The 144,179-nt window shown below is 40.1% G+C and overlaps 5 protein-coding genes, 8 non-coding genes and 1 pseudogene across 16 annotated transcripts; 12 read left to right on the top strand and 2 right to left on the bottom strand.

Moving 5' to 3' along the window:
• Positions 1-42,159: 42,159 nt before the first annotated feature.
• On the top strand, positions 42,160-42,278 carry LOC122723913. Its single transcript, XR_006351109.1, has one exon. It is a non-coding gene; the product is annotated as a U5 spliceosomal RNA (small nuclear RNA).
• A 1,114-nt stretch (positions 42,279-43,392) lies between these two features.
• Positions 43,393-43,511, top strand: LOC122723908. Its single transcript, XR_006351105.1, has one exon. It is a non-coding gene; the product is annotated as a U5 spliceosomal RNA (small nuclear RNA).
• A 1,098-nt stretch (positions 43,512-44,609) lies between these two features.
• LOC122723936 lies at positions 44,610-44,804 on the top strand. The gene has a single exon (XR_006351130.1). It is a non-coding gene; the product is annotated as a U2 spliceosomal RNA (small nuclear RNA).
• Positions 44,805-50,018: 5,214 nt separating this feature from the next.
• Positions 50,019-50,137, top strand: LOC122723911. The gene has a single exon (XR_006351108.1). It is a non-coding gene; the product is annotated as a U5 spliceosomal RNA (small nuclear RNA).
• Positions 50,138-51,223: 1,086 nt separating this feature from the next.
• LOC122723906 lies at positions 51,224-51,418 on the top strand. The gene has a single exon (XR_006351103.1). It is a non-coding gene; the product is annotated as a U2 spliceosomal RNA (small nuclear RNA).
• Positions 51,419-55,353: 3,935 nt separating this feature from the next.
• LOC110607698 (putative golgin subfamily A member 6-like protein 19) lies at positions 55,354-56,136 on the top strand. Its single transcript, XM_021746845.1, has one exon. It carries the CDS (start codon positions 55,354-55,356, stop codon positions 56,134-56,136), a length of 783 nt encoding a protein of 260 aa, XP_021602537.1.
• Positions 56,137-101,142: 45,006 nt separating this feature from the next.
• Positions 101,143-102,362, bottom strand: LOC110607699. Its single transcript, XM_021746846.2, has 2 exons — positions 102,284-102,362; positions 101,143-101,923 (listed from the first exon to the last, which is right to left on the bottom strand). Exon 2 carries the CDS (start codon positions 101,917-101,919, stop codon positions 101,299-101,301), a length of 621 nt encoding a protein of 206 aa, XP_021602538.1. The 5' UTR covers positions 101,920-101,923; positions 102,284-102,362; the 3' UTR covers positions 101,143-101,298.
• A 2,389-nt stretch (positions 102,363-104,751) lies between these two features.
• Positions 104,752-104,870, top strand: LOC122723910. Its single transcript, XR_006351107.1, has one exon. It is a non-coding gene; the product is annotated as a U5 spliceosomal RNA (small nuclear RNA).
• A 1,085-nt stretch (positions 104,871-105,955) lies between these two features.
• On the top strand, positions 105,956-106,150 carry LOC122723905. Its single transcript, XR_006351102.1, has one exon. It is a non-coding gene; the product is annotated as a U2 spliceosomal RNA (small nuclear RNA).
• A 5,228-nt stretch (positions 106,151-111,378) lies between these two features.
• On the top strand, positions 111,379-111,489 carry LOC122723912 (annotated as a pseudogene).
• Positions 111,490-112,609: 1,120 nt separating this feature from the next.
• Positions 112,610-112,804, top strand: LOC122723904. The gene has a single exon (XR_006351101.1). It is a non-coding gene; the product is annotated as a U2 spliceosomal RNA (small nuclear RNA).
• Positions 112,805-114,925: 2,121 nt separating this feature from the next.
• Positions 114,926-118,470, top strand: LOC110616451. The gene is made up of 3 exons (XM_021758795.2): positions 114,926-115,292; positions 116,980-117,003; positions 117,962-118,470. Exons 1-3 carry the CDS (start codon positions 115,100-115,102, stop codon positions 118,261-118,263), a joined length of 519 nt encoding a protein of 172 aa, XP_021614487.1. The 5' UTR covers positions 114,926-115,099; the 3' UTR covers positions 118,264-118,470.
• A 1,862-nt stretch (positions 118,471-120,332) lies between these two features.
• Positions 120,333-125,442, top strand: LOC110617457 (calmodulin-binding protein 60 E). Of its 3 annotated transcripts, XM_021760229.2 has the most exons (7): positions 120,333-120,741; positions 121,339-121,414; positions 122,627-122,685; positions 122,910-123,400; positions 123,629-123,789; positions 123,911-124,114; positions 124,588-125,442. In XM_021760229.2, exons 1-7 carry the CDS (start codon positions 120,629-120,631, stop codon positions 125,323-125,325), a joined length of 1,842 nt encoding a protein of 613 aa, XP_021615921.1. In that variant the 5' UTR covers positions 120,333-120,628; the 3' UTR covers positions 125,326-125,442. The 3 variants fall into 3 exon arrangements, with proteins under 3 accessions (XP_021615921.1, XP_043813371.1, XP_043813372.1); XM_043957437.1 differs by lacking the exon at positions 121,339-121,414 and having other exon boundaries at positions 120,618-120,741; XM_043957436.1 differs by lacking the exons at positions 121,339-121,414; positions 122,627-122,685 and having other exon boundaries at positions 120,335-120,741.
• Positions 125,443-125,812: 370 nt separating this feature from the next.
• LOC110616613 (two-component response regulator ARR18) lies at positions 125,813-131,288 on the bottom strand. 2 transcript variants are annotated; one of them, XM_021759039.2, is made up of 6 exons: positions 130,749-131,288; positions 130,169-130,321; positions 129,518-129,922; positions 129,329-129,405; positions 127,707-128,966; positions 125,813-126,133 (listed from the first exon to the last, which is right to left on the bottom strand). In XM_021759039.2, exons 1-6 carry the CDS (start codon positions 130,882-130,884, stop codon positions 126,065-126,067), a joined length of 2,100 nt encoding a protein of 699 aa, XP_021614731.1. In that variant the 5' UTR covers positions 130,885-131,288; the 3' UTR covers positions 125,813-126,064. The 2 variants fall into 2 exon arrangements, with proteins under 2 accessions (XP_021614731.1, XP_021614732.1); XM_021759040.2 differs by having other exon boundaries at positions 125,813-126,130; positions 130,749-131,286.
• Positions 131,289-144,179: the final 12,891 nt, after the last annotated feature.

The following is a 144,179-nucleotide window of genomic DNA, read 5'->3' as shown; positions in this document are numbered from 1 at the left end:
CTGCATGGGGTTCCGGTTTTAATAGTGTCAGATAGAGGGCCCCAGTTCACCTCCAGGTTTTGGCGGAGTCTGCAAGATGCCATGGGTACCAGGTTGGACTTCAGTACTGCCTTCCATCCACAGACAGACGGACAGTCAGAGAGGACCATCCAAACCATAGAAGATATGCTTAGAATGTGTGTGCTGGACTTTGGCGGTTCTTGGAGGCAGCATCTACCTTTGGTGGAGTTTGCCTACAATAACAGTCATCATGCTAGCATTGGGATGGCTCCGTATGAAGCTTTATATGGAAGGAAGTGCAGGTCACCCGTTTGCTGGGAGGAAGTTGGAGAAAGGGCTTTAGCAGGGCCTGAGCTAGTAGAGATCACCAGCAGGGTGGTACCCATAATCAGAGAAAGGATCAAGACTGCTGCAAGCAGACAGAAGAGTTATGCAGACATCCGCAGAAGGCAAGTAGAGTTTCAGGAGGGGGATCTGGTATTGCTCAAGGTGTCTCCAATGAAAGGAGTGGTTCGCTTCGGGAAGAAAGGTAAGCTGGCTCCACGATACATCAGACCCTTTGAAGTCCTGCAAAGGATTGGGAATGTGTCGTACAAGCTGGATTTACCTGCTTCGATGGAAAGAATCCATCCGGTTTTCCATGTTTCCATGTTGAGGAAGTTCGTGTCAGATCCGAGCAAGGTTCTTAGTGAGCCTGATGTGGAGATCCAAGAAGATCACACTTATGTTGAGCAGCCAATACGGATCATAGACACCCAGATCAGGAAGCTGAGAAACAAGGAAATCCCGATGGTGAAAGTCCTTTGGAACCACCACAATATGGAAGAGTGCACTTGGGAGACACGGGAGTCTATGCTCCAGCAGTACCCTCATCTTTTCTAAGGTTGGTTTCTATGTGTTTTATATGTATGTTATGTGTATACCATGCTATGTACTAGTTGAGGAACATTCGGGGATGAATGTTCTTAAGGGGGGGAGAATGTAATACCCGGCTAGACTCCGGTATCGAAATTCCTACCGTTCGGTGGAATCTCGGATGTCGGAGACCTCTAGAAGGGTAGAATCATGTTTTATAAAAATGTTTTAATGTGTTTTATGATTTTAGCATGAAAGAAAATGAGTTTTTGCATGAAAATTTTATTGGAGGAAAACTCAGGTTCGGCCGCCGAACCTCAAGTTCGGCCGCCGAACATGCATGCGTTTTGGAGGCACGTTAGGCCCCCGAAAGCATAAGCGAGGGAAGCCCAGGTTCGGCCGCCGAACTTCACTTTCGGCCGCCAAACTTGCATGTGTTGCGGAGGCACGTTCGGCCCCTGAACGTGGCCTGGCCAGCCACTTTAAAAGGGACCCTTAGCCGAAATGGGCGAGCTTCCTCCCCATTTTCGGCCACAGCTAGCTTCCGACCTCCCTCTTCCAAATCTAGTGTCTTTCCTCCAAATCCCCACCATTTTTCTTGAGTTTTAAGCTTGCATTGAAGGTTTTGAACTTTTGAAACAAGTTTTGGAGCTTTGGGAACTCAGGAGCTCGTTTTCTTGGATCTCCGAGTTTAGGTCGTCTCTCCCTCGATCTTCAAGAGGTAAGGGCCGATCTTGAATCCTTTTTATACTTTAAAACAAGTTTTATGCAAGTTTTGGGAGGTAGAATGCATGTTTAGGATATAGTTGTGTTTATGGGTTTTGAGGTGATTTTGAGCAATGTAGCTTGGAATGTGTTGTTGTTGTGTGTTGTAGTTGGGGTCTAAGTTAGTTTGAGGCCCCTAGGAGCCAATGTATGTATATTTGCATGATTTGAATGAGTTATATGCATAATGGTTTGAGAAGGGAGAGTTTTGTGCAAAGGGAACCAAGTTTCTGCCCTTTGGCAGAAACCAGGTTCGGCAGCCGAAGGATTTTCGGCCACCGAAACTGCCTGGGAGGCAGGCCTTTCGGCCGCCGAAGCTGCCCCCGAAAAGAGACTTTCGTCTCTGTCTGGGACTTTTGGCCGCCGAAGGTGCCGCCGAACCTGCCTGGGTTTCGGCTCTGGAGGGACTTTCGGCCGCCGAAGGTGCCGCCGAACCTGCCCTGTCCAGCCTTCCTTTGCATGTTTTTTCATGATTGCTTTGAGGTGTTTTAGGGGGTTTTTGGGGGATGTTTTTAGAGCTATGTTCTAGTTGTTTGGTCCCTCATTTGAGTCCACCTGTGTAGGTTCGGACCCGAGGAACCGAGGACCCCAGCAGTGAGTCAGCTGCTTCAGTTAGTGTCAGAGCTAGCCAGAGGTGAGTAGAATAAACCTTTATGATTTAAAGTAAATAATTTACAAGTTTTGAGCATGTTCATGCATCATGAATGCTGATAGGCGGTTGTCGAAGCCGTCAAAAATAAACCTATTAAACAATCAACAATAAACTTGCAGATAGTGGCAATAGGGTCGAATCCACAGGGAATTGATACTTACTTATTTTTCTTGTCAAGACCAAGTAAAGAAACAAACAATAAAAGTAAAATGGGAGTTTTGAGGTTTGATAAACTAAACTAATATTGAAAGCAATAGAGAAAAGCAAATAATTAAAGTAGAGAAATTCAATAATGAGAAAGGCCTAGTTGAAGAGTTGGATCCACTTTAGTTGTTGGGATTGATCATTGAAACTTATATTCTCTTATTTAACTCAATAAATTAGTTATGGAGGTGGAAGACGCTTCTCACCAACCATATCCCTCCTTAAGCATAGATTAATTAGGGAACGTCCTCTAATTAATCACTAATCAACAAGTTGCCAAGGAACGTCCTTGGGCCTTTGGCATCTAACAACTGTTAATTGCATTAAGAAATAGAGAGACCTAATTCTAGCTACCCAAACGTATGGTGATATTGCTAGATTATGCAATTTCCTAGGTTTTTACACCAAGGGTTACTTGTGTTTGAATAATTCCAGCAATTACGGACTAAAAATTATCCAAACTAACAAAGAATTACTTTGCAATCAAGAATCAAGTGGCCAATTTGATCAAACAACAAAGCAACAATGAATTAAGCACAAAATTGCATAAATACTGATTAATAAAAGAATAACATAAAGGTTCAGATCTCCCAATCCATAAACAACCAAAGTTTCACCTTATTCTTCAACTAGAAAAAGGGTTTCAGCCACTCATGGCTGAAACTAACATAAAAGAAAAGAAAGAAAACAAGAAAAGATGAAGAAGGGCTGGCGCAAGGGGGCGCACAGCTGCTGGAATGGTTCTGCCGAGCATAAGTTGATCCAAAGATGATTGATCTGCTGGTTTGCATGCCCTTTTATAGCTGAAGAGGCTGCCCTAGGGTTTCCATGTTGAGTTGGGACTCCTTTTCCCAATTGGAGTTGAATTCTTGGAAGATAATTGTATTTTGATGAGATTTGTCTTCCTAAATATGTGGGATTGAGTGCTGAGGTGTCTCTAGGGTTTGCTGAGCTGTCCACACGTGTTTGGGAGGAAAAACACTTCTTGAGCATTTGAATTTTGATTTTCCCGCAATTTACTGTCTGCTGGTTGCTGGTGTTGTTTGCCCGGGTTGTTTGGGCAAACAGCTCGGGCAAACAGTCTATTTTCCCTGTTGCCTGCGCACTGCTGGCCTGTTTGCCCAGTCTGCTTGGGCAAACAGTCTGATTTTTGTGCTCTGCTTCTGCCCTGCTGATCTGTTTGCCCAGTCTGTTTGGGCAAACAGTCTGGTCAAACAACAGATTGTTCCTCTTCCATTTCAGCTTCAACTTTGGTTTGGGCAAACAATTTGGGCAAACCATGCTTGTGCAATTTTGCTCTCTTTTGGGCAGATTTAAGGCCATTTTTGCCAAATTACCATTTTACTCCATTTTCTGCAAAATAAGGTTAAAACCACAAAATTAGGTAGAAAATGTGTAAATTAACATAAATATCAATATGGAAAATGGGTCTAAATTTGGCTCTATCAAATACCCCCACACCTAACCCTTTGCTTGTCCTCAAGCAAATAGACCTAGTGAAACAAGCTTTCTTTACTACTTGATCCTTATTTCCACTTAAGCTCATACCCTAGACTCCTACTTTGAAGTATTGTAGTGAAGTGTGTATGCACCAAGGTTACTTTCCTCTTTTCCTTGTCTCCCTTTACCTACCATGGTTAGTATTTATTTTCCTCAAGAGATATATCATGCACATATTTGTTTATTTTTAGACTCTTTCTAGCTTTCAGAGTGATTTGCCCTTTTCTTGAAGCACTTTACTCTTTTATTCAGCTTTTGCACTTTTATTCTTGCTTGAAAAAGTCACCAACCTTTTGACGTGAAGGTACATATTTGTAATACCCACCCCCAGTTACTCAGTTGGTCACTTGTCCAAGTGGCTACTAGCTCTGTTCATAGTCCTTGACCATTGGAACAGTTTTTACTTTGTGCTTTTGAGGTCTTTGCCTTTGCTGAATTTTCTTTTTCTTTTTCTCAATGATTGGGGCAAATCAACACCAATTGCCAAAATAAGTCATATTTAGTTCATTCACACAACTTTCGATTTATTCTCTCTAATGAGGGTCATCAATATATTTTTCACCATGGCAAGCTCAAAGATTCAATTCAAAAGGAAATTTCCAAAAATGAATACAACTCACTACAATTGATTCAACTTAGGTTTAAAGGGTCATCACATCAATGGGGTCATGAGAGGAAAGCTCATTCAACATAGCCTATGTGTTTGAGTAAAGCATATCAAAACAGTAAAAAGAAAAGACTGTGGCTATGTGAATGTGTGTGAGTTGAAGGCAAAAATAACTAAAAATGAAAAAAAATTTAACCTAATGTGTACTAATTGAAAATTAAAGCTTAAAAGAAATTAAGAGGAATCAAAAAGTATGCATGAAGCATCAAAATTAAGAGATATACACCCCCACACCTAACTCATGTATTGTCCTCAATGTATGGAAAAATTAAAGTTCAAGTGAAAAACTAATACTTCCCCGGTGCGGTTGTTTGCCCAGTTCTGTTTGGGCAAACAGCTGGACGCGTCAGGTATTTCTGTGTGCAGATGTGTGCTGGTGCTGGTACTGGTTGCTGCACTGGTGGTTGGCCTGCTGGCTGGTAGGCCTGCTGGTCTTATCTGCTGGTAGGCCTGCTGATATAGTCTGCCCGCTGATCTGCTGCAGTTGTTTGCCCAGCTTGCGTGGGCAAACAACTTAGTATGCTGCTGATTGGCCCGCTGGTGCTGTTTGTGTGATGCCCAAACATGCTGTCATGTAGTGGGACAGCAGAAAAATGCAAAAGGTGCTGCCCATTTTGTGCAACAGCAAGAAGTTTTGAGAAGAAGAAGATTTGTCATTGAAAGGGCATAATAGAATATTGAATATAGAGGAAGAAGGTACTGCCCTGTTTAAGTTTTCTTCTTTGTCGCTTCTGCTGTCTTGGTTGTTTGCCCAGTCTGTTTGGGCAAACAGCTTGGTCGAACAGTGATTTTGTGGTGCTGTCTGGAACTCTTCTCTTGTACTGGCCTGTTGTTTGCCCAGTTGCGCGGGCAAACAAGCTGGTCGAACAGTGATCTGGGGTGTGGTCTGCTGACGTGGTGGACTGCTGTGGTTGTTTGCCCAGCTTGCGTGGGCAAACAGTGTGCCCTGGTAGTCTTCTCTGCTGTTTGCCCAGTGTGTTTGGGCAAACAGTTTGGTCATCCAGCCTTTACCTACAAAACAGCTAAAATCTGGAAGTGGGTTAACTCCTCTGGTTCCTGCATCTCTGGTTGTTTGCCCATGCTGTTTGCGCAAACAGTCACATATCTCTGTTTTTTTTTTTTTTCTTCGTCTGGAAAATCTTCCTTGATTGGGCATGTCTCCGCTGGGTTGCCTCCCAGTAGCGCCTTAGTTTAAAGTCGCGGGCTAGACTTTCTTGACTTGATCAAGGCTCAAGTAATTGGAGGAGGGAAAATGGTTCCAACTGCATTAAGTAAAAAGTGTAGCGTGCCTTTTGATTTGGTCACAACCCATCCTATTTCTTTCATGTACTCATAAAGTAACATGATTAGCTTGTTCTCTTTCAGATGAGGTGTGCCTCTAGTCCTTATGTGTGCATATTTGAGATGATTGGGCAGCACTTTGAACTCCAATTCATATTTCTCCATAGGTGGCTGCAATTTGATATTGAATTCGGGCAAAACAAATTCTACCTTACCTTGCTGTTTGGGCAAACAACAATCTTCTTGTACAATCTGCATAGCTTGTTTGGGCAAACAAGTTTCTGCCTTGGCTTGCTGTTTGGAAAAGCTGGATTCTCCTTCTCCCTGCTGTTTGGGCAAACAGCAACTTTCCTCATGCTCCTTTGTTGGCTGCTGTTCGGGCAAACAAGATTCTACCTTCTTTTCCTCTGCTGGTTTTTCAGGTGAACAGTGTTCTGCTGGAGCTGTTTGCCCAACTGGTTTGGGCAAACAGAGTTCTTCTTGCTGGATTGACTTGGCCAGTCTGCATTCTGTCTTAGTTGGCTGCTGAACCTGTTTGGGTAAACAGAGGCTTGCCTGTTCTGCCTTTGCTGGCTGTTTGGGCAAACAGTAATCTGCCTGTTCTGCCTCCTGTCTGCTTGTTTGCCCAGGCTGTTTGGGCAAACAACAATCTGTCCTCTGCATGCAGCAGTTCATTGCTGTCCGTTTCAGCTCTACTTGGCTTCTTTCATCTTCTTGGCTGTCCTCCCTACAAAAATCATTGGTTAGTACACCATTTTGATCCACATCAGCAGGTGTTTGGGCAGACATAGCAGTGGGCTGTGCTGTTTGGGCAAACACAGCAGTGGGCTGTGCTGTTTGGACAGCAGCTGGGGTTGCAAACTGTGCTTTGGCAGATGCTGGTACTGTGATGTATGTTGCTGGTTCAGCAAGTGCAGTAACTTCAGGTTCAGTTGGGGCAATTTCTGCAATTGTTGATTTATGGACAGCAGCGGGTTCAGCAATTTCTGGTGTAATTGTGGAAGTTTCAGCAGGTTCAGGCTCGGTTGGGGCAATTTCAGTAGCTGCTGATTTTTGGACAGCAGCAGAGTCTGAATTTTTTACAGCAGGTGCTGCAATATTTTCAGCATCAGCAGTATGTATTGCTGTCTCTTTGATGGCAGGAGCTTCAACAAGTGTTGTTTGGACAGCGGCTGATTCAACAATTTTGCAGCTAGATTCAGCAGCTCGGTATGTTTCTTGGGAACCTTCGTCATCGTCCCATAGATCTTGAAGATATTCCTCTCTTCTTAATATGTGCGCGTTCATTGCGTTGACCGCTTGATCCACTTGCTGTTGGAGATTTTTCCCAGAAATTTCCAACCTCCTCACCATCTCTTCAAGTTCCATATGGGAGTTTTGAGGTGTTGCTTGGGCTTGATAGTTTTGGTAGTAGTCAGCCCTTGCATAGTCATAATTCGGGTGGTCCCTCCAACATGGATTGTAGGTATCAAGGTAGGGATCATGTCTTGGCTGGCTATTGAATCCTCCAAAGGCATGTACTTGCTGGTAATCCTCATAAAGTGTAGGACATTGATCAGTTGGGTGTCCTACATATGCGCAAATCCCACATGGCCGAGACTGCTGAAGTTGTTGAGCTTGACCTATGACATAACTTCTCACAACAGAGGTTAGTTCAGAAAGTCGAGCAGTGAGAATAGATATACTTACCTCATCCATGAATCAGTTTCTTGAGTCCAGATCTGATCATGAAAGAAAAACAAATAAGTTAAATCAATTCCCCGGCAACGGCGCCAATTTTTGATAGGCGGTTGTCGAAGCCGTCAAAAATAAACCTATTAAACAATCAACAATAAACTTGCAGATAGTGGCAATAGGGTCGAATCCACAGGGAATTGATACTTACTTATTTTTCTTGTCAAGACCAAGTAAAGAAACAAACAATAAAAGTAAAATGGGGGTTTTGAGGTTTGATAAACTAAACTAATATTGAAAGCAATAGAGAAAAGCAAATAATTAAAGTAGAGAAATTCAATAATGAGAAAGGCCTAGTTGAAGAGTTGGATCCACTTTAGTTGTTGGGATTGATCATTGAAACTTATATTCTCTTATTTAACTCAATAAATTAGTTATGGAGGTGGAAGACGCTTCTCACCAACCATATCCCTCCTTAAGCATAGATTAATTAGGGAACGTCCTCTAATTAATCACTAATCAACAAGTTGCCAAGGAACGTCCTTGGGCCTTTGGCATCTAACAACTGTTAATTGCATTAAGAAATAGAGAGACCTAATTCTAGCTACCCAAACGTATGGTGATATTGCTAGATTATGCAATTTCCTAGGTTTTTACACCAAGGGTTACTTGTGTTTGAATAATTCCAGCAATTACGGACTAAAAATTATCCAAACTAACAAAGAATTACTTTGCAATCAAGAATCAAGTGGCCAATTTGATCAAACAACAAAGCAACAATGAATTAAGCACAAAATTGCATAAATACTGATTAATAAAAGAATAACATAAAGGTTCAGATCTCCCAATCCATAAACAACCAAAGTTTCACCTTATTCTTCAACTAGAAAAAGGGTTTCAGCCACTCATGGCTGAAACTAACATAAAAGAAAAGAAAGAAAACAAGAAAAGATGAAGAAGGGCTGGCGCAAGGGGGCGCACAGCTGCTGGAATGGTTCTGCCGAGCATAAGTTGATCCAAAGATGATTGATCTGCTGGTTTGCATGCCCTTTTATAGCTGAAGAGGCTGCCCTAGGGTTTCCATGTTGAGTTGGGACTCCTTTTCCCAATTGGAGTTGAATTCTTGGAAGATAATTGTATTTTGATGAGATTTGTCTTCCTAAATATGTGGGATTGAGTGCTGAAGTGTCTCTAGGGTTTGCTGAGCTGTCCACACGTGTTTGGGAGGAAAAACACTTCTTGAGCATTTGAATTTTGATTTTCCCGCAATTTACTGTCTGCTGGTTGCTGGTGCTGTTTGCCCGGGTTGTTTGGGCAAACAGCTCGGGCAAACAGTCTGTTTTCCCTGTTGCCTGCGCACTGCTGGCCTGTTTGCCCAGTCTGCTTGGGCAAACAGTCTGATTTTTGTGCTCTGCTTCTGCCCTGCTGATCTGTTTGCCCAGTCTGTTTGGGCAAACAGTCTGGTCAAACAACAGATTGTTCCTCTTCCATTTCAGCTTCAACTTTGGTTTGGGCAAACAATTTGGGCAAACCATGCTTGTGCAATTTTGCTCTCTTTTGGGCAGATTTAAGGCCATTTTTGCCAAATTACCATTTTACTCCATTTTCTGCAAAATAAGGTTAAAACCACAAAATTAGGTAGAAAATGTGTAAATTAACATAAATATCAATATGGAAAATGGGTCTAAATTTGGCTCTATCAAATGCCATGTGATGAATTAGGTTGTTTGCATTAGAATTCATGAATATGTTGCATTGCATTTATGATGTTGATGTGGATTGGTTATTGAATGATCCTTTAGTCCTCATATGATGAGACGAGGTTACGGCATGATATGTTATGGAAGTCCAGGTTGTACCCATTCTACGTCCCTGGCACAGAGTAAGAGAAAGTCCAGGTTGTACCCATTCTACATCCCTGGCACAGTCGGACTGTATGTTATGTTATGTTATGTTAAGGGAAAGACCGGTTGACCCATTCTACGTCCCGGCACAGTTGGACTATGTAGAGGACTATTGGTGACAATACCATCCGAGATGTGATTACTTGTGATGTGTTGCATTACATGATGGCATGAGATTTTAAATGTTTTTTTTTTTATCATTCTGCTCACTGGGCTCTAGTAGCTCACCCCTCTCCCTAATCCCCCAGGTTTGCAGGTACAGGGTAGACAAGGAAGTCAGCAAGAGTATTAAAGCCTTGTGTTTGTAATAGATAGAAAGTGGACATGACAAATTGTATAATGATGTAATGTTCTGATTAGCTATGTTATGTAACTGATGACATTGAGGTTTAGAAGTGTGCTTGACTATAGTATATTGTAATCCCTTTTTAATACATGATCTTTATGCTTATTGATGATTATGTTTAACCAACTCAACTCATGATATGCCACCCATTGGGGGCATTGATGAAGTCCCACAGAGGGACTAATGTTTATAGATATGTTTATGTTCAGTACATGTGCAGGTTGAGTTGGTATATGAGGAAAGGATGAAAGAAAAGTTTTAAATTTTTTATGGATATTGTTGATCATGCATGGGATTAAACAGGTTTACAGGTTACATGTTAGGCTTGCTACGGGTCCCGGCGGCCTTAAGTCGACCCGGATCCTAGCGCCGGTAGCGGTCCGATTTTCGGGTCGTTACAACCTTTCCCTTTTACCCCTTTCTTTATCGAGGTTTTCCGATACTTCGGAGTAACCCCCCGGATGTTGTCTCCGAATTCCATTATGTTCATGTGTTGCTTTGAGTCCATCTGCCGAAGTTGGGGTTGAATCGGTCTGATTCTATGTCTGTTTGTCACTTTCTTCCGTCTGGTCAAGGCAGTTCAGAATTTTTATTATTTCTCCCCTCGTAGTGGGTTATCTCTCTTCACGGGCTATAAGGATTCCATAAAGGGATGGGTAGAGAGTTTCCTTGTGGCGAAGCTGAAATTAGAATCCGCCTTATCGTGGGGAGTAGATCTAAGTTGGGAGGATGTTCCTCCGGGCTGCAATGACTTGCCCCAATTAAGCCTTATTGAGCAGGTGGGGTTGCTTCGATTGATATCTGTCGAGAGGAAGTATGACGTCGAGAAGTGTATGTTCGTGTCTAATCTTAGGGATATCCGGGACACGGGTATAGTGCCTTGTCCAGCGATTCTATTTCTTCTTTGTAAATGATATCATAAAATGCGTTAATTCTTTGTAGTTTCGTGTTTTTACAGCTTCTGATGTTAAAATGGAAGAGATCAGGTATCCGAAGAACTTGGTCCTGTCTCGGGATAATATGCATGCCATTTTCGATGCCCTTCGGGCTGGGCGTTCGGTGCCTGAGGTTGCTGCAGAGGTGGCTCAAGTTGCTTCTTCCAAGAAAGTTAGCCGAGCTCCTGCCAAGGCTTCCTCTCGAGATCCTAAGCCGAGCTCTCGCAGCACCAAATCATCTCGGCTATCTAGTCGTGGCAAGTCGGGTTTGACTATTAAGCCTATTGAAGAGCCTAAGTCTGCTCAAGCTTCTTCAAAGGGTGTGAGGGAAATTTCTCTGGCCATCGTGGAGCAGACCGAGGTCGCTGAACAAGCGCAGTTGGATCTTGCTCATTCTTCTGAAGAGGTTTCAGGGGGAAAATTTAGGTCCCCCATTACTGAAGATAAGGGGGCTTCTGGGAAGGGGAAAGAGATCATTCTTATAGAGGACAAAGTCCCAGAGGTCCCTATCACAGATGTCTCTGCCCCTGCGGGGACCGGGTCTGGGTCTGGAGGCCTCATAGAGAAGACTGGGGACAAGCATCCAGCCCCTGCTGAAATGTCTGCTCCGTCTCCTGCTCGGAAAAAGTCCAAGGCTGCCAAAGGATCTTCTCCAGCCCTTCTTCTTATTGGGAAGGAGAAGAATGTTCCTATTGTACCTCTGTTGTCTTCTCCTGACAACGACACTTTGAATGCGGCGGATATCACCTCTCAATCTCCGGCCAGTGCTGTCGCCGAACTTCTTAGGAAACAAATGTTCGATGGAACCACAGAGGCCTCTGATCCACGTCTACTTGCCCTTACTGGTCTTTTAGCCAGTTCTACCAAGGAACAAGCATCCTTCCGATCTCGATCTCGTGAAGAGCTTGGGGATACAATCAGGGAGATGCTTCTGATGGTAAGTTATTTTTCCATTTCTCTTTTGGTTTTCTTTATTTCTTTCTTTTGACGGTTGTTCTCCCCTACTAGGTGACGGGTCTTTTTATGGAAGTGGACGCTCGCGACCACTCCCTCCGGGAGTCCGTGGATCGCCAGATTGAAGAGGCGCGCCTGGAGGAGAATATATGTAACGACCCGAAAATCGGACCGCTACCGGCGCTAGGATCCAGATCGGCATAAGGCCGCCGGGAACCGTAGCAAGCCTGACATATAACCTGTAAACCTGTTCAATCCCATACATGATCATCCATAACATAAACCTGTAGTATCTCTCATATATCAACCAAACATAACCTGTACATAAACATAAACGTGAACATAAACCTCCACTGGAGCCCTCATCAAATGCTCCAATGGGGTACCTCATCATACATAAGCTTGGTTGAATCATAAACATTATAAACATATCTATAGATCATGTATCAAAAGGGATAACAATACTCATAGGGTCAAGCACATCTATAACCTCAATATATCTCATTACATAACATACTGCGATCTCTTTGCATTACATCATAGTACAATTGTCATGTCCACAATCTAACTATTACATAAACATACTTCCAAAACTCTGGCTAACCTCCTGGTCTACCCTGTACCTGCACATCTGGGGTTAGGGGAGAGGGGTGAGCTACAAAGCCCAGTGAGCATAATAGAGAAAACATATATTAAAATTTCATGCTTTCATGAAATGCAACACATCACAAACAAATCACATAAGGATGAATTTGTCACCAATAGCCCACTACATAATCCATAATGCCAGAACGTAGAATGGGTCCTGGTCTTTCTCTTATATAACATAGCATAACATTCCAATGTGCCAGGGACGTAGAATGGGTCTTCCTGGACTTTCTCTTAACATGGTGCCAGCGAACGTAGAATGAGTCCCACTGGTCTTACTTTCCGTACCGTACATAATCATATCATAGATTGTGGGCTATGGCTCATCCACGTTCATCCACATCAACATAAAAATATGCAATGCAACATATTCGTGAATTCTAATGCAAGCAACCTAATTCATCACATGGCATTCATGATGCGTGGAACATGCTGAAAAGTTCATTCTTTGCTTTAAAACATAATAAGTTATTCCACTCACCTCTGGATAGCTCTGACCAGACACTGGGGCAACAGACTCACTGCTGGGGTCCTTGGTTCCTCGGGTCTAAACCTACACAGGTGGACTCAAATGAGGGACCAAACATACATGAACATAACTCTAAACTATTCCCCAAAAACCCCCTAAAACATCATGGAATAATCATAGAAAAACATGCAAGAAATGGCTGAACAGGGCACTTTCGGCGGCAGGTTCAGCGGCCGAAAGTCCCTCCAGAGCCGAAAGTCAGGCACTTTCGGCGGCACCTTCGGCGGCCGAAAGTCCCAGACAGAGACGAAAGTCTCTTTTCGGGGCAAGCTTCGGCAGCCGAATGCTGCCTCCACAAGGGGGTTCGGCGGCCGAAAGTTCATTCGGCTGCCGAACCTGGTTTCTCCCAAATGGGCAGAAACTTGGCTCCAATGAACCTCTTGCCTCCCAAAGCCTCAAATCATGCATAAACTTGTTCCAAAACATGCATACATTCATACATCACACCTAGGGGTCTCAAACTATCATATACCCCAACTACAACACTTCAAACATACATATCCAACATACATTGTTCAAAAACATAACATTTGCTCAAAAACTCATACAACCCTATACATGCCATTCTACCCCACAAACAACTTAAAACTTACTTAAAACATACAATGAGCTTAAGATCGGCTCTTACCTCTTGATGATAGAGAGAGAGACGACCTAAACTCGGAGATCCAAGCAAATGAGCTCCTGAGTTCCCAAAGCTCCAAAACTTGTCTTAAATGCTCAAAACTTGCAATGTGAGGTTAAAACTCAAGAAAAATGGAGGAGATTTGGAGAAAGAACTCAAGATTTGGGGAGAGGGAGGTCGGAAGCTAGCTGTGGCCGAAAATGGGAGAAAGCTTGCCCATTTCGGCTAAGTGACCCTTTTATAGGTGGCTGGCCAGGCCACGTTCGGGGGCCGAAAGTGCCTCCGCATGCATGCCATGTTCGGCGGCCGAACTTGACTTTCGGCGGCCGAACCTGGACTTCCCTCACTCATGCTTTCGGGGGCCTAACGTGCCTCCAAAACGCATGCATGTTCGGCGGCCAAACTTGACTTTCGGCGGCCGAACCTGGGTTTTCCTCCAAAGACTTTTCATGCAAAAACTCATTTAATTTTCATACTTAAAACATTAAAATACATGAAAACATTTTATAAAAACATGTTTTTACCCTTCTAGAGGTTCCCGACATCCGAAATTCCACCGGACGGTAGGAATTCCGATACCGGAGTCTAGCTGGGTATTACATTCTCCCCCCCTTAAGAACATTCGTCCCCGAATGTTCCTCAACTAGCACATGCATAGCAAACAACATAACATACATACATAAACACATAAAGATCTAACCTTAAAAGAGATGAGGATATTGCCGGAGCATAGACTCCCGTGTCTCCCAGGTACACTCCTCGATGTTGTGGTGATTCCAAAGGACTTTCACCATCGGGATTTCCTTGTTCCTCAACTTTCTGATCTGAGTGTCAAGAATCCGTACTGGCTGCTCTATATAGGTGAGATCCTCTTGGATCTCCACATCAGGCTCACTAAGAACCTTGCCCGGATCTGACACGAACTTTCTCAACATAGAAACATGGAAAACCGGATGGATTCTCTCCATAGAAGCAGGCAAGTCCAGATTGTACGATACATTCCCAATCTTTTGCAAGACTTCAAAGGGTCCGATGTACCGTGGAGCTAGCTTACCTTTCTTACCAAACCGAACCACCCCTTTCATTGGAGACACCTTGAGCAATACTAGATCCCCCTCCTGAAACTCTACTTGCCGTCTGCGGATGTCTGCATAACTCTTCTGTCTGCTTGCAGCAGTCTTGATTCTTTCTCTGATTATGGGTACCACTCTGCTGGTAATCTCTACTAACTCAGGCCCTGCCAAGGCCTTCTCTCCAACTTCCTCCCAGCAAACAGGTGACCTGCACTTCCTTCCATACAAAGCTTCATATGGAGCCATCCCAATGCTAGCATGATAGCTGTTATTGTAGGTGAACTCTACCAAGGGTAGATGTTGCCTCCAAGAACCGCCAAAATCTAGCACACACATCCTGAGCATATCTTCTATTGTCTGGATGGTCCTCTCTGACTGTCCATCAGTCTGGGGGTGGAAGGCAGTACTGAAATCTAACCTGGTACCCATAGCACTCTGCAGACTCCGCCAAAACCTGGAGGTGAACTGGGGCCCTCTATCCGACACTATCGAAACAGGAACCCCATGCAGTCTGACTATCTCATCAACGTACACCTGCGCCAATTTGTCCACAGAATAGCCACTCCTGACAGGGATGAAGTGAGCAGATTTGGTGAGTCTGTCCACAATCACCCATATGGAGTCTAATCTGTTGGATGTTGCCGGTAATCCCACTACGAAATCCATAGCAATATTCTCCCATTTCCACTCTGGAATAGGTAGCGGATTCAACATTCCAGCCGGCTTCTGATGTTCCAGCTTCACCCTCTGACATACTTCGCAGGCTGATACAAACTGTGCCACTTCCTTTTTCATAGCTGGCCACCAGTACACCCTTTTCAGATCCTGATACATCTTGGTGGCTCCGGGGTGAACGCTGTACCTGGCATTATGAGCCTCTCTCATAATGTCTCCCTTTAGCCCTATGTCATCTGGTACACATAATCTACTCCTATAGCGGAGGATCCCCTTATTGTCAAATCTAAACTCACTATCCTTGCCCGACTGAACAGTCCTGGCAATCTTCACTAGCTCTGGGTCCTCATGCTGTTTCTGAGCCACCTGCTCCAGAAACACGGGTGTCACTCTCATTTGTGCAATCAAAGTACCTGTAACAGACAACTCCAACTGTAGACCTTCATTAATGAGCTTGTAAAACTCCTTCACCACCGGTCTCCTCTCTGCCGTGATGTGGGATAGACTGCCAAGTGATTTCCGGCTTAAGGCGTCAGCTACTACATTAGCCTTACCCGGATGGTACTGGATCTTGCAATCATAGTCACTGAGCAGCTCTACCCATCTCCTCTGTCTCAAATTCAGCTCTCTCTGGCTCAAGATGTGCTGCAGACTCTTATGATCTGTAAAGATCTCACATTTTACCCCATAGAGGTAGTGCCTCCACATCTTGAGTGCAAAGATAACCGCTGCCATCTCAAGATCGTGTGTGGGGTAATTCAACTCATGCCTCTTCAGCTGTCTAGAAGCATAAGCGATCACCTTACCATTCTGCATCAACACACAACCCAAGCCTACTCTGGATGCATCACAGAACACTGTGAAGTCCTCATTGCTAGTTGGCAGAGCTAACACTGGTGCTGAAGTCAACCTCTTCTTGAGCTCCTCAAAGCTTTCCTCACATTGGTCGGTCCACACGAACCTCTGGTTCTTTCTAGTCAATCTGGTTAGAGGAGCTGCAATCTTTGAGAAGTCCTGAACGAACCTCCTGTAATAACCAGCCAAACCCAGGAAACTTCTGATCTCTGTCACTGAGGTGGGTCTAGGCCAGTTAGTCACAGCCTCTACTTTCTTGGGGTCTACCTCTATTCCATTCTCTGACACTACATGCCCCAAGAATGAGATGCTCCTCAACCAGAACTCACACTTGGAGAACTTGGCATACAAGCCATGTTCCCTCAAGGTCTGCAGAACTATCCTCAGATGATGGGCATGCTCCTCTGCATTCCTGGAATACACTAAGATATCATCTATGAAGACAATAACAAAGTGATCCAGGTACTGTCTAAACACTCTGTTCATGAGGTCCATGAATGCTGCAGGGGCGTTGGTTAACCCGAACGGCATCACAAGGAACTCATAGTGCCCATATCTGGTCCTGAAAGCTGTCTTTGGTATGTCTTCTTCCCTTATTCTCAGCTGATGGTACCCTGATCTCAGATCTATCTTGGAGAAACAACCCGCTCCTGCTAGCTGGTCGAATAGATCGTCGATCCTTGGCAATGGGCACTTATTCTTGGTAGTGACCTTGTTCAACTGTCTATAGTCGATACAAAGTCTGAGGGATCCATCCTTCTTTTTCACAAAGAGCACTGGAGCACCCCAAGGTGAGGTACTCGGTCGGATAAAGCCCTTATCTACCAGATCTTGCAACTGTTCTTTCAACTCCTTCAACTCAGCTGGGGCCATCCTGTAGGGAGGGATAGAGATCGGTCTGGTTCCAGGCATTAACTCTATCTCGAACTCTATCTCCCTAGCAGGTGGTAAACCTGGCAGCTCGTCTGGGAAAACATCTAAGAACTCTCTAACCACTGGCACTGAGGCGGGCTCTCTAACCTGACTGTCTAGCTCTCTCACATGAGCTAGAAAACCCTGACAACCCCTCCTGAGCAGCCTACGAGCCTGTAGGGCTGATATCAGACCTCTAGGTGTACCCCTTTTGTCTCCTCTGAAGACGACCTCTGACCCATCCTGACATCTGAACTTAACTACCTTGTCCCTGCAGTCCAAGGTAGCACCATGGGTAGATAACCAGTCCATCCCTAGAATGACGTCAAAATCAGTCAACTCTAGAACCACAAGGTCGGCGGACATGCATCTTCCCTCCACAAAAACTGGACTACATTGGCAGACTGACTCTGCCACTGACGGGTCACACTTGGGCCCACTGACCCATAGGGGACACTCTAACTCAGAGACCATCAACCCTAACCTCTGCACGGCTCTCGGAGCGATAAAAGAATGAGATGCACCAGGGTCCATCAATGCATACACATCAGAACAACCAATGATGAGATTACCTGCCACCACGGTGTTGGATGTGTTAGCCTCTTGCTGTGTCATTGTGAAGATCCTTGCTGGAGCTGACGGACCTTCACCTCTGAAACCCGCTGAAGAAGAGGCTGCTCCTCTCCCTCTACCTCTGCCACTGGCTTGAGTTGGTGCTGGAGCTACTGGCTGAGCTACACTGCCTGAACCTGTCCGCTGGGACTGTGCCACAACAGCTGCTCTAGGACAATCCCGAGCCACATGTCCCTCTTGCCCACATCTGAAGCAGGCTCTGGACCCATAAAGGCACACTCCCCTGTGTGGCTTACCACACTTCACACATGCTACATTGTCTGCACCTGAGCTCGAGCCACCTCCAAAACCCAGACCTGACTTGATCTTGCTCCAAAACTTGTTCTTCTTTGGCTTCTTGGTGGTATTACCCCACCTCTTGCTGCCTGAAACTGCAGCACTCAAAGATGAGGGATCTAGTCTTCCCCCACCTGGAGTCTTAGAACCAGAAGGCTGTGCCACTGACTGTCTGACTTTCCCTTCTATGATTGCACTAGCCTCCATCCTCCGAGCCATATCAACTATGGCATGGAAACTCTCTCTGTCTGCTGACTGAATCAAGGAGGAATACCTAGAGTGAAGTCTCATGATATACCTCCTTGACTTCTGCTGATCTGTGTCCAGATTTTGCCCTGCAAACGGCAGCAGCTCCAATAATCTATCTGTGTACTCATCTACACTCATCTCCTCCGTCTGCCTTAATTGTTCAAATTCAATCATTTTCATCTCCCTTGAACTGTCAGGGAAAGCCCATCCTGCAAACTCATTTGCAAAATCCTCCCATGAAAGACTGTCCACTCTCGGTTTGATATAGTTCTTAAACCTCTCACGGGCCTTTTTGCATTTTAGGGTGAACCCAGCCATCTGAATGGCTCTACTGTCATCCGCCCCTATCTCATCTGTTATCATCCTGACCCTCTCCAGATACACAAATGGGTCATCACCGTTATCATATTGGGGAGCACCCAGCTTCATGTAGTCGGTCATCTTGACCTTGCTCCCTCTGGATGAGCTAGGGTTAGGTATTTGGGTTTCCGGGACAGTAGGTGCTACTGGTGGTGGAGGAGATGCAACATCCCCTGGGGTAGGGTTTGCTGGATTAGGATGGTAGGGTGGGGGTGGATACATAGGGTATTGTGTGTATGGTGGGTAGTAAGGTGGGTATGGTATGTGGGAAGGATAGGGGTTAAAGCTAGGGTAATCCGATGCTCCTCCCATTGAATACCCAGGATTCTGTGAAAAGGGCGGGTATTGGGGTGGTGGAACAAACCCTGAGGCCTGAGTGCCTCCCTGTGACTCCCCCATGCCTTCTTCTGACATACTCACTCCAAGGTCGCCATCCCTCCTCTGATCCACATCCATACTATCCTCCACATCCACTGACATTCTCCCCTGTACTGTTCCCCTCACAGATCTGCTTCTGCCCAAATCCAAAGACCTTCTAGGGTCTCTCATTGCTCGGTCCCTGCTGGACCTGCTTGACATTGCCCTAGGCAATGCTGGAGGACGGGCATCAGTGCCCTCGTCCTGAGGTGGTACTCCAGTCAATCGTGCAGATCGACGAGTTCCTCTCATCCTGTTTTCTGAAAAACAGCACACATCACATAAACATCAGCATTAAATGGTTCATGTGGGCAAACATGAACCTCACAACTACATTACACACATAGCATATCATCATAGCATATCACACAATCATACAAGACAGGACTCCACATCCTATCCTAGTGGACATGATTTTCCTATTGTGCTTGACCTTCTATAACCTCTATGAGCCCGATACACTATAGGTCCGATCATATGAACCTAGGGCTCTGATACCACTCTGTAACGACCCGAAAATCGGACCGCTACCGGCGCTAGGATCCAGATCGGCATAAGGCCGCCGGGAACCGTAGCAAGCCTGACATATAACCTGTAAACCTGTTCAATCCCATACATGATCATCCATAACATAAACCTGTAGTATCTCTCATATATCAACCAAACATAACCTGTACATAAACATAAACGTGAACATAAACCTCCACTGGAGCCCTCATCAAATGCTCCAATGGGGTACCTCATCATACATAAGCTTGGTTGAATCATAAACATTATAAACATATCTATAGATCATGTATCAAAAGGGATAACAATACTCATAGGGTCAAGCACATCTATAACCTCAATATATCTCATTACATAACATACTGCGATCTCTTACATTACATCATAGTACAATTGTCATGTCCACAATCTAACTATTACATAAACATACTTCCAAAACTCTGGCTAACCTCCTGGTCTACCCTGTACCTGCACATCTGGGGTTAGGGGAGAGGGGTGAGCTACAAAGCCCAGTGAGCATAATAGAGAAAACATATATTAAAATTTCATGCTTTCATGAAATGCAACACATCACAAACAAATCACATAAGGATGAATTTGTCACCAATAGCCCACTACATAATCCATAATGCCAGAACGTAGAATGGGTCCTGGTCTTTCTCTTATATAACATAGCATAACATTCCAATGTGCCAGGGACGTAGAATGGGTCTTCCTGGACTTTCTCTTAGCATGGTGCCAGCGAACGTAGAATGGGTCCCACTGGTCTTACTTTCCGTACCGTACATAATCATATCATAGATTGTGGGCTATGGCTCATCCACGTTCATCCACATCAACATAAAAATATGCAATGCAACATATTCGTGAATTCTAATGCAAGCAACCTAATTCATCACATGGCATTCATGATGCGTGGAACATGCTGAAAAGTTCATTCTTTGCTTTAAAACATAATAAGTTATTCCACTCACCTCTGGATAGCTCTGACCAGACACTGGGGCAACAGACTCACTGCTGGGGTCCTTGGTTCCTCGGGTCCGAACCTACACAGGTGGACTCAAATGAGGGACCAAACATACATGAACATAACTCTAAACTATTCCCCAAAAACCCCCTAAAACATCATGGAATAATCATAGAAAAACATGCAAGAAATGGCTGAACAGGGCACTTTCGGCGGCAGGTTCAGCGGCCGAAAGTCCCTCCAGAGCCGAAAGTCAGGCACTTTCGGCGGCACCTTCGGCGGCCGAAAGTCTCAGACAGAGACGAAAGTCTCTTTTCGGGGGCAAGCTTCGGCAGCCGAATGCTGCCTCCACAAGGGGGTTCGGCGGCCGAAAGTTCCTTCGGCTGCCGAACCTGGTTTCTCCCAAATGGGCAGAAACTTGGCTCCAATGAACCTCTTGCCTCCCAAAGCCTCAAATCATGCATAAACTTGTTCCAAAACATGCATACATTCATACATCACACCTAGGGGTCTCAAACTATCATATACCCCAACTACAACACTTCAAACATACATATCCAACATACATTGTTCAAAAACATAACATTTGCTCAAAAACTCATACAACCCTATACATGCCATTCTACCCCACAAACAACTTAAAACTTACTTAAAACATACAATGAGCTTAAGATCGGCTCTTACCTCTTGATGATAGAGAGAGAGACGACCTAAACTCGGAGATCCAAGCAAATGAGCTCCTGAGTTCCCAAAGCTCCAAAACTTGTCTTAAATGCTCAAAACTTGCAATGTGAGGTTAAAACTCAAGAAAAATGGAGGAGATTTGGAGAAAGAACTCAAGATTTGGGGAGAGGGAGGTCGGAAGCTAGCTGTGGCCGAAAATGGGAGAAAGCTCGCCCATTTCGGCTAAGTGACCCTTTTATAGGTGGCTGGCCAGGCCACGTTCGGGGGCCGAAAGTGCCTCCGTATGTATGCCATGTTCGGCGGCCGAACCTGGACTTCCCTCACTCATGCTTTCGGGGGCCTAACGTGCCTCCAAAACGCATGCATGTTCGGCGGCCGAACTTGACTTTCGGCGGCCGAACCTGGGTTTTCCTCCAAAGACTTTTCATGCAAAAACTCATTTAATTTTCATACTTAAAACATTAAAATACATGAAAACATTTTATAAAAACATGTTTTTACCCTTCTAGAGGTTCCCGACATCCGAAATTCCACCGGACGGTAGGAATTCCGATACCGGAGTCTAGCCGGGTATTACAATATATCTGCCACCAATGACGCCAGAGGCAATCTTTTAGCTGCCCAAGAACATTCCCAGTCCCTCCAGGTGGAGTTGTACTCTGCGTTGGAGGCCCTTAAAAGAGCTGAAGACAGAGCAGCTGAGGCAGCAGAGCACACCAAATCCCTGGAAGCAGAGTTGTCTCGTACTCGCGGGGTTCTCAAGGAGTCTGATGAGAGCACAGCTGAGGTGGAAGTTCGTTGTATGGAAGTTTTAAAGCAGCTGTCCTCTATGACAGTGGCTCTTCAGGAAAGAGATGAGGCTGTAAGTCAGAGGAATGAAGTCCAGTGCCAATATGAAGCCTTAAAGGCTGATTCTGAAGGACTTCAAGCTCGCCTGAATGAGGTGAATGCTCAAAAGGAGAGGGCCCTAGCTCGGGTGGAAGTCCTTGAGCAGGAGCTGGGCACGAGCTCTAAACGTATCAGAGTCCTGGCTTCATCGGCGGAGGAGTCCCAACTTCGCCATCAACAGCTTGACCATGAAGTCAGGACTTTGGAATGTAAATGTTCAGCCCTGCTCGAGGTGGTGAAACATGCTGAAGGCAAGGTCCTGCTAGAACGCGAGAGGTGTCTAGCGGAATATCATGAGTCGGAGGAGCTGAAAAGAAAGATTGAGCAGGCCTGTGAAGCTCACCTTCAGGACTACAAGGATTCCCTTGAGTTGAAGGCATTTATAGCTGAGACCTGTGAAACACATCTTGACGAATATAAAGCCTCTGCGGACATGAAGGCTGCTATTCTTCATAAAGCCTTCTGCATGTATGTAACTGGTTACAATCGCGGTATAAGAGAGGCTAGACACGCTCCTGATACTCCTCTGGCAAAGCTTCGTATGGCCGAAGTGGACTCTGATGGTGAGCCGGTGTTGTATGGAGAAGATGATTTCCCTATACCTAGAGGGGATTGTCGCGTTGGAGGCCCATCAGCTGTATCTTCTGAAGAAGAATCCGAGCTGGATAGGGAGGACATGGGAGCCCTTGAGTCTGAAGGAGGCGACCCCGAATCTGAAGGGGAGGACCTCAATCCAGGGTTGGAGATTGCCCCTGTTATTGATACTGAGACATCTGACCCGAAGGATGCTGGACTTCCTCCAGATATACTTGTAAATAAACATAATGTAGGCGAGGATGTTCTTACAAATGTAAGTCCTTTAAGGACTATCTTTCCTTCAACCTCGTCCGATAAGTAGATTGTAACAGCCCCGTATTCTTAATGAAATTGTAATTTCTTTTTACTTGAACTATTTTTCGCTTTATAATTTATCTCTCCTTCTCATAACTATAATGCTTACATTGCATATTTTTATTCATAAGCTTTTTCTGAACTAGATTAGCCTTTAGTCATGAGCTCGATTCTTTACCTAACTGTCTGAACTCATGAGAAGTCAGATCACATACCTTCTAATGGTGATTAGCAGGGCTGCCTTTTTGCTTTTAGTTTTGACTTGTCAGGAAATGAAGCTGAGATCCTTTCTTCCCAAATTGCCCCCTTTACCTCCTCAACCTTTCATTATATGGGTGGTGAGGGGGTAAATCCTTAAACTCTGTATATGCTTGTGTGGGCTTATTTTAAATGACTTTTCCTTTCTTCTTGGTTATGAGCACGGTCCTCCGTCTTCATTTGCCTTCCTCTATGTTTTCGAGCGTTTTTATGTGGCGAGTCTATCCGAGTTGGGAACTCCGCTCTTTACTCTTTACTTAGGCTTTTATGCCTATGGCCTGTGATGTTTCTCATACCCCTGGATGTTTTTCGGGCTATTTGCTGTCTCGACCTCTTTCTAGGCTAGATGAGCTAGCTTAGCGTCAGCGATCATTTCTCAATTTTAGTGCCTCTTGGTTATAGTGTTCCGAACTCCTTCGGGAGGTCGGGGTTTGGCCTTTCTTTGGTAGCCTTTGGACTCATCTTTCTTGTGAGGTCGGAACTGTATTTTTATGAATTGCCTCTGCACATGATATGGAGAATTTTTGCTTAAAGATGGTCTTAAGGCCTTCCCCAGCTGTTTTTTACTTCGTTTTCCCGGGAGTTCTTAGGGGATTTCGGTCTTTTTTGTATTACCGGGATGACCTCGGGGCCTCGCCGTTGTTTTTGCTCCAAGAGATCTTACGGGATCCTGGTCATTTTTGTATTTCCGGGATGACCTCGGAGCCTCGCCGGTTGTTTTTTGCTTTGTTTTCCAGGGAGTTCTTAGGGGATCCCGGTCTTCTTTGTATTTCCGGGATGACCTCGGGGCCTCGTCGGTTGTTTTTGCTCCAGGAGATCTTACGGGATCCTGGTCATTTTTGTATTTCCGGGATGACCTCGGGGCCCCGCCGGCTATTTGTCTTCTTAGTTTTTGGTTCATGGTGTCAGGAAATCTAGAGAATCCTGTACACCTACCTCCCTGAGGTCTTGTTCCTCCAAGGGGTTTCTCCAAGCTCTTTTCTTTGTCATGGAGGAATATTATTCATAAAGATAATCTTATTGTGTAAACATTTTGTTTCCTTCATATTTATCAGAATACAATGTTTTTCTTTACAACTATATCAGGGGAAATACCTCTTTAGGTGTTGAATATTCCAAGCGTGGGGCTCATGGTTCCCTTGCATATCTTCAATCCGGTATACTCCTGGCCGGACTACTTTTGTTACCTTGAACGGGCCCTCCCAGGTCGGTGCTAGCTTACCAGCTGCCGCCCTTTTCCCTGTGGCTTCCAGGTTTCTTAAGGCCAGGTCTCCCACTTTCAAGCTTCTTTCTCTGACCTTTTGGTTGTAGTATCGTGCTGCCCGTTGTTGATAGGCGGCAGTTCAGATTTGAGCTTCTTCCCTGATTTCCTCAAGGGCATCCAGGTTGCTTCTTAGCTTGTCATCGTTAGTGCTCTCACTAGCAAATTGGACTCGATGAGTAGGAATCTGCAACTCAACTGGGACTACGGCCTCTGTACCATAGGCAAGTGCAAAAGGCGTTTCTTTAGTGGGTGCTCTAGGGGTGGTTCGGAGTGCCCACAGGATGCTGTTGAGTTCTTCTGCCCAATTTGTCTTTGCCCCATCTAATCGCTTTTTTAATCCTTGTAGGATGGCTCTGTTGGTAACCTCTGTTTGGCCGTTAGTTTGAGGATGAGCCACGGAGGAGAATTTATGCCAGATACCCATGTTTGTTGTGAAAGCTCTGAAGGTGCTGCAATCAAACTGTCTGCCATTATCTGAAATAAGCACTCTAGGTACACCAAATCTGCAGATGATATGCCCCCACACAAAATCTATCATCTTTTGAGCTGTAATTGTGGCTATTGCTTTCGCCTCTGGCCATTTTGAGAAGTACTCTACAGCCACCACTACAAATTTCCTCTGCCCCGTAGTCTTGGGGAAAGGTCCCAGGATGTCAATTCCCCATTGTGAGAAAGGCCATGGACTGGATATGCTGGCTTGAGGAGTGGCTGGAGTTTTGATGGCATTAGCAAATCTCTGGCATACGTCGCATCTTCGGACGAACTCTTCTGCTTGTTTTTTAACAGTGGGCCAATAATATCCTTGCCTGAATACTTTATTAGCTAATGTCCCTCCTCCTTCGTGGGCTCCACACATGCCTCTATGTATTTCTTCCATCATCTTCGTAGCCTCTTCCGGGCTCACGCATCGGAGCCACGGACTGGACTTTCCTTTTCTGTATAAGGTCCCCCTTATCGCTTGGTAGTTAGCGGCACGAGCTGCTATCTTTTTGGCTTCATCTTTATTCTCGGGGAGTTTACCTTTCTCCAGGTATTCTAAGTAAGGGGTCATTCAAGTCGGGTTCTGTTCCACCTGCAATATCGTGTTAGTTTTATTAAAAGCAGGTATATGGACATGTTGTATGTACACTTCATCGGGAAGCTGTTCCAATTCTTCTTTGGATAATCGGCTAAGCAGATCTGCTTCCTCATTTTCCTCTCGGGGTATTCTTTGAAATCTGATGGTTACTCCTCGACTTGTGAGTTCGGCTTCTAAAGTTTTTACTTTAGCCAGGTAATTCTGCATAATGGGGTCTCTAGCCTGATACATCCCCGTTACTTGGTTGATCACCAGCTGAGAGTCGCTGTTTATCTTGAGATCGGTTACTCCCACTTCCAGCGCCACCAACATCCCATTTATCAGGGCTTCATATTCTGCCACATTATTCGAGGCTTTGAACTCTAGACGTAAAGCGTAACATACCTTAAAATCCTCTGGCCCCTTGAGCATTATTCCAGCACCATTGCCCTCAGTGCTTGATGCTCCGTCTACATACAGCTTCCAGTTAAATTCTGGATGAGGCTCCCCCTCACGTTCCTTTCCTGCTATCCCTGAGGATGATCCTTTCTGCTCCCCGTTGAATGTGCATTCTGCTATGAAGTCAGCCAAGGCTTGAGATTTTATAGCTGTCCTAGGTCGATACTCTAGACAGTAAGGGCTGATCTCGACGGACCAAGCCAACATCCGACCTGAAGTTTCCGGCCTGCGTAGAATCTTCTTTAAGGGTTGGTCTGTCATCACAACTCCTTGGTGGCCTTCCAAATAAACTTTGAATTTCCGCACTGCTAGCAATAGGGCGTAAGCCATTTTTTCAATGTTCGAATATCTGATCTCGGTATCTCTGAGTACCTTGCTGACGTAAAAAACGGGTTTCTGCTCCCCTTCTTCCACCCTTACAAACACTGCGCTGACTGCTTGTTCTGAAGCTGCCAAGTATATCAGAAGTTCTTCTCCTTTCATAGGACTACTGAGTACGTGGGGCGAACTGAGATATCCCTTAAGCTCTGCGAAGGCTTTTTGGCAGTCTTCTGTCCATTCAAAGTTTGGCACCTTCCTCAATTTTTTGAAAAATGGTAAGCATTTTTCTGCTGACCTTGACATGAATAGGTTAAGTGCTACTACTCTTCCGGTTAGTCTTTGGACGTCCCTTACACAGGTCGGCTCTGGCATTTTCAATATGGCTTCTACCTTCTCCGGGTTAGGCTCTATGCCTTTTTCCGCTCACCATGAATCCCAAGAATTTTCCTCCTCTAATAAAGAAAGCACATTTTGCTGGGTTCAGCTTTATTCTGTACTGGTTTAATACCCCGAATACCTCCCTCAGGTCTGCTATGTGCTGCTGGAAATTTGGGCTTTTGACCACCATATCATCTACATAAACTTCTACATTTCTGCCAATCTGGTTTTTGAAGATTTTATTCATCAATCTTTGGTAAGTTGCCCCGGCATTCCTCAATCCGAATGGCATAGCTCTGTAGCAATAAGTTCCATCTTCAGTTATAAACGAGGTCTTTTCCTCATCCGACCTTTCCATTGGGATTTGATGATAACCAGACATAGCATCCAAAGAAGACATATAATCGAAACCGGCCGTAGAGTCGACCATTTTATTAATATTAGGAAGGGGATAACAATCTTTAGGGCAGACCTTATTTAGGTCAGTAAAATCTATGCACATCCTATATTTGCCATTGGCTTTTTTGACTAATACAGGATTCGCTAGCCACTGTGGGTACATAACTTTCCTAATAAAGCCTGCCTCCTCAAGTTTCTGCACTTCCTCCCTAGTGGCCTGCTGTTTCTCTCTTCCTACTACTCTCTTCTTTTGCTTTACTGGCTTGGCTTCGGGGAGTACATTCAGTTTGTGTGTCATTACCTTAGGGTCAATTCCAGGCATGTCGGAGGGCTTCCAGGCGAAACTAGACGCATGACCTCGGATCAGGGCCCTGACTTCAGCTTTTTGTTCTTCAGTGAGGCCAGCGTTGAGACTGAAGATGTAATACCCGGCTAGACTCCGGTATCGGAATTCCTACCGTCCGGTGGAATCTCGGATGTCGGAGACCTCTAGAAGGGTAGAATCATATTTTTTATGAAATGTTTTCATGTATTTAATGGTTTTAAGTATGATTTTAAATGAGTTTTTGCATGAATATAGCTTGAAGGAAAACCCAGGTTCGGCCGCCGAACTTGACTTTCGGCCGCCGAACTTGCATGCGTTTTGGAGGCACGTTAGGCCCCCGAAAGCATGAGTGAGGGAAGTCCAGGTTCGGCCGCCGAAAATGAAGTTCGGCCGCCGAACATGGCATGCATGCAGAGGCACATTCGGCCCCCGAACGTGGCCTGGCCAGCCACCTATAAAAGGGTCCCTTGGGTCCGCACGGGCGAGCTTTTTTCTCCCCCGTTGTCGGCCAAGGTGAGTCTCCGCCGCTCCTTCCTCGATCTTGAGTGTTTTCTTTAGATCTTTCATGGTTTTCACGGGTTTTAACTCCTATTTTGAAGATTTTTGAGTAAAGAGCAAGTTTTGGGTACTTGGAGGTTCAAAGAGCTCAATCTCTCCATCTCCAAGCTAGGATCGCCTTTCCTCTCGTTTCTTCAAGAGGTAAGCTCGGATCCACCCTTGTTATGTGTTTTAAACAAGCCTTAAGTTGATTTATGGGTAGAGATGCATGTTTAGGCTTATTGATGAGTTTATGGGTTTTGATGCTTTGATGAACAATGTGGCTTGTTTGTGTGTGATTGAAGTGTTGTAGATGGGATATATGTTAGTTTGAGACCCCTAGGAACTTGTATGCATGTTTTGGGTTGAGTTTATGCATGATTTGAGCTTGGGAGGCGAAATGTGCATAGGAGGGCTGAGTTTCTGCCATTCGGGAGAAGCTCAGGTTCGGCAGCCGAAGGGAGTTTCGGCCGTCGAACCCCCTTTGTGGAGGCAGCATTCGGCTGCCGAAGTTGCCCCCGAAAAGAGACTTTCGTCTCTGTCTGGGACTTTCGGCCGCCGAAGGTGCCGCCAAAAGTGCCCTGTTCAGCCATTTCATGCATATCTTTATGTGATTATTTCATGATGTTCTAGGGGGGTTTTGGGGGTATTTTTAGAGTTATGTTCTAGTATGTTTGGTCCCTCATTTGAGTCCACCTGTGTAGGTTCGGACCCGAGGAACCGAGGACCCCAGCAGTGCTAGCTGCTTCAGTACCTTGTCAAAGTCTTTAGAGCCAACCAGAGATGAGTAGAATAAACTCTTAAGTTTTTTTAAAGTAATGAAATATAAATTTTTGAGCATGTTCATGCATCATATATGCCATGTGATATTTTAGGTTGTTGCATTAGAAATTTCACGAATATGTTGCATGGCACATTATGTTGTTGATGTGGGTAAATGCTGGATGACCCAATAGTCCCTGGCAGGAAGTCCAGTGAGCCTTTGACTACGCCCTGGCACAGAGTTAATATGTTATGATGACAGGAAGTCCAGTGAGCCTTTGACTACGCCCTGGCACAGATTTAATATGTTATGATTACAGGAAGTCCAGTGAGCCTTTGACTACGCCCTGGCACAGAGTTAATATGGGACTATTTGGTGACAGGTTTACCCTTGATGTGGCTTGTCTGTGATGTGATGCATTCCATGATCGCATGTATTTTAAATGCTTTATTATTCTGCTCACTGGGCTCTTGTAGCTCACCCCATTCCCTTTACCCCCCCAGGATTGCAGGTTCGGGCTAGACCAGGAAGTGTAGAAGAGTAAAGTTTCCAATTATGTAATAGAATGGTTAGATGTGGACATGATGATCTGATGTATATTGAAAAAGTATTGTAAGGTCATGTAATGTAATGATATGATTTTGAGGAATAGAGTAGTGCTTGACCATATGTGTTTGTTATCCCTTGATACATGATCTATAGATTTTATTATGATGATTATGTTTAACCAGGCTCAATGTATGTATGAAATACCCCATTGGAGTATATTGATGAGGGCTCCAGTGGAGGTTTATGTTTATGTTTATGAGAATGCACAGGTTGAGCTGGTTGATGTATGAGAAAGTATACAGGTTTATGAGTATTGTATGATCATGTATGGGATTGAACAGGTTCGCAGGTTATATGTCAGGCTTGCTACGGGTCCCGGCGGCCTTACGCCGATCTGGATCCTAGCGCCGGTAGCGGTCCGGATTTCCAGGGCGTTACAGAGTGGTATCAGAGCACTAGGTTCATATGATCGGACCTATAGTGTATAGGGCTCATAGAGGTTATAGAAGGTCAAGCACAATAGGAAAATCATGTCCACTAGGATAGGATGTAGAGTCCTGTCTTGTATAATTGTGTGATATGCTATGATGATATGCTATGTGTGTAATGTAGCTGTGAGGTTCATGTTTGCCCACATGAACCATTTAATGCTGATGTTTACGTGATGTGTGCTGTTTTTCAGAAAACAGGATGAGAGGAACTCGTCGATCTGCACGATTGACTGGAGTACCACCTCAGGACGAGGGCACTGATGCCCGTCCTCCAGCATTGCCTAGGGCAATGTCAAGCAGGTCCAGCAGGGACCGAGCAATGAGAGACCCTAGAAGGTCTTTGGATTTGGCAGAAGCAGATCTGTGAGGGGAACAGTACAGGGGAGAATGTCAGTGGATGTGGAGGATAGTATGGATGTGGATCAGAGGAGGGATGGCGACCTTGGAGTGAGTATGTCAGAAGAAGGCATGGGGGAGTCACAGGGAGGCACTCAGGCCTCGGGGTTTGTTCCACCACCCCAATACCCGCCCTTTTCACAGAATCCTGGGTATTCGATGGGAGGAGCATCGGATTACCCTAGCTTTAACCCCTATCCTTCCCACATACCATACCCACCTTACTACCCACCATACACACAATACCCTATGTATCCACCCCCACCCTACCATCCTAATCCAGCAAACCCTACCCCAGGGGATGCTGCACCTCCTCCACCACCAGCAGCACCTACTGTCCAAACAAACCAAGACCCTAACCCTAGCTCATCTGGAGGGAGCAAGGTGAAGATGACTGATTATATGAAGTTGGGTGCTCCCCAGTTTGAAACAGGTGATGACCCGTTTGTGTATCTGGAGAGGGTCAAAACAATAACAGATGAAATTGGAGCTGATGACAGTAGAGCCATTCAGATGGCTGGTTTCACTTTGAAATGCAAGAAGGCCCGTGAGTGGTTCAAAAGCTATGTGAAGCCAAGGGTGGACAGTCTTTCATAGGAGGAGTTTGCTAATGAATTTGCAGGATGGGCTTTCCCTGATAGCTCAAGGGAACAGAAGATGATAGAATTTGAGCAGTTGAGGCAGACCGAGGAGATGAGCATAGACGAGTACACAGACAGATTTATGGAACTGTTGCCTTTTTCCGGGCAGGATCTGGATACAGATCAGAAGAAGTCAAGGAGGTATATCATGAAGCTTCACTCCAGGTACTCCTCCTTGATTCAGTCAGCAGAGAGGGAGAGTTTTCATGCCATAGTGGATATGGCCCGAAGAATGGAGGCTAGTGCAATCATCGAAGGGAAAGTCAAGCAATCAGTGGCATAGCCTTCTGGTTCCAAGACCCCAGGCTCTTCTTCTCTGAGTGCAGCGGCTACAGGTAGTAAAAAGTGGGACAGAGGCTCCAGGAAGTCGAAGAAGAACAAGTTTTGGAACAAAGTCAAGTCCAGTCTGGGATTAGGGAGTGGCTCAAGCTCTGGTGCGGACAATGCAGTATGTGCAAGGTGTGGTAGGCCACACAGGGGAGTATGTCGGTTCGGGACGATAGCCTGTTACAGATGTGGTCAGGAGGGGCATATGTCTCGAGAATGTCCAAGAGTAGCCCCGATGGCACCGTCACAGCAGACAGCTTCAGGGAGTGTAGCGCAGCCAGTAGCTCCAGCCATGACACAGGCCAGTGGCAGAGGCAGAGGGAGAGGGACAGCCTCTTCTTCAGCGGGTTTCAGAGGTGAAGGTCCATCAGCACCAGCACGGATCTTCACGATGACACAGCAGGAAGCAGATGCATCTAACACCGTGGTGGCAGGTAATCTCATCATCGGGTGTTCTGATGTGTATGCATTGATGGACCCTGGTGCATCTCATTCTTTTATTGCTCCGAGGGCCGTTGAGAGATTGGGATTGATGGTATCTGGGTTGGAGTGTCCTCTCTGGGTCAGTGGACCCAAGTGTGACCCATCAGTGGCAGAGTCAGTCTGCCAGTGTAGTCCAGTTTTTGTGGAAGGGAGATGCATGTCCGCCGACCTTGTAGTCCTAGAGTTGACAGACTTTGATGTCATTCTAGGGATGGACTGGTTATCTACCCATGGTGCTACCTTGGACTGCAGGGACAAGGTAGTCAGGTTCAGAGATCAGGATGGGTCAGAGGTCGTCTTCAGAGGAGACAGGAGGGGTACTCCTAGAGGTTTGATCTCAGCTCTCCAAGCTCGTAGGTTGCTTAGGAAGGGATGTCAGGGGTACTTGGCTCATGTGAGAGAGCCTAGCAGTCAGGTTAGAGAGCCCGCCTCGGTGCCAGTGGTTAGAGAGTTTCTAGACGTTTTCCCAGACGAGCTGCCAGGTTTACCACCTGCTAGGGAGATAGAGTTTGAAATAGAGCTGATGCCTGGAACTAGGCCTATCTCTATCCCTCCCTACAGGATGGCTCCAGCCGAGTTGAAAGAGTTGAAAGAGCAGTTGCAAGAACTGGTAGATAAGGGCTTCATCCGACCGAGTACCTCACCTTGGGGTGCTCCAGTATTGTTTGTGAAAAAGAAGGATGGATCCCTTAGACTTTGTATCGACTACAGGCAGTTGAACAAGGTCACTACCAAGAATAAATACCCATTGCCAAGGATCGACGATCTATTCGACCAGCTAGCAGGAGCGGGTTGTTTCTCCAAAATAGATCTGAGATCTGGGTATCATCAGCTAAGGATAAGGGAAGAAGATGTGCCGAAGACAGCTTTCAGGACCAGATATGGGCATTTTGAGTTCCTTGTGATGCCGTTCGGGTTGACCAACGCCCCTGCAACATTCATGGATCTCATGAACAAAGTGTTTAGACAGTATCTGGATCACTTCGTTATTGTCTTCATAGATGATATCCTAGTGTATTCCAGAAATGCAGAAGAGCATGCCCATCATTTGAGGATAGTATTGCAGACCTTGAGGGAACATGGCTTGTATGCCAAGTTCTCCAAGTGTGAGTTCTGGTTGAGGAGCATATCATTCTTGGGGCATGTAGTGTCAGAGAATGGGATTGAAGTAGACCCCAAGAAGATAGAAGCTGTGACTAACTGGCCTAGACCCACTTCAGTGACAGAGATCAGAAGTTTCTTGGGTTTGGCTGGTTACTACCGGAGGTTCGTTCAGGACTTCTCGAAGATTGCAGCTCCTTTGACCAGATTAACTAGAAAGAATCAGAAGTTTGAGTGGACAGACCAATGTGAAGAAAGTTTTGAAGAGCTTAAGAAGAGGTTGACTTCAGCACCAGTGTTAGCTCTGCCATTTAGTAATGAGGACTTCACAGTGTTCTGTGATGCGTCCAGAGTGGGTTTAGGTTGTGTGTTAATGCAGAGTGGAAGGGTGATTGCTTATGCTTCTAGACAACTGAAGAGGCATGAGTTGAATTACCCTACGCACGATCTTGAGATGGCAGCGGTCATCTTTGCACTCAAGATGTGGAGGCACTACCTCTATGGGGTAAAGTGTGAGATCTTCACAGATCATAAGAGCCTGCAGCATATCTTGAGTCAGAGAGAGCTGAATTTGAGACAGAGGAGGTGGGTGGAACTGCTCAGTGACTACGATTGCAAAATTCAGTATCATCTGGGTAAGGCGAATGTTGTGGCGGACGCCCTAAGCCGGAAATCACTAGGCAGTCTATCCCACATCACGGCAGAGAGGAGACCAGTGGTGAAGGAGTTATACAAGCTCATTGAGGAAGGCCTACAGTTGGAGTTGTCTGGTACAGGCGCCATAGTTGCTCAGATGAAAGTGACACCGGTGTTTCTGGAGCAGGTGGCTCAGAAACAGCATGAGGACCCAGAGTTAGTGAAGATTGCCAGGACTGTTCAGTCAGGCAAAGATAGTGAGTTCAGATTTGACAGTAAGGGGATCCTCCGCTATGGGAGTCGATTGTGTGTACCAGATGACATAGGGCTAAAAGGAGACATTATGAGAGAGGCTCATAATGCGAGATACAGCGTTCACCCCGGAGCCACCAAGATGTATCAAGATCTGAAGAAGGTTTATTGGTGGCCAGCGATGAAGAGAGAAGTGGCACAGTTTGTGTCAGCCTGCGAAGTGTGCCAGAGGGTGAAGCTGGAACATCAGAAGCCGGCTGGAATGCTTAACCCGCTACCTATTCCAGAGTGGAAATGGGAGAATATAGCTATGGACTTCGTAGTGGGGTTACCGGTGACGTCCAACAGATTGGACTCCATATGGGTGATTGTGGACAGACTCACCAAATCTGCTCACTTCATCCCTGTCAGGAGTGGCTATTCTGTGGACAAGTTAGTGCAGGTGTATGTAGATGAGATCGTCAGGCTGCATGGGGTTCCTGTTTCAATAGTGTCCGATAGAGGGCCCCAGTTCACCTCCAGGTTTTGGCGGAGTCTGCAGAATGCCATGGGTACTAGGTTGGATTTCAGTATTGCCTTCCATCCACAGACAGACGGACAATCAGAGAGGACCATCCAGACAATAGAGGATATGCTTAGAATGTGTGTGCTGGACTTTGGCGGTTCTTGGAGGCAGCATCTACCTTTGGTGGAGTTTGCCTACAATAACAGCCATCATGCTAGCATCGGGATGGCTCCATACGAAGCTTTATATGGAAGGAAGTGCAGATCACCTGTTTGCTGGGAAGAGGTAGGAGAGAGGTCCTTAGCAGGACCCGAGCTAGTAGAGATCACCAGCAGGGTGGTGCCCATAATCAGAGAGAGAATCAAGACAGCTGCAAGCAGACAGAAGAGTTATGCAGACATCCGCAGACGGCAAATAGAGTTTCAAGAGGGGGATTTGGTATTGCTTAAGGTGTCTCCAATGAAAGGAGTGGTTCGGTTCGGGAAGAAAGGTAAGCTAGCTCCACGGTATATCAGACCCTTTGAAGTCCTGCAAAGGATTGGGAATGTGTCGTACAAGCTGGATTTACCTGCTTCAATGGCAAGAATCCATCCGGTTTTCCATGTTTCCATGTTAAGGAAGTTTGTGTCAGATCCGGGCAAGGTTCTTAGTGAGCCAGATGTGGAGATCCAAGAGGATCTCACTTATGTTGAGCAGCCAGTACGGATCGTTGACACCCAGATCAGAAAGCTGAGAAACAAGGAAATCCCGATGGTGAAAGTCCTTTGGAACCACCACAATATGGAAGAATGCACTTGGGAGACACGGGAGTCTATGCTCCAGCAGTACCCTTATCTTTTCTAAGGTTAGTTCCCTGTGAGTGTTTATGTGCTTTATATGTATGATATGTTGTATGCTTGCTATGTGCTAGTTGAGGAACATTCGGGGATGAATGTTCTTAAGGGGGGGAGAATGTAATACCCGGCTAGACTCCGGTATCGGAATTCCTACCGTCCGGTGGAATCTCGGATGTCGGAGACCTCTAGAAGGGTAGAATCATATTTTTTATGAAATGTTTTCATGTATTTAATGGTTTTAAGTATGATTTTAAATGAGTTTTTGCATGAATATAGCTTGAAGGAAAACCCAGGTTCGGCCGCCGAACTTGACTTTCGGCCGCCAAACTTGCATGCGTTTTGGAGGCACGTTAGGCCCCCGAAAGCATGAGTGAGGGAAGTCCAGGTTCGGCCGCCGAAAATGAAGTTCGGCCGCCGAACATGGCATGCATGCAGAGGCACATTCGGCCCCCGAACGTGGCCTGGCCAGCCACCTATAAAAGGGTCCCTTAGGTCCGCACGGGCGAGCTTTTTTCTCCCCCGTTGTCGGCCAAGGTGAGTCTCCGCCGCTCCTTCCTCGATCTTGAGTGTTTTCTTTAGATCTTTCATGGTTTTCATGGGTTTTAACTCCTGTTTTGAAGATTTTTGAGTAAAGAGCAAGTTTTCGGTACTTGGAGGTTCAAAGAGCTCAATCTCTCCATCTCCAAGCTAGGATCGCCTTTCCTCTCGTTTCTTCAAGAGGTAAGCTCGGATCCACCCTTGTTATGTGTTTTAAACAAGCCTTAAGTTGATTTATGGGTAGAGATGCATGTTTAGGCTTATTGATGAGTTTATGGGTTTTGATGCTTTGATGAACAATGTGGCTTGTTTGTGTGTGATTGAAGTGTTGTAGATGGGATATATGTTAGTTTGAGACCCCTAGGAACTTGTATGCATGTTTTGGGTTGAGTTTATGCATGATTTGAGCTTGGGAGGCGAAATGTGCATAGGAGGGCTGAGTTTCTGCCATTCGGGAGAAGCTCAGGTTCGGCAGCCGAAGGGAGTTTCGGCCGCCGAACCCCCTTTGTGGAGGCAGCATTCGGCTGCCGAAGTTGCCCCCGAAAAGAGACTTTCGTCTCTGTCTGGGACTTTCGGCCGCCGAAGGTGCCGCCGAAAGTGCCTGACTTTCGGATCTGTCCAGGACTTTCGGCCGCCGAAGGTGCCGCCGAAAGTGCCTTGTTCAGCCATTTCATGCATATCTTTATGTGATTATTTCATGATGTTCTAGGGGGGTTTTGGGGGTATTTTTAGAGTTATGTTCTAGTATGTTTGGTCCCTCATTTGAGTCCACCTGTGTAGGTTCGGACCCGAGGAACCGAGGACCCCAGCAGTGCTAGCTGCTTCAGTACCTTGTCAGAGTCTTTAGAGCCAACCAGAGGTGAGTAGAATAAAATCTTAAGTTTTTTTAAAGTAATGAAATATAAATTTTTGAGCATGTTCATGCATCATATATGCCATGTGATATTTTAGGTTGTTGCATTAGAAATTTCACGAATATGTTGCATGGCACATTATGTTGTTGATGTGGGTAAATGCTGGATGACCCAATAGTCCCTGGCAGGAAGTCCAGTGAGCCTTTGACTACGCCCTGGCACAGAGTTAATATGTTATGATGACAGGAAGTCCAGTGAGCCTTTGACTACGCCCTGGCACAGATTTAATATGTTATGATTACAGGAAGTCCAGTGAGCCTTTGACTACGCCCTGGCACAGAGTTAATATGGGACTATTTGGTGACAGGTTTACCCTTGATGTGGCTTGTCTGTGATGTGATGCATTCCATGATCGCATGTATTTTAAATGCTTTATTATTCTGCTCACTGGGCTCTTGTAGCTCACCCCATTCCCTTTACCCCCCCAGGATTGCAGGTTCGGGCTAGACCAGGAAGTGTAGAAGAGTAAAGTTTCCAATTATGTAATAGAATGGTTAGATGTGGACATGATGATCTGATGTATATTGAAAAAGTATTGTAAGGTCATGTAATGTAATGATATGATTTTGAGGAATAGAGTAGTGCTTGACCATATGTGTTTGTTATCCCTTGATACATGATCTATAGATTTTATTATGATGATTATGTTTAACCAGGCTCAATGTATGTATGAAATACCCCATTGGAGTATATTGATGAGGGCTCCAGTGGAGGTTTATGTTTATGTTTATGAGAATGCACAGGTTGAGCTGGTTGATGTATGAGAAAGTATACAGGTTTATGAGTATTGTATGATCATGTATGGGATTGAACAGGTTCGCAGGTTATATGTCAGGCTTGCTACGGGTCCCGGCGGCCTTACGCCGATCTGGATCCTAGCGCCGGTAGCGGTCCGGATTTCCGGGGCGTTACATCTTCTGTCCATTCAAAGTTTGGCACCTTCCTCAATTTTTTGAAAAATGGTAAGCATTTTTCTGCTGACCTTGACATGAATAGGTTAAGTGCTACTACTCTTCCGGTTAGTCTTTGGACGTCCCTTACACAGGTCGGCTCTGGCATTTTCAATATGGCTTCTACCTTCTCCGGGTTAGGCTCTATGCCTTTTCCGCTCACCATGAATCCCAAGAATTTTCCTCCTCTAATAAAGAAAGCACATTTTGCTGGGTTCAGCTTTATTCTGTACTGGTTTAATACCCCGAATACCTCCCTCAGGTCTGCTATGTGCTGCTGGAAATTTGGGCTTTTGACCACCATATCATCTACATAAACTTCTACATTTCTGCCAATCTGGTTTTTGAAGATTTTATTCATCAATCTTTGGTAAGTTGCCCCGGCATTCCTCAATCCGAATGGCATAGCTCTGTAGCAATAAGTTCCATCTTCAGTTATAAACGAGGTCTTTTCCTCATCCGACCTTTCCATTGGGATTTGATGATAACCAGACATAGCATCCAAAGAAGACATATAATCGAAACCGGCCGTAGAGTCGACCATTTTATTAATATCAGGATGGGGATAACAATCTTTAGGGCAGACCTTATTTAGGTCAGTAAAATCTATACACATCCTATATTTTCCATTGGCTTTTTTGACTAATACAGGATTCGCTAGCCACTGTGGGTACATAACTTTCCTAATAAAGCCTGCCTCCTCAAGTTTCTGCACTTCCTCCCTAGTGGCCTGCTGTTTCTCTCTTTCTACTACTCTCTTCTTTTGCTTTACTGGCTTGGCTTCGGGGAGTACATTCAGTTTGTGTGTCATTACCTTAGGGTCAATTCCAGGCATGTCGGAGGGCTTCCAGGCGAAACTAGACGCATGACCTCGGATCAGGGCCCTGACTTCAGCTTTTTGTTCTTCAGTGAGGCCAGCGTTGAGACTGAAGACCTTTTCTGCCTCTGCTTCTGATAAAGGGAAGATCTCCAGTTCCCCCACTGGTTCTGTCCTGGCCTCTGTTTTCTCATCCCGAACCTCTAGAACTTCCGAGTCAAGAGCTTTTTCAGTGGAGCTCGGTTCTGCTACTGTGGCTAAGTATACTGCTCTTGCCTCTTCCTGGCTGCCCCGGACTATTCCCACTCCTTCTTCTATTGGAAACTTAAGCGCCAAATACCTGATACTGGTGACAGCTTCAAAGTTGAACAGCGCAGGCCTCCCCAGGATCACATTATAGCTCAATGGAAATTTGACCACTAAAAATACCTCGTGGTGAGTGCGAGTCCTAGGTGCTTCGCCTAAGGTGAGAGCCAGCTTCACCTTCCCTTCTACGAGCACCGGTACTCCTCCGATCCCCTTGATTGGTGCCTGGTCTCGGACCAACTGTTCTTCCGGAATTCCCATCTGCTGAAAGACCCGATATGGTAGCAAGTTGACTTTACTCCCGTCATCCACTAAGACCTTCTTTACCCGATAATTATGAATGACGGCTTCAATGACGAGCGCGTCATCATGGGGCATCTGAATACCCTGAGCATCTTCTGAAGAGAAGGTGATGGTCATAGGAGAGTGGTCAACGATTTGCATGACCTCAGTACCGCTGCTCTCTCCCTCCCGATTTCTCTTCTTCCCTCGGCGGCCCATCCGACCTCCTGTTCCTCCAACAATCATGTTGATGGTCCCACTGGATCCATCGTTCACTGGTCCAGTTCCTATTCTCCTCGGCATCTGAACCGCCGGACTGGATTGAGGCCTTTGTCCCTCTGATTTCTTCACAAAGTTCTTGAGGTGCCCCCTCTTTATCAACCTCTCGATTTCTGCTATCAACTGGAAGCAGTTGTTGGTATCGTGGCCATGCGTCCGATGATATTGACAGTATTTGTCAGGATTTCGTTGGTCTGCTTCCGACTTCATAGGTTTGGGCCACTGGAGGAACTCCTTATCCTGGACAGCCATGAGCACCTCGGCTCTGGACGCATTTAGTGGGGTCGGCTTCTCAGGTACCCAAGGGGGAGGCAATCTTGGCTTGTGGACCCGTGGAGGGGGAGGCCTTTGATCCCTTCGCTCCCAGGCCTGCTTGTACGGCTCGGGCCTCTTGCCGTGTTTCTTTTCATGTCTCTCCGGCCTCCTTTCTTCTGAGACTTTTTCTTTTCCTGTCATCCCTTTGGCAAATCGGCTTGTTACTAAGGCGTCATCCTGCCTTATATACTTTTCCGCTCTCTTCATCAGCTCGGCCAGGGAGGTCGGAGGCTTCCTGCTTAAGCAACCGAAGAACTCGGCAGAGGTCGTTCCCTTTTGCATGGCCTCTACCGCCCTTCCTTCATCGAGCTCAGGAATCTGCAAGGCCTCCGTATTGAAATGAGCGACATACTCTCTGAGTGATTCGTCCCCTCTTTGTCTTACTGTCTCCAAGTAGCTCGTCTTCCTCTCTGCTGGCACCCCGGCTATGAATCGACTGATGAAGCGAGTGGCTAGGTCTCCGAAACTTCTGATACTTTCGGCCTCAAGGCTGTTGAACCATGCCCGCGCTGGTCCCGAGAGCGTCGTTGAAAACACTTTACACATTAAGGCATCTGACAGAGTTTGCAATTCCATGAAGGTCTTATAGTTCATGACGTGCTCCCTCGGGTTACCAGCTCCGTCATAGGCCGTCATTGATGGCATCATAAACTTATTGGGGACAGTCTCCTGCTGCACCCACTTTGAGAAAGGGGAAGAAGTAGGCAAAGAGGTTTGGCTTTGGTCTTTCTTACCTAGCTCGGCTAAGAGCTGTTCTCTCAATCTCTTCAACTTTTGGTCCATCTTCTCGTCTTCCGGGCTGGGTTTTTTCTCCAGGTGGTACTCCTCCTCCTCTGCTTCAGTTCTCGTCCACCCGGTTGTTTCGGCGGAATAGTTATCCACCTCCTCATTTTCTATCATCTCTCTCGCCCTCCTCGCATGGATTCGGGCCTCCGGTTCTTCCTCTTTCCCGGCTCTCCTCCCTTTTTCTCCAGTATCGCGGCTGCTGGTTTGAAGGCGGTCAGGTGCTGGTTGGGGGTCATTGGTCTGAGGTTCCTTTACAACCGGGAGTGTATTTACTGGGGTGCTGAGGCCTCTCTGTTGCATTATCTGCCCCAACCAGTGGGCGGTATTTTGTAACTGGAAAGTCATGTTTTGAAGATCCTGGTTAGATAGGGTAACAGCGGGAGCATTCCCTGCCAAACTTAGCGAGGGATTAAGAGGAACAGGCGTTTGGTTGTTTAATGTCGTAGGACTAGAAAAGGAGAATTGTTGCCCCTCTTGGGCAGAGCTTAGGTCATTTGGGACGTTAAGGTTACTTTCTTGGTGATTAGCCATCGTGGATCTCAGTGGGTTTCTTTAAGAGTGAAAACTCCGGTGATGAAAAGATCTCCGTCGTTTCCCACAGACGGCGCCAATTGATGATCTGAGATCCAATAGAATAGGGTTTTACAAGGGTTTTTTTGTTGAAGAATAAAACTTGGCCTATCTCTCTAGAGGGGTATCCCTTTTATCCTTTTCTTCCTGCTTGCTGGTGACGTATAACGGCTCTCCCCTGATTGGACCACACGTCTCTGCCATACAGATATGGACGTACGAGGAAATCAGACGCCTGCTCTATGCGTAACGGCCTCTGATTCTCCCTTGTGCGTACACTCGAGCGGATCTGCCAGGCTGTATGACGAGTCTCGTTCGGGATTCTGGGCTGGGCCGTGAGTTGGGCCGGACGCTGAACCTAGGAGGAGAAGGAATCCGTGGGGAGGTTATATGGGCTGGGCCGATCTCGATGAGGAAGAATATGGTGGAGTCCGGCTTCAGGGGTCTGATGGTCCGGACCCGTTTTACTTGAGAGAGCATGCGAGCCTTCCTTTCATGGGCCGTGGCCGTAATCTGGGTCCAGGATTGAGGGTAGAAAAATCCAACGGTCATCAATAATTATATCACGGTCTTAATTCAATTAATAAATCGAGTTATAATTATATTATCAACTATGACTTAATAGAATTTGAGTAAGAGGTATTTATACTATGGACGGACGAGATATGAGTTATATCAAAAAGTGTAAAAAAGTTTTTAAAATCTAAAATCTCAATTTTTATTTTAATTTCATGGAATTGAAAGTATATGTGATATAAAAAATATTATTATTTAAATTTAAAAAATTTAAAATATAATAACTAAATAATTAAATTTTTTAAAATATATATATATATATATATATGAGAATTTTAAATGGAAGGACTTCATTTTAATGTCAAAATATAAAGTTTAAATTTTTTTTTTGTTAAAGACAAAGAAGGATATATATTAAATTTGATATAACTCTACCTTATTTTTTTATTAATTACATTTTTTTTTGAGGAAACATTACTTTGTCTGTTATATTTTTTTTATTAATTACATTTTTTTTTGAGGAAACATTACTTTGTCTGTTATATATATTGTAGTACTATGACTATAATGTTATTAATTGATCTTATTTACATATTTCTTCCATAATGAATATATTTATTTTTTTTTTCATTTGTTTTAAATTATAGACACTTTTCCTTTTATTATACTAATTTATTAATTAAATTTATAATATATTTATATTTAATATACATTAGAAATAAAATTTATTATTCTCAAATAATTTAAAAATACAATGTATAAGTGAAATTTTATTTCACTTAAACTTTGTTTTATATACGTTTATAGAATAGAGCTTTTAGAAAGCAATTTCTATAATTAATCATTCTAAACCCACGTTCAAAAATGAAGCTCATTCTTGAATAATTTCCCTCGGTATTTTAAAGTTCCACATCGAGAGTGACAACCAATTAGCGAGTCAGCAAAGCCACATAAAATCATAAGCAAATCAAGATAAAAAAGATCGCAGCCGCGGTGAGCACAAAGCGAACTATTCTTTCGCCTTTTACTAAAGAATACCGTGTGCTAGCCGTAGAGAGCGGCATACGCCAATTTTTGGAGGGCTCTCTTCATTTGGATGAGGGCCCACGCCAATTCTAGTTCTAATATTTCACAGGAAGTTTATTTTTAGGAACTCTGTTTCTTCTTGGCCAAGCTTACAGTAATTTCTGGAGCTGTACAGCTCTTGGATATATAGAGAACTTTAGAATCTATAAATATACTTTATTATCATGGAACATCCCAATTTTTTAAGTATTGCACTAATAATGTAAAATAAAGTTATTTTCTTGAAATATTTTTTATATAAAAATTATTTAGTGAAACAAATGAAGTCTAAGTCTTAAAATTTTAAGATTACCTATGATTTTTTCTCAATTCTCGTTTTTTATAAAAAGGTTATAAACAGAGTCTTTAAAACGGTTGTACTTTATGCAATTCTATATAAAGTAGGGTGTTTAAAAAACTTGCTACATAATACTGTATTTCAAACTAGAGCTAATTTTACGGTTAAATAAATTTTCAAAACAATGTGTTATTAATTAAACATATAAAACAGAAGGAAAATGGTATAAGGGTCTGAAACGAATAAATGTTAAGACATTGAATTATAAAGTATAAATGTTTTGAATATTAATTAATATTGATTAGTTAGATTTTTTTGGGGAAATGTATGAGTTGGGCCTCTTCTCCAGATGAATTCGCTCTTGGCAGTCTTCTCAGGGTTGTGCAGGTTTGAGACCTTTTATGCAGGGAGGCAGCGTCATGCTTGTGTCATGAAATTTGGGTTTGAAATCAACTTGGTTGTTGGGAGCTCCTTGCATTGGCTCATATGCATAACAAAAGAGAAAATTATCAGATCTATGCCTAATAATGTAATACTGTTGCTAGGAACACATATATTGCAGGGAAGGCTCAAAATGCCTGCTCTGAGAAGGAATGAGTTGTGCCCAAAATCGATCCATGCAGCTACAGGTTACTGAGATTATGGTCTCGTGGAGCTTTTAGAATTACAAATTTCATAATTATTTTAGATGTTAATTAAGGTGGTAACCCAGGTTCAGAAGTGAAGCTCATTGTTATAGAATAAAATTGTCGTTTGTTTGGTTCTTTAAGAGTCCCACATCGGATGTTCATATAATTGGCCAGTCAGCAAGCGCCATAGAAAACCATAAGCAAACAGCACTAGAGAGCCACGCAGCCGCGCGGTGAGCACAGAGCGAACTATTCTTTCGCCTTTTACTAAAGAATACCGTGTGCTCGCCGCAGATAGCGGCATACGCCAATTTTTGGAGGGCTTTCTTCTCTTTGAAGAAGCCCACACCAAATCTAAGTTCAGTTTCTTTTAATCTGTAGTGGTTAGCGTGAAGTGATGCCCGAGCGAACTACACATTAGGAGATCTAACAGGACGTGGTTCTGCCATTTCTTTTCAGTAATGGGCAGTTCAGGAATAAATGTAGCCAAAGTGGACATTGTCAAGTTCGCAGTGATGAGCCTATCAAATCAATTAAATGCAACCGGAAGCTTGAATATATGTAAAAGCAATTGGATGCAAATGCATCAGCCTCTACATGAATAAAGACAACACAAAAGGCATTTTATACGTATAACCACTTTTGATCAATTTCAGGGCAACTTCCCGACAAGTTCTTGGAAGTAAATTTAGTAATTGGGACACGATAGGGTAGTGGAACTTCATAAATCGTCAAGAGCAGCTCATTCTTTGTTGGAGGTTGTACTTCTGTGTCATCCTCGAAAGTACAGTCGAATAAATTTCTGATAGGATACTTGTTCTGACTGCATCTCCTGGTAAGAAATGCACATGGATGTTTTGCAGCACGTTGTTGGTTAGATTACTGATTAAATCAGAAGTTGAACTTGCAGTAGCAGCATCTATAATTCCCAGATGGTTGTCTGAAGTAATTAATCAGAAAAGGGTACTCAAATCAGTCAGGATACAATATTCACCTGATGATGATGGTATTTATTAAGTTCAAGTACACAGGATAGGCTACAGAATTAAATATGAACAGAAAGATTAACTATAAGCGTTAGTGTAATAGCCATAATTTCCCAATGCTAACATACCATTTATGCATGAAGAAAATAAACATCCAAATTCACCTATACATGTTAAATTTACTTTGTGCAGAAAATAGGAGCTGTGGCTGAGGCTCCCAGCTGAATTCAGAAGAACTCAGCAAAATAACTGTATGCTCATTTGATCTCATAACCAACAATAACAAAAGTAAAAAAATATGAAGAATTGATTATAGAAAAACTCGAAAAGGGACGAAGATGAAGAACAGATGTAAAATGAATGGTTAGTGCGGACAGAAACCCATATCGCTTGCACATTGCTCGACCTCAAGTGAAATTCTCCGTATAAAATGCCGTGAAGTCAATGGACAAATCATACCTTTCTCGGCCTTTTGGCTAAGATCAAGTGTAGTATCTGTTCTTATCAGTTTAATATCTGATACGTAGACCATTGGTCTACATGATATTAAATTAATTTTTTTATGGGGAGGTCCATCACAGTAGCTTGCTACTGGGGCTTTCGCGCGTCGCCCTTGTCTTGCACTACTGCAAGGGCCTGGCGCACCTTCCAAGTCATTAGTTCAGATATTTTTCAATGCTCCTCTTCCTGGTTCTATGGTACTTTGAGCTTATGGTGGAAGAAGTGTTGAGTTTGTAATGTCAGGGTGTTTGGTAGGCCAAGGTTTACACGAGATCCTTTGTTATCAGCAATGTGAACTTCACAGTAAGGCGAAGAAGGATTGCTGAAGGATGCAGCCTCTCATGTTTTTCTCGCAGACATTCATGCTGCTCCTGTTGGATGTGAGGAATCAGTTTCATCGGTTCAAACATGCATTGATTTAGACTGTTTAAAATATTTTCCAATCAAATGAAAAAAATTAATCATTTTAAGAAAAATGATATGTTGAGAGTGTTATTCAAATTTTTTATATATAAATTTGTTAATATATTTTATTTTTAAATTAAAATTAAACAATAAAATTACTTGTGGAGGTTAGTGGTAAGAGGAGACTAACCGGCCTCGGAATCCAATGAGCCTGAATCTTACGCAAAACCTCAGTGAGGTGGGTGACCGGTCTCGAAAAATGATTCCGACACCACAAAACCATCTGAGATGATGAAGCGACAGTAAGGCTAATGAACCTGAATTCCATGCAAGGCTAGAGAGCCTGGAAGCTACAGTAAGGACAAAGAGCTTGAATCCTGAGCAAACCCTTAGTGAGGTAGGTGACTGATGTCGAAAAAAGACTGTCCATACCGTAAAATCGAGCTGAGAGGACGAATAGAACTATTCTTTCTCCTTTTATTAAAAAATACAGTATGCTCATAATAAACAGCGGCATACGATAACTACGCACAAAAACAACACATAAGAACATAGTTCCAACCTCACATAAAAGATTGGGGCACTGGACCACAAATGAAAAATTAAAATCCGACCTCCCAAAGGAGCTGAGATCATAAGGTAAAGACACAACAGCCAAAAGCGCCAAAGCGCCATGCTGACTTCAAAATGGTGCTGGAACAAAAAATCTGAATTCGACCTCTCAAAAGAGCTCGGATTACAGGTTAGTAAGACCTTGATCTCGCAAAATAGCCAGTGTAAAAAGAAATTAAACTGAGGCACCCTAACGCCCGTATGATGTAGCAATGCGGCCTACTAAAGTCCAATGCAAGGCTCACGGAGCCAAAACTCCAAAGCGCCATTCAATCTCAAGAAAATGAGCTCGATACTAGTAAAGCCAATAGGCAGACCAAATTAAGGCGAAGCGAACCCTAAGCAAAATGCATACCGAGGTAGAGAACCAAACAAAGGACAAGGGGCAATCATACGAGGCACCGATCTCGAGAACTGACCGCTGGCACTAAACTAGCTCGCCTAGCCTAGAGAAAGGTCTAAGTAGCAAAGAACCCACAAAACGCTTGAGGGTAGATAGCCCGAAAAGCACTCGGAGATTAAAAGACACCCAAACAACAGAGACATACTCGAGAACCGGATGCTCAGACAAAGAATAAAGGGGACAAGAGCAATGTAAAAGGCCAAGTGAACCATTCTGAATGATCAGACATGGCAGTAGAAAGTCTTGACTCATTGGATACAAAAGAATCGGACCCCAGTATGATCAAATCCAAAACAGATAATCCAAGCTCTTCGACTCGAGGTCGATCTCCCCGAAAGCCTAGAGGGGCCAGACATACCTCCCTGCTGAGCCTTATGTATGTACTGGCTAGGCTATAAGCCTATAAAAGAAAAATTAAAGCTGAATAAACAAGCAGTCAGGCTAAAATATAGCATGTATAAGGCTAGACAAGAAAGCAAGAAACTAAGTCCGACTTCACAAAAGAGCTCGGGGCACCAAAGTGAAGAAAGCGAAATTCCGAACTCTCGAGCTCGTAGCACAAGCAGCATCACAGGCTATAAGCTTAAAAGCCTAAGCAAAGAACAAAAATCCAAGATCCCGAACTCGCAGTACGGACGGAATCACAACAAGTAAACGATCAAACAGAATAAAGCTAAGTATGGAAAAAATAGCGGAGAGCCGAGCTCCCTATATGAAAAGATCTGCAAATGCAGAACACACAAAAGAATAAACGAAAGCAAAGGGTCGTGCTCCCAGCTCAGATAAGCTCGCAGTGCATAAAAAACTTAAACAAAATAATTTAAGTATAAATGAGGCAGGCCGATGTGAAATATCATTCATCATCGAATACACATCTCCAGATCCTCATACATTCAAACATCAAAGTAAAGAGACAAAGAAATAAAAAGGCAAGAAAATGACGTTTTGACAAGAGTCGTTCTAAGGCAGCGCGATTATGATGGAGATTTACCCCCTCATCACTCATGGAATAACTGCTGAGGAGGTAAAGGGGCAATTGATTACCGCTAGGCCTCGTCCACCCTAGGCAAGGCCAAGCCCAAGTGAACTAGCTGGCCTAAAACCCACAAAACCCCTTAGGCTGACCAACTCAGCATCTCAAGTCTTGACCCAGACACGTCGCCCTGGATGGGTTACCCACGAGCCCAGATCCAGCAGGAAGAAGCCTAGCGGGATGATGTGACGTGAGGGAGAGGAGCTGGTCCAGTCACTTTGCAGCCCTGCCCGCATGTGCGCCTGGAAAATTAAATGGCCGCCTGATATTGAGAAGGGGTCTGACACATCCGTATGTACGGAGCTGAGTGACAGAGACAGCTAGCATTGTAAGTAGTTATACATCACAAGCATAAGAGAAAGGGGGTCCTTCCTTCTTCTTCCTGCTTCTTCTTCGGCTCCATATTTTTACTTTATTTTTCTCTACAACTCTTATTTATCTATACTACACTAGTTCATGAACTTGACTTAAATGTCCGAAGGTCTCCACCGAGGGCATCCCCGATAGACCCCTGACTATCTTTCCTTATTTTGCAGGTCCTTTCATCAAATCGAACATTGAAAGACCCATATGATGGACCTATATGATGGAATAAGAAGAAAACCAGATCTATCATGGACTAAGAGGAAAATCAGATTTATCAAGTTGTAATCATAATAGTTATGAATGTTGCTAAATTTTGTTTTATGTATAATATGTATGTGATGTGTGCATATATTGTACATGATATGTTTCTTTAACATGGAGGGCGAAGCGCAAAAATGATAAAACTCTAATGCGTTTTTCATTAGATATGTATGCTCTAATAATAATTTTTCATTATCAAATATAAAATAAAAAATTTTAATACAAAAATAGATAAAAACTATTTTAATTTTATTGAAAAAAAAAGAGACTAATTTAATCATAAACAAAAAGATTTGAGTAAATTTTTTAAAAAATAACTTTGAGCAAAATTAAATATCACTGCAAAGACTTATCCGTAAACATGAAATTTTTTATGGTTTATTATTGAAAACGAATATTCTAAGCCACTAATAGGTTGATATCGATTCGTGATTATTTTCATGCTCAAACCAACAAATAATTAAAATAAGTGAGTTCAAAATATAATTGAGTGCTTATAGAGTGTTTAGAGATCTTGTATTTCTATTTATTTTATATTATAAGAAAATCATATTGAAAGAATCAAATTATTAGATGATACATTTTGTATTTATAGAAATTTTATAGATTTTGTATCAATCGCCGATAATCGTTAATTGTCGAGTGATAAAACCTAAATTTATCTAAATTAGACAAGGCTTGTTGAGTATTTTTTTTTATAATTAACAATTTTAACTTAAATAATGACTATATCACCGTTTTAATTCAATTTCAATTAATGTATTGAGTTATAGTCATATTATAACGATAAAGAATTTGAATAATTTGAATAAGAAATATTTATACAATGGACGAGATGAGTTATATCAAAAAGTGTAAAAAAAATTTTAAAATCTAAAATCTCAATTTTTATTTTAATTTCATGGAATTGAAAGTGTCTTTGCATATAAAAATATTATTATTTAAATTTAAAAAATTTAAAATATAATAACTACATAATTAAATTTTTTAAAAAGTATATATATATATATATATATATATATATATATATTATTTATGAGAATTTTAAATGGAAGGACTTCATTTTAGTGTCAAAATATAAAGAATACTGTGTCCTAGCCGCAGATAGCGGCATACGCCACTCTCTTCATTTGGATGAGGGCCTACACGCCCATTTTAATTCAAATATTTCACAGGAAGTTTATTTCTAGAAACTCTCTTTTTTCTTGGCCAAGCTTACAGTGATTTCTAGAGCTGTACAGCTCTTGGATATATAGAAAACTTTAGAATCTTGGATATATAGAAAATTTTAGAATCCATAAATATATTGTCGTGTCATACGACACGCCAATTTTTTAAGCATTGTACTAATAATGTAAAATAAAGTTATTTTCTTGAAATATTTTTTATATAAAAATTATTTAGTGAAACAAATGAAGCCTAAGTCTTAAAATTTTAAGATCACATATGATTTTTCCTCAATTCTCATTTTCCATAAGAGTTTATAAACAGGGTCTTTAAAACGGTTGTACTTTATGCAATTCTATATAAAGTAGGGTATTTAAAAAACTTGCTACATAATACTGTATCTCAAACTAGAGTTAGGTAAATAAATTTTCAAAACAATGTGTTATTAATTAAGCATATTAAACAGAAGGAAAATGGTGTAAGGGTCTGAAACGAATAAATGTTAAGACATTGAATTATAAAGTATAAATGTTTTTGAGTATTAATTAATATTGATTAGTTAGATTTTTTCGGGGAAATGTATGAGTTGGGCCTCTTCTCCAGATGAATTGGCTCTTGGCAGTCTTCTCAGGGTTGTGCAGGTTTGAGACCTTTTATGCAGGGAGGCAGCGTCATGCTTGTGTCATGAAATTTGGGTTTGAAATCAACTTGGTTGTTGGGAGCTCCTTGCATTGGCTCATATTTATATCAAAAGAGGAAGTTTGGGAGATGGAGAGGAAATTATCAGATCTATGCCTAACAATGTAATACTGTTGCTAGGAACACATATATTGCAGGGAAGGCTCAAAATGCCTGCTCTGAGAAGGAATGAGTTGTGCCCAAAATCGATACATGCAGCTAGAGGTTACTGAGATTATGGTCTCGTGGAGCTTTTAGAATTACAAATTTCATAATTATTTTAGATGTTAATCCCAGGTTCAGAAGTGAAGCTCATTGTTATAGAATAAAATTGTCGTTTGTTTGGTTCTTTAAGAGTCCCACATCGGATGTTCATATAATTGGCCAGTCAGCAAGCGCCATAGAAAACCATAAGCAAACAGCACTAGAGAGCCACGCAGCCGCGCGGAGAGCACAGAGCGAACTATTCTTTCGCCTTTTACTAAAGAATACCGTGTGCTCGCCGCAGATAGCGGCATACGCCAATTTTTGGAGGGCTCTCTTCTCTTTGAAGAAGCCCACACAAAATCTAAGTTCAGTTTCTTTTATTCTGTAGAGGTTAACGTGAAGTGATGCCCAAGCGAACTACATTAGGAGATCTAACAGGGCGTGGTTGTGCCATTTCTTTTCAGTAATGGGCAGTTCAGGAATAAATGTAGCCAAAGTGGACATTGTCAAGTTCGCAGTGATGAGCTATTAAATGCAACCGGAAGCTTGAATATATGTAAAAGCAATTGGATGCAAATGCATCAGCCTCTACATGAATAAAGACAACACAAAAGGCATTTTATACGTATAACCACTTTTGATCAATTTCAGGACAACTTCCCGATAAGTTCTTGGAAGTAAATTTAGTTATTGGGACACGATAGGGTAGTGGAACTTCATAAATCGTCAAGAGCAGCTCATTCTTTGTTGGAGGTTGTACTTCTGTGTCATCCTCGAAAGTACAGTCAAATAAATTTCTGATAGGATCTTGTTCTTACTGCATCTCCTGGTAAGAAATGCACATGGATGTTTTGCAGCACGTTGTTGGTTGGATTACTGATTAAATCAGAAGTTGAACTTGCAGTAGCAGCATCTATAATTCCCAGATGGTTGTCTGAAGTAATTAATCAGAAAAGGGTACTCAAATCAGTCAGGATACAATATTCACCTGATGATGATGGTATTTATTAAGTTCAAGTACACAGGATAGGCTACAGAATTAAATATGAACAGAAAGATTAACTGTAAGCGTTAGTGTAATAGCCATAATTTCCAAATGCTAACATACCATTTATGCATGAAGAAAAGAAAACATCCAAATTCACCTATACATGTTAAATTTACTTTGTGCAGAAAATAGGAGCTGTGGCTGAGGCTCCCAGCTGAATTCAGAAGAACTCGCAAAATAACTGTATGCTCATTTGATCTCATAACCAACAATAAGAAAAGTAAAAAAATATGAAGAATTGATTATAGAAAAACTCGAAAAGAGACGAAGAGGAAGAACAGATGTAAAATGAATGGTTAGTGCGGACAGAAACCCATATCGCTTGCACATTACTCGACCTCAAGTAAAATTCTCCGTATAAAATGCCGCTGAAGTCAATGGACAAATCATACCTTTCTCGGCCTTTTGGCTAAGATCAAGTGTAGTATCTGTTCTTATCAGTTTAATATCTGATACGTAGGCCATTGGTCTAAATGATATTAAATTAATTTTTTTATGGGGAGGTCCATCACAGTAGCTTGCTACTGGGGCTTTCGCGCGTCGCCCTTGTCTTGCACTACTGCTAGGGCCTGGCGCACCTTCCAAGTCATTAGTTCAGATATTTTTCGATGCTCCTCTTCCTTGTTCTATGGTACTTTGAGCTGATGGTGGAAGAAGTGTTGAGTTTGTGTAATGTCAGGGTGTTTGGTAGGGTTTAGACGATATCCTTTGTTTTCAGCAATGTGAACTTCACAGTAAGGCGAAGAAGGATTGCTGAAGGATTTGTTAGTATTGCTGAAGGATGCAGCCTCTCATGTTTTTCTCGCAGACATTCATGCTGCTCCTGTTGGATGTGAGGAATCAGGTTCATCGGTTCAAACATGCATTGATTTAGACTGTTTAAAATATTTTCCAATCAAATGAAAAAAATTAATCATTTTAAGAAAAATGATATTTTGAGAACGTTATTAAAATTTTTTATATATAAATTTGTTAATATATTTTATTTTTAAATTAAAATTAAACAATAAAATTACTTGTGGAGGTTTGTGGTAAGAGGAGGCTAAACTGCCATAGAGTTTGTGCATTTATTTTTCTAATGAAACTGATTTAGGGAGTAATGTTGTTACTTATTAATATTTGAATTTTGGAAAATAGACTTCAATTCAATTTATGCAATTACTTTAAACCAAAGGTACAATTGAATATTAAATTGAAGCTAAATATCTTAAAATAAGCTAAGAGGAGGATTAAGGAGAAAGATTAAGTCACAAATTCCACCGGATGCTAAATCGAGAATTCTTTTATAGACAAATGAAATTGACACTGCAGATTTTTCATCAAGCAGGAAATTCAAAGCGAAACATAATTGCTCTGAAGCAATGGTGACTTGGCAATTTTAAGCTTCATGAACTCCATTTCGTACCTTAGAGCAGAAATAAATGTCAATTTCATAGATTTGAGCACAAAGCGGGCAGTGTTTGTTAAAATCATCACTATTATAAATGTAATGTATGTAATGATTATGCGAATTAAAAAAAAAAAACTGAGGATTCAAGGAAGAAAGATAACATTTAAAGGAAGCTTACATCAACTTCATTAATGGGACATTTAATAGCCAGTATGTCGGTTTAAATGTAGATAAACGTACCCTTGTTGATAAGTTTAACGCCCATACTTTTAGCTCTCGGTTCTCTATTCTGCTTAAGAGGAAGCTCGGCCTATAACTTCTGATGCTTTGATGTTAGGTTAGGATGTTGTTTCCTCTCCAGCTCATGTTCCCTTAACTGTGCCCATTGTTGTTCATGATGTGTCTTCTGATCTAGAGCCGTCCGCTCATGATGATGTTCTTTAGCTGAATTCACGGACCATTGAATCGACTTTGGCGTCTAAGCCTATCCCAATATTGGAGATATCATCCGTAAGGGCTCGTCAGTCTGCTGTTTTGAGTTTGGCTGTGGTGCATGAACAGCCTGATGTTCTGAGATCCAGAGAATAAAGTTTACAATAGCTGAGTTAGTTTTTTTCTTTTTCTTCTTGGACCCAACCTTCTCCCCTCTTATCCTTTTTCTCTTGCTTGCCAGTGACGTCTAACGGCCTTCCTGCTACAGGGACGTCTGTCACTGTCGTCCAGCTCCGTACGTACGATGGTGTCAATTCCCCTTACTCATGTCAGGTGGCCATTTAATTTTCCCCAGAACGCGTGCGAGAAGGGCTGCGAAAAGACCGGGGCTGCTATCCATCCTTGGGTCCTATCGCGGGGCTGGCTTCAACACAGCAGATTCTGGGCCTGTAGGCAGCCTAGGTTGGCGGATGTCTTCAGGTCCGGTCCAGTATTGTAGGCAGCCTTTTCTTGAGACGCTCTGAGTTCTGAGCCGTCCCTGGCTATCATGGGTCCTGGCCCAGCTCAGGAGGGGAGGAGGCCCAGCGGTTATCAATTGCCCCTTTACCTCCTCAATAGTTTTTACCTGATTGATGAGGGGGTACACCCCGAGGATTTATTATGACCGCGCGGCCCGAGGACACTCCCATCAAAACGTCTCTTCTGCGATTCACTGTTTTCAAAGTTCAAATTTCTCTCAAAATTTTCAGAGAGCCTCTGTTCTTCCCCTGCCTTTTGTGTGCTTTGTTCTCCCTTCTCCCGCTGAAATCATTCTCAAGGTACGTTCTCCCCACTGTCATGGATGATTCTAAACTCCCTGATGTTATAAACCTAGAGTCTAAGGTTACCCCTTCTACTCTCTCGAGTCTCTTCTCTCGAGAGTATCTGGATATCCCCCTCTTCCGTATACGAGCTCCTCTCCGGACCGAGAGGATCGTTCTTCCCGATCCTCCTCCTTCTAGTTTAATTGACCCTCAAAAAGATCGTAGTTTGGTTTTCTTCGTCAAATAGCATGAGTATGGCCTGACCTTTCCCTTCTCTCCTTTCTTCATCGAGGTCTTCCGGTACTTCAGAATAACTCCTAGAATGTTGGTCCCCAACTCCATCCTGTTTATGTGTTCTTTTGAGTCTATTAGCTTGAGTTGGGGTTTCACCCCTATGGCTCGCCTATTTTCTACCTTTTTTCGCCTGGTCCAGGCTGTCCAAGGCTTTTACTATTTTGCCCCTCGAGGAGGGTTGTCAATATTCTCGGGTCATAAGGACTCCATCAAAGGCTGGGCTGAGGGGTTCACTGTGGTGGAGCTAAAAGGAGGCCCTGGGTTGTCTTGGTAAGTGGACCTCCCTTGGAGAGAAGTGCCTCCGGGCTGCAACAATCTCCCTTAGCTAACCCTTTCTAAGCAAATCGGCTATCTCAGACTAACTTCTGTTGAAAAGAAGTATGATGTCGAGAAGTGTATGTTTGTGTCCAGTCTTCAAGACTGCAAGGACGCGAGTATTTTTGCTTAATTGTGACCTTATCCTTCCTTTTACTTTTAATTGGGTGTCTCTCTTATCTGTTTTTGTTTTCTGTTTGTTTGCAGCTTCTACATTTCCCATAGAGAACATCAAACCTCCCAAGAACTTTGTCCTGTCTCGGGAGAGTATGAGAGCAGCTCTAGACGCCTTCCGAGCTGGACAATCGGTTGCTGATACCACTCGGGAAGTCACCGAACTCATTTCCCCTAGATCGATGGGCCGATCTGTACACCCTGCACCGGCTTCTTCCCGTGCCCCTAGACCGAGCTCCAAGGGTTCCCGTTCTAGGGCTTCCCAGTCTTCCAGCCGTGGCCTGTCCAGCTCTTCTCCTCAACCTCCCATGGTTTCTAAGTCTAGGCTGGGCTCAGTTCCAGCTTCCAAGGAACCCATAATTGAGGAGTCAACCGAGGGCGTGGAGCCTGTGCGGACCGAGGTCGTCTTCGCTCCAGGGAGTGCTGTTAGTGAGGCCTTCGAGGACGTCTCAGCTGCTGGTGCTATCCCTCAGAGTAGTACCGAGGTCATTCCCATCGAGGGAGGGGCTTCTGAGGGCGAAAATGAAGTTGTCTTGACCAATGAGAGCATTCTGGAGGCCGGGGTTAAGGTCGTTCCTGTGGGCAAGGGTGCCTCTAAAGATGGAACCGAGTCCAAGTCTATTCCTGTCGCTTCTCCAGCTAAGGCTGCTAGTAAGCGAGCTCTGCCTGTGGAGATCCCTCCTGCTGCTCCGGCCTCAAAAAGGGCTCGTCCGCCTCGACCAGCTGCCCCTACCCTTCCCTATTTGGAAAAAGGAAAAGCGCCAGTGGGGCTTCTGACCTCTGCCCCAGACGACGACGTGCTGAATGCAGACGAGATTACTTTCCAGTCTTCGGCAAGTATTGTTGTGGACTTGCTGCGGGAGAGGATGTTTGGGGGGATGACGAATGCCTCGGATCCACGCTTGCTGGCCCTCACTAGTCTCTTGGCTTGTTCTACTCGGGAGCAAGTGGTTTTCCGATCTCGCTCTCGAGAGGAGCTGGGAGATACAGCTAGGAAAATGCTTCTCATGGTAACTTATTTGTTTTGTCGTTAAGTTGCTTTCGTTTAGGTTGCTCTTTTTACTTTTTTTTTTTTTTGCTTTTACTTCTTGCTAGGTATTGTGAATCTTCATGGAGATTGATGCTCGGGACCAATCGCTCCAGAGCTTAGTGGACCGTCAAATTGAGGAGGCTAGCCATGAAGAGAATCTCTTGGCCACTGGTGATGCTAGGGGCCAGCTTGCTGCAGCTCAAGGTCAGCTGAAGTCCCTTCAGGAGGAGTTGGCCTGGGCCACCGAGGCTGTTAAAAGGGTTGATCAGAGGACCGTTGTGGCAGAAAATCGTTGTGACGAGGTTCTGATGCAGCTGTCCTCCCTGGAGGGTACCTGCCACGAGAGGGATGAGGCTTTAACTCAGCGTGATGAGGCCTGGCGCCAGTGTGAGGCAATTAAGACAGATTATGAGAATGCCCAGGCCCATTGCGAGACGCTAATGTCCCAAAAAGATGAGGCTCTAGCTCGAATAGTTGTCCTCGAGCAGGAGCTCGGCAGACGCAGTAAGAGCCTGAAGGACTTAACCTTGGCAACGGAGGAGTCAAAACTTCAGAATCAACAGCTCTGTCAAGAAGTTAAGGCTTTGGAAAGGAGATGTTCTGCCCTGCTTGAGGATGCTAAGCTAATTGAAGACAAAGTCAGGTTGGCTGGTGAGGAGCGCCTGCAGGTCTACAAGGAGTCCACTGAGTTTAAATCAGAGGTTGATCAGGCCTGTCAGAGGTTTTTGCAGGAATACAAAGGTTCTTTGGAGTTTAAAACTGAGCTCGGGCAGGCCTGTAAGAACCATCTTCAGCTTTACAAGGACTCCTCCGAGCTAAAGGCTAAAATTGAGGAGGCCTGCGAGCCAAGAACAAAAATCTGAGATCCCGAACTCACAATACGAACAGACTCACAACAAGTAAATGACCAAACAGAATAAAGCTAAGTATAGCGGAGAGCCGAGCTCCCTATATGAAAAAGTCCACAAATGCGGAATGCACAAAAGGATAGACGAAAACAAAGGGTAGTGCTCCCAACTCGTATCAATTCGCAATGAATTAAAAACTTAAACAAAATAATATAAGTATAAATGAGGCACAGACCGAGGCAAAATATCATTTATCATCGAATACACATCTCCAGATCGCCATACATTCAAACATCAAAGAAAAGAGACAAAAAAAATAAAAAGGCAAGGAAATGACGTTTTGACAAGAGCCATTCTAGGGCAGTGTAGTCATAATAGAGATTTACCCCCTCATCACTCATGGAATAACTGCTGAAGAGGTAAAGGGGCAATTGATGACCGCTGGGCCTCAACCACCCAAGACAAGGTGAGACCCAAGTGAATTAGCTGGCCCAAAACCCACAAAATCCCTTATGCTGACCAACTCAGCATCTTAGGCCTTGATCCAGACACACCGGGCCTGATGGATTACCCGCGAGCCCAGATCCAGTAGGAAGAAGCCCAACCCAGTGATGTGACGTGAGGGAGAGGAGCTGGTCCAGTCATTTTGCAGCCTTGCCCGCACGCGCACTGGGAGAACGGAGAGGGGGTCTGACACGTCCGTACGTACGAGCCTGAGTGACATAGACAGGTTGCACAATAGCAGGGAGGGGGAGACGTCATGACAGGTATCACTGCAAGGCTTATTCATAATCATGAAATTTCTTATAGTTTATTATTGAAAACGAATACTCTAAGGCACCAATATATCTATTCGTGATTATTTTCACACTCTAAACGACAAATAATTAAAATAAGCGAATTCAAAATATAATTTAGAGTTCCTATACTGTTTAAAGATTGTGTATTTTTATTTATTTTGTTTTGATATTATAAGAAAATCATATTGGAAGAACCAAACTATTAAATGATAGATTTCATATTTATAGAAATTTTATAGATTTTGTATTAATCATCGTTAAGCATAAAAGTTAGACTTATCTGGATTAGACACGCTTTGTTGAGTATTCTTTTTTATAATCAACAATTTTAACTTAAATAATGACTATATCACTATCTTAATTCAATTAATGAATCGAGTTATAATCATATTATCAATGATGAGTTAATAGAATTTGAGTAAGAGGTATTTATAATATCGACTAGATATGAGTTATATCTAAAAGTGTAAAAGAAATTTTAGAATCTAAAATCTCAATTTTTATTTTAATTTCATGGAATTGAGAGTATATGTGCATATAAAAAATATTATTATTTAAATTTAGAAAATTTAAAATATAATAACTAAATAATTAAATTTTTTAAAAAGTATGCATGTATATATATATATTATTTATGAGAATTTTAAATGGAAGGACTTCATTTTAATGTGAAAATGTAAAGTTTAAATTATTTATTTATGTTTAAAGACAAAGAAGCATATATATTAATTTTTTTGATATAACTCTACCTTATTTCTTATTAATTACATTATTTTATTTTTTTAGGAAACATTACTTTGTCAAGTTCAATTATTTTACAGAAAGTTTATTTCTAGGAACTCTCTTTCTTCTTGGCCAAGCTTACAGTGATTTCTGGAGCTGTACAACTCTTGGATATATATAGAATTTTTGTCACACCTAAACCCCAAACTGTAGAGACTGATATGACCCGGAAAACTGACAGAACTTCCCCTGAAATTATACTTATAAAAACATGTAACCTGCTATAATTCCAAATTATAAAACATATAGGAGAGAAAACTGATAGCTGGACTAGTCAATCCAAAATACATTTACAACAACACAATACCCTCTTCATTGGGCTGCACAATCTATACATGATCTAACAAAATTTACAAAAAAAAAACAAAAGACCAAAGAGTGGTCCGACCTCTTCTAGACTCTGAGTGGACGATGTGGAAGGAAGATGAACTAGGAGATGAGGTCTGCTGAGCGGATCACCAAAAAGGAACTGAAATATTAAAATAACATATAAGGGGTGAGTACAAACTACTCAGTGAGCGGATAAATAAATAACAAAGGGGAGAAGATAAGTTTAGGTACTTAATAGTACCAAATATTTAGCTAAAATACGTCAGCTGAATAAATACAATTTAATTTATCAATATAAAATAAACTGTGAAAAATAGAATCCGCATACACTCATAATATGTTCCCTGCAGATAATGCTGGCATCTCAGGTATAATAAAATAATAACAACCTGAGAGCAATGCTGGCATCTTAGGCTCTATAATGACAAATTTGGCCCAAGAGCTAAAGAAATGCTGGTCATACACATGTGCAGAGCTACCTCCAAAGGGTGACCACCTGACATACGCCCCAAAGGCTATCTGTATATCAAGCGCTGTCCCAAAGACAATATAAATATATATCATGCTGAAAATAAATCACCTGTCATCAAGGTGTTATCTGTTCGGTGCATATACAGAGTGTAATCGGCTATTTATTCAGCTGTGCTTTAAATTACATGTTCATTCATTCAAGAAATATAAAATCACTTTATCCTTTCCCATTTTAAATAAACAAAATAACATATACACATATAAATACATTTAAGAAAAATATCAATGTTATATATTTATCTATTCACCAGAATTGTAACGACCCGAAAATCGGACCGCTACCAGCGCTAGAATCCAGATCGGCTTAAGGCCGCCGGGACCCGTAGCAAGCCTAACATACATCCTGTGAACTTGTTTAATCCCATACATGATCAACAACATACATAAAAATTAAACTTTTCTTTTCATCATACACCAAACTCAACCTGTGCATGCACTAAACGTGACATAAACATAAACATTAATCCCTCTGTGGGATTTCATCAATACCCCAATGGGTGACATGACCTGTGTTGAGTTAGTTTACATAAGCATCATAAAACATCTAAGATCATGTATTAAAGGGATAACAATACCAATAGGGTCAAGCACCACTTCTAATCCTCAAATTCATTATACATAACATGACTATTCAAACTTTACATCATCTTACAATTTATCATGTCCACTTTCTACCTATTACATATACATGACTTTACTCTTCTTGACTTCTCTGTCTAGCCCGTACCTGCAACCCTGGGGGATTAGGGAAAGGGGTGAGCTACTAGAGCCCAGTGAGCAGAATAATAAAAACATTTAAAATCTCATGCCATCATGTAATGCAACACATCACAAGTAATCACATCTCGGATGGTATTGTCACCAATAGTCCTCTACATAATCCAACTGTGCCGGGACGTAGAATGAGTCAACCGGTATTTCTCTTAACATGACATAACATAACATAACATTCCAAGGTGCCAAGGACGTAGAATGGGTACAACCTGGACTTTCTCTTACATCGTGCCAGGGACGTAGAATGGGTACAACCTGGACTTCCATACCGTATCATGCCGTAACATCATCATATCATATGAGGACTAAAGGGTCATCCAATAACCAATCCACATCAACATCATAAATGCAATGCAACATATTCGTGAATTCTAATGCAGACAACCTAATTCATCACATGGCATTCATGATGCATGAACATGCTCAAAACTTGTAATTTTATTTGCTTTAAATCATAAAGGTTTATTCTACTCACCTCTGGCTAGCTCTGACACTGACTGAAGCAGCTGACTCACTGCTGGGGTCCTCGGTTCCTCGGGTCCGAACCTACACAGGTGGACTCAAATGAGGGACCAAACAACTAGAACATAACTCTAAAAACATCCCCCCAAAACCCCTTAAAACACCTCAAAACAATCATGCAAAAACATGCAAAGGAAGGTTGGACAGGGCAGGTTCGGCGGCACCTTCGGCGGCCGAAAGTCCCAGACAGAGACGAAAGTCTCTTTTCGGGGGCAACTTCGGCAGCCGAAAGGCCTGCCTCCCAGGCAAGTTCGACGGCCGAAAATCCTTCGGCTTCCGAACCTGGTTTCTGCCAAAGGGCAGAAACTTGGTTCCCTTTGCACAAAAACCTCTCCTTCTCATACCATCATGCCTATAACTCATTCAAATCATGCAAATATACATATATAGGCTCCTAGGGGCTTCAAACTATCTTAAACCCCAACTACAACACACAACAACAACACAATCCAAGCCACATTGTTCAAAACTCATCAAAAACTCATAATCCTAAATATAAGCTAAACATGCATTCTACCCCATAGATCTTGCATAAAACTAATTTAAAACATGAAAAGGATTTAAGATCGGCCCTTACCTCTCGAAGATCAAGGCAGAGACGACCAAAAACTCGGAGGTGGGAAAGATTTAACTTCCTTGGTCTCCAAGCTCAAAACTTGCTCAAATCTCTTCAAAACGACATAAACCTTGTTAAATCATGAAGGATCGAAGGAAAACCATCAAAAATGAACCATGGAGGAGCAAGAACTCACCGTGGCCGAAAATGGGGAGAAAACTCGCCCGTTTCGGCCATGGAGCTCTTATATAGGGGCTGGCCAGTTCACATTCGGGGGCCGAACGTGCCCCCACATCTCATGCATGTTCGGCGGCTGAACCTGAGCTCTTTCAAACAAGACTTTCGGAGGCCAAAAGTGCTCCCAAAACCTACCCACGTTCGGCGGCCGAACATGACTTTCGGCGGCCGAACCTGGTAAAGGTTCCATGGTCTTTTTCATTTAAAAACTCAAATTCATTCTTAGTTAAAAATCATTAAACATGAAAACATTTTATGAAAACATGATTTTACCCTTCTAGAGGTCTCCGATATCCGGGATTCCACTGGACGGTAGGAATTCCGATACCGGAGTCTAGCCGGGTATTACATTCTCCCCCCCCTTAAGAACATTCGTCCCCGAATGTTCCTCAACTAGCTCATGCAAGGTATACAACATAATATACATACAAGGCACATAAAACTCACAAGGAACTAACCTCAGAAAAGATAAGGGTATTGCTGGAGCATGGACTCCCGTGTCTCCCAAGTGCACTCTTCCATATTGTGGTGGTTCCAAAGGACTTTCACCATTGGGATTTCCTTGTTCCTCAACTTCCTGATCTGGGTGTCTAAGATCCGTACTGGTTGTTCAACATAGGTGAGATCTTCTTGGATCTCCACATCCAGCTCACTAAGAACCTTGCCCGGATCTGACACGAACTTCCTTAACATGGATACATGGAAAACCGGATGGATTCTTTCCATCGAAGCAGGCAAATCCAGCTTGTACGACACATTCCCTATCTTTTGCAAGATTTCAAAGGGTCCGATGTATCGCGGGGCTAGTTTACCTTTCTTCCCAAAACGAACCACTCCTTTCATTGGAGACACCTTGAGCAATACCAGATCCCCCCCCTGAAACTCTACTTGCCTTTTGCGGATGTCTGCATAACTCTTTTGTCTGCTTGCAGCAGTCTTGATCCTTTCTCTGATTATGGGTACCACCCTGCTGGTGATCTCTACTAGTTCAGGCCCCGCCAGGGCCTTTTCTCTAACTTCTTCCCAGCAAACAGGTGACCTGCACTTCCTTCCATATAAAGCTTCATACGGAGCCATCCCGATGCTAGCATGATGGCTGTTATTGTAGGCAAACTCCACCAAGGGTAGATGCTACCTCCAAGAACCGCCAAAGTCCAGCACACACATTCTAAGCATATCTTCTAAGGTCTGGATGGTCCTCTCTGACTGTCCGTCTGTCTGTGGATGGAAGGCAGTACTGAAGTCCAACCTGGTACCCATGGCGTTCTGCAGACTCCGCCAAAACCTGGAGGTGAACTGGGGTCCTCTATCAGACACTATTGAAACGGGAACCCCATGCAGCCTGACGATCTCATCAACGTACACTTGCGCCAACTTGTCCACAGAATAGCCACTCCTGACAGGGATGAAGTGAGCAGATTTGGTGAGTCTGTCCACAATCACCCATATGGAGTCCAATCTGTTGGACGCCGCCGGTAACCCCACTACGAAGTCCATAGCTATATTCTCCCATTTCCACTCTGGAATAGGTAGCGGGTTAAGCATTCCAGCCGGCTTCTGATGTTCCAGCTTCACCCTCTGACACACTTCGCAGGCTGACACAAACTGTGCCACTTCTTTCTTCATCGCTGGCCACCAATACACTTTCTTCAGATCTTGATACATCTTGGTGGCTCCGGAGTGAACGCTGTATCTCGTATTATGAGCCTCCCTCATAATGTCTCCTTTTAGCCCTATGTCATCTGGTACACACAATCGACTCCCATAGCGGAGGATCCCCTTGCTGTCAAACCTGAACTCACTATCCTTGCCTGACTGAACAGTCCTGGCAATCTTCACTAGCTCTGGGTCCTCATGCTGTTTCTGAGCCACCTGCTCCAGAAACACGGGTGTCACTCTCATCTGAGCCACTAAAGCACCTGTACCAGACAACTCCAACTATAGACCTTTATCAATGAGCTTGTAAAACTCCTTCACCATTGGTCTCCTCTCTGCCATGATGTGGGATAGACTGCCTAGTGATTTCCGGATTAGGGCATTTGCCACGACATTCGCCTTACCCGGATGATACTGAATCTTGCAATCATAATCACTCAGCAGTTCTACCCATCTCCTCTGTCTCAAGTTCAAATCTCTTTGACTCAGGATGTACTGCAGGCTTTTATAATCTGTGAAGATCTCACATTTTACCCCATAGAGGTAGTGCCTCCACATCTTGAGTGCAAAGATTACTGCTGCCATCTCTAGGTCATGCGTGGGGTAATTCAACTCGTGCTTCTTCAGCTGTCTAGAAGCATAAGCAATCACCCTCTCATTCTGCATTAGTACACAACCCAGTCCCACACGAGACGCATCACAAAAGACTGTGAAGTCTTCATCACTTGATGGCAGAGCTAACACTGGTGCTGAAGTCAACCTCTTCTTAAGCTCTTCAAAACTCTCTTCGCACTGGTCGGTCCACACAAACTTCTGATCTCTGTCACTGAAGTGGGTCTAGGCCAGTTAGCCACAGCTTCTATCTTCTTGGGGTCCACCTCTATTCCATTCTCTGACACTACATGCCCCAAGAATGAAATGCTCCTCAGCCAGAACTCACACTTGGAGAACTTGGCATATAAGCCATGCTCCCTCAAGGTCTGTAGAACCAACCTCAGATGATGGGCATGCTCCTCTGCATTCCTGGAATACACCAAGATATCATCTATGAAGACAATAACGAAGTGATCCAGGTATTGGCTAAATACTCTGTTCATGAGATCCATGAATGCTGCAGGGGCGTTGGTTAACCCGAACGGCATTACAAGGAACTCAAAATGCCCATATCTGGTCCTGAAAGCTGTCTTTGGCACATCTTCTTCTCTGATCCTTAGCTGATGATACCCAGATCTCAGATCTATTTTGGAGAAACAACCCGCTCCTGCTAGCTGGTCGAATAGATCGTCGATCCTTGGCAATGGGTATTTGTTCTTGGTAGTGACTTTATTCAACTGCCTGTAGTCGATACAAAGTCTAAGGGATCCATCCTTCTTTCTCACAAACAAAATTGGAGCACCCCAAGGTGAGGTACTCGGTCGGATGAAGCCCTTGTCTACCAGCTCTTGCAACTGCTCTTTCAACTCTTTCAATTCGGCTGGAGCCATCCTGTAGGGAGGGATAGAGATCGGTCGGGTTCCAGGCATCAATTCTATCTCGAACTCTATTTCCCTATCAGGTGGTAGACCTGGCAGCTCATCTGGGAACACATCTAAGAACTCTCTAACCACTGGCACCGAGGCGGGCTCTCTAACCTGACTGCTAAGCTCTCTCACATGAGCCAAATACCCCTGACATCCCTTCCTAAGCAACCTACGAGCCTGAAGAGCTGATATCAGACCTCTAGGTGTACCCCTCCTGTCTCCCCTGAAGACAACCTCTGACCCATCCTGACCTCTGAACCTGACTACCTTGTCTCTGCAGTCCAAGGTAGCACCATGGGTAGATAACCAGTCCATCCCTAGAATGACGTCAAAGTCTGTCAAATCTAGAACCACCAGGTCGGCGGAAAGGCATCTTCCCTCAACAAAGACTGGACTGCACTGGCAGACTGACTCTGCCACTGATGGATCACACTTGGGTCCACTGACCCAGAGAGGACACTCTAACTCAGAGATCATCAATCCCAACCTCTGGACGGCTCTCGAAGTAATAAAAGAATGGGATGCACCAGGGTCCATCAATGTGTACACATCAGAACACCCAATGACTAAGTTACCTGCCACCACGGTGTTAGATGCATCTGCCTCCTGCTGAGTCATCGTGAAGATCCGTGCTGGTGCTGATGGACCTTCACCTCTGAACCCCGCTGAAGAAGAGGCTGCCCCTCTCCCTCTGCCTCTGCCACTGGCCTGAGTCGTGGCTGGAGCTGCTGGCTGCGCTACACTCCCTGAAGCTGTCTGCTGGGACTGAGCCATAGGGACTGCTCTTGGACAATCTCGAGCCATATGCCCCTTCTGGCCACATCTGAAACAGGCTGTCGTCCCAAACCGACATACTCCCTTGTGTGGCTTACCACACCTTGCACATACTGCATTATCCGCACCAGAGCTTGAGCCACTCCCTAGTCCCAGACTGGACTTGACTTTGTTCCAAAACTTGTTCTTCTTGGGCTTCCTCGTGGTGTTACTCCACTTTTTGCTGCCTGAAGCTGCTGCACTAAAAGAGGAAGAGCCTGGGGTCTTAGAACCAGAAGGCTGTGCTACTGACTGCTTAACTGTCCCCTGAATAATGGCACTGGCCTCCATTTTCCGGGCCATATCCACTATGGCATGGAAGCTCTCCCTATCTGCTGACTGGATCAAGGAGGAATATCTGGAGTGGAGTTTCATGATATACCTCCTTGACCTTTTCTGATCTGATTCAAGATTCTGCCCTGCAAATGGCAACAGCTCCAAGAATCTGTCTGTGAACTCCTCTACACTCATATCATCCGTTTGCCTCAACTGCTCCAACTCTATCATCTTCATTTCCCTTGAACTATCGGGAAAAGCCCATCCCGCAAATTCGTTTGCAAATTCTCCCCAAGACATGCTGTCCACCCTCGGGTTCACATAATTCTTGAACCATTCTCGTGCACTTAAGCGTGAACCCAGCCATCTGAATGGCTCTACTATCATCAGCCCCAATCTCATCTGTGATCACTTTTACCCTCTCAAGATACACAAACGGGTCATCCCCTTTTTCATACTGGGGAGCACCCAACTTCATGTAGTCGGTCATTTTGACCTTACTACCTTCAGATGAGCTAGGCTTAGGTACTGGGTTTTCTGGAACTGGGGGTTCTGTTGGTGGAGGTGGAGGTGCAGCATCCCCTGGGGTAGGGTGGAGGTGGATACATTGGGTACTGTGAGTATGGTGGATAGTAAGGTGGGTATGGCATCTGTGTGGAATAAGGGCTAAAGCTATGGTAATCCGATGTGCCTCCCATCGAATACCCGGGGTTTTGTGAGAAGGGTGGGTAGTAAGGTGGCTGAACAAATCCCGAGGCCTGAGTGCCTCCTTGGGACTCTCCCATTCCCTCTTCTGACATGCTAACTCCCAGACTGCCATCCTTCCTCTGTTCTACATCCATATCATCCCCCATATCTTCTGACATTCCTCCCTGAACTGTCCCCCTCACTGACCTGCTTCTACCCAGATCCAAGGACCTTCTAGGGTCTCTCACTGCTCTTTCTCTGTTAGACCTACTAGACATTGCCATAGGCAATGCTGGAGGACGGGCGCTCGTGCCCTCATCCTCAGGTGGTACTCCAGTCAATCTTGCTGATCGACGAGTTCCTCTCATCCTGTTTTCTGAAAAACCGCACATAACAAGCAAACATTAGCATCATATGGTTCATGTGGGCACACATGAACCCTCATCACATACATCACATAGCATTAATGCACATGCATAAAATCATGGCATTTCACATCATCATGCAAGACAGGACACTTTATCCTATCCTAGTGGACATGATTTTTCCTATTGTGCTTGACCTTCTATAACATCTATGAGCCCGACACTCTAGGTCCGACCATATGAACCTAGGGCTCTGATACCACTCTGTAATGACCCGAAAATCGAACCGCTACCGGCGCTAGAATCCAGATCGGCTTAAGGCCGCCGGGACCCGTAGCAAGCCTAACATACATCCTGTGAACCTGTTTAATCCCATACATGATCAACAACATACATAAAAATTAAACTTTTCTTTTCATCATACACCAAACTCAACCTATGCATGCACTAAACATGACATAAACATAAACATTAATCCCTCTGTGGGATTTCATCAATATCCCAATGGGTGACATGACCTGTGTTGAGTTGGTTTACATAAGCATCATAAAACATCTAAGATCATGTATTAAAGGGATAACAATACCAATAGGGTCAAGCACCACTTTTAATCCTCAAATTCATTATACATAACATGACCATTCAAACTTTACATCATCTTACAATTTATCATGTCCACTTTCTACTTATTACATATACATGACTTTACTCTTCTTGACTTCTCTGTCTAGCCCGTACCTGCAACCCTGGGGGATTAGGGAAAGGGGTGAGCTACTAGAGCCCAGTGAGCAGAATAATAAAAACATTTAAAATCTCATGCCATCATGTAATGCAACACATCACAAGTAATCACATCTCGGATGGTATTGTCACCAATAGTCCTCTACATAATCCAACTGTGCCAAGACGTAGAATGGGTCAACCGGTATTTCTCTTAACATGACATAACATAACATAACTGTAACACCCGGCTAGACTCCGGTATCGGAATTCCTGCCGTCCGGTGGAATCTCGGATGTCGGAAACTTCTAGAAGGGTGAAAACATGTTTTTATGAAATGTTTTCATGTTTTTAATGTTTTTAAGTACAAAATTTAATGAGTTTTGCATGAGTAATCTTTGAAGAAAACCCAGGTTCGGCCGCCGAAAGTCAAGTTCGGCCGCCGAACATGCATGCGTTTTGGAGGCACGTTAGGCCCCCGAAAGCATGAGTGAGGGGAGTGCAGGTTCGGCCGCCGAACCTCATGTTCGGCCGCCGAACATTGCATGGATGCGGAGGCACATTCGGCCCCCGAACGTGGCCTGGCCAGCCACTATAAAAGGGTCCCTTTGGTCCGCACGGGCGAGCTTTTTCTCCCCCATTGTCGGCCAAGGTGAGTCTCCACCGCTCCTCCCTCAATCTTGAGTGTTTTCTTTAGATCTTTCATGGTTTTCACGGGTTTTAACTTCTATTTTGAAGATTTTCAAAGTTTTGAGCAAGTTTTGAGCTTGGAGACCCAAGGAGCTAAATCTCTCCCAACTCCAAGTTAGATCGCCTCTACTCTCGATCTTCAAGAGGTAAGAGTCGATTTCTGAGTTACATTATGTTTTAAACAAGTTCTATGCAAGATTTATGGGTAGAAATGCATGTTAGGGTATATGTTGAACTTATGGGTCTTTGATGCTTTGATGAACAATGTATGTTGGTTTTGTGTGTTTGAAGTGTTGTAGTCGGGGTATATGATAGTTTGAGACCCCTAGGTGTGATGTATGATGAGTATGCATGTTTTGGTTGAGTCATAGGCATGATTTATGGTTTTGGGAGGCAGGAGGTTCATTTGAACCAAGTTTCTGCCCGTTTGGCAGAAACCAGGTTCGGCAGCCGAAGGAAGTTTCGGCCGCCGAACCCCTCTTGTGGAGGCAGCATTCGGCTGCCGAAGGTGCCCCCGAAAAGAGACTTTCGTCTCTGTCTGGCACTTTCGGCCGCCGAAGGTGCCGCCGAACCTGCCTGACTTTCGTCTCTGGAGGGACTTTCGGCCGCCGAACCTGCCGCCGAAAGTGCCCTGTCCAGCCATTTCATGCATGATTTTCCTATGAGCTTTTCATGATATTTTAGGGGGGTTTTGGGGGATATATTAGAATTATGTTTATGTATGTTTGGTCCCTCATTGGAGTCCACCTGTGTAGGTTCGGACCCGAGGAACCAAGGACCCCAGCAGTGAGCCAGCTGCTACAGAGTATTGTCAGAGCTAGCCTGAGGTGAGTAGAATAAACCTAAATTTTTAAATAATGAAATATGAATTTTGAGCATAATCCATGCATCATGAATGCCATGTGAATATAATAGGTTGCTTGCATTAGTTCACGAATATGTTGCATTGCATATTTGATGATGATGATGATGTGGATGGGCATTGAATGATCCTTTAGTCCTTGATATGTTATGATGAGATATGGTATGGTATGTTTGCCGGTTGACCCATTCTACGTCCCGGCCAGAATAAGAGAAAGACCAGGTTGACCCATTCTACGTCCCTGGCATATTGGAATGTTATGTTATGTATGTTATGTAAGAGAAAGACCGGTTGACCCATTCTACGTCCCGGCACTTTGGATTGTAGAGGACTAGAGGTGACAATACCATCCTTATGTGATTTGTTTGTGATGTGTTGCATTTCATGTAAGCATGAAACTTTGATATAATGCTTTCTTTATTCTGCTCACTGGGCTTTCTAGCTCACCCCTCTCCCCTAACCCCAGATGTGCAGGTACAGGGTAGATCAGAAGGTTAGCCAGAGTACTGAAGAGATGTTATGTAATAGTTAGAATGTGGACATGACAAATGTTTTGATATAATGTAAGAGTATTGAACGGTTATGTAATGTTATGTATGATATTGAGGATTAGAGATGTGCTTGACCCTATATGTACAGTTGTCCCTCTTATATACATGATCTATAGAGATGTTTATGAGATATGATTTTATGATAGTCCAAGCTTTATATATATGATGAGACACCCCATTGGAGCATATGATGAGGGCTCCAGTGGAGGTTTATGTTTATAGTTATGTGCATGCACAGGTTGAGCTTGGAAAAGAAAAGAAAAAGTTTATAGTCTTATGTATGTTGTTGATCATGTGTGGGATTATACAGGTATACAGGTTGTATGTCAGGCTTGCTACGGGTCCCGGCGGCCTTACGCCGATCTGGATCCTAGCGCCGGTAGCGGTCCGGATTTCCGGGCTGTTACAGAGTGGTATCAGAGCCCTAGGTTCATATGGTCGGACCTAGAGTGTCGGGCTCATAGGTGTTATAGAAGGTCAAGCACAATAGGAAAAGTCATGTCCACTAGGATAGGATGTGGAGTCCTGTCTTGTTATGATGTTGTGATATGTCATGATAATATGCATGTGCATAAATGATGTGATATGTATGTTATGTATATGATGAGGGTTCATGTGTGCCCACATGAACCATAAGATGCTAATGTTTGTTTGTTATGCGCTGTTTTTCAGAAACAGGATGAGAGGAACTCGTCGATCTGCACGATTGACTGGAGTACCACCTGAGGATGAGGGCATGAGCGCCCGTCCTCCAGCATTGCCTAGGGCAATGTCTAGCAGGTCAAACAGGGATAGAGTAATGAGAGACCCTAGAAGGTCTTTAGATTTGGGAAGGAGCAGATCAGTTAGAGGAACAGTTCAGGGAGGCATGTCAGAGGATGTGGGAGATGACATGGATGTGGAGCAGAGGAGGGATGGCAGTTTGGGGATGAGCATGTCAGAAGAGGGTATGGGAGAATCCCAAGGAGGCACCCAGGCCTCGGGATTTGTCCAGCCATCACAGTACCCACCCTTTCCACATAATCCCGGATATTCGATGGGAGGTACATCGGATTATCCTAGCTTCACCCCTTATCCCACACAGATGCCATACCCACCATACTACCCACCCTACACACAGTATCCCATGTACCCACCTCCACCATACTATCCAAATCCAGCAAACCCTACCCCAGGGGATGCTGCACCTCCTCCACCCCCAGCAGCACCAGAAACCCAAATACCTCAACCTAGCTCATCTGGAGGGAGCAAGGTGAAGATGACCGACTACATGAAGTTGGGTGCTCCCCAATATGAAACCGGTGATGACCCGTTTGTGTACCTGGAGAGGGTCAAGACCATTACAGATGAGATAGGGGCGAATGACAGTAGAGCCATTCAGATGGCTGGGTTCACCCTAAAATGCAAGAAGGCCCGTGAGTGGTTCAAGGCCTATGTGAAGCCAAGGGTGGACAGTCTTTCTTGGGAAGAGTTTGCAAACGAGTTTGCAGGATGGGCCTTCCCTGATAGCTCAAGGGAACAGAAGATGATAGAGTTTGAGCAGCTGAGGCAAACGGATGAGATGAGTATTGATGAGTACACCGACAGGTTTTTGGAGCTGTTGCCTTTTGCTGGGCAGAATCTGGATACAGACCAGAAAAAGTCAAGGAGGTACATCATGAAGCTCCACTCCAGGTATTCCTCCTTGATACAGTCGGCAGATAGAGAAAGCTTTCACGCCATAGTGGATATGGCTAGGAGGATGGAGGCTAGTGCTATCATTGAGGGCAAAGTTAAACAATCAGTAGCACAGCCTTCTGGTTCCAAGACCCCAGGTGGGGGAAGAGTGGACCCGGCATCCTTGAGTTCAGGCAGCAAGAGGTGGGGTACTACCTCCAGGAGATCAAAGAAGAGTAAATTCTGGAACAAGATCAAATCAGGTCTGGGATTGGGAAGTGGTTCGAGCTCTGGTGCAGATAATGTCGTATGTGCAAGGTGTGGCAAGCAACACTGGGGAGTGTGCCGGTTTGGGACGACAGCCTGCTACAGATGTGGGCAAGAGGGACACCTGTCTCGGGAGTGTCCTAGGGCAGTTCATACGGCACAGCCTCAGCAGACAGCATCAGGTAGTGTGGCGCAGCCAGTAGCTCCAGCTGCTACTCAGGCCAGTGGCAGAGGCAGAGGGAGAGGGTCAGCTTCTTCCTCAGCAGGGTTCAGGGGTGAAGGTCCATCAGCTCCAGCCAGGATCTTCACCATGACACAGCAGGAGGCTAACACATCCAACACCGTGGTGTCAGGTAATCTCATCATTGGGTGTTCCGATGTGTATGCATTAATGGACCCGGGTGCATCTCATTCTTTTATTGCACCGAGAGCCGTTCAGAGGTTAGGGTTGATGGTCTCTGGGTTAGAGTGTCCCCTATGGGTCAGTGGACCCAAATGTGACCCGTCAATTACAGAGTCAGTCTGCCAGTGTAGTCCAGTTTTTATAGAGGGAAGATGCATGTCCGCCGACCTTGTGGTTCTAGAGTTGACAGACTTTGACGTCATTCTAGGGATGGACTGGCTATCTACCCATGGTGCTACCTTGGACTGCAGGGACAAGGTAGTTAAGTTCAGATGTCAGGATGGGTCAGAGGTCATCTTCAGAGGAGACAAAAGGGGCACCCCTAGAGGTCTGATATCAGCTCTTCAGGCTCATAGGTTGCTTAGGAGGGGATGTCAGGGGTATTTGGCTCATGTGAGAGAGCTAGACAGTCAGATTAGAGAGCCCGCCTCAGTGCCAGTGGTCAGAGGGTTCTTAGACGTTTTCCCAGACGAGCTTCCAGGATTACCACCTGCTAGGGAGATAGAGTTTGAAATAGAGTTGATGCCTGGAACTAGGCCTATCTCTATCCCTCCCTACAGGATGGCACCAGCAGAACTGAAAGAGCTAAAAGAGCAGTTGCAAGAGCTGGTGGACAAGGGTTTCATCCGACCGAGTACCTCACCTTGGGGTGCTCCAGTACTCTTTGTGAAGAAAAAGGATGGATCCCTCAGGCTTTGTATCGACTACAGACAGTTGAACAAAGTCACCATCAAGAACAAGTACCCGTTGCCGAGGATCGATGATCTATTTGACCAGCTAGCAGAAGCTGGGTGTTTCTCCAAGATAGATCTACGATCCGGGTACCACCAGCTAAGAATCAGAGAGGAAGATGTACCGAAGACAGCCTTCAGGACCAGATATGGGCATTTTGAGTTCCTTGTAATGCCGTTTGGGTTAACCAACGCCCCTGCAGCATTCATGGATCTCATGAACAGAGTATTCAGACAATACCTGGATCACTTCGTTATTGTCTTTATAGATGATATCTTAGTGTACTCCAGGAATGCAGAGGAGCATGCCCATCATCTGAGGATAGTTCTGCAGACCTTGAGGGAACACGGCTTGTATGCCAAGTTCTCCAAGTGCGAGTTCTGGTTGAGGAGCATCTCATTCTTGAGGCATATAGTGTCAGAGAATGGAATAGAGGTAGACCCCAAGAAAGTAGAGGCTGTGACTAACTGGCCTAGACCCACTACAGTGACAGAGATCAGAAGTTTCTTGGGTTTGGCTGGTTATTATAGGAGGTTCGTTCAGGACTTCTCAAAAATTGCAGCTCCTCTAACCAGATTGACCAGGAAAAATCAGAGGTTCGAGTGGACCGATCAGTGTGAAGAAAGCTTTGAGGAGCTCAAGAAGAGGTTGACTTCAGCACCGGTGTTAGCTCTGCCGAATAGCAATGAGGACTTCACAGTGTTCTGTGATGCATCCAGAGTAGGCTTGGGTTGTGTGCTAATGCAGAACGGGAGGGTGATAGCTTATGCTTCTAGACAGTTGAAGAGGCATGAGTTGAATTACCCCACACACGACCTTGAGATGGCAGCAGTTATCTTTGCACTCAAGATGTGGAGGCATTACCTCTATGGGGTGAAATGTGAGATCTTCACAGATCATAAGAGCCTGCAGCACATCTTGAGCCAGAGAGAGCTGAATTTGAGACAGAGAAGATGGGTAGAACTGTTGAGTGACTATGATTGCAAGATCCAGTACCATCCGGGTAAGGCTAATGTAGTAGCTGATGCCTTAAGCCGGAAATCACTTGGCAGTCTATCCCACATTATAGCAGAGAGGAGACCGGTGGTGAAGGAGTTTTACAAGCTCATGGAGGAAGGTCTACAGTTGGAGTTGTCTGGTACAGGTGCTTTGATTGCACAGATGAAAGTAACACCAGTGTTTCTGGAGCAGGTGGCTCAGAAACAGCATGAGGACCCAGAGTTAGTGAAGATTGCCAGGACTGTTCAGTCAGGCAAAGATAGTGAGTTCAGATTCGATGATAAGGGGATCCTCCGCTATGGGAGCAGACTATGTGTACCGGATGACATAGGGCTAAAAGGAGACATTATGAGAGAGGCTCATAATGCGAGATACAGTATTCACCCTGGAGCCACCAAGATGTATCAAGATCTGAAGAGAGTGTATTGGTGGCCAGCTATGAAGAGGGAAGTGGCACAGTTCGTGGCACAGTTCGTGTCAGCCTGCGAAGTGTGTCAGAGGGTGAAACTGGAACATCAGAAGCCTGCTGGAATGCTTAACCCGCTACCTATTCCAGAGTGGAAATGGAGAATATAGCTATGGACTTCGTAGTGGGGTTACCGGCAACATCCAACAGACTAGACTCCATATGGGTGATTGTGGACAGACTCACTAAATCTGCTCACTTCATTCCAGTGAGGAGCAACTACTCTGTGGATAAGTTAGCGCAGGTCTACGTGGATGAGGTAGTAAGGCTGCATGGGGTCCCAGTGTCTATAGTATCAGATAGAGGGCCCCAGTTCACCTTCAGGTTTTGGCGGAGTCTGCAGAGTGCTATGGGTACCAGGCTAGATTTCAGTACTGCCTTCCATCCCCAGACTGATGGACAGTCAGAGAGGACCATCCAGACAATAGAGGATATGCTCCGAATGTGTGTGCTAGATTTTGGCGGTTCTTGGAGGCAGCATCTACCCTTGGTGGAGTTTGCCTACAATAACAGCTATCATGCTAGCATCGGGATGGCTCCATATGAAGCTTTGTATGGGAGGAAGTGCAGGTCACCTGTTTGCTGGGAAGAGGTTGGAGAGAGGTCCTTAGCAGGGCCCGAGCTAGTAGAGATCACCAGCAGGGTGGTGCCCATGATCAGAGAAAGAATCAAAACTGCTGCAAGCAGACAGAAGAGTTATGCAGACCTTCGCAGAAAACAGGTAGAGTTTCAGGAGGGGGATCTAGTGTTGCTCAAGGTGTCTCCAATGAAAGGGGTGGTTCGGTTTGGGAAGAAAGGTAAGCTAGCTCCACGGTACATCGGACCCTTTGAAGTCTTGCAAAAGATTGGGAGTGTATCGTACAAGCTGGATTTACCTGCATCGATGGAAAGAATCCATCCGGTTTTCCATGTTTCCATGTTGAGAAAGTTTGTGTCAGATCCGGGCAAGGTTCTTAGTGAGCCTGATGTGGAGATCCTAGAGGATCTCACTTACGTAGAGCAGCCAGTGCGGATTCTTGACACTCAGATCAGAAAGCTAAGGAACAAGGAAATCCCGATGGTGAAAGTCCTTTGGAACCACCACAATATGGAAGAATGCACTTGGGAGACACGGGAGTCCATGCTCCAACAATATCCCCATCTCTTTTAGAGGTTAGTATTTATGTGTTTTATGTGTTATATGTATGTATGTTATGTGTATGCTATGCGTGTGTTAGTTGAGGAACATTCGGGGACGAATGTTCTTAAGGGGGGGAGAATGTAACACCCGGCTAGACTCCGGTATCGGAATTCCTGCCGTCCGGTGGAATCTCGGATGTCGGAAACTTCTAGAAGGGTGAAAGCATGTTTTTATGAAATGTTTTCATGTTTTTAATGTTTTTAAGTACAAAATTTAATGAGTTTTGCATGAGTAATCTTTGAAGAAAACCCAGGTTCGGCCGCCGAAAGTCAAGTTCGGCCGCCGAACATGCATGCGTTTTGGAGGCACGTTAGGCCCCCGAAAGCATGAGTGAGGGGAGTGCAGGTTCGGCCGCCGAACCTCATGTTCGGCCGCCGAACATTGCATGGATGCGGAGGCACATTCGGCCCCCGAACGTGGCCTGGCCAGCCACTATAAAAGGGTCCCTTTGGTCCGCACGGGCGAGCTTTTTCTCCCCCATTGTCGGCCAAGGTGAGTCTCCACCGCTCCTCCCTCAATCTTGAGTGTTTTCTTTAGATCTTTCATGGTTTTCACGGGTTTTAACTTCTATTTTGAAGATTTTCAAAGTTTTGAGCAAGTTTTGAGCTTGGAGACCCAAGGAGCTAAATCTCTCCCAACTCCAAGTTAGATCGCCTCTACTCTCGATCTTCAAGAGGTAAGAGTCGATTTCTGAGTTACATTATGTTTTAAACAAGTTCTATGCAAGATTTATGGGTAGAAATGCATGTTAGGGTATATGTTGAACTTATGGGTCTTTGATGCTTTGATGAACAATGTATGTTGGTTTTGTGTGTTTGAAGTGTTGTAGTCGGGGTATATGATAGTTTGAGACCCCTAGGTGTGATGTATGATGAGTATGCATGTTTTGGTTGAGTCATAGGCATGATTTATGGTTTTGGGAGGCAGGAGGTTCATTTGAACCAAGTTTCTGCCCGTTTGGCAGAAACCAGGTTCGGCAGCCGAAGGAAGTTTCGGCCGCCGAACCCCTCTTGTGGAGGCAGCATTCGGCTGCCGAAGGTGCCCCCGAAAAGAGACTTTCGTCTCTGTCTGGCACTTTCGGCCGCCGAAGGTGCCGCTGAACCTGCCTGACTTTCGTCTCTGGAGGGACTTTCGGCCGCCGAACCTGCCGCCGAAAGTGCCCTGTCCAGCCATTTCATGCATGATTTTCCTATGAGCTTTTCATGATATTTTAGGGGGGTTTTGGGGGATATATTAGAATTATGTTTATGTATGTTTGGTCCCTCATTGGAGTCCACCTGTGTAGGTTCAGACCCGAGGAACCAAGGACCCCAGCAGTGAGCCAGCTGCTACAGAGTATTGTCAGAGCTAGCCTGAGGTGAGTAGAATAAACCTAAATTTTTAAATAATGAAATATGAATTTTGAGCATAATCCATGCATCATGAATGCCATGTGAATATAATAGGTTGCTTGCATTAGTTCACGAATATGTTGCATTGCATATTTGATGATGATGATGATGTGGATGGGCATTGAATGATCCTTTAGTCCTTGATATGTTATGATGAGATATGGTATGGTATGTTTGCCGGTTGACCCATTCTACGTCCCGGCCAGAATAAGAGAAAGACCAGGTTGACCCATTCTACGTCCCTGGCATATTGGAATGTTATGTTATGTATGTTATGTAAGAGAAAGACCGGTTGACCCATTCTACGTCCCGGCACTTTGGATTGTAGAGGACTAGAGGTGACAATACCATCCTTATGTGATTTGTTTGTGATGTGTTGCATTTCATGTAAGCATGAAACTTTGATATAATGCTTTCTTTATTCTGCTCACTGGGCTTTCTAGCTCACCCCTCTCCCCTAACCCCAGATGTGCAGGTACAGGGTAGATCAGAAGGTTAGCCAGAGTACTGAAGAGATGTTATGTAATAGTTAGAATGTGGACATGACAAATGTTTTGATATAATGTAAGAGTATTGAACGGTTATGTAATGTTATGTATGATATTGAGGATTAGAGATGTGCTTGACCCTATATGTACAGTTGTCCCTCTTATATACATGATCTATAGAGATGTTTATGAGATATGATTTTATGATAGTCCAAGCTTTATATATATGATGAGACACCCCATTGGAGCATATGATGAGGGCTCCAGTGGAGGTTTATGTTTATAGTTATGTGCATGCACAGGTTGAGCTTGGAAAAGAAAAGAAAAAGTTTATAGTCTTATGTATGTTGTTGATCATGTGTGGGATTATACAGGTATACAGGTTGTATGTCAGGCTTGCTACGGGTCCCGGCGGCCTTACGCCGATCTGGATCCTAGCGCCGGTAGCGGTCCGGATTTCCGGGCTGTTACAATAACATTCCAAGGTGCCAGGGACGTAGAATGGGTACAACCTGGACTTTCTCTTACATCGTGCCAGGGACGTAGAATGGGTACAACCTGGACTTCCATACCGTATCATGCCGTAACATCATCATATCATAGGAGGACTAAAGGGTCATCCAATAACCAATCCACATCAACATCATAAATGTAATGCAACATATTCGTGAATTCTAATGCAGACAACCTAATTCATCACATGGCATTCATGATGCATGAACATGCTCAAAACTTGTAATTTTATTTGCTTTAAATCATAAAGGTTTATTCTACTCACCTCTGGCTAGCTCTGACACTGACTGAAGCAGCTGACTCACTGCTGGGGTCCTCGGTTCCTCGGGTCCGAACCTACACAGGTGGACTCAAATGAGGGACCAAACAACTAGAACATAACTCTAAAAACATCCCCCAAAAACCCCTTAAAACACCTCAAAACAATCATGCAAAAACATGCAAAGGAAGGCTGGACAGGGCAGGTTCGGCGGCACCTTCGGCGGCCGAAAGTCCCAGACAGGGACGAAAGTCTCTTTTTGGGGGCAACTTCGACAGCCGAAAGGCCTGCCTCCCAGGCAGGTTCGGCGGCCAAAAATCCTTCGGCTGCCGAACCTGGTTTCTGCCAAAGGGCAGAAACTTGGTTCCCTTTGCACAAAAACCTCTCCTTCTCATACCATCATGCCTATAACTCATTCAAATCATGCAAATATACATATATAGTGTAACGACCCGAAAATCGGACCGCTACCGGCGCTAGGATCCGGGTCGACTTAAGGCCGCCGGGACCCGTAGCAAGCCTGACATAAAACCTGTGAACCTGTATAATCCCATACATGATCAACAACATGCATAAAAATTAAAACTTTTCTTTTCATAAAAATAAACCAAACTCAACCTGTGCATAAACATTAATATAACATTGATCCCTCTGTGGGATCTCATCTGTGCCCTCAAGGGGGTAACATAACCTGTGTTGAGCTGGTTTACATAAACATCATATGAATCTCTAAGATCATGTATAAAAGGGATACAACAATCTATGGTCAACACACACACTAACATCCACAAAACTCATTTCATAACTATACTGTACTTTTACATTACAATTTTGATCATGTCCATTACTAGCTATTACAAAGGCATAACTTCTTTACTCTATCCGGACTCCCGCACTATGCTGTACCTGCAAGCCTGGGGGTAAAGGGAGAGGGGTGAGCTAAAAGCCCAGTGAGTAGAGCTAGTAAAACACATTAACACTATGCTCAAATGGAATGCATCATAACACAGACAATTCACATAAGGGTTGGGTGAACTTGTCACCAAATAGTCCAAGTTAACTCTGTGCCAGGCCGTAGCATGGGGTCCTGGTCTTCCTGTCATACATACATTACTTACCATTTTCCCAGGGCCTCCTCTGGGCTCCTGGTCTTCGAGTCCCATAACCGTACCTTACTCTGTGCCAGGCCTGTAGAATGGGGCCTGGTCTTTCTTACTCTGTGCCAGGCCGTAGCATGGGGTCCTGGTCTTCCTGTCTTGGACTAATTGGGTCATCCAACATTCACCCACATCAACAACAATTTATGCAATGCGGCATATTCGTGAAAACTAATGCAATCATCCTATTGCATAATCATGATGCATGAAACATGATAAAACATTTAATTTAAAAGATTTAGTTTAGTTCCACTCACCTCTGGCTGACTCTGACAACACCGCAGCTGAACTCACTGCTGGGGTCCTCGGTTCCTCGGGTCCGAACCTACACAGGTGGACTCAAATGAGGGACCAAACATACTTGAACACAACTCTAAACTACTCCCCAAAAACCCCCTAAAACATCCTGAAAATATCACAGAAAATATGCATGAAATGGCTGAACAGGGCACTTTCGGCGGCACCTTCGGCGGCCGAAAGTCCTGGACAGAGACGAAACTCAGCTAGGTTCGGCGGCACCTTCGGCGGCCGAAAGTGCCAGACAGAGACGAAAGTCTCTTTTCGGGGGCAACTTCGGCAGCCGAAAGGCCTGCCTCCCCAGCCATGTTCGGCGGCCGAAAGTACCTTCGGCTGCCGAACCTGGTTTCTGCCAAAGGGCAGAAACTTGGCTCCCTTTGCACATTTCGCCTCCAAACCTTCCAAACATGTATATATCTCAACCAAAACAAGCATACAAGTTCCTAGGGGCCTCAAACATCCATATACCCCATCTACAACACTTCAATCACACACAAACAAGCTACATTATTCAAAACATCAATATATATCCATAACTCAACATATACCCTAACATGCATTTCTACCCATAGATCTTGCATAAAACTTATTTAGAACACATAAGGAGCTTAAGATCGGCTCTTACCTCTTGAAGACCGAGGGGGAGACGACCTAAACTTGGAGATCCACGAAAATGAGCTCCTGAGTTCCCAAAGCTCCAAAACTTGTTTCAAAAGCTTAAATCTTCAAAACCAAGTGAAAACAAGTGAAAATACTGAAAGATTTAGAGGAAGAACATTGAAAATGGGTGAGGGACGGCGGAAAGCTCACCTTGGCCGAAAATAGGGGAAAAAGCTCGCCCGTTTTCGGCTAAGGGACCCTTTTATAGTGGCTGGCCAGACCACGTTCGGGGGCCGAATGTGCCTCCGCATCCATGCAAATGTTCGGCGGCCGAACTTGACTTTCGGCGGCCGAACCTTGACTGCCCTCACTCATGCTTTCGGGGGCCTAACGTGCCTCCAAAACGCATGCACGTTCGGCGGCCGAACTTGACTTTCGGCGGCCGAACCTGGGTTTTCCTCCAATGCTATTTTCATGCAAAACTCATTCAATTTCTTACTCAAAACCATTAAAACATGAAAACATTTCATAAAAACATGATTCTACCCTTCTAGAGATCTCCGACATCCGAGATTCCACCGGACGGTAGGAATTCCGATACCGGAGTCTAGCCGGGTATTACATTCTCCCCCCCTTAAGAACATTCGTCCCCGAATGTTCCTCAACTAGTACATGCATACCAAACAACATAACATACACATAAACACATAGAGACTAACCTTAAAAGAGATGAGGATATTGCCGGAGCATGGACTCCCGTGTCTCCCAAGTGCATTCCTCTAGATTGTGGTGGTTCCAAAGGACCTTCACCATCGGAATCTCCTTGTTTCTTAGCTTTCTGATCTGGGTGTCTAGGATCCGTATTGGCTGCTCAACATAGGTGAGATCCTCTTGGATCTCCACATCAGGCTCACTAAGAACCTTGCGCGGATCCGACACGAACTTTCTCAACATAGAAACATGGAAAACCGGATGGATTCTCTCCATTGAAGCAGGTAAATCCAGCTTGTACGATACATTCCCAATCTTTTGCAAGACTTCGAAGGGTACGATGTACCGCGGAGCCAGCTTACCCTTCTTCCCGAACCGAACCACTCCTTTCATTGGAGACACCTTAAGCAATACCAGATCCCCCTCCTGAAACTCTACTAGTCTTCTGCGGATGTCTGCATAACTCTTCTGTCTGCTTGCAGCTGTCTTGATTCTTTCTCTGATCATGGGCACCACCCTGCTGGTGATCTCTACTAGCTCGGGTCCTGCTAAGGACCTCTCTCCTACCTCTTCCCAGCAAACAGGTGATCTGCACTTCCTTCCATATAGAGCTTCATATGGAGCCATCCCAATGCTAGCATGATGGCTGTTATTGTAGGCAAACTCCACCAAAGGTAGATGCTGCCTCCAAGAACCGCCAAAGTCCAGCACACACATTCTGAGCATATCCTCTATGGTCTGGATGGTCCTTTCTGATTGTCCGTCCGTCTGTGGGTGGAAGGCAGTACTGAAATCCAATCTAGTACCCATGGCATCCTGCAGACTCCGCCAAAACCTGGAGGTGAACTGGGGCCCTCTATCTGACACTATAGAAACAGGAACCCCATGCAGTCTGACTATCTCATCAACGTACACCTGCGCCAACTTGTCCACAGAATAGCCACTCCTGACAGGGATGAAGTGAGCAGATTTGGTGAGTCTGTCCACAATCACCCATATGGAGTCCAATCTGTTGGACGTCGCCGGTAACCCCACTACGAAGTCCATAGCTATATTTTCCCATTTCCACTCTGGAATAGGTAGCGGGTTAAGCATCCCAGCCGGCTTCTGATGTTCCAGCTTCACCCTCTGACATACTTCGCAGGCTGACACAAACTGTGCCACTTCTCTCTTCATAGCTGGCCACCAATAAACCTTCTTCAGATCTTGATACATCTTGGTGGCTCCGGGGTGAATGCTGTATCTTGCATTATGAGCCTCTCTCATAATGTCTCCTTTCAGCCCTATGTCATCTGGTACACACAATCGACTCCCGTAGCGGAGGATCCCCTTATTGTCAAATCTGAACTCACTGTCCTTGCCTGACTGAACAGTCCTGGCAATCTTCACTAACTCTGGGTCCTCATGCTGTTTCTGAGCCACCTGCTCTAGAAACACGGGTGTCACTTTCATCTGAGCGACCAAGGCACCTGTACCAGATAACTCCATCTGTAGACCTTCCTCAATGAGCTTGTAAAACTCCTTCACCACCGGTCTTCTTTCTGCCGTGATATGGGATAGACTGCCTAGTGACTTCCGGCTTAGGGCGTCTGCCACGACATTCGCCTTACCCGGATGATACTGAATCTTGCAATCATAGTCACTCAGCAACTCTACCCATCTCCTCTGTCTCAAATTTAAGTCTCTTTGACTCAGGATGTATTGCAGGCTCTTATGATCTGTAAAGATCTCACATTTAACCCCATAGAGGTAGTGCCTCCACATCTTGAGTGCAAAGATTACTGCTGCCATCTCAAGGTCATGTGTGGGGTAATTCAACTCATGCTTCTTTAGCTGCCTAGAAGCATAAGCAATCACCCGATCGTTCTGCATAAGCACACAACCCAGTCCCACACGGGACACATCACAAAAGACTGTAAAGTCCTCTCCACTAGATGGCAGAGCTAAAACTGGTGCTGAAGTCAATCTCTTCTTGAGCTCTTCAAAACTCTCCTCGCACTGGTCGGTCCACAGAAATTTCTGATTCTTCCTGGTTAGTCTGGTTAGAGGAGCTGCTATCTTTGAGAAGTCCTGAACGAACCTCCTGTAGTAACCTGCCAAACCCAAGAAACTCCTGATCTCTGTCACTGAAGTGGGTCTAGGCCAGTTAGCCACAGTCTCTGTCTTCTTGGGGTCTACCTCTATTCCATTCTCTGACACTACATGCCCCAAGAATGAAATACTCCTCAGCCAGAACTCACATTTAGAGAACTTGGCATACAAGCCATGTTCCCTCAAAGTCTGTAGGACCAACCGCAGATGATGGGCATGCTCCTCTGCATTCCTGGAATACACTAAGATATCATCTATGAAGACAATAACAAAGTGATCCAGGTATTGGCTAAACACTCTGTTCATGAGGTCCATGAATGCTGCAGGGGCGTTAGTTAACCCGAACGGCATCACAAGGAACTCAAAATGCCCATATCTAGTCCTGAAAGCTGTCTTTGGTACGTCCTCTTCCCTGATCCTCAACTGATGGTACCCCGATCTCAGATCTATTTTGGAGAAACAACCCGCTCCTGCTAGCTGGTCGAATAGATCGTCGATCCTTGGCAATGGGTACTTATTCTTGGTAGTGACTTTGTTCAACTGCCTGTAGTCGATACAAAGTCTAAGAGATCCATCCTTCTTTTTCACAAACAGAACTGGAGCACCCCAGGGTGAGGTACTCGGTCGGATGAAGCCCTTGTCTACCAGCTCCTGTAACTGCTCCTTCAACTCTTTCAATTCTGCTGGCGCCATCCTGTAGGGAGGGATAGAGATCGGTCGAGTTCCAGGCATCAGTTCTATTTCGAACTCTATCTCCCTAGCAGGTGGCAAACCTGGCAGCTCGTCTGGGAACACATCTAAGAACTCTCTAACCACTGGCACCGAGGCGGGCTCTCTGACCTGACTATTTAGCTCTCTCACATGAGCCAAATACCCCTGACATCCCCTCCTAAGCAACCTACGAGCCTGAAGAGCCGAGATCATACCTCTAGGTGTACCCCTCCTGTCTCCTCTGAAGACAACCTCTGATCCATTCTGACCTCTGAACCTGACTACCTTGTCCCTGCAGTCGAAGGTAGCACCATGGGTAGATAACCAGTCCATCCCTAGAATGACGTCAAAATCTGTCAAATCTAGAACCACAAGGTCGGCGGACATGCATCTCCCCTAAACAAACACAGGACTACACTGACAGACTGACTCTGCCACTGATGGATCACACTTGGGTCCACTGACCCAGAGAGGACACTCTAACCCAGAGATCATCAATCCCAACCTCGCTACGGCCCTCGGAGCAATAAAAGAATGAGATGCACCAGGGTCCATCAAAGCATATACATCCGAACATCCAATGACGAGATTACCTGCCACCACGGTGTTGGATGCGTCTGCCTCCTGCTGTGTCATTGTGAAGATCCGTGCTGGGGCTGATGGACCTTCACCTCTGTATCCTGCTGAAGAAGAGGCTGCTCCTCTCCCTCTGCCTCTGCCACTGGCCTGAGTCATGGCTGGAGCTGCTGGCTGCGCTACACTGCCTGAAGCTGTCTGCTGGGACTGAGCCATCGGGGCCGCTCTTGGACAATCTCGAGCCATATGCCCCTCCTGACCACATCTGAAACAGGCGTTCGTCCCAAACCGACATACTCCCCTGTGTGGTTTACCACACCTTGCACAAACTGCATTGTCCGCACCAGAGCTTGAGCCACTCCCAAATCCCAGACTGGACTTGACTTTACTCCAGAACTTATTCTTCTTACCCTTGGGCTTACCCCATCTCTTACTGCCTGAAGCTGCTGCACTCAAAGTAGAGGGATCTACCCTTCCCCCTCCCGGAGTTTTAGAACCAGAAGCTTGTGCCACTGTCTGCTTAACTGTCCCCTGAATGATGGCACTAGCCTCCATTCTCCTAGCCATGTCTACTATGGCGTGAAAACTCTCTCTATCTGCTGACTGTACCAAGGAGGAATACCTGGGATGGAGCTTCATGATATACCTCCTCGACTTCTTCTGGTCTGTGCTAAGGTCTTGCCCTGCAAATGGCAGCAACTCCATAAACCTGTCAGTATATTCGTCTACACTCATGTCATCAGTTTGCCTCAACTGCTCGAATTCTATCATCTTCAATTCCCTTGAACTATCAGGGAAAGCCCATCCTGCAAACTCGTTTGCAAATTCTTCCCAAGTCATGCTGTCCACTCTCGGGTTCACATAATTTTTGAACCACTCCCGTGCCTTTTTGCACTTAAGTGTGAACCCGGCCATCTGAATGGCTCTACTGTCATCCGCCCCTATCTCATCTGTAATTGCCTTGACCCGCTCTAAGTACACGAACGGATCATTACCGGTTTCAAACTGGGGAGCACCCAGCTTCATATAGTCTGTCATCTTAACCTTGCTCCCACTGGCTGAGCTAGGTCTAGGTGGCTGAACAACTGGGGCTGCTGGTTCTGCAGGTGGTGGAGATGGTGCAACATTTTCTGAGGTAGGGTTTGCTGGATTTGGATAATAGGGTGGAGGTGGATACATTGGGTACTGAGAGTACGGTGGGTAGTATGGTGGGTATGGCATCTGTGTGGGATAAGGGGTGAAACTAGGGTAATCCGATGTACCTCCCATCGAATACCCGGGATGTTGTGAGAAATGTGAGTAGTGAGGTGGCTGTACAAATCCCGAGGCCTGAGTGCCTCCTTGGGACTCTCCCATTCCTTCTTCTGGCATACTGACTCCCAAACTGCCATCCCTCCTCTGTTCCACGTCCATATCATCTCCCATATCCTCTGACGCTCCTCCCTGAACTGTTCCTCTGACTGACCTGCTTCTACCCAGATCCAAAGACCTTCTAGGGTCTCTTGCTACTCTGTCCCTGTTGGACCTGCTAGACATTGCCCTAGGCAATGCTGGAGGACGGGCGCTCATGCCCTCATCCTCAGGTGGTACTCCAGTCAATCTTGCTGATCGACGAGTTCCTCTCATCCTGTTTTCTGAAAAACAGTACACATCAAGCAAGCATTAGCATCATATGGTTCATGTGGGCACACATGAACCCTCATCACATACATCACATATCATAGTATATCATTAATGCACATGCATAAAGTCATGGCATTCACATCATCATGCAAGACAGGACTCCACATCCTATCCTAGTGGACATGATCTTTTCCTATTGTGCTTGACCTTCTATAACCTCTATGAGCCCGACACTCTAGGTCCGACCATATGAACCTAGGGCTCTGATACCATTCTGTAACGACCCGAAAATCGGACCGCTACCGGCGCTAAGATCCGGGTCGACTTAAGGCCGCCGGGACCCGTAGCAAGCCTGACATAAAACCTGTGAACCTGTATAATCCCATACATGATCAACAACATGCATAAAAATTAAAACTTTTCTTTTCATAAACATAAACCAAACTCAACCTGTGCATAAACATTAATATAACATTGATCCCTCTGTGGGATCTCATCTATGCCCTCAAGGGGGTAACATAACCTGTGTTGAGCTGGTTTACATAAACATCATATGAATCTCTAAGATCATGTATAAAAGGGATACAACAATCTATGGTCAAGCACACACACTAACATCCATAAAACTCATTTCATAACTATACTGTACTTTTACATTACAATTTTGATCATGTCCATTACTAGCTATTACAAAGGCATAACTTCTTTACTCTATCCGGACTCCCGCACTATGCTGTACCTGCAAGCCTGGGGGTAAAGGGAGAGGGGTGAGCTAAAAGCCCAGTGAGTAGAGCTAGTAAAACACATTAACACTATGCTCAAATGGAATGCATCATAACACAGACAATTCACATAAGGGTTGGGTGAACTTGTCACCAAATAGTCCAAGTTAACTCTGTGCCAGGCCGTAGCATGGGGTCCTGGTCTTCCTGTCATACATACATTACTTACCATTTTCCCAGGGCCTCCTCTGGGCTCCTAGTCTTCGAGTCCCATAACCGTACCTTACTCTGTGCCAGGCCTGTAGAATGGGGCCTGGTCTTTCTTACTCTGTGCCAGGCCGTAGCATGGGGTCCTGGTCTTCCTGTCTTGGACTAATTGGGTCATCCAACATTCACCCACATCAACAACAATTTATGCAATGCGGCATATTCGTGAAAACTAATGCAATCATCCTATTGCATAATCATGATGCATGAAACATGATAAAACATTTAATTTAAAAGATTTAGTTTAGTTCCACTCACCTCTGGCTGACTCTGACAACACCGCAGCTGAACTCACTGCTGGGGTCCTCGGTTCCTCGGGTCTGAACCTACACAGGTGGACTCAAATGAGGGACCAAACATACTTGAACACAACTCTAAACTACTCCCCAAAAACCCCCTAAAACATCCTGAAAATATCACAGAAAATATGCATGAAATGGCTGAACAGGGCACTTTCGGCGGCCGAAAGTCCTGGACAGAGACGAAACTCAGCTAGGTTCGGTGGCACCTTCGGCGGCCGAAAGTGCCAGACAGAGACGAAAGTCTCTTTTCGGGGGCAACTTCGGCAGCCGAAAGGCCTGCCTCCCCAGCCATGTTCGGCGGCCGAAAGTACCTTCGGCTGCCGAACCTGGTTTCTGCCAAAGGGCAGAAACTTGGCTCCCTTTGCACATTTCGCCTCCAAACCTTCCAAACATGTATATATCTCAACCAAAACAAGCATACAAGTTCCTAGGGGCCTCAAACATCCATATACCCCATCTACAACACTTCAATCACACACAAACAAGCTACATTGTTCAAAACATCAATATATATCCACAACTCAACATATACCCTAACATGCATTTCTACCCATAGATCTTGCATAAAACTTATTTAGAACACATAAGGAGCTTAAGATCGGCTCTTACCTCTTGAAGACCGAGGGGGAGACGACCTAAACTTGGAGATCCCCGAAAATGAGCTCCTGAGTTCCCAAAGCTCCAAAACTTGTTTCAAAAGCTTAAATCTTCAAAACCAAGTGAAAACAAGTGAAAATACTGAAAGATTTAGAGGAAGAACATTGAAAATGGGTGAGGGACGGCGGAAAGCTCACCTTGGCCGAAAATAGGGGAAAAAGCTCGCCCGTTTTCGGCTAAGGGACCCTTTTATAGTGGCTGGCCAGACCACGTTCGGGGGCCGAATGTGCCTCCGCATCCATGCAAATGTTCGGCGGCCGAACTTGACTTTCGGCGGCCGAACCTTGACTGCCCTCACTCATGCTTTCGGGGGCCTAACGTGCCTCCAAAACGCATGCACGTTCGGCGGCCGAACCTGGGTTTTCCTCCAATGCTATTTTCATGCAAAACTCATTCAATTTCTTACTCAAAACCATTAAAACATGAAAACATTTCATAAAAACATGATTCTACCCTTCTAGAGATCTCCGACATCCGAGATTCCACCGGACGGTAGGAATTCCGATACCGGAGTCTAGCCGGGTATTACATATAGGCTCCTAGAGGCTTCAAACTATCTTAAACCCCAACTACAACACACAACAACAACACAATCCAAGCCACATTGTTCAAAACTCATCAAAAACTCATAATCTTAAATATAAGCTAAACATGCATTCTACCCCATAGATCTTGCATAAAACTAATTTAAAACATGAAAAGGATTTAAGATCAGCCCTTACCTCTCGATGATCGAGGGAGAGACAACCAAAAACTCGGAGGTGGGAGAGATTTAACTTCCTTGGTCTCCAAGCTCAAAACTTGCTCAAATCTCTTCAAAACGACATAAACCTTGTTAAATCATGAAGGATCGAAGGAAAACCATCAAAAATGAACCATGGAGGAGCAAGAACTCACCGTGGCCGAAAATGGGGAGAAAACTCGCCCGTTTCGGCCATGGAGCTCTTATATAGGGGCTGGCCAGCTCACGTTCGGGGGCCAAATGTGCCCCCACATCTCATGCATGTTCGGCGGCCGAACCTGAGCTCTTTCAAACAAGACTTTCGGAGGCCAAAAGCGCTTCCAAAACCTACCCACGTTCGGAGGCCGAACATGACTTTCGGCGGCCGAACCTGGTAAAGGTTCCATGGTCTTTTTCATTTAAAAACTCAAATTCATTCTTACTTAAAAATCATTAAACATGAAAACATTTTATGAAAACATGATTTTACCCTTCTAGAGGTCCCCGACATCCGGGATTCCACTGGATGGTAGGAATTCCGATACCGGAGTCTAGCCGGGTATTACAAGAATACTTGGGACAAAAGACCTAGGTCGCATGAGGACCCCTATTATCTATCCTGGAAGCTGGATCCTCTCCTAGAATTAAAAAGAAAAATAAATAATATATCAAATAATTAAAACAAATACTCTAGGACAATAATATAAAACGTAAAATACGAAAATTTAAATATAGTTATATATATTATTTTAAGAAAATTTCGGCAGTATTTCGGCATAGTTAGTCCTCCCAAAAATACCCAACTCAACAAAAATACTCAATAAGCAGTAAATATTATTTAAATCAACCTATGAAAATCATTAATTCCAAAAATAAATATAAAACCCATTGATTGGATCTAACTAAAACATAATCCATTTTTATCCTCAAATCACAAAAATCACTATTAAAAGGTAAAGAAAATAAATTATAGCGTAAAAATTTGAATAAAAGAAATAAAACTCACCTATCCAATTTTTGGAGTCTCAGGAAGAAATTATTGAATTTTTAAGCGGAATATAGGTTTAATCAGAATCTAGCTGAAGGATCTTAGAAGTTTGTGGGTTGATTGGGTTGAGGAGGAAGAGATTTGAGTTAAGGAGGAGATTTTTTTTTTTTTTTAAATAACAGAGCTTTCGCTCTGTTTTCTGGGGTGGAAGACGAATGCTCTGTTTCAGGAATGTTTTGGGACATTCCCGAAACCAGAGCTTAAATGCTCACTTTTTCTTTTTTTTTTTAAAAAAAATAATTTTCTTTTTATATAAAATATACTTATGGGCCTCATTTTTTTTTTTTAAGACGGGCTGGGCCTAACAATTCTCTCCTCCTAAAAGAAATTTCGTCCTCGAAATTTTACATACATGGTGAAGGGAATAAATGTGGAAATTGAATTCGCATATTCTCTTCTTTTTCCCAGGTAGCTTCTTTAGCAGAATGATTACTCCATCGAACTTTAACCAGAGGTATTATCTTGCTCCTTAAAACCTTCTCTTCTCTGGCAATGATCTCTACTGGCTCCTCTTCATATGTTAAATCTTCCTTCAACTCGATAGGCTGTTTCTGGAGGATGTGGGAAGGGTCACTTCTGTATCTCCTTAACATAGATACATGGAAGACATCATGAATCTGAGATAGCTCTAGAGGTAGTGCTAAATGATAAGCAACTGGTCCAATTCTCTCTAAAATCTCATATGGTCCTATGAATCGCGGACTCAATTTTCCACGTTTGCCAAAACGTACAATCCCTTTCCAAGGAGAGATCTTTAGAAATATCTTGTCGCCAACATTATATTCAATATCCCTTCTCTTCAGATCTGCATAACTCTTCTGTCTGTCTTGTGCTGCTTTTAATCTATTTCTGATCATCTGAATTTTATCTGTAGTGTGTTGTACTAGTTCTGGACCTTCTACTTGTCTTTCCCCTACCTCATTCCAACATAATGGCGTTCTGCATCTTCTCCCATACAAAGCTTCATAAGGAGCCATGCCGATACTCGAATGATAACTATTGTTATAAGAGAACTCCATTAAATGCACATACCTATCCCAACTTCCTCTAAACTCCATCACACAAGCTCTCAGCATATCCTCCAAGGTCTGAATAGTTCTTTCTGATTGACCATCAGTTTGAGGGTGGAAGGAAGTGCTAAACTTCAACTTGGTGCCTAAAGCATTTTGCAAACTAGGCCAAAAACGAGAAGTGAATCTTGGATCTCTATCTGAAACAATAGAAACTGGAGCACCATGAAGTCTTACAATCTCATTGACATAGATCTCTGCTAACTTGTCTAAAGAGTAATCCATCCTGACAGGCAAAAAGTGTGCTGACTTGGTTAACCTATCAACTATCACCCATACTGCATTATGTCCCCGCGAAGTACGAGGTAACCCTGAAACAAAATCCATAGTAATGTGTTCCCACTTCCATTCCGGAATAGGGAGCGGTTGCAGCTTTCCTGTTGGATGTTGATGTTCTGCTTTAATCTGTTGGCAAACTAAACATGTAGACACAAAGTCAGCTATTTCTTTCTTCATACCTGGCCACCAATAGTTTTCTCTAAGATCTCTGTACATTTTTGTACTGCCTGGATGCATAGAGTAAGCAGAACAACGGGCTTCCTCCATAATTTCTCTCTTCAAGCTTTCCACTCTGGGTACACATAGTCTATCACCAAACATTAAAGTTCCATCCTCCCTTAGAGAAAAGTCGGTACGGGTGCCATCTCTTACTTCATTCCGGATCTTACTCAACTGCTCATCTTGATTTTGGGCTTCTCTGACTTTTTCTATCAAAACTGGTCAAACTTTGAGAGTTGCTAACAATGCTCCTGCATCATCCTCTGCTAGTTCTACTCTTAAGGATCTGATCTCTAGTAACAAAGGAAGCCGAACTGTTTTGAGATAAGCCAAATTACTAAAGGACTTGCGACTAAGGGCATCAGCTACCACATTAGCTTTACCTGGATGATATTCAATGGTACAGTCGTAGTCCTTAAGTAACTCAATCCACCGTCTCTGCCTTAAATTCAACTCCTTCTGTGTGAGAAGATACTTTAAACTCTTGTGATCTGTAAAAATCTGACAAGTCACGCCATAAAGATAATGCCTCCATGTCTTTAATGCAAACACAATTGCAGCTAATTCCAGATCATGGGTGGGATAATTTAATTCATGTGGTCTAAGCTGTCTAGAAGCATAAGCTATCACCTTCCCATGTTGCATGAGTACACTGCCTAAACCCTTGTGAGAAGCATCACTATACACCACAAATCCATCTGTACCTGAGGGTAAGGTAAGAACTGGAGCTGATGTAAGACACGTTTTAAGCTTCTCAAAACTCTCTTGACATTCATTTGTCCATTCAAACTTTGCATTCTTTCGAAGGAGTTTAGTTTATGGTGCTGCAATGATGGAGAAATCCTGAACAAAGCGACGATAATACCCTGCTAAACCCAGAAAACTTCTAACCTCTGTAACATTAGTCGGAGGATCCCAATTGACTACTGCTTCAATCTTCTTAGGATCAACCAAAACTCCATCTGCTGAGATAACATGTCCCAAGAAAACCACCCGATCAAGCCAAAACTCACATTTGCTCAATTTAGCATATAGTTGTTTATCTCTCAAAATCTGCAATACTATTCGTAAATGCTTCTCATGCTCTTCCTTGCTACGGGAATATACTAAAATGTCATCAATAAATACAATAACAAAGCTATCCAAGTAGGGCTTGAACACCCTATTCATGAGATCCATAAAAGCGGCGAGTGCATTAGTTAACCTGAAAGGCATAACGAGAAACTCATAATGCCCGTAACGAGTTCTGAAGGCTGTCTTGGGTATTTCAGACTCCTTGATCTTCAATTGGTGATACCCAGACCGCAAATCAATCTTAGAGAATACTTTAGCACCTTGAAGCTGATCAAAAAGATCATCAATGCGGGGTAAAGGATACTTATTTCGCATAGTGACTCGATTCAATTGTCTGTAGTCAATACATAACCTTAAGGAACCATCCTTCTTTTTCACAAATAGCACAGGGGCTCCCCAAGGTGAAACACTGGGTCTTATGAAACCTTTATCAAGTAGCTCCTGCAATTGTGCTTTCAACTCCTTCAATTCTGCTGGGGCCATTCTGTATGGTGCCATAGAAATAGGAGCTGTACCTGGATTTAAATCAATAGAGAATTCAATCTCTCTATTTGGAGGCAACCCAGGAAGCTCTTCAGGGAATACATCAGGAAACTCGCTTACTACTGGTATATCTTCCAATTTAGGTCCTTCCCGACTACTGTCCATCACATAGGCTAAGTATGCTTGACAACCCTTCCGAAGCAACTTCCTAGTGGTCATGGCGGAAATCACATAAGAAGGAAGTAAATGCCTCTCCCCAAAGAAAGTGAACTTAGATCCTTCTGGACTATTTAATACCACTGATTTCTCAAAGCAATCTATTGTGGCATGATGACGGGATAACCAGTCCATACCTAGGATGACATCCAGATCTTGTAGACACAAAGGAATTAGATCCACTAACAACTCATGGTCGCCCAACTTAACAACACAATCCCTATACACATATTCACATACTACAGAATCCCCAACTGGAGTACTCACAGCTAATCCACAGCCTAAAGGTTTTAATTCTCTATCAGCATGCTTAGAGAAGGATTGAGATATGAAAGAGTGAGTGGAACCAGGATCTATAAGAATGTGTGCATCTTTATCGAAAATAGTTAGCATACCAGTCACCACCTCTGGAGATGCTCGTGCCTCTTGTTGTGTCATAGCAAAGACTCTGGCTTGAGTGCGAGGTTTGCCAGGTTGCATCGTTGGTCTAGACTGAGAAGATGAAGTAGCTCCACTGGCTCTGCTTGTGCCAGGCCCCACTTGTGCCGTAGGTACACCCTGTGATGGTGTCACACCATACCTTAGATTCTGAGGCGCCACTGATCCTTGCTGAGAACCACTGTCTCTGGCTATCAGCAATGGACAATCTCTCTTAAAATGGCCCGAAGAACCACATTCAAAACAACCCCTATCGAATTTTCTGCACTCCCCAGCATGATGTTTACCACAGGTGGCACATTGAGGAAAATGTCTCTTCCTTTGTTCAAACCCAGAATCATATCCTTGACCTTGTCCACATTTCTGTGCCCCAAAGGAACTACTCGCTGGTTGTGCCACTGAGCTCTGACTGGACTGTGGTCGAGCAACCTGCTGCTCTGTGTTAACAAAAGGACCTCTACCACTACCACTGTATCCAGCTTGGGACTGAAATGAACTGCTCCCTCTCTTAGCTGGTCTTTCTCTGAACCCCTGTGAGCCCTGCAAATGTTTTCTACTCATCTTCTGTTCATACTCTTTCTCTTCTTGCTTAACTTTTTCAACATTCAAAGCCGCTTCCACCAACTCTCTGAAATTATTACCTCTGAACTAGGTCATAGATGATCTGATATTAACATGTAGACCCTGTTAGGAAATCCCGAGATTAATTGCAACCCAGTTGCGCAGCGGAAAAATAAAATTTTGGATTTCCTTTCCCAGAATCCGAGTGCTCCGTTTAAATCATAAGAAAGATGTGAGACTAACCTGTTAATCTCGTAGTGAAGATACACTGGCGGACTGATGGTGCTGCCTTTTCAAACGAACACCCTCTATGGTATCCACACGAACGTCTTCTATCCTTCTAGAGTGCTAGCTCTTTTCAAGATGGATAGATTATGTGCTCTATGTTCTACAATCTTTTAGACTGAGTTTTCTCAAAACTTTTACAACCCAAAAAAAACCCCCACCTACTCAATCTGTAGAAGGAGTATTTATAGGCCTCAGTCTTTTTATTTTCCCACAACTCTTTTCCTAAAAGAGTTGTGCTTAGAACCCACTATCACAATCTCACAGATACTCAAATATCTTTATGTGATAGAGTCCTTTATCTGTAACACTTACAGATAGACTGCAGATCTTTTAAATATTATTATCTCATAATAATAAATTATTATTATTAATAATAATAACACTTATTATTATTAATTATATTAATAATTAATATTAATAATAATAACACTTTATTATTATTGATTATACTAATGGGCTTTTAGCCCATTAATATAGCACATCAACAACGTTCTTGTGTGTGACCCAATAGGCTCATATGAATTGGCAATAGGCCCAGTCCAACAAGGCCTATAAGTCATAAGTGGCCTCTAGCAAGACATTATGACTACCCAACTAATATGAGGATCAATAGTCCGATAAAGCCTATTAAATAGAACATGTATTAATCCCTTTGTCTCACGATATCTAGTTTGAACATAAGTCATGGTCAATGTCAAACTTATAATGTTCAAACTTATGATTTCTCGATCTCTAAGTAGACTGATAAATTCAAATGATATTGATCACACTATCAATTCATTTGAGCACAGCCATGCATTTCTCAGTCTCACTTATCGAGGGGCCCAGAAGATATCTCTCTCATAGAGAGGGACAAATCCTATCTTAATTGTTCATTTTCCTCTACATAATTTCTATTATGCTCAATCATAACCTTTATGATTGTCCGATTAAAGACAACGTTTGATTATGTCAAAACATAACAGTCCTTATGTTGGAAACTATGACAATCTCAAGTCAAAGGATTAAGACATAACTACTTTGAGATTCACTTATGACAATGACCCATGTAGTGATCTCAATGCGGGTCCATCCAATACTTTGTTCTCTAACAAGTATTTATGATTATTGATTTATATCAACATATACATAATCATCTCATGATTATCAATCAATAATCATACTAGTTATATTTTATTATTATCAACATAATAATAAGTAACCAGGGATGATAATCATTATTATGTAACATGCAAACAAATAATAATGATAAAAACCTCTTTTATTAATAACCAAAATGACATACAAAAAGGTCCAAGATAATGGCCTAGGGCATATACACTAACAATCTCCCACTTGCACTAGGCCTAATCATATAAGTATCTAATACCCATAGACCTAGTGTGCTGATCATGCTTGACCTGTGAAAGAGGCTTGGTCAGTGGATTTGCAATGTTGTCATTTGTGTCTACTTTGCATATTTTGATATCTCCTCTATCAATGATCTCTCGAATAAGGTGATATCGCCTGAGTATGTGTTTAGATCTCTGGTGAGATCTGGGCTCCTTTGCCTGTGCTATGGCACCGTTATTATCACAATAAAGGTCCATAGGTTTTGCAATGCTGGAAACCATTCCCAACTCTGAGATGAATTCCTTCAACCAGACTGCCCTTTTAGCTGCATCTGATGCTGCTATATACTCAGCTTCTATTGTAGAATCTGCTATAGTGCTCTGCTTGGAACTCTTCCAACTAACAATTCCACCATTTAAATTGAATACGAATCCTGACTGCGATCTGAAGTCATCTATGTCGGTTTGGAAACTAGCATCTGTGTAACCACTTACAACTAGCTCGTCTTCCAAACCTCCATAAACTAGGAATGCATCCTTAGTCCTTCTAAGGTACTTTAGGATATTCTTAACAGCTGTCCAGTGACTCTCACCGGGATCTGTCTGATATCTGTTTGTTGTGCTCAAGGCATATGAGACGTCTGGTCTAGTACATAACATGGCATACATGATAGATCCAATAGCAGAAGCATAAGGGATCTTATTCATCCGTTCTCGCTCATCAGAAGTCATAGGACATTGATTCTTGCTGAGATGAATACCATGAGACATAGGCAAGAATCCTCTTTTGGAATCTTGCATGCTGAATCTTTTCAGCACCTTGTCAATATAAGTACTTTGACTCAGACCGATTATCCTCTTGGATCTATCCCTATAGATCTTAATACCAAGGATATATGCAGTCTCACCTAAGTCCTTCATTGAAAAAGAATTCCCTAACCAAGTCTTAACCTTTTGCAAGGTAGGGATATCATTTCCAATGAGTAATATGTCATCCACATATAGAACTAGTAACACAACTGCACTCCCACTAACCATCTTGTAAACACAAAATTCATCTTCATCAATGAGTAAAAGTTCACGATTATCAGTCATGAGAAATCCATATCTCTCAGGCTGATGACGTGTCTTATCAGATCTGCATGGGACTTGTGTCACCCTTTCAGTCTCCACAACTGTTTGTGGTACTGGAAGTGGTTCTACTGGCGGTTCAATGCTCTCTTGTGGTGCTTGAGTTTTCTCAAGTCGCACTGTACTCCCACTGAATCTCTGAGAGATAAATTCCTTTTCCAAAAAGGTACCATTTCGAGCAACAAACACTTTGTTCTCTGAGGGAGTATAGAAGTAGTATCCTTTGGTTTCCTTAGGATACCCCACAAAATTGCACTTGATAAATTTTGGAGCTAACTTATCTGAAACTGGGCGTTTCACATAAGCCTCACAACCCCAAATCTTAAGGAAAGACAAACTGGGCACTTTCCCAGTCCATAACTCATATGGTGTCTTTTCAACCGCTTTCATGGTACTCGGTTCAGAATGAATACAGCTGTTTCCAAGGCGTAACCCCAAAACTATAAAGGGAGATCTGTTTGACTCATCATAGATTGAACCATATCTAATAAAGTTCGAATTTCCCTTTTAGAAACACCAATCCATTGTGGAGTTCTTGGAGGAGTTAATTGTGAAACAATTCCACAGTTTCTAAGATGTTCATCAAACTCTTGGCTCAAATATTCACCACCTCGATCAGATCGAAGCATCTTAATAGTTCTACCAAGTTGATTTTGTACTTCATTTTGAAAAGTTCTAAACATTTCAAAAGATTCATGCTTATGTTTCATTAGGTAGACATAGCCATACCTACTGAAATCATCAGTGAATGTGATGAAGTACTGATAACCTCCCCTAGCACTAATGCTTAGTGGGCCACATACATCTGTATGTATTAAGCCCAATAAGTCTGAAGCCCTTTGACCTTGTCCAGTAAAAGGGTCCTTTGTCATCTTACCTAGCAAACAAGATTCACAATTTTCAAATGATTCAAAATCAAATGAATCTAATAAACCATCTTTATGGAGCTTAGATATGCGATTCTCATTTATATGGCTAAGACGACAGTGCCATAAATATGTTGGGTTTAACTCATTTGGCTTAGTTTTCTTAGAAGTTATGTTATAGATATTGTTGTCTCTAGAATCATCTAGATTAAGGACATAAAGGCCATCATATGAATTTGCAATACAATAAAGCAAATCATCTTTATTAATGGAGCATTTCTTATCCTTGATAAGAAATGAAAAACCTTCATCGTCCAAAACTGAAACTGAAATAATATTCCTACTCAAAGTAGGAACATAAAAGCAATTATTTAGAACTAGCAAAAGCCCATTGGGCAACACAAGTTCATATGTCCCTACAGCTATGGCAGCAACTCTTGCTCCATTGCCTACACGTAGGTCCACATCGCCCTTTTTCAGTTTTCTACTCCTTTTAAGACCCTTCACATTTGTACAAATGTGAGAGCCACATCCGGTATCTAATACCCATGAAGTAGAAATAGATAAATTAATATCTATAACATAAATACCTGAAGTCGTAGTCTCACTACTCTTCTTCTTCTTACACTCATCCAAATAAAGTTTGCAATTTCTCTTCCAATGCCCTGGTTCCTTGCAATGGAAGCAGATTCCTTCCTTAGGAACTATTTCCTTAGGAACTTTTGCCTTGGATTGCCATTTAGGTTTGCCTCGTCCCTTAGGCCCATTTCCACCTTTAGACTTGGGCTTCCCCTTATTTTTCATGGGCTTACCCTTATTGACATTCAAAATTTGGGTAGGCCTTTTCTTAATATTTACCTCAGCTGTCTTTAGCATCCCATGCAACTCAGGAATGGATTTCTCCATATTGTTCATGTTATAGTTCATGACAAATTGAGAAAAACTGCTAGGTAAAGAATGTAGGATCAGATCCGTAGAAAGTTCTAAACTCAAAGGATAGCCAAGCCTAGCAAGGTGATCAATGTAGCCTTTCATCTTTAAAACATGAGCACTAACTGAATCACCTTCAGCCATTTTGCAATCATGCAATGCAATGGTAGTTTCATACCTATCCTGCCTAGCTTGTTGTTGGAAAGCTTGTTTGAGATGGACACTCATCTCATAGGCCTCAAGGTGCTCCAGATCCTTCTGAAGTTCTGGGCACATAGTCGCCAACATAAGACATCCAATGTCATTAGAATCATCCATATGCTTCTTATGCTTGTTCTTAACAGCATTAGTAGCATCAGCAGGAGGTGGTTCAGGGACAGCTTCATCAAGCACGTAGGACTTTTTCTCTTGCTTGAGAACAATTCTCAAGTTTCTAAACCAGTCAATAAAATTAGTCCCATTTTCTTTCAGTTTATCCTTCTCAAGGATGGATCGCAGTGATAAGGTGGAATTGTTATTAGCAGCCATAATAATCTACAAAAATATGCAAATATAATTAATTTAATAAACAAATTAATATTGAGGTGATAATAATCTCCCACTAAAATATAACCCTCAAATAATAATAATATTTTAGTGGGCTAAGATCCATATTTCACCTAATTCTAAGTCAGCTTTGGCATGACGCTTAGAATTAAGTTATTTAGGTAGGTAACCCCTTACCAATTACATCTAATGTAACTCTTAAATTATGAGGTATTGACATCATATGTCAAATGCATGTTATACCTCATCTAATGCCTTAGGCCCAAAACCGTTTTGATAGCCTAATTAAGCTGAACCAAAATTAAATAAATGAGTAACCATTACTCATCCTACCTTACTAGGATAACCTAATGCACTTTGCTTTGGCAAAACCTGCATTTTGGTGATCTTAGTCTTGATAGGTTTTTAATATATGGGTGGCATTAAAACTTAAAATTTTGAAATGAGGGTTCAATTTTAATTTTAATTATTTTGTCTTGCATGTGTATATATTATGACATCCAATATGCATACATATATAAACCATCATGCATAGTATCTCATACTAATGTATAACAAAATAATAAAATTATTTTACATAGTCATTTAAATCTGATTTAAAGACTAAAATAAAATAATTTATTTTCTAGTTTCTTATAATTATTTTGTCTTGCATATATATATTATAGCATCTATATGCATATATATATATAGACAATAATGTATAGTATCTCATACTAACATATGACAAAATATAGTCATTTAAATCTAATTTAAAGACTAAAAGAAAATAATAAAATATAGTCATTTAAATCTAATTTAAAGACTACAAATAATAATAATAAAATATAGTCTTTTAAATCTAATTTAAAGACTAAAAGAAAATAATTTTAAAATATTACTTTCTTATTATTATTATTATTTTTAATTTTAATTATAGGGGCATATTTGTAATTGCAGCATCTTCTTCCTCAGAAGAACCCTAGCCGCACCCCTCGTCGCCAGCACGGATTGCCGTCGACAGCGCAAATCAAGGACGCGCGACCGACAGCGCGCGAAGCTCCACCGTCCGCAATCGCGCAGCAAGTGCGCGAGGCGGCACGTTATGGCCCGCCGACTCGCAAGGTGGCACGTTATGGCCCGTCTGCCATCACGCAGTGTCTGTGGCACATTATGGCCTTCTCCTCATTCATCATGCAGAATGATTCCTGTTCGTCCACTCTTCAGCCACGTCTTGCGAGGCCTCAATTTTCTGGTTGCAATTTCTTGCTTTGCCGTGGGTTGCGCAACCATTGCGCATACCGCTGGCCATTAGCAATTCCTGGGTTCACAATTCATCGTGAACCCAATTTTCATTGTAATTAATTAATTAATTAATTTTTTTTTATTAAATTGTTGTTGTTTTAATTTTACCAATTAAAACTTACAACAACGAATCAAAACAATTTTGATTCTAAATTCAAAATTTTTAATTTTTCTAACAAAATTATCTAAATGATCCCATCATTCAACCATAATTATCATACCATTCTAATAAACATATATCGCATATATTATATCAATCATGGCATAATTAATTTAAACGAAAAGCACAGGTAGGCTCTGATACCACTGTTGGGAAATCCGGAGATTAATTGCAATCTAATTGCGCAGCGGAAAAATAAAATTTTGGATTTCCTTTCCCAGAATCCGAGTGCTCCGTTTAAATCATAAGAAAGATGTGAGACTAACCTGTTAATCTCGTAGTGAAGATACACTGGCGGACTGATGGTGCTGCCTTTTCAAACGAACACCCTCTATGGTATCCACACGAACGTCTTCTATCCTTCTAGAGTGCTAGCTCTTTTCAAGATGGATAGATTATGTGCTCTATGTTCTACAATCTTTTAGACTGAGTTTTCTCAAAACTTTTACAACCACCTACTCAATCTGTAGAAGGAGTATTTATAGGCCTCAGTCTTTTTATTTTCCCACAACTCTTTTCCTAAAAGAGTTGTGCTTAGAACCCACTATCACAATCTCACAGATACTCAAATATCTTTATGTGATAGAGTCCTTTATCTGTAACACTTACAGATAGACTGCAGATCTTTTAAATATTATTATCTCATAATAATAAATTATTATTATTAATAATAATAACACTTATTATTATTAATTATATTAATAATTAATATAATATTAATAATAATAACACTTTATTATTATTAATTATACTAATGGGCTTTTAGCCCATTAATATAGCACATCAACAACGTTCTTGTGTGTGACCCAATAGGCTCATATTAATTGGCAATAGGCCCAGTCCAACAAGGCCTATAAGTCATAAGTGGCCTCTAGCAAGACATTATGACTACCCAACTAATATGAGGATCAATAGTCCGATAAAGCCTATTAAATAGAACATGTATTAATCCCTTTGTCTCACGATATCTAGTTTGAACATAAGTCATGGTCAATGTCAAACTTATAATGTTCAAACTTATGATTTCTCGATCTCTAAGTAGACTGATAAATTCAAATGATATTGATCACACTATCAATTCATTTGAGCACGGCCATGCATTTCTCAGTCTCACTTATCGAGGGGCCCAGAAGATATCTCTCTCATAGAGAGGGACAAATCCTATCTTGATTGTTCATTTTCCTCTACATAATTTCTATTATGCTCAATCATAACCTTTATGATTGTCCGATTAAAGACAACGTTTGATTATGTCAAAACATAACAGTCCTTATGTTGGAAACTATGACAATCTCAAGTCAAAGGATTAAGACATAACTACTTTGAGATTCACTTATGACAATGACCCATGTAGTGATCTCAATGCGGGTCCATCCAATACTTTGTTCTCTAACAAGTATTTATGATTATTGATTTATATCAACATATACATAATCATCTCATGATTATCAATCAATAATCATACTAGTTATATTTTATTATTATCAACATAATAATAAGTAACCAGGGATGATAATCATTATTATGTAACATGCAAACAAATAATAATGATAAAAACCTCTTTTATTAATAACCAAAATGACATACAAAAAGGTCCAAGATAATGGCCTAGGGCATATACACTAACAGACCCTGTCTGAATCTGTCACATTTTGCTTCCTCAGAAGGTAATATATCTGAAACAAAGCAATAAAGATCTTCAAACTTGTCAACATACTCTCTTATTGAGAGGCTTCCCTGAAACAACCTGAAAAAGGCATCCTGCTTCCCTTTCTTGTAACTTTCTGACAATTATTCCTGGCGAAATTCATTTATAAATTGATCCCAAGTCAGTCTGACTCCATGTCTGCGACGAATGCCATCAAACCAAGCATCAGCCTTACCCTGAAGTAAACCATGTACATTTTCCACCTGCTCTAGATCAGTCAACTTCATTAATTCAAACACTTTTAACACTTTCTTTAACCATTTATCTGCAATGTCAGCATCAGAGGAACCCTCAAAATCATAAGCTCCCAAACGTCTAGCACGATCCACTATCTCCCACGGATCTCTAGGTTTGGCTGTAACAGCTGCTGTAACTACTTGTGCCACAAAAGCACCCAAGTCTGCATTTATCTGGAAAGGATGGGCTAGTGCTACAGGTGGAACAAAAGGTGGAGCTGCAGGTGCAACAGGAGGTGCAACTGCAGGTGCTGAGGAAGGCGATGGTGTAGTCGGATATGCCCCTGATTCAACACCATGAGAATAAGATTCTCCATGTCCCTCTCGGCTCTCAGATAACTCATGATCTGCCACCCCTTGAAGAGGCGGAGGTCCAACTGTAGGATCCCTAGGAGGTCGACCAATATCAGCTAATCTAGCTGTACGAACACCACGGCCCCGACTTCTATTACCTACTCTGGGCGGCATTGTCCTACAAACGAAAATATGAAAAGAATTATCAGAAATATAATTAAGAATATTAACTCAAGGAAAGTCTACAGAATCTATAACCTAAGCTCTGATACCAAAAATTGTCACACCCAAACCCCAAACTGTAGAGACTGATACGACCCGGAAAACTGACAGAACTTCCCCTGAAATTATACTTATAAAAACATGTAACCTGCTATAATTCCAAATTATAAAACATATAGGAGAGAAAACTGATAGCTGGACTAGTCAATCCAAAATACATTTACAACAACACAATACCCTCTTCATTGGGCTGTACAATCTATACATGATCTAACAAAATTTACAAAAAAAACAAAGGACCAAAGAGTGGTCCGACCTCCTCTAGACTCTGAGTGGACGATGTGGAAGGAAGGATGAACTAGGAGATGAGGTCTGCTGAGCGGATCACCAAAAAGGAACTGAAATATTAAAATAACATATAAGGGGTGAGTACAAACTACTCAGTGAGCGGATAAATAAATAACAAAGGGGAAAAGATAAGTTTAGGTACTTAATAGTACCAAATATTTAGCTAAAATACGTCAGCTGAATAAATACAATTTAATTTATCAATATAAAATAAACTGTGAAAAATAGAATCCGCATACACTCATAATATGTTCCCTGCAGATAATGCTGACATCTCAGGTATAATAAAATAATAACAACCTGAGAGCAATGCTGGCATCTTAGGCTCTATAATGACAAATTTGGCCCAAGAGCTAAAGAAATGCTGGTCATACACATGTGCAGAGCTACCCCCAAAGGGTGACCACCTGACATACGCCCCAAAGGCTATCTGTATATCAAGCGCTGTCCCAAAGACAGTATAAATATATATCATGCTGAAAATAAATCACCTGTCATCAATGTGTTATCTGTTCGGTGCATATACAGAGTGTAATCGGCTATTTATTCAGCTGTGCTTTAAATTATATTTTCATTCATTCAAGAAATATAAAATAACTTTATCCTTTCCCATTTTAAATAAACAAAATAACATATACACATATAAATATATTTAAGAAAAATATCAATGTTATATATTTATCCACTCACCAGAATACTTGGGACAAAAGACCTAGGTCGCAGGAGGACCCCTATTATCTATCCTGGAAGCTGGATCCTCTCCTAGAATTAAAAAGAAAAATAAATAATATATCAAATAATTAAAACAAATACTCTAGGACAATAATATAAAACGTAAAATATGAAAATTTAAATATAGTTATATATATTATTTTAAGAAAATTTCGGCAGTATTTCGGCATAGTTAGTCCTCCCAAAAATACCCAACTCAACAAAAATACTCAATAAGCAGTAAATATTATTTAAATCAACCTATGAAAATCATTAATTCCAAAAATAAATATAAAACCCATTGATTGGATCTAACTAAAACATAACCCTTTTTTATCCTTAAATCACAAAAATCACTATTAAAAGGTAAAGAAAATAAATTATATCGTAAAAATTTGAATAAAAGGAATAAAACTCACCTATCCAATTTTTGGAGCCTCAGAAAGAAATTATTGAATTTTTAAGCGGAATATAGGTTTAATCAGAATCTAGCCGAAGGATCTTAGAAGTTTGTGGGTTGATTGGGTTGAGGAGGAAGAGATTTGAGTTAAGGAGGAGATTTTTTTTTTTAAATAACAGAGCTTTCGCTCTGTTTTCTGGGGTGGAAGACGAATGCTCTGTTTCGGGAATGTTTTGGGACATTCCCGAAACCAGAGCTTAAATGCTCACTTTTTCTTTTTTTTTTTTTTTAAAATAATTTTCTTTTTATATAAAATATACTTATGGCCTATTTTTTTTTTTTTTAAGACGGGCTGGGCCTAACAACTTTAGAATCCATAAATATACTGTAGTGTCATGGTACATGTCAATTTTTTTAACATTGCACTAATAATGTAAAATAAAATTATTTTCTTGAAATATTTTTTATATAAAAATTATTTAGTGAAACAAATGAAGCCTAAGTCTTAAAATTAAAGATCACATATGATTTTTCCTCAGTTCTCATTTTCTATAAGAGTTTATAAACAGGGTATTTAAAACGGTTGTACTTTATGCAATTCTACATAAAGTAGGGTGTTTAAAAAATTTACTACATAATTTTACAGGTAAATAAATTTTCAAAACAATGTGTTATTAATTAAGTATATGAAACAGATGGAAAATGGCATAAGGGTCTGAAACGAATAAATGTTAAAGATATTGGATTATAAAGTATAAATGTTTTGAGTATTAATTAATATTGATTAGTTAGATTTTTTGGGGGAAATGTATGTGTTGGGCATCTTCTCCAGATGAATTCGCTCTTGGCAGTCTTCTCAGGGTTGTGCAGGTTTGAGACCTTTTATGCAGGGAGGCAGCGTCATGCTTGTGTCATGAAATTTGGGTTTGAAATCAACTTGGTTGTTGGGAGCTCCTTGCATTGGCTCATATGCATATCAAAAGAGAAAATTATCAGATCTATGCCTAACAATGTAATACTGTTGCTAGGAACACATATATTGCAGGGAAGGCTCAAAATGCCTGCTCTGAGAAGGAATGAGTTGTGCCCAAAATCGATACATGCAGCTAGAGGTTACTGAGATTATGGTCTCGTGGAGCTTTTAGAATTACAAATTTCATAATTATTTTAGATGTTAATCCCAGGTTCAGAAGTGAAGCTCATTGTTATAGAATAAAATTGTCGTTTGTTTGGTTCTTTAAGAGTCCCACATCGGATGTTCATATAATTGGCCAGTCAGCAAGCGCCATAGAAAACCATAAGCAAACAGCACTAGAGAGCCACGCAGCCGCGCGGAGAGCACAGAGCGAACTATTCTTTCGCCTTTTACTAAAGAATACCGTGTGCTCGCCGCAGATAGCGGCATACGCCAATTTTTGGAGGGCTCTCTTCTCTTTGAAGAAGCCCACACAAAATCTAAGTTCAGTTTCTTTTATTCTGTAGAGGTTAACGTGAAGTGATGCCCAAGCGAACTACATTAGGAGATCTAACAGGGCGTGGTTGTGCCATTTCTTTTCAGTAATGGGCAGTTCAGGAATAAATGTAGCCAAAGTGGACATTGTCAAGTTCGCAGTGATGAGCTATTAAATGCAACCGGAAGCTTGAATATATGTAAAAGCAATTGGATGCAAATGCATCAGCCTCTACATGAATAAAGACAACACAAAAGGCATTTTATACGTATAACCACTTTTGATCAATTTCAGGGCAACTTCCCGATAAGTTCTTGGAAGTAAATTTAGTAATTGGGACACGATAGGGTAGTGGAACTTCATAAATCGTCAAGAGCAGCTCATTCTTTGTTGGAGGTTGTACTTCTGTGTCATCCTCGAAAGTACAGTCGAATAAATTTCTGATAGGATCTTGTTCTGACTGCATCTCTTGGTAAGAAATGCACATGGATGTTTTGCAGCACGTTGTTGGTTAGATTACTGATTAAATCAGAAGTTGAACTTGCAGTAGCAGCATCTATAATTCCCAGATGGTTGTCTGAAGTAATTAATCAGAAAAGGGTACTCAAATCAGTCAGGATACAATATTCACCTGATGATGATGGTATTTATTAAGTTCAAGTACACAGGATAGGCTACAGAATTAAATATGAACAGAAAGATTAACTGTAAGCGTTAGTGTAATAGCCATAATTTCCAAATGCTAACATACCATTTATGCATGAAGAAAAGAAAACATCCAAATTCACCTATACATGTTAAATTTACTTTGTGCAGAAAATAGGAGCTGTGGCTGAGGCTCCCAGCTGAATTCAGAAGAACTCGCAAAATAACTGTATGCTCATTTATCTCATAACCAACAATAAGAAAAGTAAAAAAATATGAAGAATTTATTATAGAAAAACTCGAAAAGAGACGAAGAGGAAGAACAGATGTAAAATGAATGGTTAATGCGGACAGAAACCCATATCGCTTGCACATTACTCGACCTCAAGTAAAATTCTCCGTATAAAATGCCGCTGAAGTCAATGGACAAATCATACCTTTCTCGGCCTTTTGGCTAAGATCAAGTGTAGTATCTGTTCTTATCAGTTTAATATCTGATACGTAGGCCATTGGTCTACATGATATTAAATTAATTTTTTTATGGGGAGGTCCATCACAGTAGCTTGCTACTGGGGCTTTCGCGCGTCGCCCTTGTCTTGCACTACTGCTAGGGCCTGGCGCACCTTCCAAGTCATTAGTTCAGATATTTTTCAATGCTCCTCTTCCTGGTTCTATGGTACTTTGAGCTGATGGTGGAAGAAGTGTTGAGTTTGTAATGTCAGGGTGTTTGGTAGGGTTTAGACGATATCCTTTGTTTTCAGCAATGTGAACTTCACAGTAAGGCGAAGAAGGATTGCTGAAGGATTTGTTAGTATTGCTGAAGGATGCAGCCTCTCATGTTTTTCTCGCAGACATTCACATGCTGCTCCTGTTGGATGTGAGGAATCAGTTTCATCGGTTTAAACATGCATTGATTTAGACTGTTTAAAATATTTTCCACTCAAATGAAAAAAATTTAATCATTTTAAGAAAAATGATATGTTGAGAATGTTATTCAAATTTTTTACATATAAATTTGTTGATATATTTTATTTTTAAATTAAAGTTAAACAATAAAATTACTTGTGGAGGTTAGTGGTAAGAGGAGGCTAACGGGCCTCGGAATCCAATGAGCCTAAATCTTGCGCAAGATCTCAGTAAGGTAGGTGACGGGTCTCAGAAAATGACCCCGACACCATAAATTCTAATGAGATGATGAAGCGACAGTAAGGCCAATGAGCCTGAATCCCATGCAAGGCTAGAGAGCCTAGAAGCGACAGTAAGGCCAAAGAGTCTGAATCTTGAACAAGCCTTAGTGAGGTAGGTGACTGGTCTCGGAAAAAGACCGTCCATACCGTAAAATCGAGCTGAAAGGACGAAGGGAACTATTCTTTCTCCTTTTATTAAAAAATACCGTATGCTCATAACAAACAGCGGCATACGATAACAACGCACAAAAACAACACATAAGAACATAGTTCCAACCTCACATAAAAGATTGGGGCACTGGACCACAAATGAAAAATTAAAATCCGACCTCCCAAAGGAGCTCGGATCATAAGGTAAAGACACAACAGTCAAAAGTGCCAAAGCGCCATGCTGACCTCAAAATGGTGCTGGAACAAAAAATCTGAATCCGACCTCTCAAAAGAGTTCGGATTACAGGCAAGTAAGACCTCGATCTCGCAAAATAGCTAGTGTATAAAGAAATTAAACTAAGGCGCCCCAACGCCCGTATCATGTAGCAATGCGGCCTACTAAAGTCCAATGCAAGGCTCACGGAGCCAAAACTCCAAAGCGCCATTCGATCTAAAGAAAATGAGCTCGATACTAGTAAAGCCAATAGGCAGACCAAATTAAGGCGAAGCGAACCCTAAGCAAAATGTATACCGAGGTAGAGAACCAAACAAAGGACAAGGGGCAATCATACGAGGCACCGATCTCGAGAATTGACCGCTGGCACTAAACCAGCTCGCCTAGCCTAGAGAAATGTCTAAGCAGCAAAGAGCCCACAAAACGCTTGAGGGTAGATAGCCCAAAAAGCACTCAGAGATAAAAAAAAATCCAAACAACCGAGACATACCCGAGAATCGGATGCTCAGACAAAGAATAAAGGGGATAAGAGCAATGTAAAAGGTCAAGTGAACCATTCTGAATGATCGGACATGGCAGTAGAAAGTCTTGACTCATTGGATACAAAAGAATCGAACCCCAATATGATCAAATCCAAAACAGATAATCCAAGCTCTTCGACCCGGGGTCGATCTCCCCGAAAGCCCAGAGGGGCCATACATACCTCCCTGCTGAGCCTTATGTATATACTAGCGAGGCTATAAGCCTATAAAAGAAAAATGAAAGCTGAACAAACAAGCAGTCAGGCTGAAATATAGCCTGTATAAGGCTAGACAAGAAAGCAAGAAACTAAGTCCGACTTCACAAAAGAGCTCGGGGCACCAAAGTGAAGAAAGCAAAATTCCGAACTTTCAAGCTCGTAGCACAAGCAACATCACAGGCTATAAGCTTAAAAGCCTAAGCAAATTACAAAAACCCGAGATTCCGAACTCGCAGTACGGACGGAATCACAACAAGTAAACGACCAAATAGAATAAAGCTAAGTATGGAAGAAATAGCGGAGAGCCGAGCTCCCTATATGAAAAGGTCTGCAAATGCAGAACACACAAAAGAATAAACGAAAGCAAAGAGTCGTGCTCCCAGCTCGGATCAGCTCGCAATGCATAAAAAACTTAAACAAAATAATTTAAGTATAAATGAGGCAGGCCGATGTGAAATATCATTCATCATCGAATACACATCTCCAGATCCTCATACATTCAAACATCAAAGTAAAGAGACAAAGAAATAAAAAGGCAAGGAAATGACGTTTTGACAAGAGTCGTTCTAAGGCAGCGCGGTCATAATGGAGATTTACCCCCTCATTACTCATAGAATAACTGCTGAGGAGGTAAATGGGCAATTGATTACCGCTAGGCCTCATCCACCCTGGGCAAGGCCAAGCCCAAGTGAACTAGCTGGCCCAAAACCCACAAAATCCCTTAGACTGACCAACTCAGCATCTCAGGTCTTGACCCAGACACGTCGGGCTGGATGGGTTACCCACGAGCCCAGATCCAGCAGGAAGAAGCCCAGCCCGATGATGTGACGTGAGGGAGAGGAGCTAGTCCAGTCACTTTGCAGCCCTGCCCGCACGCGCGCCAGGAAAATTAAATGGCCGCCTGATATGAAGAGGGGGTCTGACACATCCGTATGTACGGATGCTGAGTGACAGAGACAACGAGCATTGTAAGTAGTTATACATCACAAGCATAGGAGAAAGGGGGTCCTTCCTTCTTCTTCTTGCTTCTTTCTCGGCTCCATATTTTTACTTTATTTTTCTCTGCAACTCTTACTTATCCATACTACACTAGTTCATGAACTTGACTTGAACGTCCGAAAGTCTCCACCGAGGGTATCCTCGGTAGACCCCTGACCATCTTTCTTTATTTTGCAGGTCCTTTCATCAAATTGAACATTGAGAGACCCATATGATGGACCTATATAATGGAGCAAGAAGAAAACCAGATCTATCATGGACTAAGAGGAAAATTAGATTTATCAAGTTGTAATCATAATAGTTATGAGTTTTGCTAAATTTTGTTTTATGTATAATATGTATGTGATGTGTGCATAGATTGTACATGATATGTTTCTTTAACATGGAGGGCGAAGCGCAAAAATGATAAAACTGCAATGCGTTTTTCAATAGATATGCATGCTTTAATAATAATTTTTCATTATCAAATATAAATTAAAAAATTTTAATACAAAAATAGATAAAAACTATTTTAATTTTATTGGAAAAAAAAGAGACTAATTTAATCATAAACAAAAAGATTTGAGTAAATTTTTTAAAAAATAACTTTAAGTAAAATTGAATATCACTGCAAGACTTATCCGTAAACATGAAATTTTTTATGGTTTATTATTGAAAACGAATATTCTAAGCCACTAATAGGTTGATATCTATTCGTGATTATTTTCATGCTCAAACCAATAAATAATTAAAATAAGTGAGTTCAAAATATAATTGAGTGCTTATAGAGTGTTTAGAGATCTCTATTTATTTTTATATTGTAAGAAAATCATATTGAAAGAATCAAATTATTAGATGATACATTTTGTATTTATAGAAATTTTATAGATTTTGTATCAATGGCCGATAATCGTTGAGTAATAAAAGTTAAATTTATTTAAATTAGACACGGCTTGTTGAGTAATTTTTTTATAATTAATAATTTTAACTTAAATAATGACTATATCACCATCTTAATTCAATTTCAATTAATAAATTAAGTTATAGTCATATTATAATGATGAAGAATTTGAATAATTCGAGTAAGAATTATTTATATAATAGACGAGATATGAGTTTTATCAAAAAGTGTAAAAAAAAATTTAAAATCTAAAATCTCAATTTTTATTTTAATTTCATGGAATTGAAAGTGTCTTTCCATATAAAAATATTATTATTTAAATTTAAAAAATTTAAATTATAATAACTAAATAATTAAATTTTTTAAAAAGTATATATATATATATATATATATATATATATATATATATATATATATATATTATTTATGAGAATTTTAAATGGAAGGCCTTCATTTTAGTGTCAAAATATAAAGAATACTGTGTCCTAGCCGCAGATAGCGGCATACGCCACTCTCTTCATTTGGATGAGGGCCTACGCCCAATTTTAATTCAAATATTTAACAGGAAGTTTATTTCTAGAAACTCTCTTTTTTCTTGGCCAAGCTTACCGTGATTTCTAGAGCTGTACAGCTCTTGGATATATAGGAAACTTTAGAATCTTGGATATATAGAGAATTTTAGAATTCATAAATATATTTTCATGTCATGCGACACGCCAATTTTTTAAGTATTGCACTAATAATGTAAAATAAAGTTTTTTTGAAAGATTTTTTATATAAAAATTATTTAGTGAAACAAATAAAATCTAAGTCTTAAGATCAACTATGATTTTTTCTCAGTTCTCGTTTTCTATAAGAGTTTATAAACAGAGTTTTTAAAACGATTGTATTTCATGCAATTCTATATAAAGTAGGGTATTTAAAAAACTTGCTACATAATACTGTATCTCAAACTAGAGCTAATTTTACAGGTAAATAAATTTTCAAAACAATGTGTTATTAATTAAGCATATGAAATAGAAGGAAAATGGTATAAGGGTCTGAAACGAATAAATGTTAAGACATTGAATTATAAAGTATAAATGTTTTGAGTATTAATTAATATTGATTAGTTAGATTTTTTGGGGCAAATGTATGTGTTGGGCATCTTCTCCAGATGAATTCGCTCTTGGCAGTCTTCTCAGGGTTGTGCAGGTTTGAGACCTTTTATGCAGGGAGGCAGCGTCATGCTTGTGTCACGAAATTTGGGTTTGAAATCAACTTGGTTGTTGGGAGCTCCTTGCATTGGCTCATATGTATATCAAAAGAGGAAGTTTGGGAGATGGAGAGGAAATTATCAGATCTATGCCTAACAATGTAATACTGTTGCTAGGAACACATATATTGCAGGGAAGCTCAAAATGCCTGCTCTGAGAAGGAATGAGTTGTGCCCAAAATCGATACATGCAGCTAGAGGTTACTGAGATTATGGTCTCGTGGAGCTTTTAGAATTCCAAATTTCATAATTATTTTAGATGTTAATCCTAGGTTCAGAAGTGAAGCTCATTGTTATAGAATAAAATTGTCGTTTGTTTGGTTCTTTAAGAGTCCCACATCGGATGTTCATATAATTGGCCAGTCAGCAAGCGCCATATAAAACCATAAGCAAACAGCACTAGAGCCACGCAGCCGCGCGGAGAGCACAGAGCGAGCTATTCTTTCGCCTTTTACTAAAGAATACCGTGTGCCCGCCGCAGATAGCGGCATACGCTAATTTTTTGAGGGCTCTCTTGTGTTTGAAGAAGCCCATACCAATTCTAAGTTCAGTTTCTTTTTATCTGTAGTGGTTATTGTGAAGTGATGCCCGAGCAAACTACACTTTAGGAGATACTAAGACATGGTTCCGCCATTTCTTGTCAGTAATGGGCAGTTCAGGAATAACTTTCGGACACAGCATCGTTGTAGCCAAAGTGGACATTGTCAAGTTTGCAGTGATGAGCCTCTCAAATCAATTAAATGCAACCGGAAGCTTGAATATATGTAAAAGCAATTGGATGCAAATGCCTCAGCCTCTGCATGAATAAAGACAACACAAAAGGCATTTTATACGTATAACCACTTTTGATCAATTTCAGGGCAACTTCCCGATAAGTTCTTGGAAGTAAATTTAGTTATTGGGACACGATAGGGTAGTGGAACTTCATAAATCGTCAAGAGCAGCTCATTCTTTGTTGGAGGTTGTACTTCTGTGTCATCCTCGAAAGTACAGTCGAATAAATTTCTGATAGGATCTTGTTCTGACTGCATCTCTTGGTAAGAAATGCACATGGATGTTTTGCAGCACGTTGTTGGTTAGATTACTGATTAAATCAGAAGTTGAACTTGCAGTAGCAGCATCTATAATTCCCAGATGGTTGTCTGAAGTAATTAATCAGAAAAGGGTACTCAAATCAGTCAGGCTACAATATTCACCTGATGATGATGGTATTTATTAAGTTCAAGTACACAGGATAGGCTACAGAATTAAATATGAACAGAAAGATTAACTATAAGCGTTAGTGTAATAGCCATAATTTCCCAATGCTAACATACCATTTATGCATGAAGAAAATAAACATCCAAATTCACCTATACATGTTAAATTTACTTTGTGCAGAAAATAGGAGCTGTGGCTGAGGCTCCCAGCTGAATTCAGAAGAACTCGCAAAATAACTGTATGCTCATTTGATCTCATAACCAACAATAACAAAAGTAAAAAAATATGAAGAATTGATTATAGAAAAACTCGAAAAGAGATGAAGAGGAAGAACAGATGTAAAATGAATGGTTAGTGCGGACAGAAACCCATATCGCTTGCACATTACTCGACCTCAAGTGAAATTCTCCGATAAAATGCCGCTGAAGTCAATGGACAAATCATACCTTTCTCGGCCTTTTGGCTAAGATCAAGTGTAGTATCTGTTCTTATCAGTTTAATATCTGATACGTAGACCATTGGTCTACATGATATTAAATTAATTTTTTTATGGGGAGGTCCATCACAGTAGCTTGCTAATGGGGCTCTCGCGCGTCGCCCTTGTCTTGCACTACTGCAAGGGCCTGGCGCACCTTCCAAGTCATTAGTTCAGATATTTTTCAATGCTCCTCTTCCTGGTTCTATGGTACTTTGAGCTGATGGTGGAAGAAGTGTTGAGTTTGTAATGTCAGGGTGTTTGGTAGGCCAAGGTTTAGACGAGATCCTTTGTTATGAGCAATGTGAACTTCACAGTAAGGCGAAGAAGGATTGCTGAAGGATGCAGCCTCTCATGTTTTTCTCGCAGACATTCATGCTGCTCCTGTTGGATGTGAGGAATCAGTTTCATCGGTTCAAACATGCATTGATTTAGACTGTTTAAAATATTTTCCAATCAAATGAAAAAAATTAATCATTTTAAGAAAAATGATATTTTGAGAATGTTACTAAAATTTTTTTTATATAAATTTGTTAATACATTTTATTTTTAAATTAAAATTAAACAATAAAATTACTTGTGGAGGTTAGTGGTAAGAGGAGGCTAAACTGCCATAGAGTTTGTGCATTTATTTTTCTAATGAGACTGATTTAGGGAGTAATGTTGTTACTTATTGATATTTGAATTTTGGAAAATAGACTTTAATTCAATTTATGCAATTACTTTAAACCAAAGGTACAATTGAATATTAAATTGAAGCTAAATATCTTAAAAGCTAAGAGGAGGATTAAGGAGAAAGATTAAGTCACAAATTCCACCGGATGCTAAATCGAGAATTCTTTTATAGACAAATGAAATTGACACTGCAGATTTTTCATCAAGCAGGAAATTCAAAGTGAAACATAATTGCTCTGAAGCAACGGTGACTTAGCAATTTTAAGCTTCATGAACTCCATTTCGTACCTTAGAGCAGAAATAAATGTCAATTTCACAGATTTGAGCACAAAACGGGCAGTGTTTGGAGATTTGCTTGGTTAGTAATTAGAGGGTGACTTATGACTAATCAGGAGCGACTCAAGCAAAAGTTCACGTTGACGGTTCTTGTACGCGGTGTGGTCACTCTTGTGAATCGTTTCTGCATGTGCAATAGGACGGTAATACGTCTGGGAATTTGCAGTTCCATGGAAACTGAGCTTTGTGCAATAAGACGGTCACATTTTCTTCTTGCCTCTGCTAGAGGGAAATCCTAAAGCTTCTTTCAAGGGGAGTTTCAGTCTATGCCGAATTCTACCTCCTACTCTTGGGATCTTAAATTTTGCTATTATTTGGTCTAGGCATCTCTATGGAGAATAACAATGTTGGCGTAACTGTGAAACATCTAGTCCCTTAAATGGCTAAAAGTGATTGAGAGTGTCCAAAAAAATACCGTCGGACTGCCCGAAAGCCTATTTTAGTCCTTGATTTTTCATTAGCTTTTTGCTATTGCTCGTGTTTCTTTCTGGTGGGAGAATTATGTGTAGTTAATATGTTCTTTGTTGAAAGGTTTTGTTTACTTCCTTAGCTATCAAACAACAACCCGACGTAGTTGAATTGATGGCAATGATCTTGATGCCTCAAAAAGGAAGATGTGTGTCGAGTGTTTATTTTAAGTCTATTAACTTAATAGCATTAGAATTTTATTATTTTTGGACTTGAGTTTTCTTTTCTGTTGGGTAAATTTTTTAAACTTATGTAATATTTTCCTATCAATGAAATTTCTTATCCCTACTTAATAGATGAAGGGATGGAAGTATGTAATAAATTAAAATTTAAAAATATTTTAATAAATTAAAAAAATATAAAAAATAATATATAATTTTATTTATTTTTATTAAATTTAATTTGTGTCAAAATAATATCTCATAATATTACATTATTAACAAATAATAATAATTTTTAAAAGCTTTTAAAAATTATAAATGTGATAAGCAATATATAATTATTAATAAATAATTTTTTAATGTTAAAAAATAAAAGTATTATGTTATAAATTAATTTGTGTTAAAATATTTCATAATATAATTTGACATTAGATTTTTTAATCACAGCTATCATGTAATATATAAAATATTATTTTAACATAAATTAAATAACAAATTTGAAGTTAAAAGTCTGTAAAAATATCTTATTTTTAACAATTTTTCTAATAAATATTTAAATATATGGGGGTCAATTTATTATTAACAACATTTGCAAGGAGTGATTTTTAATTGATGCCTAGTTAAAATAACTGAAGTTATTTGAGCGATTAACGCAAGCTAGCAGAGAAGTAGATTCAATGGCGAGTATCCATAAAGGCGTCCCTAGTAGATCCTAGTCGATCTCTCACTTGCTTTCTCCAAATAGAGGAACAGTGAGACACGCAAACTCCATAGCTCCATAGCTTCATAGATTGCATTAAGAGAGAAACAAGTAGAAATGCCAAGGAGATCAGGGGCTTGCTTGAGATGTTGTTTGGTCATATTTGCAGTGGTTTCAGCTTTGGCCGTTTGCGGCCCTGCTCTTTATTGGAGATTTAAGAAAACTATTCGACTCTCTGGTTCCAAAATTTCTTGTCCTCCTTGCATCTGTGATTGCCCTCCTCCTTTGTCCCTTCTCAAGATTGCTCCTGGTATCGCTATATTTCTTTATCATTTTTTTTTTTGCATTTTTTTTAAAAAGTTTGATTGATTATCTGTTCTGAGTTCAATTGAGGGTTACCCTTTTCATCAATATGAGTTTTTGATCTATTGCTTTCCTAAGTTTGGATCTTGATCTCTCTTTTTGCTTTGTTAATGGAATAGTTATATGTTCATTAGAGGGAATTTTAGGTGTACCCAGTTCATTAATTTCAGTTTTTTTTTTTATTCTTCTGTAAAATTTTTGAATTTGTTCTGAGCTCTATATGTCCCAAATAATTGTTTGTGTAACTGGTTTTAGATTTTTGTTTCTATTTTTCTGTGTAACTACGTTGTGGGTAGAAAACAAATGTTCTCGAATGTTGCAAATTTGATGAACCTGCTTTGAGGTGGATGGAATCAGCAAGATCTGGCCTTATGTATTCTAGATATGATCCAAGTATAAATTACGGTCTTTGTTACTTGCTGTGTTTGAAATATTACCATAAATTTCCATTTTTACATGTATCATTTACACATTGGCTTCAGTACATGAAGCCATATATGAATATAATTTGATGAATCCAATCAACTATGCCATTAGTTTCCTAGTCATTGAAAGATATACCATTCATCTTTTATAGTACTTATATTTTGTTTGTGACAAAAATGTGAATAATCATGTTCTGGGTTTAGTCCATTGTTTGACCATAGCAGCATAGCTGATTGTTACTAAAATACTTGAAGAAACAGGCCTGATCATTAGAAATATTTCAATATCCTCTTTTATTGAAGTGATCGTTGTCTCTTGTTAATTATATACATCAAGAATTTCTACATTTACTCTTTCTTTTAATAGTTCTTGATGCGAAATTGTGTAATCTAGATCTCTTTAGAAATTTTGTTGCATCCTATTATTTGTTCAATTTCTTCTTAATCTTATTTAGTTTATTGTCAATTAAACTTAAATTAAAAGAAAAAATGAATAGAAGTTATTATGAGTCGAAACCAATAGTGCTGCAGTATATAATTATTCTGAATTTTGCTTGAGAATGGATTGGAACTCGAGAGGTTATCATCATTTTTTCTAATAACTTTTATAAGAAATATGTCCTTTAGGATATTACTTAGCTGAAGAGAAGATGGAAGGCAAAGAACGTAGGCCTGGGATAGGAAATAATCTCTAAATACCTTATTTGAAAATCAATGTATACATGGAATAGCACTTGATATCCTTTTCTCATATCTTTCTTCTTATTTTGCTTTAATTGAGTTTTTTCTAGTTTTTTGCTGCTTATGATGATAGGAGATGTAAATATAGATGAGGGCATGGAGAAATAGTCCACATTTTTGTTTATATTTGAAGTTGATGATGAATAGTTTGATCACTCTGCCAATTGAATTTGGCCTAGAATAAAGGCCAAGAGAAAATAATTGCTTTGATTTTTAATTTTAGAAGTTGGCTTCATGGTTCTCTTTTCTTTCTTTTGAATATTTTACCATGCCTGGCGTTGTGTTTAAGCAGTATGCAACTTCATACCAGGATAGAAAATCTCCAATTCAATTAAAAATTTCTTGCAAACTAGGAGTTGTATGTTTTGATTGACTTGTTAATATTATTTATTAAATTATGCTTTCTCAAGAGTTTGAGAAAATCAAAAGGTTATATACTGACCTTATGTTTTTTTTTAATGCTTGCAGGGTTGGCCAATCTTTCAGTCACAGGTTAGACCTCATTCTATTAATCCATTTTAGTGCATAACCTTTTTCTCTTCTAAGAATATAGCAGCTTTGTTGTATCACAAGTCACAACTCAGGGATATGGTAAAGTTAGAAAACAGATATGTCATTGGGTTTTATGATCTCCTATGCATGCATTTTGTAACGTGTATAATCTGGAATTTCCACCATCCAACTGGAAGTTTGTGTATGGTATTTTTTTTTTCCTTCAGTTGGCATAGTAAAACGTAAGATACTTGTAGTAATTACTGGGTTTTTTGGGTTTCCTGTGCATGCATTTGGAACTTGTATGATCTGGTATTTCCACCATCCATCTGGCAATTGTGATTATAGTGTTTTTTTTTCTGAATGTGGTTAGTGGAAAGTGGAGTACCTTTCATAATTGTTGGGTTCTCTATTTGCAAATTGAATCTTACTTTAAAATAAAATAATTTGATTAAGCTCACTTCAATGAGCTTGTTAACTCACTGCTGTAGGACTCCAATGTTATGGCTTTTAAGTGAACTAGACTTGGGCCCTAGCAACACCTCTGGCAATTTGATCAATGGAAAAGGCCTCAATAACTTTTTGTTAAATGTCCTTTTTAATTTTTATTTGAGTTTGATTCAGTTGTTTTATCATTTAACTTCAGTCATGACGTGGTTTAATTTGCAATGTTATTCCAATTTAATGTCAATCAACAACCTTTTTTAAAAAACAAAAAATCCTATTCCCACGCGTTTTTGCATGTTTTTCGGGAGCCCGGTGTACGAACTCATCTAGAGGGTCTAACTTAGGATGTTTTGGCAAACAATTCTTGGCCACCTAAGAGCTTCCAACTGTGCTGTTCTCTGATCCTTCTTCCTCATTGCTGTGCTTTCTGGTTTACTGCTAACTTTTCCAATTACGACTAGTGAAATCATGATCTGATTGGTATGATAATTAACATGAGGTGGTATTACAGATTGTGGAAGCGATGACCCTGATCTCAAAACAGAGATGGAGAAGCAATTCGTCGACCTTCTAACAGAGGAGTTGAAATTGCAAGAGGCTGTAACTGAAGAACATGCTCACCACATGAACATCAGTTTTGCAGAAGCAAAGCGGGTGGCTTCCCAATACCAAAGAGAAGCAGAAAAATGTAATGCAGCCACCGAAACGTGTGAAGAAGCTAGGGAGCAAGCTGAGGCATCGCTGATCCAGGAGAGGAAAGTTACTTCCTTGTGGGAGCAACGTGCTCGCCAACTCGGTTGGGAAGGAGAGTAGAATAATTGTTATACTAAGAAGTGCATATATCTCTCTTTCAGTTGAAGCAGGCAGTTACACCAAAGTATTTATGTAGGAAGGAAAGCAGATTGTTTGTGTTTTCTTGCTAAAGGCAAAATACTCTCTCAAATTGGTTGTGTTGTGAAGGCAAGTAAATGATACATGTATTCATAATTTTGTTTTATATTTTAACCCTTAACTTTAGTCTAAGCAGTCTGATGACACCCTGACTTCTAGAAATGTTTCTTCAAATTTCAACTTCTAGAAATAGACTTAACTTGTGATTTTAAGATTTTTTGTTGTTTTTATTTTTGAATTTGTCAAATTTTGACAGCCAGAAACGTGCCTTGTAAATAAATTCTTAATATACTTAACTCAAAATTTTTGGGAGCTCAGTAACACAACTTTAAAACATAAAGGATTAATAGGGAAAAAAACAGAGAATTTAGGTGTTAATTGGAAAAAAAAAAGAACTAAAGCTTTTCTTTTGGAAAAAAAATTATCAAGAAATTTTAATTTTAGCAATTAGCTGTTTTAAATTTTCAATCTTTTATTCAAATTTATGCTGATAATTTAAATATTAAAATTTCTCTTTTCCTTAACTTTTATACAGGGTGTGATGCTTTTGCATAATAATTTAAGAACCTACATGGAATAATTAATAGAGGGAAAAAGGAAGGTGATAATATAAATTTTTAGAAAATTTAAAAAATAATTATTGTGTTTATTAGAGAAAAAAAGTAAAATTAAAAAATATTTAATATTCTCAAAATAATAAATACTCATCATATTCTATAATTTTTTACACTTTTATTTTGTTTACATATATTAAAAAATATATTTTTTTATTAATTTTTAAAAATACTCATTTTAAAAATATTAAATTTTATTAAATATTAGAAGATATTTTGAAAAATTTTTTAAATATAAAATAAAATTATAATAATATTTTAGTGTAAAAAAATTTATAATAATTTTAAAATAATTAAAAAAAAGAAAAATTAAATAAAAATGGTGGATCAAAAAGTAATTTAAGATAAAATAATTTTAAAAAGTGACGAATAGTTACTTTTACATATATGAAAAAAGAAATTTAATTTGAAAATTAATTTAGATATAAAATAAAAAAATCAGAAATTAAAAAATGCAATCAATGTCCAATGAAATTGATTTATAACTGCACAGATATCTATTATGCTTTTTGTTTTGTACTTTAATTGTCAAAGAAATTTGTTCTTTTGGAAATTCATTTTTGTTGTTTTATGTCCTAAAAGAGGAAAATAAATTATTAGTAATATTTTTCTTCATTTCATCAATTATTCCTAGAAATTAAAAAAAATAATGGCAAAATTGCCACGTGGCTCACATTTTCAGAAATGGATTTTTGGCAAAAAAAAAAAAAAAAAACAACATTAAAAACAAAAGGTCAACTATGTCAGTGTCACTGTCATCCACATGTCAAAAACAAATGGGTCAGTTTTAGACTTTAAGAATTAAGAGGTGGGACCCAAAAATGCCACCTCCACCGCCTCACTTCCTCCTTGTCAAACAGGAAAGAAGGGGTCAAACTCCCCCGCCCCCCCTACCCCACTCAAAAAACATAAGGGATGATATTTTCACATCTAAATTATATTTTAATTTTTAAATTTTAATATAATTAATATTTTAATTTTTATATTTTTAAAATTAAATATTTAAATATTTATATTTTCAATACATTTAAAATTAATTTTTTCATTCATTGCCTACAGTTATATAAATTAAAATGTCATTTATAATTAAGATTGTATTTTTTATTAAACACTTTAATTTTTTAATTAAAGTCTGATATTTGTTTGAACTAAAAATATAAGATTTAAATGTTTGTTTTTGAAAATATAGAGATTAAAATGTTAATTATGTTAAATTTTAGGTTTTAAAGTGTAATTTAACCATATTTTAATTTCATTTCGCCAACAAACGCGGTTTCATAGACTTGTCAAAGTTCATGCATTCATACAGCTGTGATCGGTCTCTTTAGCTTCCCTGCATTACTATAATGCAAGTAAAGCAACCATTTTTATATTCTTTTTTAGATCTCAGACCATTAAAAGATACCAACTTTGATTGGATCTATCATCTATCCAAAACTTTACCTAGCCGACCATCCTCAGGCTAACCCAGATCCATAAACTGTCACCCAAAGCAGTTTCTCTTTCTTTTGGGATCTGAAATCTTCAGTCTTTAATCCCTGTCCCTCTGTCTTATGGAAATTTCAGTGAAATGATGATGTTTCTTGGAGCTTAAGTGGATATAATGTTACAACCTTGGTGATTCTATATTTGGAAAGATAAATCAAAATATTTGGATTTTTTGGTTTCTATAAATGGAAAATTCAATGGGCAGAAGAGTAGAGAAAAGGGGTTTTGAGCAGAGTGTTGAAGATGATGCTGATGATTTGCCTGATCCAAAGAAGGCAAAAATGCCGGCTCTAGCAAGGTTTCTTCCTTTTTATACTCTTGTTATTACTCTTTCTTGATGGATGTTCCTTATTTGATTCCTTTTATTAATATTTTTTTGATGTTTTAAGATAATTTGGCATCAGTTTTGTTTCTTGGCTTGAAAGATTAATTGGGATGTGATGAACTTTGTTAACTAGAACTAGAATACAATCTGGTTTTGAACTTGGAGCTTTGTTGGATCTGTTCCTTTGTTTTGAAATCTTTGAGACTTGTCTTCTAATTTATGCTATTCATGCCATGCTGATGCCTTACTATATCACAGTCTTAGTTCAGAATTGCAAGTCCTGTGGGTTGATTGAGTTGGAAGAGTTATCCCTTGTTTATAGAATTGGGTATTAACTTTGTTGGCCTTGTCTGTGAATTGATTCAAAGTTCAAGCTTCTTAACCTTCAAGTTATATTCATTTAATCCTTTGGAATCATGTTTCAGACAGCCTTAAAACTTGTATCTAATTTGACTGTGATTTTGAAGTCAATGTTATTTCTCAGTTTTTTTACCTGTTCTCCACTTTGTGCAAGTTCTGTGGAAATTTGTGAGTTCATTACAATGATATGTTGAGTTAATCCATATGCAGTGTTATTGTGGAAGCTTTGAAGGTGGATAGTTTGCAAAGACTTTGCTCATCTTTGGAGCCCCTATTTCGCAGAATTGTGAGTCATGAATTCTTTGTTTTATTATTTTGTTGTTGAAATAATTCTGGTGCAATTGAATTATCAATGACATATAAAAAAAATTGAAAAAAAAAAGGTAAAGTTTGGGAAAAAAAATATCTATGATATAAAAACATTCCTGCTCTTCTACTACTACTTGACTGATAAGAGTAAGGATTTGACAGAAAGGATTAACAGGGGAAATGAAAGAAAAAGAATAGAAGTATCGGAAAAGCTTAGGGTCTGTATTAAGAATTCTCAGTCTAATACAACCAAACAGAAAGTAACCAGGAGAACAGGCTCTCCCTAAACAGAAATTCTGCTTCAATTCTAAAACGATCAGAAAAGAAAAACTCGTGTCCACTATTCCTTGTCTTATTCTATTTATAGCAGTGGCACATGCCAAACATTCCCAGCTCAGGCTGTACACACGTCACATGATTCTCTATAACTAACTCTGTCCCACATTCTCTGAATTCTTCCTTGATTTTCTAGAATACACCACCCATGTGCTTTTGGCTCTTCCTTTAGGCTCCTTTGCCACCCTATGGTATGGCTGAAGTTTCCTATAAGATCTTATTTTATAGTTGTAATGAAATTAGTTGGGAGAAAGAGATGTGCAGATAATATTGGTTGCAATTTGATTTAATGCAACGTTAAATAAAAGCCTTGGTGACATTTGAGTGTTTTCTTGTCGTCCAATATTCTTGTAGTTGTTGGTTCAAATTATCAAAGCATTATTATTACTTTATCTTCTTGTTTCTTGTTGAATTCACATAGGTCGTGGAAAGGAGCAATGTGTCCCTTATATGAGTTATAGGCACTCTTCCCCCTTGAGCCTTTTGGGGTGAGTTAGGTTTGACCCAAACTTAATATGGTATCAGAGCTTCCCATCTGATGTTAGGTCTCCCATAAATGTATCACGCACCAGTAAAATTTTGGACGTGAGGGGTGTGTTGAATCTCATATCGGTTGTGGAAAGGAGCAATTTGCCCTTTATATGAGTCATAGGCTCCCCTTGAACTAGCTTTTGGGTGTATTGAATCCCACATCGATTGTAGAAAGGAGCAATGTGCCCCTTATATGAGTCATAGGCTCCCCTTGAACTAGTTTTTGGGGCGAGTTAGACCTGATCCAAATTTAACATTTATGATTTAAGTTCTGGAAGTTTCTTCTTTTGTTGAATCATGAATGCGGAATCTTAATGCACAGGTTAGTGAAGAAGTGGAGCGTGCTCTGACGAGAATGGGTCATGCTAAATTGGCAGCAAGGTAAGCTCCTAAATTAATTTTAGATGCTAAAAATTGATATTGCTCTTTCACCATATTTGTACGAAGTAATTGTATAATTCTAGTAAGAGGACTCACTGGTCTGACACTAAAATTTAGCTTGTTAGTGAAGCAAGTGATTGGACTAGGGAACTTATCGATATTCCACAGTAAATAGAAATTACCTGAAATATTTATATCACAAATTGCATTTCTACTCGTGGCAGGTCACCACCAAAAATAAAAGGGCCAGAAGGAAGAAATCTACAGCTTCATTTCAGAACAAGGATGCCACCCCATCTGTTCACCAGTGGGAAGGTTGAGGGGGAACAAGGAGCAGCTATCCATGTTGTCCTGTTAGATGCTAGCACAGGCAGCATTGTGCAAATGGGACCTGAATCAGCAGCCAAACTGAATGTGGTGGTTCTTGAAGGCGACTTCAATGAGGAGGCTGATGAAGATTGGACTGCAGAACACTTTGAAGGCCATGAAGTGAAAGAGCGTGAAGGGAAAAGGCCTCTACTGACTGGGGATCTACAGGTGACTCTCAAGGAAGGGATAGGAACTCTTGGAGATCTTACTTTCACTGATAATTCTAGCTGGATAAGGAGCAGAAAGTTCAGGCTTGGTGTTAAGGTTGCTTCTGGATATTGTGAAGGCATTCGTGTTCGTGAGGCTAAAACAGAGGCATTTGCTGTTAAAGATCACCGGGGAGAATGTATGTTTTTCACATGTTCTTGTTTATGATTGATAGAAGCAAAACTTTTCCCTGTTCACTTCTACGCTACTTGCATAGGAGGAACAAGTAAATGCATGAAACTTGCACACAATAATAGTATGGAACCTAAAATGGTAACACGTTAGCTTTTATGGGGGCTTATTTTTCTGCATATGCTGCAAAGCTTGATCAAGTTGTTCTAATAAATTTTGCTCATGTAATTTGCAGTATACAAGAAGCACTATCCACCTGCTTTAAATGATGAAGTTTGGAGACTGGACAGAATAGCAAAGGACGGAGCACTGCACAAAAAACTGGTAAAGGCTCAAATTGTAACAGTTGAAGATTTTCTTCGACTTCTCGTGCGGGATCCACAGAAATTGAGAAATGTAAGTATTTATTACTCGAGCTTTCCTATTTTCCATAGAATGCAACTAGGAAATTCTATTCCCTCCTTCCATTGTTGATTTATTTCATTTTACTTTTTCCACTTTGATCTTCACAACGCAGATACTTGGAAGTGGAATGTCCAATAGGATGTGGGAGAATACTGTGGAGCACGCTAAGACCTGTGTTTTGGGGGGGAAGCTTTACGTTTACTTCACGGATGTGACTCATAGCACCGGTGTTGTTTTCAACCATATTTATGAACTCAGAGGCCTTATTACCGATGGGCAGTTCCTTCCTCTCGAATCGCTTAACCACAACCAAAAGGTGAGTACTCTACATTCTGAAATCCCTGCCATATTAAACAACATTTAGCATATGAAAAATGTAGTCTGCTGCATAATTTCTCGAATGGAAGTTCCAAAGTCGACAAAGCTGGTGTTCAGATATCTAAAAATTAGAAATTTAAGGTATAAATAAAGCAAAATTTACAACCATAACAAGGGATGGACTTGTTTTGTATAATGTAGTGAAGAGCAATGGTGCAATTATCGCTTTATAGAGTTTGATTAACAGACCATCTGTCTCCTTTATAACTGAATGGTTAGTTAGCTAACTTGTCACAAAAGAGACCTATAAATCAGACAGAGCTGTGGCAGTTTAGTTGAGATGTTCCTTAGCTTAGCCTGTTGAATTGGAACTCGCCTTCAGCGGGACAAGATTTACAACTTAGAAAGTGAAAGAATTGCATCTTTTGTTTATGAGTAAATTGGTTCATTCATGTTAATTTTTGTCCACAGGTATCAGTGGATTCTCTGGTAAAGCGAGCTTATGAAAATTGGCATCAAGTCATAGAATATGATGGCAAAGTCCTGAACTCCCTAACTGGTACTAGGAACAACGAAAAGAGAGTCTCAGTTGCACCCGTAATTGACAACTACAACACGAATCAGTATATTACTTCTAACCACAACAGGCAGCAGCAATACATCTCCTCCGAACAATGTTCGCAAAGCCAAGCTGTAAATAACCCAACGTCAGTTCCTCAGTTGATTGAATTTCCATTCGTGAGGTCTGATCATAATGCAATCACAACGCTAAGCAATCCACAGGCAGCACTAGCTGGTGGTGTAATGGATCACATGTCAATTGGAACTCCAGCTGGGGGTGCTTATTTTACAGGAGACTGGTCTCAGCCGAGGCATTCACACGGATCGGAAGACTTTTTCGCTGAAGAAATCCGGCTCAGGAGTTCAGAGATGTTAGAGAGTGATGACATGCAGAGACTTCTGAAAACGTTAAGTATGGGAGTTGGTGTCGGAATGGGAAATGGTTTTGGTCATCCTGATGAGGCTTGTTACTCTTATAGCATTCAAGCGTACGAGCCTCCGATGGATCAAGCATTCGCGCAAGAACGCAGCAGGGGCTCAGGGAAGGCCGTCGTGGGATGGCTGAAGCTGAAGGCGGCTCTGCGGTGGGGGATATTTGTAAGGAGGAAAGCTGCAGAGAGAAGAGCTCAGCTAGTTGAGCTTGATTGAGTTTTTAATATATCAATCCAATTTTAACTTCACTCAAGATTGTACCTGTTTAAGTGCATCTGAATTCTTAATGCTTCTTTGAATTACACTATATATTCCAGGTGTTTTTTCTTTGCATACTTTCTGATAGGCCAAACAACACAATTGAGAACAAATAAAGAAACTAATAGAGTATCTTATCAAATAGATCTCACCTCATGATTTTCATTCTATTAGCCAATGAGATTATTTTTGAATAAAATGTGGAGGGGCTTACTTGAGATGTAAATTATTTTGAGATGCAACACATAAGGCCTTTTTTTTATATTTAAATTAGATATTTGGTTCCTATATTTTGAAAAGTAAATGAATTAACTTAGATTGCAATGTTAAAAACAATGTCAATATAGTCTGACTTCATTTTTTGAAAAATGGAAAGTGATTTTTCTTTTAAATTAAATATTTTCTTGTAAAATGTTTCTTCACCAAACAAAGAAGCCAAGGAAAATTGAGAAACTAGTAATTCTGCTATCAATATTAAGCATGAACTAACTACTGCAAAAAAGAACAGCAAAGAAAAGGCGAAGAACATGTACATTGGGAAGAGGGCAGGAAAAGGGAAGATTGGGTTAAAAGAAAACTGAAATTTCAGAATAAATTACAAGAAGGTACAAATTCATCAAGAAGAAGAATGATGAACTTGGGATTTGGGTGCCCTGTGTTTCTCCACAAATCAGCAATGGCAGTCTCACAAAGATGGTCACAGTGAGTATGCATCATCAAATCCAAACTCTCCATCCATTAGCATTGCTTCATTTTGCTGCTCCTGCTTCAAATAAACAAATATGTCATGGAATATCAAAGTTTCAGAAGGAAATAACTGTTCATGATAACTGAGTAAAAGAGATCAGAAAGACAACACTATCATGATGGAATCAATTAGAACAGTATTTCAGTTGCAATACAAAGAGAGATTTCAGACATTTAGACCAGCAATTGCCAAAACTAGAAGTTGAAGAGTGATCATTAGTTCAAATTAACTACACTTTGGGTGAATATGAAACTTAGCTCTTAATCCCTCATTTCTCAAAGGTGATTGAGCGCATGTTAATGCAACAAGAAGACTGCAGAGAGAGATCAGCTTTTTTTAAAATAATTTTAAGGAAAAATTACTATTTAGTCCATATGTTATGGAAAAACTAACTAATTGGTCCCTTAATTTTGAAAAATACTTTAAAAAGTTCCCTGACGTTTTAAAAAGTCTATTAATTAGTCTCTCTATTAATTAGTCTCTCTATTAATTTTATCCATTAAATATTATAAAAAAATCTAAAATACTCTCGATATGGAAAGACTAATTAATACCCTTATAAAATTGAAAGACCAACTAATAAATTTTTTCAAATTAGGACTAATAATAACACTTACTAGTTAAAACTAATGGAAAAACTAACTAGTAGATTTTTTAAAATGTCAAAAATATTTTAATGTATTTTAAAAAACCGAGAGACCAACTAGTGAGTTTTCTCATAGCATAAAGACTAAATAGTAAATTTGCCTAACTTTAATCATTAGGCTTGTGTTCTGCTCTTGCTACAGCTCACAAGCATCTGAGCAAATAAAAAAGGTTGTGTTTTTCCTATCAAGTTTTCCATACTGAAATTTCATATGATTCACTAGCTTCTTTCATAATGACCATAAGAAACTTGAATCCCCAAAATTTTCTATTATCTGTTCCTTATCAGGATTCATGCAAGAAAATTTTATTTTAAAGAAAAGAGATCCAATGTTAAGTGATTCTGCTGATCAATATTTTATTAAGCAACACTTGTCTACAAGTCTGACAGAAATCTAGTAAAATTCAAGTTGACAACAATGAAACTAAGTGCGAAGTAACAAAATTAATCATCAAAATATTAGGTTCATTAAAGTTCATATACATACAATAAGTGAAGCTAGAAAATAACGTGTAAAATTTAACCATTAACTCAGAGGTCACAAATAACAAGTTAATAAAAACAGAAGGATATAATAATTCCATGTGGATTGAAGTATAAAACCTGAAATTTTTCATAACAAATGTTATTTCAAAGACTCGATTACCAAATTTTAGACGCATCATTTTGAAGCAGATGTAAGTTTCATGCCACATTTCTGGCTACTGACAATGACATCAACCATTTCCCAGTAAAATAAATAAATAAAAATCATGGATTCATATTACTAAGGTGGTGTTAATCTAATATGCCCCATCTTGTGAAACTGTCACTTAATGAAGACCTGCTAGATGAAGTTTATTTCAGAACGCATGCAATAGTAAGTGTTCAACAGCAAAAGTTTGGTGAAATATATTGGACAATGCCCAAGAACTTAAACAAGGCAAGCAAAAATTGTAATCATACCTGTTTTATCATCGCATCCATTATATCATCCAAAGGGTCATAGTTGTTTTGAGCAAAACCATTCTGAGACTTTGTTTGCTCCAAAAGATAATCTTCATTGGACCTCATTTTTGGGTCCAGAGCAGAGTTATCAACCTCTGCATGCAAGAAAGTGGATGGTGTGACATTGTTTATCTGGCCAGGCAAAGACGCATCGAACTTATTTCTCTGGTCCATACTTTGGCTCAACAAACCCACAACACCATTGCCAGAAACCAAAGAGTTTATGGTACTGAATGAATTATTTAGGTTGGGGTTATAATCCCGGCTATATTCTTCCCATCTCTGCCTTGAATTGTAATTCATGTTTTGAACAACATTACTAATCGAGCCTGTTTGCCCTTGCATGTCTACTCGAGAATATAAAGGTGTGGCATGCACACTGGAGGAATCAAAATCATTCAGGCTGTTACCAATCTGAGAGCTGGTGGATGGTAGATTGTCTCTCAAATTACTCCTGGACAATGAATCATGACTGAATGGTTCACTCAATGGTAAAGAATTTGTTGGAAATTTGGATAATTGAACTGCCCCCTGCCAGTTTTCGGTGCATCTACTATGATCCAGAAAGTTTGAAGAACCATGGAGACGAACATCAAAAGACTCGTGATTCAGTGTAGGCACACTTAGAGAAGATTGAGTTGCAAATGCTCCCCTATACTGACTTAGTTGGGGGTTTACTTGTAGCATCAGAGGGTTACTTGTGGAATTGGACACAGTGTTACTCAAGCCACCAATAGTAACTCTGGCATCTACGAAGTTAGTTGCAAGTGTGAAGCCTGAGGTATCATCGTTGCGAGTAAACTGTCCAATGTGGGCATTGGATTTTACCTTGAGCTGGTTGGGCTCCACTGATGATTGAACACCTTGAAACAAATTTGCACCTGGGCTAGCAGGCAAAACAGCTGGCTGAAACTTTCCAAGTGTAATAACAGAATTACTCGGAGATTGAGAATGGCCCGACTGGAGAAGACCAGAAGAAGCTATACCTCGCAAGGTTAAACCAGCAGGGGAGTTCAATCTGCCAAACATACCCCCTGTTGTATATGATGATATAGATGTGCTCGACGGCCTCCCTGGTCCATTCGAAGTGCGAAAATCTCCAAATCCATCCAGAGAACCCATGCGCAAATAAGAGGAATCTTTTGCCCCAAATGCAGCAACCATATTGGCTTGCTGAGATGCTACACTACTGATTCTTTTCAGATAAAGCCTATATTTCTGTAACAAAATGGAAAATGATAAGTTCCCTTCAAAAAAACATGGGATCCAAATTAATTGAATTTTTGTATTTCATAGCTAAGGAGTGAATTTCATTCGGCACATCTACTCCAATTGTCAAATATACCTTTAGATTAATCATGAACCGCCTATAACTTAAATACAAAAAGGTAATGCTCATATGAATTTTCACTAAGTTCAATCTTCAAATGTTTAAATAATCCTTGATATTTTATCAAATTTGGACCTTACAAATGGCATATGGTGACCCCTATATTCTAGGACCTGTAACTATTAATTCAATCATATGCATGACTATTCAAACGTTTTGTGCAAAAGAAGCCAATGGGAAAATATAGAACCTGCAGGTGGCTTGCCACATTTTCCCTTGTAAGTCCTTCAACATTCATAAGGTCAAGAATTTTCTTTGGAACAGCCTCTGCAATTGTTTCATATAAAAGTCAAGGTATAACACAAGAAAGGAAAAAACAAGAGAGAGTTACTGTTACAGAAAAAGAAAAAAATTATGGCTTCCATGTATAGGAACTCACTGTCAAGACCCAAATGATTAACAGCTGCAACAAACTTCCTGTGAAGCTCCACTGACCAAACAACCCGGGGCTTCTTCTGAGTTCCTGGGTCCTCATTCTCATTTAAATTCTCCTCACCCTCTTCTTCCTCATCTTCATCTTGGTCCTTCCTTTTCCGATTCACTTTTCCATTCTGATCTACACTGCCACTTGATGCCAATCCTTGTCCACCTTCTTGTGCTTCATCCAGAGGTTTACCTTGATTGGGGGACCTGTTTTGGTCCCCGGGTTGTGTTTTTTTCCTCCTGATCACATGTTGCCATATGTTCTTGAGTTCCTCAATTCTCACAGGCTTTAACAAGTAGTCAACAGCACCATGTGTAACCCCTTTATAAACAAGCTCCTTATCGCTATGTGCGGATAACACTGTAAGAAAATTCATAGGGGTGTTTAATCGTATCCATAGGTATTCATTAAGTTGAAAATCATGAGTAATTATGATACAAAAGTTGCTTAAATTTTCAACAAAAATAGAAATTATATCAAATCCCAAGAAAAGCCACCTGATCTTAATCAAGATTCTTTCATATTTTGCAAAACAATCAAAATTTATAAAAGCAAAGAAGACAGTGACGATCATTCACTATTATAAGAAAGAGAGTCCACGCTTACTGATGACAGGTAGGTCCATTTCAAGCCCCACAAGCTCAAGCAGCTTAAAGCCATCCATGTCAGGCATATTCACATCACTTATAACGAGATCATACTTGTTTTTGTTTTCTCTAAGCATTTTCAGAGCTGCTATTGCTTGATTGGTAGTTGTAACTGCATATATTATTAACAACCAATTAGAAAAAGAAACCATAACTCAAAAGAATGTCCATATTCAAAGCGCAAAATCCATATACTGTAACTATACATCAATTTAGTTAAGACAGCAAATTCCATAAAACCCATAATATTGGGCAACAGTAATATTCTCAGGCTACTGGCAAAAACCAGACAAATATATATTAAAGAAACAACAAAATTACAAATTTACTAAAAATAATAAGATTTTAAATCCCAAGAAATCACCAGGCACATAATTAGGACAGAATTGATGATTTACAAATTTGGAGTAAATATACAAACAAGGGGAACAGAGCACTTTGGCAGAATATTTAGCGCTAGCAAAAGAATTGAAAACAAACGAGTCTAACGAAAGAGCAAATTCAAAAACGAGATACATGGAATGAAACAGAAAATATACCGTGATACTGGCATTTTCGAAGCAGATTCTCTAAAACTTTAAGGCAAATTGGGTCGTCATCAACAGCTAGAATACGCATACCAACTGGAAAACAATCATCATTGACTAAACCACTTCGTTTATCCTCAACAGTCATTGTGAATCAAACAACTCCAAATACCCAGATGATAAAATGAAACAGAGATCACAAACCCAAGAAGAAAACAAAAGAAGGGTGGACTTTTCCCAGAATCTTCAAATTAAGACTTGTGTTACTCGAGTTATTGAGAATCTTAATAAAACCCAGAAGAGAAAAAAGAGAAAGGAAGGGAGAGATTCAATGGAGTAGATCAAAAGAAGACGAAGGAAACAGAGAGAGAGAGAGAGAGAGGGGAGAATGGAAGCAAAGTAAAAGAAAGCTGGATAAATGAGACAATGATAGCGATGGCCAGAGAGTTAAAGGAGGTTTCAACCTGAGTAAAACAGAAATTTCATTAGTTTATTTTCTCAATCTCTCTCTCTCCCCTCTGTTTTTGTCTTTAACTTCCTTCTTCTACTCATCGAGTCTCTCTCTCTCTCTCTCTCTCTATCTCTCTGTCCGAGGAAACCCTTCAAGAAGTGATTCTCTGCGCATCATGTGCAAAATACATTCTCTACATTCACCGATCAGGACCGTCATTTTCTAGCGGTATATTCATATGAAGGTGGTGACCCACAAGATCTTGTCAGTTATGATTGTTGCCATCACATAAGTGTGCTTTTGATGTAAATTGTACGGTGATAAAAGGGAAGTGTACTAATCCTTCAGTGTGAATTAATTTTTTTTTAAAATTTTGAATATAAATAATAGAAATTAAGGAAAAAAAATACTAATAATTGGCCATAATGGTCGAGTGATGAGTGAGCAAATTTAAAATTGGAAAAAACTAAAAAAGGATCTGGTAATTATTTAGCCTTTAAATGCTAATGATTTTTTTTTAATTTTCCTAAATTGGTAATTATTTAGAATTCCTTTAATTGATTTTTATGGAAAGGCTCCCGTGATTAGAGTATTAAGTAATAACTAATAACTTAAAGGACGATTTTGCATTTATCTTTTTTTTTTATTTTCTTTATTAGGCCTTCTCTAAATTGGTGGAAATTTGCTTTATTTTATTTTCCTTTATTATTTTAACAATTGATTTTTTTTTGGTAGGTAATTTATTTTATTGAAAGGAAGTTAAATTTAAAACTGTAATTTTATTTTTATTTTTAATTTCATTTCAATTTTAATTATGGGTTGAATCAGTATTTTTTCCATTGAACATTATATTCTTTTTTTTGTTCTTTTTTAACAAAATAAATACAGTTCTAAATTTTTAACATCAAATGAGGAAAATATGCAGGGATAATAATTATAATTGCAATTATATGAAACAATAATCAATATTCATTATTTTTAATAAATTATATATTTTATTAATTAAAATTTGTTATAAATAATTGAAAAATTACTATTTAATTTTTATAATATAAAAAAATTCACTTGCTCATCTTTAATTTTAAAAAATATATTAAAATATTTTAAATATTTTAAATATTTACTAATTAGTATATGCGTTAATTTTAATTATTAAATATTATAAAAAATTTAAAATGTTTAAAAAATTTAAAGAATCAAATAATAAATTTTTTGATAGAAACTAAATAGTAAGATATTTAACAATAAAATTAACGGAGTGATTAATTAGTAATATTTTAAAATATTAAAAATATTTTAATATATTTTTTAAAATTAAAAATTTAATTGATAAATTTTTTTATATTATAAAAATTAAATAATAATTTTTTATCTATTATTATAATATTATATTATCTTTTATTTTTTTAAGGAATATTACATTTTATCTACATATCTATTTAGTTACATAATTTTTAACATGAAAATACATATATAAATAAGGATTAAAAATTAAACCATATGAGTAAAAGGTGATTTAATTAGATAATTAAGGAATATAAATTTTTTTTAAATAGAAATTAAGATAATAGAATCAGAGATTTTTTTAATTTATTTATATATATTTATATATAAATTAAATATGTTTAATTAATTTATAATTAAAATTGTTATTGTAATATTTTTATATATATATTCTTGAATCCAATTTTGTTTTCATTGTAAATTTTTACAATAACAATAATTTTTTTAAAAAAAGGTACAATTTGATTCTTACGATCATAATAATTTTTTATACAATTTTTTTTTTTTTTAAATTTTGTCTGAAAAGTTATGCGGGACCCTAGAAAGTTTGCGTGAAAAATAAGAAACTTCTTTTAAGGTTTAAACTAAGTATGCAATATTATTATAATAATTTTATGTTGAATTTCAATATTTTTTGAATATTATATTTAAAAAAATATTTTTTCTCAATTTCGACTTCAATAAATCAAGGTCTTGGTTATTCACTTCATCTCGACTCTCTGGCTCTTCTTCCCATCTTCGTTGAACTTATAAGTCATACTCCACCACAACTGAACTGAGATCCTTCAACACCATATACCCGAATATCACTATCAAGTCTCGACCATTCCTTTTCATCTTTTTTCTTTTTGTCTAGGCACTGCACTCCTATCGCATCTCCATCCCCGTTTCATGATCGCATCGATCCTTATTTTTTTTCTCACTTCTTGGATGGAGTGAAAAAAAGGTTAATTCGTAAAATAAGGGGTGAGGATTAAAAAAAAGAAAATAATAAAAGAATTTATATATTTAGAAAATAATAAATTAATAAAAAAATACTTTCTCTTTTATAATTTTTTTAATTTTTTTATTTCAAAATTATTGTGGATTTTTTATTTTTTATTTTTTAAATTATAATAACATATAAATTATCTATTATAATCCTATTTAATTTAGTTTTATTTATAAGAATTTTTTTAAAATATTTTTTAATATTTAATAAAATTTAATATATTTAAAATAGGTATAATTGAAAAGTTAATAAAAAAATTATATTTGTTAATGTAAAAAAGTAAAATGGATAAAAATTATAGAATGGAAGGAGTATATTTTTAGGGTAATTTAAACTTTAATTTCTGAGTTTTAGCATAGTTAACGGATCAATTTCTGTATTTTTAAAACCAAATACTTGAATCTTTCAATAATCAGTATATTCAAATTAGAGGTCTATCCATACATTTTTACAGAAATGTCTTTATTACCCTTTTTAAATAGATAAACTATATTTAAGTTATTGAGTTTCAATATAATTAATGGATTGATCCATATATTTTTAAAATTATACACTTAAATTTTTATATAAGCAGTCTGTCATCATCTATTTTAATTTAAACATTTTGATCCTTCGTGTAACACCCTCAAACACATAGCTAGAGCAGTGACATCATTAGGTATGTGTTAGACTATTTCACTACCAGAGCAAGTGGTATTAGGGGAGGTGCTAGCTTATCCCGAGCTACTTAGGGAATGTGCTAGCATAACTCTAAACTACTAATAATTGAATCATAGAAAACTCAAATAAAGAAACGGAAGTATTCAGAAATAAAGTAGACAGTGTGATTAGCAAGTCGGGAACGAGTCACTTTCGGGAGGTGCTAAGGGTTTCCCAACGTGCTTGCTTGACGTGCTTGTTAAAATCCGTCATGCTTGCTTAAGTAAAAAAGGACTTCTAAAGGCTAAAATCATAATTTAGTAGGTCAATCTATGATTATTGAAAGCTTGAAAACTAAATTAAAACATGATAAAGAGTTTAGTAGGTTAAAGTGTGAATATGGAAAGTTTAAAGACAAAATTCAGTTTACCCTCTATGTGTGCATGAATGAAATGACAAAACAAAGTAAAAAGGGGTTGTCTTCTTCTTTCCTTCATGTTGTCGTAGGTCATTCCATTTTCAAGGAAAAAGAAATGTTTTTCTTGCTCCTACCAAAACCAAATAAAAATCTCACCAAATCAACTTCTTTCTTTAACCAAAATTCACCCTAAGATCAAGATATATTGAAAGACTCATATATTGAAAGAATTGAAGGACAAAAAGTTTAGGGTTCTATATACATCAAGCTTGAAAATCAAAGGTGAGCTTAGAAATGTGTAGAAAATAGTATTTTCTCATTTTTTCATGCATGAATTTGAATTATAAAGCTTTAATTTATAATTTATTCAATCCTTCCCTAAGATATAAATTGACCTAGGTGAAGGAACATCAAAGGGAAAGGAGATAGCTAGAGAATAGAAGAGGAAAAGAAAGAGGAATTCAAGAAAGGTTTAGTGTTTGTATGATTTTCTATTTTTCTTTGATTCTGTCATGAATAAGTGAATTTAGGGATTGATTTTACTTGTTGGAAATGTTGGTTTGATTGCATAAATATGTTATATGGATGTTAAAATGATGTTTGAAAGGTTTAGAGTAAAGAAATTTAACATGAGAGCTAAAAGTGCAAACCTGACAGAATAGGTTGTAACAGGACAGCTTGTATCAATAACTTCATAACTTATTGTGTATTTATTGAAATTAGACCTAAGATATACCAAATGAAAGCTGAGACAAAGAGCTAAAATTTTTATGAATTGACCAAATTCTAAATCTGTAGGTAAGATGATGAAAATTATAAGTGAACCTAAACTAGATACAGTAATAATGCATCTGAAACATAGTGTATTTATTGTACCATAACTAATTATATACTCAGTGAAATTTGTTAAGACCAGTTCCAAATGAATCCTAAAAAGTATACCTAAAAATTTATAGAAGACACTTAAGCTTGAATTTATATGAAAATGCATGAATCTGATATGTTTTGTGATACTATAAACAAGTACCAATACTGGACTGATTAAAACCTTATTGAGCAGTTTTTAAAGAAAAATTTGTAACTTAAGCTCGATTGATCAGATTTTTATGAATTATACCTTGTTGAAAAGATAAGACATAAATGTATAATTCTTATGAAGAAAATAAAGTCAAATTGTAACTCTAAACCGCTTTAAAAGTTTATGCAATATATGACAGAATGCAGTTTTCTCAAATTGGATTGTTATGTTGACAAAGTTTTGCACTATTTGCCATGAGTTTCTCATCTTGTTAACTTTGACATATGATATATGTACTTGGAAATGAATTCAAATAGCTTAAAATGACATGCATTTACATCGATACATTGAATTAATGATACTTGGCCCTAGTAAACTTAATAGGAGTCGAGGTTAGTTTAAGGGTATGGCATGCCATATAAACATACAGAGATTCACAGTACTGCTACTGATACATAATCTATATATTTGAGGTTACATATCAAGTACCTCATAAGCACGGTTATAGAGCCCTGCTATCACAATTTCGGCCTCTTAGCCTACCGTTCGGCACCCTGTGCCTACCGTTATAATTTCTTATCTACCTAGTCGACCCTACTATATATTTATAAGGGCTGAGAACTTAATTAAAATTGATATTCAATTTTGAGAACTTATCAGTGAATGTTAACATGTCTGCATCTATTTTATGCACTAAGCTATGGTGATTTGCTATAAATAGAAAATGTGCAATAAAGGCAAAAGAAGATGTTTTTATTGAATATGAAGGAAATCCTTGACATCACGAGAATACATATGGCACTCGTATTTTATACTATGAAGTTGACAAGTATGCTTTGTACCATGTTAACTACATTTGACAGCTTATAATTGTTTACTTGATTATCTATATACATGAACATGTTTGCTCTATTTTGTTATTTGTTTGCTATCACCCACTGAGTATTAGCTCAGTGTGTTGGTTTTTACCTCACGCAGGTTGTAGATAAAGTAGGCACGCGGAGTTCATCAGAGGTCTACATCAAATATTAAGGCCATTATCATAGCTGGTTGTTTTAAGTCTATGAGTCATAGTACAGTTATATTTTAGCATGTACATATTAAATAGAGTGAGTTATGAAAGTTATGTAAATCAAAGAATAGTAAGATGTCAAATAACAGTTGATAATTTTACATGTGTTTTTCATATGTGCTACAGTTTGAAATGTTAATGAAACAAAGAAGACTGCCAAAATTTTGGTTTAAAATCTCACATTTATTTTAATCACCTTATAAAATTTACTTGGACTACTTAAAAATTTGGTATTTATAAATAAAGGAAATTGTTTAATCTTGATATGCCTAAAAAGCTATAGTTTGTGATAATCCTCGCTCTGTCTACACTTTGATAGGGTAAGGGGGTTACACTTCGTTTTTTATTTAAAAAAATCATTAAATCTCCATTAATTTTTACCTATAATATCTCATTTAACTAATTTTTAACATTTTTGTTCCTCAATTTTCATTTATTAAAATATTTCAACACTTATAATTTCAAAATTTTTAGAAAATACTTATAATTTCAATTTTTTTAAAGTGGTATTACTTAACTTTTAAGTAAATTGCAAACTTTTATAAAGATTATTTTAAAAAAAAAATTAACCATCCACTAATTTTGAACTAAAGTCTATAATGAATGGAAAATTTTTAATTTTAGACAAATTAAATATAAAGGAATTTAAGGATTTAGTTTTAAAAATATATGGATTAAATTGGCCAATATGTTAAAACTTAGGGATTAAAGTGTAGTATATACAATATAAAATTCTTCATCTATATTAAAAGGATTTAAGTGTTTATAAGAGTATTTTAAGTATTTAAAATATTTATTCTTCCTTTAGTCAGTTGACTAACGGAACTATGGATGAAAATATATTCAATTTAAATAAATTGATTAGATAGAGATTTAAGAATATAAATAGTTAGAATTAGATAAACACTAGTTGAATTTCTTAGACTCAAAGGAACCATTAACTTAACAATTGCTCTTCCTTAAGGATAGACTTAGATCTCTAAAACTTAAGTTCTTGATTTATCTAATTTATTGCGAATATCTAATTCGATTATGATAAATTTATATAATATATAATCGAATTTAGGAAAAATTTAAATAAATTTAGATATTTTTCTGATAATAATAAAAAATTTAAAGCGAGTTTAAATAATTCGATATAAATTTTAATTAGATTTGAAATGGATTTAAATATTAAATTTATTAAATGGGTTTATAGAATTGGGTTGATTGCTTTTATGGTAAACAATCTTTGGAAACAAAGTTAATCCTTGTGAGGAAGAAATGGAATTTGCAAATAATCCTTCAAGTGGATGATGTATCTACACAACTTAGATAAACATTATATAATTATAATTAAATCCCATGTTTGATTAATTAAAGTTGCTTAATGGGTTAATTAATTAATAATAATATATATTTGTGAGTTAGATGCATTAACTTCTCTTCTGGATAAGTGACAACCAAATGCCAGCCATATAATAATTTCTAAGTTCATTATACCAAATAGTTGAGATTTGCAAGAAGCTTCCTTTCGCTCTAAAGCCCTCACCACATGCTCAGTAGAAGAAATGAAGTGCAATTTTCTGGTGAAGTGGTAGGTGGTATGGGTGAGCATTCGGTCGGTTCGGTTTAAAATCGAACCGAACCGAATAAACTTGAAACTAAAATTTTAGTATTTATGAAAATTAAATCGAACTGATTTTGGTCAGAAACCAAATCGAACCGAACCGATCTGACTCGATTCGATTCGATTCGATTCGGTTTAATCAATTTTGATTTTTAATAATTTTTTTATTTTTTACACTTTATTTTTAATATTTTAAAATTTAATTAAAATATTTTAATTTTAATATAATTTAATTTCTCTATATTATTGAAAATAACATATTATTATCACTAATCGATTCGGTTCGATTTTTTCAATTTTTTTCTAATCAAAATCGAACTGAAATGAAATAACTAAAATTTTTAAAATTAAAAATCGAATCAAACTAAATTGAATAAAAAATCGAACCGAATTTTGAAATTAATTCAGTTCGGTCGGTTTTTTCGATTTGAACTGAATACTGCTCGGTCCTAGTAGGTGGGTGGATACTATTCGATTTAAATTAAAAAAATTAAATTGATTTAAAAATTTAGTTAAGTTTTTTATTCATTTTGATTTAGTTTGATTTTTAATTTTAAAAATTTTAATTATTTTGATTCGATTTAATTTTTAATAGAAACAAATCAAAAAAATCGAATTGAATCGATTAATAATAATAGTAAATTATTTTTTATAGTATAAATAGATTAAATTATAATTAAAATTAAAATATTTTAATTAAATTTAGAATATCAAAAATAATATGTAAAAAATAAAAAATTCATTAAAAATTCTAATCGATCAAATCAAATCGAACTGAATTAGACTGATTCAATTCAAATTAATTTTTATTCAAAATTAATTTGATTCAATTTTTATAAATACTATAATTTTGATTTTAAACTGAACTATCAAATGCTCACTCATACTCATGACTAGCCAAACAAAGAAGAGTTACTGCTTGAAGAGTAACCAGCTGGACAGCCAGGGAATGTGAAGGGTTAGGGTAATTTCTAGTGTGAAGCGTTGTGTTTTTTAAAATTAAATTATTAAATATTTAAATAAAAATTATAATTTATTGATAATCTAAACTTATAAAAATCATTATAATTAAAATAAGTAATAATTATTACTATAAAAAATACGTTTAAGACAACAATTATAAATTATTATTTTATATATAAAAATAGCCGTTAAAATAATATTTTTATTAAATATAAATAATTTTTTATTAAAATATATTATTATATATAATAAAAATAAATTTAAATTACTGTCAAACTATTATAATAAGTCTAAAATACCGATGTTTAGATCTTAAATTATAATAGTGCATGGTTATGAATAACTTGTAAAAAAAAAGGCTTTTATTGCATATTGTATTCTAAATTTTTAAAAAATTTTTATATAAAAAATATTATAATAAATTAACAAAATTCATAATATAGTAAGCAATAAGTGAGAGAAGTTTTTCTTAACAAATCATTGAATACTTATTTTCAATTGTTATGCTTTTTGGATTTTAAATATTTAATAGATGTTGATTTATTCAGATGATTAATGAATTAATCTCAAATAATTTAATGGTATAAATATGTATATAACCTTAAACTTCTTAAATTATGAAATTTCTTTGAATATAGTGATTAATGGGTGCAATAAAAAGGCAGCGCGTAAAGCGGTAAGCGATTTAAATTAAAAAAATTGATAGTGTTGAATTAATTTAAATATTTAGTTTAATTTTTTATTTATTTTGGTTTGATTCAGTTTTTAATTTTAAAAATTTTGATTATTTCAATTCAATTTGATTTTAGTTAAAAAATAAAAAAAAATCAAATCGAACCGATTAATAATAATAATAAATTATTTTTTTATAATATAGAGATTAGAAATTGAAATTAAAATTAAAATATTTTAATTAAATTTTAAAATATTAAAAATAAAATATAAAAAATAAAAAATTTATTAAAAAGTATAACTGATTAAACTAAATTAAATCAAATCGGTTCGATATCTATTCAAAATCAATTCGATTTAATTTTTATAAATATTAAAATTTTAATTTTTAATTTATTCGATTTAATTTAATTTTAAGTCGAATCAAACCGATGAAATACGTTTTTCCAATCACATCCAATCCTTTAAATGACGTGTGATCCCCCAATTTCTTGTTCTGTTGTTCAATTAAATTCATTTTTAATAATAATAATAATAGTGTGAACAACATGCTCATTTCACATTCACACGTCAACATCGCAAGTGTGAAATTTGCGCTTACAAAAATCTGTTGGTAAGCCAACATCCAATAAGAACAGATCCTCATACCATATTCATAAAATATACTAAAGCTAACTGTATTTCAAAAGCTAGTTCAAGAAGATTGTATAAATTTTTATATTTAATATTAAATTTGTGTCTTAAATTAGTTTAGACAATAATAACTAAAATTATTTTTTAAAAGGAAAGTAACAGTTTAAATATTATTAAAAAATAAACTATTTTTATTTTTTAATATAACTTATTAAATTTTATTTTAAATCTTTTTAGTAATATTTTTTAATAATAAAAAAGGTGATTTACAATTTAGTCCCTGGGTATTACCATTATTAACAAGTCAGTCTCTATATTTTTAGAAACCTATTAAAACATCCTTATGTTTTATTTCCGTCAACAAAATAGTCTTTACGTCCTATTTTCCGTTAAAATTAGATAAAGGAGGAGAGAGAAAATTTTTAAAATCAAATTTTACCCTCAAATAAAACTATTTATTTAGTCCTTGTATATTACAATTATTAACAAGTTAGTCCTTACATTTTCAAAAATCTATTAAAATATTTTTATCTTTTTTCATATCTATTAAAACGTCCTCATCATTTTTTTCCGTCAATGAAATAGTCCCTATCTTTTCTCATATCTATTAAAATATTCTTATCGTTTTTTTATGTCAACGAAATAGTCCCTCCTCATCGTTTCTTTCTGTCAACGAAATCATCCCTCCCTATATTTTTAGAAATCTATTAAAACGTCCTTATTGTTTCTTTTTGTCAACCAAATAGTCCCTATCTTTTCTCAGATCTATTAAAACGTCCTTATCGTTTCTTTTTGTCAACGAAATAGTCCCTGTCTTTTCTTTCGTCCTCCTCCTCCTCCTCCTCTTCCTCCTCCGAAAAAGAAGAAGAAGAAGAAGAAGAAGAAGAAGAAGAAGAAGAAGAAGAAGAAGGAAGAAGATAGTCTTTTACTATATTTTTAACGGCAAAAATAGGCAGAAGGACTATTTCGTTGACGGAGAGAAAATATAAGGACGTTTTAATAGGTTTCTAAAAATACAGGGACTGACTTGTTAATAATGGTAATACCCAGGGACTAAATCGTAAATTACCCTAATAAAAATTCTAACAATAATATTAAAATAGATTTAAAGTATTATGAAAACCCTTGTTGTCTCTCTACTTTTAGTAGAGACAGAAAATCTTTTAAGTGTAGTTTGTATTTTTGGACATTTTGGTCTTTTATTCTGTCAGTTTTATCCATAAAAAAAGGAAATGTCTTCTTTCTCTGACCTGTTGTGGGCTCTTTCTTCCTATCACGGATTGAGATTGTATATAAAATTTTTTATTGTTTTTGTTAGTTATTTTCTTTTTTGCTAATGGTACTTTTCAGTGGAGAATAATCTCTTTTGGCTACATTTTTTAATCCTTTTTTCCATATCCTGCTTATTTTTTTTTTGTGTATGTTGATCTTTCTAGATTTATGGATATCTCTTGTCGTCTTTGAGCTTCAACAGCTGTATATTGTCTTCATGCTCTAGGAGAGTTTAGATCAGTTAAAAACCAATACATCTCTAGGGTCATTAATTGATTTGCTTATTTAGATGGCCGACCTTCAAGATGTAAGAGAACATCGAGAGTGTTGCTTTGTTCCCTCCTTAGTATGTCAGATGATGGGTAGTTTGGATATGGTTTAGGTTCAAACCCTATTTGTACTTCTGAAGCATTTATAGGGGTGGCCCTCTATTCCTCATTGTATTTTTAGCCTTAATTTTGTACATGAGTTTTTTCACTTTGTGAGTGATGCAACTCTTTTCAAGCTTTAGAGGTGTTGTTTTATCTATTGAACTGCTTTCCTGAGCACCAATGCTTCTCTTGGTAGTTTTTGAAGGCTCTATGTGCAAATGGACCTATCAAAGTTGGGGTGCGGTTGCACTGGTCTTTTGTTGTTGTTTTGTTTTAGATGGGACTTGGGCTAGTTGTTTTGTTTTGGGCCTTCATTTTTTATTTTCTTTATCCAAGCCTTTGTATGATGTAATGAGTTGAGCGTATCTTTTAATGCTATGACTATCTTTTGAAAAAAAAAAAGTAATTTACATGTAAGTCCTTGAGATTAGAGAAAACTATAAATTAGTTCTTGATTTAAATTTATGTAACAATTAAGTCCTTCAGTTTTATTCTGTTTATCAATTTACTCCTTTCCTTGATAAATTACCATTACTCTGACTTTGATTGAAAATTTATTTTTTTTCAATGATAAAAATGCCTCTATATATAAAGTAGGGGAAAGATAAGTATATAAAAATTAAGGCAAAAAGTCTCTTTAAGCTCCTGACAATTAACATGTTTTTCATTTAAGCCCTCGTTAAATTTTTTGGTTCATTTAAACCCTTATGAATTTAAAAATATTAAATATAAGTTAAATAATTATTTAAAGTAGATCAAATTAAATTAGAACACATAACGTGGTTACCACATGATAAACAAATGTTAAATTATCATCTGTTTCAGTTGATGAACCTCTCTTTTTATGCAGATCTCTCCCCTTTGATTCCTTTTGTAAGTTGGTTTCAAAGGGATTATGAATTTTTCTTCTGCTCGATCATCTTATTCAAGAAGAGTAAACTCTAGCACGAGAAGATATATGGGTGAGATTATACCTGTTCTAATATGTTATTGCAACATCCAAGTCAAGGTATAAACGTGTTGAAAAGATACCAATCCTAGTAGAAGGTTTCATGGATACCAAAATTATAAGATAAAAATTGTGAAATTTGATATTTGCTTTACTATTTTCTCAATGAAGAAGTTTTGATCTATTCATTTTCTTTTAAATTATGTTATAGAATAACCATGATAAAGGTTGTGGATACTTGGCTTGATTGTGAATTATCTAAATGGACCAAGTAATTAATAATTGAACTCTGCAATGAGAAAAAATTATTATAGAATGAAAATTTAGAATTAAGAAAATTTCTAGTTCATGGAGTGATATTGGAAGAATTGAACTCTTTAAAGAATGAGTTGGCTAAAATGAAAGGGAATAAAAGAAAGAGGAGAATGAAGTTGTATTTAAGATTTCAAGGAGTGTATTATTATGCGTTATTATGGTATTGCTGTGGATTTTGTTATGTATTTTATTTACTGGAGTTTGAGTGAGATTAAAGGGAATGATATACACATGTTGGGTTATTTTGTACTTTGTGTTATTACCAGTGTATGTTCATGGAATGATTAAGTTAGATTGTATTCAGAAGATGGTTATGTAGAAATATTTTGAATAGTTATATGACATACTAGTTTATGTGGAAAAAAAATGGTTTATAGATACTTGTTTACATTGCATGCCTTCCCATTGCAAGTAAATATGGATATATAAAAGAATTATATAGATTGTTTGCCATTCATATGCTGCAATTACATATAGATACATGTATTTATATTAGTATAGATTAATAAATAAAAATGGCATGACAAATAAAATAAAGACTAAAGTCATTATCTATCATTATAAATGACTGTTATCATATTAGTAGAGATCATGTCCAAAAAATTACATTCTCTCAAAGTAAACAGTCATAATAACCAAAATTCCATATGACTATAATCTTCAAAATATGTACATGGCATACCATTTAATCCAACATCACTGAGCAAAATAGAGTTCCTATAGGAACTTGACTAAGAATTTCAACATATGTTCCAAATGGTTCTTCAATTCTCACATAAAATGAAC

The sequence above is a fragment of the Manihot esculenta genome, chromosome 6 (genome assembly GCF_001659605.2).
Source record: "Manihot esculenta cultivar AM560-2 chromosome 6, M.esculenta_v8, whole genome shotgun sequence".
NCBI classification, from domain to species: Eukaryota; Viridiplantae; Streptophyta; class Magnoliopsida; order Malpighiales; family Euphorbiaceae; genus Manihot; species Manihot esculenta.
This window is presented reverse-complemented; position numbering and strand designations above follow the sequence as displayed.

Coding starts and splice junctions, on each gene's coding strand:
- LOC110607698 (XM_021746845.1), top strand. CDS start 55,354: ATGGAGATTGATGCTCGGGACCAATCGCTCCAGAGCTTAGTGGACCGT.
- LOC110607699 (XM_021746846.2), bottom strand. CDS start 101,919: ATGCCGCCCAGAGTAGGTAATAGAAGTCGGGGCCGTGGTGTTCGTACA.
- LOC110616451 (XM_021758795.2), top strand. CDS start 115,100: ATGCCAAGGAGATCAGGGGCTTGCTTGAGATGTTGTTTGGTCATATTT. Junction 115,293..116,979: donor CCTTCTCAAGATTGCTCCTG/GTATCGCTATAT, acceptor TAATGCTTGCAG/GGTTGGCCAATCTTTCAGTC. Junction 117,004..117,961: donor GGCCAATCTTTCAGTCACAG/GTTAGACCTCAT, acceptor GTGGTATTACAG/ATTGTGGAAGCGATGACCCT.
- LOC110617457 (XM_021760229.2), top strand. CDS start 120,629: ATGGAAAATTCAATGGGCAGAAGAGTAGAGAAAAGGGGTTTTGAGCAG. Junction 122,686..122,909: donor CATGCTAAATTGGCAGCAAG/GTAAGCTCCTAA, acceptor TACTCGTGGCAG/GTCACCACCAAAAATAAAAG. Junction 124,115..124,587: donor CGCTTAACCACAACCAAAAG/GTGAGTACTCTA, acceptor TTTTGTCCACAG/GTATCAGTGGATTCTCTGGT.
- LOC110616613 (XM_021759039.2), bottom strand. CDS start 130,884: ATGACTGTTGAGGATAAACGAAGTGGTTTAGTCAATGATGATTGTTTT. Junction 130,322..130,748: donor TCGAAAATGCCAGTATCACG/GTATATTTTCTG, acceptor TAATATATGCAG/TTACAACTACCAATCAAGCA. Junction 129,406..129,517: donor TAATCATTTGGGTCTTGACA/GTGAGTTCCTAT, acceptor AAACAATTGCAG/AGGCTGTTCCAAAGAAAATT.